Source organism: Mixophyes fleayi, chromosome 5 (genome assembly GCF_038048845.1).
Source record: "Mixophyes fleayi isolate aMixFle1 chromosome 5, aMixFle1.hap1, whole genome shotgun sequence".
NCBI lineage: Eukaryota > Metazoa > Chordata > Amphibia > Anura > Limnodynastidae > Mixophyes > Mixophyes fleayi.
In genome coordinates, this window is record NC_134406.1 from 218,577,626 (window position 1) to 218,698,419 (window position 120,794).

The 120,794-nt window shown below is 41.1% G+C and overlaps 1 protein-coding gene across 1 annotated transcript; it reads right to left on the reverse strand.

Moving 5' to 3' along the window:
- Window positions 1-4,724: 4,724 nt before the first annotated feature.
- CCDC178 (coiled-coil domain containing 178) lies at window positions 4,725-84,438 on the reverse strand. Its single transcript, XM_075214415.1, has 14 exons — window positions 84,144-84,438; window positions 74,588-74,727; window positions 73,068-73,102; window positions 71,022-71,113; window positions 56,021-56,233; window positions 34,472-34,692; window positions 33,765-33,907; window positions 33,386-33,539; window positions 12,180-12,275; window positions 10,611-10,747; window positions 9,579-9,762; window positions 8,559-8,621; window positions 8,212-8,373; window positions 4,725-4,910 (listed from the first exon to the last, which is right to left on the reverse strand). Exons 1-14 carry the CDS (start codon window positions 84,436-84,438, stop codon window positions 4,725-4,727), a joined length of 2,121 nt encoding a protein of 706 aa, XP_075070516.1.
- Between the last annotated feature and the right edge of the window lie 36,356 nt (window positions 84,439-120,794).

Sequence of the window (120,794 nt, forward strand, 5' to 3'; positions counted from 1 at the left end):
ACCTAATTGAATTCCCTCTCTCATGTATCAAGCTCCTCCTGTCCTATAAATTGTAAGCTTCTCTGTTTGTTATTACCCAGACTTATTTTATTACGATGTTTATTCCCAAATGTAAAGCGCTGCAGTATATCTTGGCACTATATAAATAAATGTTGTCAATAATACAAATTATGAATGCATTGGACTTTCTGTATGCATATATCACAGTACAGAAAATGAGGATATAGCATATGCAATGCATCTCTGGTATACAACACTAGCATGTACCAGGATCATAAACAGTATACACTCGTAAATCTATTACGAAAACTGAATTTAGGAAGAAAATATAAAATAATATTAATTTCTAAACTTTTTATTATCTGCGATTGTTCTTTTTGGATCTAACTTGCCTCTGTATTGCTATTTTTAAGACAAGAGGAATATTCACTAATTTGAAAAACAATTTAAAGAACAAATACGAATCATGGCTGAAGACAAAGATCTATTCCTGGCTCCCCACCCCTTTACTCTACAAGACTAATGATGTGATCTTTGTCACTTGTTACTTCTATATCTTACTGAGGGTAGGGCTTACCACATTACTCACTGAAACTCCCGGTGTCAACGGAGGCTAAAAAATAAAACTAAATTCTATCCATTAGTATCTTGATGTTTATTTGGGTTATTTATGAAGTAGAGCAATAATAATCACTTACATAGTTACATAGCTAGTGGAGTTGAATAAAGACATACGTCTTATCAAGTTCCACCTTTAGCTGTGATAATCTAGAGCATTGTTGGCTAACCTGTGACACTCCAGGTGTTTTGAAACTACAAGTCCCAGCATGCTTTGCCAATATATAGCAGCTTATTGCTGGAAGGGTATTCTGGGACTTGTAGTTTCACAACACCTGGAGTGTCACAGGTTAGCCAACACTGATCTAGAGGAAGACGAACCAACAGTGAGGCAACTGGCAAATTAACCGTACACCGGTAGAAAAAAAACTCATTAAAGGCAAAGGAAAAACGTGTAGTTTGTACTCGCTTTTATCAGAGTGCTCAATGGGGCAGATTCAATTTGGCGCAAGGTCGTGCGATGTGGCTCCAGAACCGCAGAGACAAATTGCATAAGAGTTTTTTCTGTCATTTCCGCTCATTTTCCCCTCGTGTCCCATCGAGATGCAAGGGAAATTGAGCAGAGATTTCTGTATCGCACTAGCCGGCAATGTGTTCAGCTGGACATCAAGGTGACGTCCGGCAGCACCTCGCGGCTAAATGAATCTGCCCCAAAGGGTGTTCTCAAAGCTTCCTGGTCGCATACAGTACTATATACTTAATAAATGCTCACCTAGAGTCCTATTATATTATACTGATCATTAACGCTTGTGAATGCTGAGGCCAACAACAAACTGGACATAACGCAAAGTGATTGCTTGTCAGAAAGCGTGTACAAAAGGAGGAAATGTCTTACTGACTCCAAAGATGGCAGCTACAATAGTTTAATGTCTAAATCACCCACATGTTTTCTAAATAAGTAATTTATAACAAAGTATAAAGTATATCAAGTGGAATATGGCAAAGTCCACTTTCCTGCATGTTTCCTCCACTTGGAAGTGTGCGAGATCCCTGAACAGACTGACCAGGATCCATTCTGTTGCAGAGCAAACAGCACATTATGACACTTGTACTGCATACATTACATGTTTGAATTGTCCAAGTGCTATTTATGAAGTAAAATTTATGTGCATCGTAAATAATATATAGTTTATAAATGTAGGACAAATAAAGAAGGGAAATTAACACTACGGACATGAACACCAATATCTCTTTGCATTGTAAACGTTTCATAAGGAAAAGCATGGAGGGAATGCAAGTGGTTAAAATCTCCCTCTGAAGCAGAATTACTGTATCAATATGAACAGAATCTATTATACAGTCATTTCTAGCACTGCATATACACTTGTGGTGATTGCTTTTACAAGGCAGTGTGACATGTTAACATTACACAGAGCAGGACATATACACATGCTCTACATCAGTGATGGGCAACAGACAATCTTTACTTGTGGGCCCCTGCAGATTCCTGCTTTTGTTGTTTAGCTTGAAGCACTTATTTACTTGCCTGCTGATGTTTTATTATAGATTTCTTTGTTTAAATGTACTATTTGAATTTATTACTGAGATTAAGCATACTTGCCAACTTATGGCTAGTATGATCCGGGAGCTGGCGGGGGCAGGTGGGCGTGCGGGGGGCGGGGCTCTGAGAAATCGTGTCATTTTGGCCCCGTGTCATTTTACAGCAGGGGGGCGGAGCCAATTGTGCGATTCCCAGTGAATCACGCCATTTTGAATTTAATTCTGCCCACTTTACGAGGAAGTGGGCAGATGCGGGAGACTGTCATACTCTCCCGGGAGACCCACCCAGAATTCAGGAGTCTCCTAGACATTCCTTGAGAGTTGGCAAGTATGAGATTAAGGGTAATGTGCAGGCCTTTCAAAGGTGCGGCCCCTGAAGTGCACCCAGGAGATCCCAGAGGGGAGGTCATGTGACAAGTGTAGGAGGGGCCCCGCCCCTGCTATGAAATGTTAAAATTCACAGCATTGCATAGCGCGACTGCGTCATTAAGCACCGCCTCCACCTCGCGTCCCCTCGCACCGAGACCTGGGAGAAATTTCGGGAGAGTAGGCAAGTATGATATACTGAATGTTCAATTAGTAGAGTTTTATGTATGTATACAGTAAATATTTTGGTGAAAAACGAAGCTGGATTCCCCTCACCCCCGTAAATATCGATGGTCCCTGCACTTTGGTCTGAATACTTAATACAATTTTTTTGGCCGGTCTGTTTATTACCTTTTTTTGCTCTCTCTCTCTCTATTTTATACTCTCTGTTGTTGAAAAAATACAAAACATAAAAAAATAATAAAGTTCCCTATCTAAAGGCATTTACACATAATTTAACATGCATGTGGAGGTTACTAGCTTCTAGGCAGAAATACAACTATTCAGCTAAAGCAACTAATGGGTTGTTTTCTTATAAAGCCGCTTAGTGAAATAAGCCTTGCTAGTGTATGCTGGATACAAATTAGTAAACAGTGTTTCTAAGAGTTTGCTGTTCTTTAATCTAGACTGTTATCACATGTATTCATTAACAAGGAGGAAGGATGTGGTACATGCATTGCATTGCCGCAAAGGGCACATAGGTGCAATAATGTTGTTTCCGGAGAAGTAGCAAAATCAAAATTTTACATAATTGAGACATTATTCAGTTTTGTTTTGCTATGCAATTATCTTTATCACTTCTGTGATGCTAAATAAATGAGCATATTCATATATACAAATAGTACAGCTTCCACTGAAGTCAGTATGAAATGTCAGCGTAAACTTCATATAGTCGTCTTATTTTCCCTTATTCTTCTTAATGTTCACTCCATCATCTATAGCAGAAGGTGATGGATTTTACATCAGTAAGTTATGTTAAATAGTTTATAGAAAAAATACTCATATATAACTTAATGTATTGGTTATTGTCCGCACACAATAAGATTTATTCAGACAGGTTTATTATTTGCAGACATAAGGAAGAGCTTTCATATTGCTTACCCTATAGAAAGATGCCCTGTGAGCCCTTTAAACATATACACTACAGTATGCTCTTCACCAGTTTGACTTAATGGTATGACATTCAGTATGTTTTTCAAGCCATATAAGGGAGGAATCTACTTTTGTACTCAACAATTCTATCATTAAGTGATGTCTTCTACACTGGACAAGTTACAGCATTGAAGGTGTTGCTAAACTCACACCCTCCCCCTTTATATTCAACTTGGCAGTTTGCACTGAAGCAAACCTCCCATGATGATCAGTCAGTACATTTTTGCTGACCTGTCTCTCCCATGATGCTCAGCATCCTGAACATCTTTTTACTGTGGTCAGCCATAGGTATTTGTTGAAGGACAAACAGAACTAACCTGCAACTAAACACTTTACTATAAATAACATACAAGGGTGTGGAAATTGTGTAGACAGGCAGGTTTCAGCTGAAGAACTGTGTACTTAATATGCCAGGAGAAAATTGATCTGGTTACCCAGTTTGTCCCAGTAATGTTGGTTATAAAACTAGTCCACAATCGTTCTTTTGTCTGAGAAACATATATAAATGAGATGTAGTTATAAGTTATGGTGACATATAAAAATGAAAGTTGAAGATTTGTATCATGTCCTATCAGTACAGATGACGGATCACTGCTATAAGTCATACCCATAACTGTGACTTTTAAGTTCCTTGGTGTACAACATAGCACACTATTGCTTTCTCTCTACTTTGCTTCATTTCTTACATACAGTAGCTTAACGTGACATAATGTGACAGGTAGTTGACACAATGTCATTAATCCTACAGCCTGTCTTTTGATTTTTCTTATTCAAGTGCATAGTTTTGCCCTTTTCATTGCACTGCAATTTCCACACTTTTGTCCATTCTGCTATTTCAGCAAATAAACTACACATTTGTTAACTCCATCCTTGCTCCAGTCCTTGGATGTCAACCTCAAAGCACTTCATCATCAACCTCCCACTCTATGTAATTCATTCATAAAGAAAAATTTAGAATGGATTTTAGAGTAAGACACTGATACATTTGCCCAAAAAGTGAAAAATGCAGAATTTTGCATCATATAATTTTTCTTTTCAATCAGTTGTGCATAAACATTGTTTTTCACACTGCTTTTTGTATATATTTCTTATTTGATATACATAAGCTGTAGAGTAATGCCTCTTTTGTTGAAGCAGAACTTTGAAGCACATATCATTCGTTTCTCCAACCCTGAAGACATTTTGGTTGTGGGTACAGACATTGAGTCTTTTGACACCACTGTAATGTAGACAGCTACCTCTTCAAATATAACCACATGATACCCTACTGGTATCTTTAATAGAATTAAAATGACTGCATGTTAAAATGGAAACAAATGTTTGTAATAACTTCTCTGTCTCTCCTGAAAGAAGACGTTACAGGGACCAGAGCTATTTCATACACTCATGACAGAATAGTTTTCTGTTTTTTTATAATTAGTTAATTAAACAGAAAATAATTGTCAGGGTTTCATTGTGACATATAATGCTGGAAAACTCTTTTATTTTATTTGGTGAGTACTGGAAAAAGTTAAAAGAGAATAGAAAAATATACACCTTTCCAGGATTCTGTCAACTTTTATACAATTGGAATGTTTGGAGGTCACAGGTTTAATCAGAACTCCAGAGACTTGTATACAGTTCAAATCCAGCTTTATTACTGTTGGAACACCAAACAGATCAACGCAGGAACAGGAGTGAGGTGCGTGAAGGACTATATACACAATATAAATAGTATTTACAGTGATAGAGGATAGCAAAGAGTGAGACAAATACTATACGCCTTCCTCATAGTAACCACACCCATCTTGGATCTGCTGGGTCTTATGAAGGTCATAAGCTCACAAAATGTGAGGAGGAGGCTGAGTTATCCTATGCTTGTGAAGAAAATAACCCTTCCCTCACATGTGACAGCCTCCCAGCCTGCTACATGCCTTTACCATAAAGGGGTGGTCTTGAACCAACTCCAATCTTGTTCAAAATTAAAAAACTGCATTGAGGTGCAGGTGTCTCAGATGATGACGAACATCAAAATAAAAGGACCAGAGTGCAAGGAACGAGGTCGACAAACAAGAATTGGTATCCCGCATGGAGTTCAACCATTTTAGCAGGGCATGGATGGAGGCAATAACAAAAAAGGTTTTCCTGGGGTAAACATGAAGGGCCTTGATCACCTATTTCACGATGAGTCACTCCTTCTCCATGACCAGGGCCACCTTAACTACTTTATGGGCCCCCGGGTAATGCAGTGCACCGGGCCCATAAAAATAATAATTTTATATATATATATTAGTGTGTGTGTAAAAAAATATATATGTATGTAAAAAAAAGTGGTTATATATATAAAATCACTTTTTTTTTTTTACACACATTTACATATATATATATATATATATATATATATATATATATATATATATATTTATATATATATATATATATATAGGGGCCCCCTTAACTTACCTTAAGTCCGATCCCCTTCTCCTTTTTTCCGCGCCACTGAGTCTCTTCTGCGCTCTTCCGTGCTGTGCTCGCGGTGAATGCTGGGCGTGACATCACGCACAGCATTCACTGCGAGCACAGCTCGGAAGAGGAGACCAGGGAGGGAGCCGGATCGCCGCTGACGTGAGCGCAAGGTAAGTATTTTCATTTTTATTTTTTTTTCAGGATTTTTTTTTTTTACAGAGCTGCCTCGGACGGGCCCCCTTGCCCACAGGGCCCCCGGGCACCTGCCCATTGTGCCCAATGGAAGACACGGCCCTGTCCATGACAATGTAATGGGTGTCACAGAGATAGAGATTCCATTTTAAATACTTTCTCACACATAATTCCACACATATGGCAGCCCAAGTCCCACATCAGAAGCATTCAATTGGAGAATCAGCTGATAGCACGGTGGCAAAGTGGTTAGCACTTCTGCCTCACAGCGCTGGGGTCATGAGTTCAATTCCCTACCATGGCCTTATCTGTGTGGAGTTTGTATGTTCTCCCGGTGTTTGCGCGGTCTTTACACGAGTCAACAGCGGGATACAGTGGGGGTGTCAGACAGGCCGGGTCGGTAACGTTCTGGTAATAGAAGTACACAGGGGTATCCGAAGGAATGGTGAGGAAAGCCGGGTCGGTAACAATCTGGTAGTGCGGTACAAAAGGGAAATCAAAAAGGGGTGGTCAAATGGTCCGGGTCAGAAGGTCACAGGCAAACAAGGAACGGTCAGGAACAAATGCTTGGATCAGAAACACAGAAACGCTGGAGGCAGGAAGACCTGATATTCTGGCACAGGTGAGTGCTCAGGAAGTGCCTTTTATAATTAGAGGGACCAATGGGAGACAGTGGGCGGCAGCGCTGGTCTCAGCTGCCGCCGAGACTACAGAGTAGCGCCCCGTTGCCTACGGGGACACGCATGCGCAGAAGGCCACGTGAGGCGGCCGGAACTTCCGCATCTAGTTGCCTGGCAACCAGATGCGCGATGCAATGACGTGGGCGGCCGTCCCGAGGAGACAGCGGGACGGCGTCTGACACCAAGAACTACACAATAGTTTCCAGCACCATTACTAAGACCATATGCTGTCAGTGACAGGCACTGCTCACTACTACTGTCTGCATATATACTACATCCGGCACTAAAAAGTAAAGGAACTAGAATGCATTCTGTGATGTGCCCTGTATTTTACTTCAGTAAATAGGCGCTAAAAATGTGGACAAAAAGGAAAATAAATAAAAAGCCTAAGAATTTTTTATAAATGGTCAGCATGTAATAAGTAATTTATGATATAATATTTTGTCATGTAATTCCAGTTACTCCATTCTGAAAAAAAGGATACTTAGCATTAAAAGCCAGTCTGTGGCATCAGAATATTTTCTTGTATTAACTGGGGCTAGAGGGTAATACACAGTATTTTCCGCTTCTAAAGTACCAGTGAGGCCTCACATGAATATGACGTATAATACCAGGCAACAACTGATAAAAGGGATGTCCTGCACATAAACCAGATTTTATAAGTAAATTTCAGAATTTACAAACCAAGGTGGCCAGGTGTGTGGAGATACAAATGTTTGCCCTTTGTGATGGGATAAGATGAGCAGATGGGCAGGTCAGGCTTGCAAAGACCGGATTAGGAGCACTGAAGTTGAAAAATAACATTTCAAATTGTGGGAAAACACAATTGAAATAAGCTACATAGAAACAAAGCGACTGCACAATCATTAGATAGATTTCACAGGGTGCTACAATGTAGTAGCTTAACATACAATATGCTTAAAGAGCACATCTGCAATATTCAAGTACATATAGACTAATAAAGAATAAAAATACAAAAATGCTACAATATTGCTAAACTAGGTCAAGTCTTTGAGGTTCTCAGTTATCAATTTGATCATTGTTTAAGCCCTTACCCTACTCCACAGTAACCTCTTTCTACACTAACATTTAGAGAAAGCAATTTCTGAACTATAACACATATCTTTAAAAACGTATTTAAGTCCTGCATACAAAAAAGTGCCAAAAGAAACAATCACATTTGAATTCAGTGTGCTCAGAATGAAATATTAAATAAGTGATACTATTGGGAAAAAAAGTTCAACAGTAAGAGAAATACCTCTGATTTCTTAGCATGTAAATGTGTTAATTTAACAATCTCTGCTTCCAACTGTGCAAGAGGCTGCTCGATCTCTTCTGCTGCCATCACCAATTCTTCTTTTATTTTGTTGTTTTCTCTCTGTTTTTGTTGCCTTTCTGCCATCATTATATTTATTCTTGCCTGTTTAAGATATATATCAAATGACAATGGAGACATGATGAAGAATACAAAAGCCAATAAGAGCAACTGTATCAATTCACAAAGCGGGATTTTTAAACAACAAATAAATACAATTAAAGTACTTTAAATGACTCCAGTGTTCATTTAACAGTAAATCAGGCTAGGTCCAGGCTAACGTCACTTACCAATGTGACTTGACCTGCTTTCACTTCTTCAATAACTTGTTTCCTCAAGCTTTCAGCCAGGGTCTTAAAATGAAAATATACAAATAAAATAAGCAGCTGGGACAATATTCACTCCAGACGTTTAGTAACATCATACATATACATACACAGGGCTATACTTAGCATGAGGAACAGTAGACCTGTGCCTATGAAAATTAGGAAAATAAACATAAATTAGCATAACTGAGTTTATGAAATGTTACATTAAGTGGCTGTGGGGAGGTTTACCTGAGGGACATGATCTAAGACGGTAATGAATGGTGTATGTAATGATAATATAGACTACTCTGTGACAGACTGTTCCGTATAAAAGAAGTGGGGCTGTACTAAGGGCACCATCTAAAACAAATAGGCTTCTATTATAGAAATCTATACTTGCATTTACATATTATATGCATTTATTACATGGGCTTTAAAAAATGCCCATCAGTTCATATCGTAATGAGCTGATGAGAATGGCTATCCAGTCTTAGCTATTTCAGCGTATATTGTTGATAAACCCACTTACTACAAATAATTCATTACAAATTACGCAAATTATTAGTTTCCCATGAATAAGTTTTAACATCTCCTTTATAGCAAATAAGTGTAATTTTCAGGTCAAAAGACAATGTAAGAGTTTTTCTAGTTTTGCAATGCCTCCAAACATACAACTTATATCACTTCAAAACAGTGTGTTCTCAGTGAGAGTTTACTGGTATGTGTTAAAGAGCACCGCCACCTTGTGGCCATTTCCAATAACAGACCATTAGATAAAGCTTTCTTTCCATACAGTGGCAGAGCTCCCAAATAATATGATTCTAGTAACTACAGCATTAAATCATACTCCCCTCTCATGCAGCAAATAACACAGATCTTCATGCAGTACTAAATATCTACAGATTTCCATATATATATATATATATATATATATATATATATATATATATATATCCAATATATATGGACAGGAAAATGGGTAACAATTTCTCTAGGAATCACCTTCAGATGGGTTTCCTCCTTAGATGACTGGTATTCCAGTTCTGCCAGTTTTTCTTTGGATGCTGTGTGCTGAACAGTCACCTTAGAGAGCTCTTTAACTACATTAGCGGTCTGCTCTTCCTTCCTCAGTTGGCTTTTCTGCATACGTTGAGTATCTGCTTCAAGCTTACTTCTCATCTTATAACTATTATAATAAAATAAGATCAGTATTGTATTTCCTCATTTTATTTTAATCAACATAAGTACAGTACACAGATGGCCTATTCAAATGATTATCCTTTAATTAGTCTGTATAGTATTTTTTTACAGTTGTGAATATATTATCACACAGTGAAAAACACTGTACAACAAAACAATCATAATCATAAACAGGCACAGTCCCTGTACTATCATAAATTATGAACATAGTGTGTAACGAAAGTGTAGTTGTCATAATAAAGTTTGTCATATCGTCATGGCTACAGTTACGTAAAGCTGCATTACGGCCTAATTCTAAACGTTACTACCCTACTCCAGCCCTGAGGCCTGCTCCATGCAGCCAATTATCCTACCTGGGCAATATGATTAGTCTAATAATACCGACCAAAAGCCAGGGCTGCGTAATGCTATGAACTAGAGCTATGAGGACCAATCAGAAGCCACAATCCACACACCACTCCTCAATAGCCTTTTTCAAAGTGGCACATTTACATGTTGTCCAAAGTTAGCTGGTAAAGATGTTTTAAAGGAAATGTCCACACTTTTTGTTTTTAAATTACATATTCAAGGACAGTAAACTATTTGAATGCTTGCAATAAATATAAAAATACAAAGAGCCAGCATACATTTATGTAAGGTAAGGGACCATTCTCAAATACAGAACTGTCCAAAGAGACAGAGAAAGACTTGAGAAGTCAGTGCAAGGGATTATGACAGATAAAACTGGGAGAAAAAGGTGTTGAAACCATAGAAGTAAACAAGCAGTAAGAGAATGATAAAAACTCTTTTTAAATGACATTACAGAAATGTACAATACAAAGATAATGACATTACCTGTTTGAGATTTTTATTGACATGTCCTCATTTTCCAGATTAAGAGTTTTATTTTCGTATTCTAAGTCCCTTAGTGCATGAAGTTCTTTATGTAGCTGCTGTTCTAAATCGGATAACTGAGACTTAAAATTAGATTCCTGAAATTAAAAACAAAATAAGTAAATGCATAGTTTTGACTCACAATTTTTACTTAGACAACTAATATATAATTCACTTAATATTGTATGTAAAATAAGCACCAAACATATGTATTTACTTTATTTCCACAAACATGGAAATGTGAATCTAAAATAAATACTGACAATTAAGATACAACAATTGTTAGTAGGCATGATATATTATACTCCAGATTGCTGCTGATACCAATATGTAACTCTAAAATTATACCAATGGACTGAGCAGTGAAACTCCAGCACTAGAGTAAAGGAGAAAACTAACTTGAAATATAGGACGCAAATAACAAAAACAGAAAAACAAATAACAGATAGCACCAGAACTGCCATACAAGGTGAGATATGAAAATAGTTAGGGGATAAACATTTGCATTGACATATTTACTTTGTTCCCAATTAATACTATACTACAGAAGAGATTGTGATTTTTATTTATTCATTCATTCTCTATTTGTATTACATCTATTTTTATACACAGTACAAATCTGTTTTGTATGTATTCTTACATTACTTTTATGGTGTCGCCAGTGATGTTAAAAACCTACTTTTCATTATCTTTTTTTTCTGATCATCAACTTGTCAGTACAAGAAGATCTTTAAAGCAAGGCCAGATATAAAACAAATTTGTCTCAGAGAATCTCAATATAAAAAAATGAATCAATATTTGTCTCTCTTAGGAAGCAAAGAATAAACAGGTCCGTACTAGACCAGGACTACAGCTCAAATATGATATGTATATTAGCTTGTTGCTATCTCACATTCTATCTGAGGGGGTGCTCTTCCAACTTACTAGGAACATATATTCTTAAAGACCAGAGTTGAAAAGAGCAGGCACTCCAGTCCAAAATGTTACCTATATCACTCTATCTATTAAAAGACACTTTAATTGATAATCAAACAACATAAAAACAGTCACACTTCCACATCCATCAGGTCTATAGTGACGATATACTAAAATACATTATTAAGAGAGTGAAAACAGAAAGATTTAAGGTGCTCTGTTAAAATTATACCAAACCCTTAGGAAATGGATTGTGAAGTCTGATAAGTTGGGATCTTCATAGAATTAACTATGACCAGGCGCGGGCTGGCATATATCAGCCCGAGGGGCGCACAGGTGGCCGCATCACATGACACGCCATGCGGCCGCGTCCAATGACGCGGATGCATCCCGTGTCATGATATGCGGCCGCCGGTCAAAATCAGGTCATTTGCCATCCTAGGGGCGTCTAACAGCGCTAAAACTGAGCGGCCCGGGGGACCAATGCCCCCCTGCCACCCGGGCCAGCCCGCCCCTATGACCATTTGTTATTGATGTCTACACCAAACTGCTATCCCTATAATAGAAGTGCAATATATGTTCTATTCCAAAACACATAAAATATTGTATAATTACCATAATTCCCGCTTCCTGTGAATGTCTGGAATAGACATCTGTTAGGTCTTTGTTTTTCTTTTCTTGATCATCCAACTCATATTTTAAATTAACCACCTACAAGAAGAGAAAACAGAAAGTTCATACTAAAATTTGATTTCTAATACAGTACTTAAAACTAATGTAAACTGTGCCGTGGGACCCTTCAGTTTACTGGGGAGCTACTGTGGGGCCCTATTTTGATGGCCGACAAGGCTCCAGTTGCTTCTTAAGAAGTGATTAATGTTTAAAACATTTTGATAATTTAATATAATAGATAATAAAGCATAAAACAGAATATGAACCAAAGAAACACAAAATATGCATAATACAATATATGTGTGATGAGTATTTTATTCTAAATTTGCTTCATGTAATATAAGTAGTCAAGTTACCCTATAAGACAGTAATTATAGTAATAAATAAACCTCTGGGTTTAAAGAGTTGAATATTCTTGTCGCGGTGCATAATATGTTGGCGCTATATCAAGGTTAATAGTAATAATAATAATAATAATAATAATAATAATAGGTACACAGGTCATTTGTAAATGCAACTTTAGAAGTTAATTTAGCTGAAAGTAACTACCATCATCCAGTAATATTTAAAAAAAAATAAAAAAACCTCTACGATGCAATACCATTTTAATATATAATAGTTTTTATATATTAAAATGGTATTGCACCATAGAGGTTTTGATTTTTTTTTACTGTATGATGGAAGTTCCATCTTTACATTCCTATAATCTACATTGAGGCCTAAAAGATAAGTCTGATAAGTCTGATGGTATATATATCATTCAAGTTACCAATAAACCTTCTTGTAAGCATAACATTGGACGGAATCCTCCGATCCTAGGCACATGGAGGATAAATACATAATTTTCCTACACTTTTTACTATTGGGGAAAAGCCATCACTTTGATCAGGACTTTGTGGTTTTCTCTATGGTGGGGGATATATGGTTTTTACGAAATACACTTGTGACAAGATGGACAGCCTATGCCATCCTGTCTGTTGTTGCTGGGAACCGTCTGGGCTTACTTTGCCACCGCTCCCTTTCGTTATTCCAAATACGCCCATCCTGCTGCAGTAGGAGGAGCCTGCTACCACTGGGCTCCTTTATGGAGCCCAGAACCATGTTCCTTCTGGGTAACTGTCACTGCTAGTGTACTCCCGTGCTGGTACACTTGGGCTGGTACCCCTGACCGCTTTCTATGGATCAGGGTGCTGTGGATGGATCCCTCCCTGGCCTATCACAATGGCCAAAGCTGCTGGGTAGAAGCAGAGCAGTGGTACTGGAGAGCTGGGTCCAAACCTCAGAAACAGTCGGAGATCGGATTAGATTTAGGGTCTAATCTGTAGGTCACAGGATTTTCAGCATGAAAGATATTTTCAAGCAGGTCTTTGAAGCAAATGATGTTTATTTGCAGTCACACTGATTAGAGGTACCAGTGCTAATGTCAATAAAAATCAGAAGAACAACTTTTAATACAAAACAGTGCTGTTTTTATACACATTTGAACACAGCCTCACTGGGTAAGCCAGCCCCATCGAGGTCTGAGCAATTTTTAGAATCAGAATGTAACCTGTTTACCAAAACATGGATTTACCTGCAATGCAAAGCTAACAATATTTACACTTATCTGTGATATCCTATTTCAGAGGCAGGAAATCTACTAACAAGTCAAAGGGTCTAATTAACATTAATACTTTCTTCAGACAGTTGCAGAATACACATTCCCCAAAGAAAGGTACAAACCCCAAACAAGCCATTTCCCCACATCACAATACACAAAAGATTTCCATCCACAAAGGCTTACTGTATCAGATATATACCTCCAGAAATAATGCATCTCCTCTAGCAAGGTTAAACAAGAAACAAATTTCTTTCCCTGGTCTCAGAAATAAGGATTTCCTATACCAAAATATACACAACATCAAAAATAAGTGCATTGGCAATTATATAAATAAGCACCCTGCGCTATTTCCTCTATTACCATAAGTTATTTATAAGTGATCCAGTCACAACACTATACTTTGTTTGTTTTCTACATTACATTTAACATCGTACGTAATGGAGAGTGTATAAAAAGATTCCCTCGCACATCTCTCTGTAAATCCATGAACGCTTTATGTACGTATATTTTATTTGTATAAAAGTACATAGTGCCTGTGTACTGTGCTTTTCAATCAAATTACAATGTTCGTGTTCTGACTAGCATTAATAAATTGGCAATATAGTTGGTCTGAGTGGAGGTAACTACCAGTCACTTACAGAAACACATACATTGCTACACAGAGACCTGACAGTGACTGACAGATAACTATGACCACAGATGCTGCAATGTGCAACACAAGAAAGATAATTTAAAAACAGGTCATATACCCTCTCCCCAAATCGTCAGCCAGACACATTTTTCCTGTTCCCCTGAACTCCCCCCCCCCCCCCCCAGCTGCAATGCACTTCATGGCCTCCGTTGACACATCTCCCACACCCAGTCAGAACATACTTTCCAAAACCACAGCAAACCAGAATGCCCTGCGGCTGGTGTGTAAGCCTGTAAAGGGCCAAACAAGACTGCCTAGTGGACCTGCGTTTACTTAATGTTGAAGGTGATGTTGATATTTTAGAAAATCCTAGTAGGTTGGCTGGGGTCAAATGACAAGCCCATGCAACATGGTTTCCCTTTTGCATGTGAGATGCACACACCCCTCAGGAGCTGCTTACATTTTAGAATTCCTTGATAAGTGACCTCTAATATTAATTAACTTTTTGATATGCTTCAAAATGAAAAACATGTGGAAACCAGTCTATTAATCCTGTGTTTGTGTGTTATTAAATATAAAATAAGATATTTTTTACTATATTGATCTATCATTGTCCACATGTTAAATAAAATCTTACTTGCCTGCCGGATGTGATCTTTATTCAAATGGGATAAAAAAATAAAACCCAAAATATGGTGTAAGAGCGATAGTATGTAAATTATCAGCGTAAAATGTAGTCGGATGCCAAGTTAGTGTGAATTGTAACCGGAGTATGGCATAGTAAGAACACTAGGCTGAATCTTTGATTAGAAAGCATCATTTTGTGTAACTCAGCTGAAAAGTTATTTTTTCCTTGTAAAGCGTTTAAAAGATCCACTGTGAAGTGGAAATGATTGCTTACTGGATGCAGTGTCTCTTGTTCTGTGTCCTAATTTAAATTAGTTCTTAAGTCACAGAAGATGCTGTGACTGCTTTTTATCCTTCACAGCCAGATGATATAAAACTTAAGCCGATCAATTGTAACTTCAATCTCTCCTTATTAAGGCACTAAACACGTCCTGGGTTACTGAAATTGCTTTCAACCTTACCCTTATCATATGTTCGTCAACATATGCATTATACAGCAGCTTACCCATCTAATATGCTAGCACAAACAAAAGTGAAGCTGCACATTGGAGCATATATTATTGTATTTTGTTCTCATTAACCGACCTAAAAAGAGTTTTGCTTTCACATTAACTATCTAAACTGTAACATACACCTAGACAATTCTGACATTATTTTAAGTGTGCTGTTTCTTCGGCATCACACTTTTTCCTTCAAGTACTGCTCCCCTGCCCACAAAACATGTGGAAAACTTTTAAACTGTATCTATGGTGCACCACTTCCCCAATCACTTAAGAGGAGGCAGACGGCCAGACAACCTCCCACTATAGTAAATGTATAATGACAAGACTGAAGGTCAGCCTGGATTATTAAGGGGAAAGGTGGATGGTTTACTCACCCCCAGCCCTGTGTGTAAAACTGTATAACAGAAGGGACTAACAGCCCATGGAAAATGGACAGAATTACATTTTAGTGTTGTATTTATAGGCCCTTAAAGATACCGCTTTTATAACAGCTACACCAGCTAACAAACATAATTACTACAAAGATCCTGCTTGTTCCCGTGAGATGCCGTTCCCCCCTTCTGTGGTCCTATGACCAACAACAAATTAAACCTCACACTAATCCATTCCCAGGCTGTCTTATGTTGAGTCCAGTATCTATGTCAGAGCCACACTTGCCTGCTTTTGATAAGTGAGGCCATTAAGCCGTAGGCACTTATAAGCATGTGTTTATGTATACTGTCAGGCACTTACCCATTCGGGGTTAAAAGTTCATCTGCACAGCCAGGCAATAGGAGGTGTCCTAGGATTTCTTTATATTATCCCTATAGAGGAAGTTGGGTCTGTACAGTTTCTGATAAGAAGCAGCTCCAATTCAGGCATAGTATATTTACATTTATAGTGGTTCTTTGCCCATTTTAGTGTCTTTGACTTCTCATAACTGCTCCGTTTCTTTATATCCTTCACTCTTTCTGTCAGATTTCTCCTCTCTCTGATACCCCTCTCTTCCTTTCTTTCTCTGTTTTGTCCTGTACCATCCTCATCGCGCAGCTGCCCCTCCATCCTGTTTTACCGATGGCTCTCATGTATTTTCAGGGAGTCATCTGCCTGCCAGTCCCTCATGGCCAGAGCCCTGCATACTGTCGCCCCAGGCCATATGGTGGCGCACTAGGGCACTAGAGGTATCTCCCCATTGATTTCAGCCTGCAGGGTGTCCACAGCGCAATTTTGTCAGTCACACCATACCAAACTGCAGACAGTTCTCAAGCAGGCCATCAGTTTCCTGGCACAGTGCACCCACCCCAAGACCCATTCACCAATCAATGCCTGCAAACTTGCCTCCCCTCATTCCCGTAGGTTGGATATGGGGCAGAGCATGCCACCCGGCAGCCAACAGTTGCCCACCAGCCCCTGCTTTGCTGGTAACTCCCCGTTCCCTTTGTTTTCATAGGTTTGCACAGCAGCCAGACCCTTTCCTTCCCTATCTGCAACCTTCATACCCTTACCACCAACTTTGGTCCACAAGCACCCATTTCTTACGGGAACCCCACCTCCCCTGACAATTTACATGTACTACCACCAGTTCACTGGTCTTCTTGACCCTCTCCTCCTTACACTTTTGCTCCAGCCACAGTACAGCAAAAAGTCAACCCATATGGTTACCTCAATTGGTCCCTGCTATACCCTCCAAATGCCCCCACATTACTCAAGAGATAGCACGTCCCACTGGACATCGCCATATCCTCCAGCTTCTCAGGAACCTTCCTTACCCCTGCTCCAGTTCTGCCATCTCATGGCCATGGTCCATGCCTCCCCCCGACATTACTGAAATCTGATGCACTGGGATCTTCCCCCCCTCCCGATTTTGGCCTCAGCCCCTTTCTCCAGCAAGCATCCCAAATTTCACCATACCGCACAACAGCCCCCGGCATGCATATGCCTGATACATTGTCACTTCTCATTTGTGACGTGGAAACAATAGTGCTCAAAAAGGCGGCTGGGAAGTACCGCCTGATACAGAATCTCTCATACCCCCAGGTTTCTCGGTACATTATGCCATAGATGAAATCCATAGCTTAGTAGTGTACGAATCATTCAATGATGCAATAGCATTGGTCAGAACATATGGGAAAGGGTCTCCGTTGGCCAAGCTTGACATAGAATCCACATTCTGGCTTCTACAATGCCACCCTGAATCCTTCCGGTTCATGGACCATAAATTGGAGGGCGGATATTATATTGATCGGTCTCCCTGTAGAAGCTCAGTGTCATGCCCGTATTTCAAATGTTTTAGCTTTGGTTTGTACAAGCAGGAATGGGCCACACGGGTATTGCACACTATTTGGATGACTTCCTGTTTACTGGTTCCCCCATTCTCGGTTTGCACGGACATCCTTTTTGCAACACAGTCCCTCTTTGCTGTAATGGGGCTGCAGGTGGCGCAGGATAAAACTGAGGGGCCAACAAATTGCATGTCTTTCCTGGGTATAGAGATAGACAAGGTGGTTGGTTGTTGTTGGCTACCCAGTGGGAAGTTGGCTAAATTGGAGTCATCCATTACAAAACACTGAGCTCCCCCACTATTTTGCTGCTGCGGGTTCAATCATTGTTAGGCTCATCTAATTTTGCGTGCAGGGTCATCACGATGGGACGGATTTTTTGCAGGAAATTACAATTGGCCATGGCAGGGCTGCAGCGGCTACACACCAGGCTGCGTCTTTCAGCAGAGATCTGAGGAAATCTTCGGATTTGGGACGAATTTCTATGGAAATTCAATGGAGTATGAATTTGGTCCAAAACGCAAATATCTAATCAACATCTTAAGCTTACGGTTTCGGGGCATTCTTCCAGTTGGAATGGTGAGCTGCCCCCTGTCCGGTTGATTGGCAGCTCAGTGGTCTGGTATAGCTTTTTCCCATAGTCTTGTACCTAGAATTATGGTCCAATTGTCTTGCGGGCCAGAATGTTGTATTTTGGTGCAACAACCTCGGGATGGTACAAGCAATAAATCAGCAAAGTGCCTTTTCTTTGCTCACTGTTAACCTTTTATGTGGATTGGTCCTGAGATGTTTAGAGCATGATATAACTTTTCGGGCAAGGCATGTTCTGGGTGCTGACAATGATTTGGCAAATGCCCTATCCCATTTTCAGTGGCGGCGCTTTAGGAACTTGGCTCCACATGCTTGATTAACTGGAACCCCTTGTCCCCCTTCTGCTTGGCAGATGGTCAAGTCGGGATAATGGCTCTGGCATAAGCATCCCTGGCACAATCTACGAGGAGAGCGTATTGGGCAGCCAATGGGAATTCTTCCAGGGTTCGGAAGTCGACAGTTCTTCAGGTCATGAAGAAAAAAGTAACATTCTATGTGGACTAGCTAACAGAACAGGGCATCTAAAACAGGCATGACATCAGCGCTTGCTGGTATTTCTTTTATGTCGCGCCTGCATGGTAAGATTGATCCCATCAAGTGCTACATGATCTCTAAAGCCCAATGAAGCAGACACACGGTTTCCCATTTCCGAGATGATTCTGAAGCAGTTGGTGGGAGCGCTGCCAGTAGTAACAACCAGCCCTTATGAGACTCTTTATTCAGCTCAGCATTTTCCCTGGCTTTTTATGCAGCGTTTAGAATCAGCGAGCTTTTGGCGCAGTCTAAAGAAGACATGGATGCGGCCCTACTTGCACGATACACAATCATTACTGATAAGCACATGTCCTGTAATTTGCTACGCTCTAAAATCGATCAAATTAGCAAAGGACTTTGGATATTTCTACCCATGCAGGGCAATGCGGCCATAAGCCCAGTAGCCCTGTGTACAAAATTGGCAAGCGTCCGACCCAGAGGGGAAGAGCTGTGGTTGTTACACCGCAACGGCTTCCCTCTCTCAAAATTCCAATTCAATGCGCTCCTAAAACACGCTTTAGTCCATATTGGTTTAGATCCCGCTCTCCATGGACATTAACACTATGCGTTTTATGGAAAATTCAGGGAGGTTATGCAAAGAACACCTAAGTGGCACATATATAGATGTAGAATACTGTAAATTATTTTAATACCCATCTATTTATTTATTTCTTATCTATCATTTTTCAATATTGTAATGCACAGGTCAGCAATTCTGAAGCCTCAGCATAAATCCAGGCGCTAAGCCTGCCCTCCCAGGAGTTCTGGAGGTCTCACAATATTTCGGGAGTGTAGGCAAGTATCATTTTATATAAAGAAACTTGATCCAAACTGGTTTAAGACCATAGCTACTTATTAAAATTGTTAAAAATGACTTCTGTGCCTTTTTTACCACCGAATTTGATTTCCAAAACATTGTTGGGCCAAACTAAATATAAATAGCTATTCTAAACTCCCCCTACCACCTTGTGGATCCTCCCTATAAAACCAATGATTCAACTTCATGTAATATACTAAATGTTTTGTATAAGAGACTGGAGAGTGAATAAGAAGCTAGTAAGAACCTGTCCGAATAAGAAGCTAATATCAGTCTCTAAAGTACGTGGAAAAATATTTTGGAAGTCTCCCAGACATTACGGGAGAGTAGGCGACAACGGTCAGTGCTCTGCTAGCTACCCAGCAGTCTGATCTGTGGTGGTAGTCAGCGTATCAATGCTGACTATCCTGACAACACTTACCACGACATGATGATTCCGAAAGGCACCTTACCGACGATCACTACTGTTGAAAGCGACTTGAACCAATCACGAAGAAATAATAAGCCAGCTACCCTTCATGACGGCATTCACCATGGCAACGGGATTATCGCTCTTCTTAATGGGGTAATGTAAGTGTGCGCCTATGTACAATGTAGTTTACAAAGCCTTCTACATTGTACAGAGGCGCATACATACATTACACTATTAACAGCAGTGATAATCCCATCGCCATGGTGAATGACGTCATGAACGGGAGCCGGTTTATTACTTCTTCGTGATTGGTTAAAGTCGGTTTCAGTAGTCGTCATCGATGATCGTCAGTAAGGAGTCCTTCGGAATCATCATGTCGTGGTAAGTGTTGTCGGGGTATTCCGCATCGATATGCCACACCCCACCCTTTCCTGAATCAAAATAAGTGGTAAGGAAGTATTCAGCCGCTGGAAACAGCAAAGAGCTACTGCAGCAGCTACCCATTTCCAAAGAAGTATGAATGGTTCCAGGTGCTGGTGAAGACTAGGGGTGGCAGTCATATACTTCTACAACTTTGGTGTGCAGATGACCCTCACAGTCGGTAAGCGTCTAGCTTGGCCAAGCAAAGGCTGTAGGAGTAGTCAGCACAAGTGGACTGGTGCTCTGACTAAACCTATTGGCAATGCTTGACCTTGCCAGCCAAATCCCATATAGCGTGGTGGCAGAGTAAGCCCACCTGGTCACAAAGAACTGTGGGCATGATCATATGGGCCACTATACACGTCAAGAGACAACTTGCCCAAACTGGGTCTGGAACCAAAATGACCAGTGACACTGTATGTGAGGCTAACAGATCAATTGACAAACTGTTAGTTTCATTACTGGTTTATGCCCGCACTTCCTGGACACATATAATAGGCAGATGTTTTCAGAACAAAATGACTGTACAAATTTTGTGGTCTATTTATTTATCATTATTTTACTGTAAATGACCTGCAAACCTAAGTATCCTGCAAATGTATTAATAGTGCATTGCAGCAGATAGCTTTGCATTTTTTTCAAAACACAGAGCAGTCTACATAGATGTCTATGACGACTGTTCTATTTCACAATCTTTAGGATAAGAATTGAAAGAGTCATGTCAAAAACGCATACATTAATAAATAGGGGCCTTTGTCCATAAAAAGTATTTTCATCCGTGGTGGTAAGTATTAGAGCTGGTAAAGTCTAAATTTGTGGTGGCTCTGGTCCAAAAGAATGGGGCGTTAGTAGGAAAAGCCTAACTCCCCTGATTTACAAACTCTTCCAGCAGTTTTTCAGGAAAAGTAGTGTGAAAACTCCTAAACCTTCACAAATATAATATGTCACACCGTTATAATAGTAATTGTATGGTTAGTGGGCAGACACAAACAAAAAACGTTTTTAAAAATGATTCACAGTAAGGATGTGCCTCAAACCAAGGCAACCTGATTTTTTTTGGTGCAATTTAGAAAAGAAAATCAAATCATCTAACGGTTTACTCTGGGTTACAACACATTTTACTTGTGCACCAATATTCATAAATGTCTCTGATTTACAGCACAACTAAATACTTATGACAGAAATAGATCATGACAAGGTAGATGAACAAATTTAAACAAACAAAATAATTGTATTTTAATTATGAGAAAAGATTTAGTGGATATATTTATAGATGATGACAGAATTTTGCGAATAGTACGTTTTAGCACATCTCATATCTTATATGCATAATGTCCTATCCAATATCTAATATAAGTAATAAAATTCTCCCCAACATTCCAAACAGTCAACGAAGAACACAAGCACCTCTGCACAACCATAACATTGCACAGTTCCTCCACATGCAGATGCATATGTGAGGGTCTTGGCAGTTGAGAGGTCGCTATTTATGGACATCAGCTGAACCAACCATTGCTGGAAGTTCTTCAGTGTTCTGAGCCCTGTACTCCTGGTTGCTGCTGATCCTGAATATGCCTGACTGACTTGTGTGTTCTTCTTACCCCAGGCATGTCTTACTAATTGTGAACATTATCTACCTGTCCAAACCTGTGTAACAGTGTACGATCTTGGTCTAGCTGTCCTAACTTTGGCTTTGTGCACCCATTTGTGAACATGAGCTGACCCTTTGATGCAAAAAAACAGACAGTCCGTCAAAAACAAAAAGACAGACACTATTTACCATTGATATCTAGTTATAGCATAACTACTATACTATGTACTCTTATAAGTCTTATAGCAGAATGACTAAGTAATTGCTGTATACTGTCATTTATATAAATGGTATATCCACATCTTTATTTTTACTACATATCGGGTGTAAAAAATGCACTGGCCAGTGTTTTAGTCTTTCATATGTTATATTGCATAAAATCTTACCACAAAATATGCAGAATTGTATTCACTTCAAATCACATCTGTTGCTGAAACAGAGTTGTGAACAAGTCAAACAAAGCAAATTCCCAGTAAAGAATATCTAGACAGCATAAAACATCACAGTTACATTGATTTATAAACAGTCTATATTCAAAGAACGCCTCTCACATTTCCCAGAATAACATTTTCCAGTAGAAGGATGTAATGTGAAAGTATAAAACATCACCTATATGTTCTTTTATTCTGCAGTACATATGGTTGATGGGATAAACACCCTTCTTTATCCTTCTCACCTTAATAAGAACATTAGATAACCTAATGAGTCTATGAGTGTAAATCATAGACTTTAAACATGACTTAATTGACTAGTGATGTCTGCCCCTTCTCATGGTGCATAGGAGATTAATGTCTGTAAAGTCATGTGATCTTCCAACCAACCAGGAGCCTGCATTTTAACATGTAATTTTACAGCAATGCATTCTACTCATATGAAGAAGAGAGGAAGTCACTAAGTTGTATGAAATTCTCTTTAGCATAGGTCGTTATATGCATAAATTGTAAGACAATAAAAGGTTGCCATGAGGGGAACCCTCACAGGTCTCTTCCATATGCTACAGGAAAGCTATCAGGAGTTTGCAATAGGCTGGAAGAGATGCGCTCTCCCGAATACCAACACAAAAATGGACATATCACCGAATCTCTATGCTATAAAGTGGTGAGTATAAGAGAAACATTTTTAGAACCCATAGAAAATATAAACAAATATTTAAATGTCAAGTAATACAGAGGTTGGTCTGACGATACCTTAATATTATATATATAATAAGTACATTTCAGTGCCGTTTTACCCACAACAATATTTGACATTACATTTTTTTGTTCTAGGAAACAAAACAATTAAAGCTATTATAAACATAAAAGTGTCTAAATTATGAATTTTATCAAGCTTTACCAAAATTTTAACTTTTTTATAAATGACCCTCATTACACGGTCTTAAAATATTTTGACTCTTTTTTATTACCTTAAACAAATTGAGCCTTATCTAATAAGGTAACAGAAAAGCTGTCCATCTTTTTCTTTGCCATTAGCACAATTCAGGAACAACAGGTATAGGAACCATGCAATTTTTCTTAAATATTCTTAGCACTTATATACTGATTGCAAATGATAAGAAATAAGACAGAACTCTGTTAATCCCATATTACACATGTCACCAGGTGCACAGCAATATAAATGCCCTGTATGTATACAAAACAAAAAGACAATTGCTGTCAGCGCTTATCCTTAACACTGCATATCTGTGTGTATCTTGCACAATGAAAACACAAGCTATTAGTTCATATTTTGATCAAAACATTTAAACCTGTATCCCAGCGTCAAGAGTACCTCAATATAATGTAGGTCCTAACCTGACCTATATAATTCAAACACCACTAAAATGCAGTTACAATCAGATACACTAACCTCCCAGGGAAAGGGACTTACATATAGCAAGGGCTAGCTTGTGAGCCACACCCAAAATACCTTATATAAGCCTAAAAGACAGCTGCCTAGACAACACAAGGCAATATTTTGATTCATATAGGTCAGTGTAGGAACTGCATACACTACAATTTATCATTTTTGCTATAACATTTTCAGTGTTTCTTTTTGATTTGTGCATAATGTTAATCATATGTCTATTTGCAACATTTTTGTAAAAATGCTGATCACAATATTTGCAAACATTTTCTTTCGAGCACCATAAGACATTTTAGTACTATTCACAATTCATCAACACATGCAAAAAAATCCATGTTCCACATGAATTGCTTTTAAAACAACCATATTAAGTGTCCCTGTTTGAGGTCTGTCCTGGTAGAATACGTTTTACATATATACTATGATAGCTACCAGATGCTTTTCCTTATTGGATCAGCTTATATTTTAAGTTTGATGTCAATTTAAATATAATTTTCTCCTCCTATGATTATCTCTTTTAAGATTAATTTGGCATTAATATGCACATTCACATTTCCCTGTAAGATGTATTAGAAACAGAAATGTAGGATGATTCACTAGAAGTTCTGATACTTCACCATAAACTGTTAAAACTTTCATTAATATAAATGTTCTTCTACTAGAACACTATCTACCATATGATAGGAGGACAAACTAAATTAACCATGGGTCTTTTCCTTTACAAAGTTAATGTTATTTCAACAAGTCTGTAGAAATGCAGAACAGAATTTATATTTATTTACAGCTAATATGAAATTATCAATCCAAAACTCAAATTTAATGCTTGAAGGGAAGTTAATTCCGTTGAGCTATGCACTTAAATTAGTAGTCGGCAGTCATTCTGTTTCCCTTTTTCACAACAGATTGCAGTACTGAATTTACATGAAACATTTCACATTTTGACAATGTCACTACTACAAATGTTACTTTAGTAAATCAGACAGCTATTACACTAGACATTCTCAAAGGCTTTTCTAGTCACTAGTACCAGTAAAGGGTATTTTGGTATAAAGGGGAGAAATTAATAGTGTAGAAAACACCAGGGGGTAAATGTATCAAGCTGAGAGTTTTCCAGCGGGTTTGAAAAGTGGAAATGTTGCCTATAGCAACCAATCATATTCTAGCTATCATTTTGTAGAATGTACTAAATAAATGATAGCTAGAATCTAATTGGTTTTTCAAACCCGCCAGAAAACTCTCAGCTTGATACATTTATCCCCAGGAGTGGACAAAGAATGAATTCAGTGCAAACAGTAATTTTTAGGTGCTGCTTTTGTGATGTCAAGCATCTATTTATGCATAAATGTGCCCATTTATATGGGGGGGGGGCATGGATTAGTAATGTTCGTGACGGGTGCATCTTCTGGTAGGATGAGCTGGCTGATACGAGGCAGACTAGCAAGGAATACCCTGCTGAATGCACCTTAAATTGTGACCACATGCAAAAAAATAACATTTGCATTGGCCTTCAAGGGTTGGAAAGAGCACAGAGTGCACAGACAGCAGTGGGCCACAGGTCTTTTTCTTCTGCAAGACGATGTAGCTTTCAATGGGGAACCTTTTCCCACTGCACACTTTATACCAAGAAGTACATCCATAGGATTCTTACTAGAATCTATGGGAGCAAGATGGAAGCTGTGCAGGGTTAAAATATTAGGCTATTAAAGTAGGACTGAGGTTAGTATAATTTTTTTATGAATTAGATTGCTCAGAAGCTCTTTTCAAGTATCTCCTACTGTAGTTCCATTACTCAGAAGTCTAATGGTAGCGTCCCTTTCCTGATGTGCCAAGTGCAAATGTCCTTAATATGTAAAGGGATAATTTAACACAACTGCACATTTTCACGGTTATAGGGTGTACACAGCTACAGCCACCAGACCAAAAGAGATGCCTAAAGTATAAACTAAGCAGTTGAGCACAGATGCGGAAAATGACCTTTTAATTGTTTTAAAGGTTCACTGCATCTAAAATACAAAATGCTTAGGCAAATGTTGGCCACACTGGAACGGATTCTATCATATTGAGTTTATCACCCAACAGTAATGGCAAGAATGCTGGACACACTATCTATATTTACAGCGATTTAGTCAGCCAATTTGGTTATTTTAGATCTATCTGGCAGCAAACTACTTAAGTGTGGGCCTAAAATAACTGCCAATTATAATCAACATCTGGGGGTATATTTACTAAACTGCGGGTTTGAAAAAGTGGAGATGTTGCCTATAGCAACCAATAAGTTTTTGGTTATCATTTATTTAGTTAATTCTACAAAATGACAGCTAGAATCTGATTGGTTGCTATAAGCAACATCACAACTTTCTCAAACCCACAGTTTAGTAAATATCCCCCCTGATGTGTTTTGGCCAAACTGTAAATAGATCCAGTGGCTCAGCATTCAGGTGAAGTGGCTGGATGTGTCTGTGTATTGGCACCATTAGTCTTCTATCAGCAGAAAAAAAAAAATCAGTGTAATGGTATAAAGGCAACTCATATTATCTAAGGTGAGGATGAATTCTGTGGGTGCAGATACTATATTTTGTGGCAGGACTGTGTGTAAAAGCTGCAGCAAATGTTGGGCATCTACAAGCAGTAAAGATGTAAATCGAACCAAGTTAATTAATTTATTTCCTTTCACAAAACATAAAAATGTATTTTTTAAAAGTATAGAGCATTGCCACACAAATACATTCATAACTTGTTAACTATATGAGCGCCATGTAACAGACTCGACACAAACACTGATAAGAGCCGTTTTCAAATCTCCTGCTGCTAAACATGTTACTTTCTTCAATCAATTGATCGAGACAGGCAGTGCTAGATTTGAGCACAGCTTTGAGATTCACATTACAAGTCACTTGGCTTTCCGCAGTGTGTTCATTATTAAGCCATTTTTGGCTCTGACCAGCAGCGACAGCCTTTCCAGTCTCTTACATAGGTGAACAACAGGTGCCCAGTGCAGCTATCGTCCCAGGGGTGGCCCTCATTCAGAGTATAAACCTTCACACAAAATAAACTGTCACAGCGCTCTAGATCTAACTTAAATAAATTGGGAGCACAGAGGGCAGAAAAAATGAAAGCCACAGACAATAAGTTAAAATAAGATAACTAATTTTTTTCTTTGTGGGAGGAGACCAACTGGCGATCTCCTACAGTCACAGCAGCCATTTCTACTTGGATATTTAATTTTAGCTATTTTAGAATTCGATGAGAAAAGAGTTAACTGATATATTGTCCTTTCTGCGCCTGAGAAAAAATACTTTTCCTTTTTTTTTCTTGCTGTGTATGTAGACCTTAACTCACTGCCTTTTGTAGGACATGATTCTGCAGTTACATTAACCCACTTCCAGGTGCTCATTACACACACACACACACACACACACACACACACACACCCCCCCCCCCTACCACTGCTTCCCTCTACCACTTTTTCCAACCAAGGTCATGAGAAGCCCTCACCATGGCACATATTTTGCCAGAGCTGGAAGGTAAGTCTATAAAGAAAATAATATATTTTAGTTGTTGTCTCTTTGCTGTCCATCACGTCCTTTTTGCACTGGTAAATCACACACCCACTTATAACCCGGCTTTCAAATGTCCACATTGCTATGCACTGAACTGATTGAGACAGACATAGAGAGATTGGACAACAGCTTTGCATTAGCTGTTCATGTGGAGCCACATTCAGTGGCACCCATATAGTTAACAAGTACCAAACATTACATCTACAGCATCTTTATCTTTTATTTACAAATCATGTCATTGGTAATAACTTCTGCCGTATTATGACAGTATCTGCTCTTATCTGTGGAGCTCCTAAGTGGAATCTGCTGTGTGGACAATCAGGTGTGAAAGTAATAATTAACAAAAAAAAATATTACCAATTACAGAACCTTTATTACTACTAATGAACTAATATTATGTCACTGTATTTTTAAAAAGAAATGAGTACATGGTATTTTTAGAGAAATAAGAGAAAAATATATTACACAATAGAGAGAGAAAAACAAGTTATATAAGGGACACATGATCCATGACCTTCTTCATTTCACAATAACAGGAGTAGGTCCAAAATTAGTCAACTTAATGAAGATTAATGATAAATGCCTTGAACGTCAGCCTTCACGTAAGTCCAGAAGAGCTTTGGTCTTGGCAAAGATAATTAGTGTTTTTGGCAATGATAAGTAAGATTTTCTATAAAAGAATGTCCTATTTGTCAACGGTGGTAATCATTTTCCCGATTACCAAAAACCCGCCAATCAGGATCCCTACAAAAAAAATATAATTACTACAAAAGTGACTGTATCACGCATCGCACCAGTTTATTCCGTGTGGTTCATTGTGTTCATTGGTTTCCCTAGGTTACCGCTATCTGTTCTTCCTGGCGTTCCTCTCTTATCGGACGCCATCTTGCCTAGTGGTCTGTGCATACGCTACCCCGGGAACCTTCAAACCTCTGCTCAGCGGCTTCCCTGCATGGCATCGCTCATCATCGGTCCTGTTCCAGAGTTATAACACCTCTGTGGAACTCAGTGCTATTGCTCTCTGCAGCTCATCTCTTCACTGCCTTATTGGTTCAGCTTATCTCACAGTCGAAGACCTGTGGCTTCCCTGCAGAGCATCGCTCATCATCGGTCCAGTTCCAGAGGTATAACACCTGTGTGTATTTCAGTGCTGTTGCTCTCTGCAGCTCATCGATTCACTGCCTTGTTGGTTCAGCTTATCTCACAGTGTGGATCTCTGTGCTTCAGCTCTCTGCAGTTCATCTCTTCACTACTACTTCCGTTCTGCCTTACAGTTGCTTGGTTGTTCCGCACATTATATGCTCTGCGCCTCCTAGAGGGCTGCGACCTGCGGTTGAGAGCAGCTAAGACCATATTCCCTTGCGGGAATCCCTGGTGAATACCTCTCCACCGTTAGACCCACGCACCTCTCTGTGGGTAAGCTGTCACTCGAGCAGAGGTCAAGACCATTCCCATTATCTGATTTTCGTGACAGTCTGTAATATAATACAGACTTAACTAAAAACCAAAGCTGCACATTTCTAATGAGAGCGGTATGCTGACAGAAACTAATTCCGAGTACACAGCTTTCCGGCACTTCACCTTGACGTAAGTTAACACAACGACATAGAAAAATGTGAATTTAAAGCGGCAATAATCTAAGGGCTAACTGTATTACTAAGGTTAAGTGTTTCATTAAACACTTAACTGGCGGGGTCCCGGCTTTGCCGCTTTAAACTCACATTTATCTATGTCGCTGTGTTAACTTACTGTCAAAGTACTGTGTACTCGGAATTAGTTCCTGTCAGCATGCCTCATTGGAAATGTGCAGCTTCGGTTTATAGGTAAGTCTGTATTATATTACAGTCACTTTGTAGTAATCAGATTTTTTTTCTAGGGATCCTGGTTGTCGGGTTTTTGGTAATCGGGAAAATGTACCCAACCCATTGTCAATTGGCATCGAGACCCCAAGTGTACTGCTCCACTTAGTATTTTGGCCTGTATCTTATCTTTTAATGAAGAAAATAAATATTATATTGGAAATCTGCTCATCTCAATCATAACTTAAAGATAAGATTAAAGAAATCTTACTCAACTTGGGGGCTCATTTGGGCTTTCACAAATCTCACCTTACTCTCATCATAACCACCTCGACAAGGGGGAGATGCTGACCATCATCTGAGGTTGATGAGAAACACCCTATACATTTGGTGAGTATCAGATGTGATTTACATCCATGCTCTAAAGTGTTTTTGAGGCAGTGAGTGAAGAGAAGAGAAATAAGGGTGGTTGATTTTGTCAGTAACATATGCTTATCTCAAAGATTAAGCCATGCACATGTAAGTACATGCAGCTGGTACAGTGAAACTGTGAAAGGCTCATTAAATCAGGACAGTGGCAGGTGGGCAGTTTGATTGGGACAGTACACCTGTCTAGCCGTGATGCAGGTGTCCTAAGGTGTGCTCATGGATTTCAGAAACCTCCCATGGAGCAGAAGGGCAAAAGCTTGTGCCAAGCTTTTTTTGACTCTCTTAAGACATTTTTGGTGAGTGTAACTTTTCTCTCTGCTTCAAACCTGGACACAGTATCTCCCTCTTCCACTATCTCTACATCCCCTATCTCCTACTACCCCACCATGGACATAGAAATACTGAGTGATAGGAATTAAAAGGAATTCTAATATGGGAACAAGATTTTACATAGGGAAAGAAGGACATACATGGGTGGAATACTTGGGAAAACTACAGGATTTCGGGAAGGGAATGGGGGTTGATAGGGATTGTGAATGATATATGCATTTTGATTGATAGTGTCACTCACCGGACCGTGAGTGCCTCTGTGCTGGTGCGTGGTTCTCTAGCCTTCCTGCCGGCGCCTGTCCTGAGCCGCGGCCGTCCGCCATCTTGATGGACTGCGCATGCGCAGCATCCAAGAACTTATGACCTTTTGCTTTTAACCTAATTGGTGGATCAGGCACCTCTCCCTATTTAAGGCACCTGTGCTCATTACATCGTTGCCTGATCTTGAGTCTCATTCCCTGTGAGTCTCTGAAGGTGTCTCCTGTGTCCTGCTAGTGTCTTCAGCTCCCTGCTGATTACCTGCTCTGCTCATCGGTGGATCCCTTACCCGCTACCTACTCCTGTATCCTGCTCGTGTCCTCAGTTGTCTGCTGAATCACCTGCTCCGCTCATCAGCGGTTCTCATACCCGCTACTGACTCCTGCATCCTGCTCGTGTTCTGAGCTGCCTGTTGGATTATTTACTCAGCTCACCTGCAGCTCTCATACCCGCTACAGCCGTTCAACGCTCCTGCTGTGTCTTCATATTCTCGTGGACAAGCTTCTCTACTCATCAGCGGTATGCTCACTCGTTATTGACTATCCATTGTTACTTTGCATATCCGCTTAGGACAAGCTCCTCTTCTCAACAGCGGTATCCATACCCGCTATAGACTTTGGCTGATACTCTGCCTATCCGCTTGATACAAGCCTCTCTACTGAGCAGTGGTATACATATCACCATAGACTATTAGCGATAACGCTGCCTACCCGTTTGGAGAAGTTCCTCTGTGCTCTCATTGTCCTCATTCTGTTATTGACTCTTTCCCTGTATTCACTTATCAGCACCAGTACAAGTCCTCACTTACTAGCAGTGGTACAACTTGCTGTACACAGACCACTGACTACCCGCTACCTACCTGCACCTGGACAAGTCTTCTCACCTCAGCAGTGGTACAACTTGCTATACGCAGACCACTGACTTCCCCGCTACCTACCTGCACCTGGACAAGTCTTCTCATCACAGCAGTGGTACAACTTGCTATACGCAGACCACTGACTTCCCCGCTACCTACCTGCACCTGGACAAGTCTTCTCATCAACTGACTACCCGTTACCTTCCTTCACCTGTGCACGTCCACTCTGGTCTCCGTGGTTAAACCTGCCTTTCTACTATAGCTGCAAGTCGCTGACTCATCTACCTATATAGCTGCAAGTCGCTGACTCATCTACCTATGCAGCTGCAAGTCGCTGACTCATCTACCTATATCGCTGCAAGTCACTGACTATTCATCTGCTTCATTGGCATCCTCACTCCATCTGCTGTTATATACGTTCCACTATTCACCCTACTGCCAGAGGACCGCTGTGCAAACTCCGCCCCTCTGGTAAGCAAAGTCACCTGGTGAAATCCTGGGCAGAACTCCTAGTGCCTGTGACAGATAGATTGCTCTGGGACTGAAATGCAGTTATTGCTGATATATTTGGGAGTGCTGAGATTGCATTTTAGATTGGATATGCTGAGACTTATGTTTAGATAAAGATCGTTTTTACTCACTCTTTAAGAGTAAAAATGCATAGTAGTGAAGTTCTGAGGAACATAGCAGCTATGAGTCCAGGCAGGAGCTGGTTGACCAGGTGGTGATACAGGAATACAGCTAGGAGCCACGAATATGGTGAAAAACACTCTGGGCTAGATTTACTAAGCTGCGGGTTTGAAAAAGTGGGGATGTTGCCTATAGCAACCAATCAGATTCTAGCTTTCATTTATTTAGTACCTTCTACAAAATGACAGCTAGAATCTGATTGGTTGCTATAGGCAACATCCCCACTTTTTCAAACCCGCAGCTTAGTAAATCTAGCCCTCTATGTTTATTTGCAGAAGTGTACAAATAGCATGTAATCATGAGTTTGTAGTAAATACAAGGTGCAAAGCTGATGCAGGAAGCAGGAGGTAATATGAACTTGCAGAAAACACCAGGTACACAGCAGATGCAGGGAAGCAGGAGGTATGGAGAGATCCCGAGTAGCAAATAACCAAAAGCATATCAGAAGGCAGGAACAACAAGTAGGAACAGGATGTGACAACAGAGAGTAACATCAATAACCAGCAATGAATGCTGGGAGAGACAGGTATACATAGGGAACACCCAGGTGCCAGGGATAATTAGTGCAGCAGGTTAACTTCTAAGGGACTAGAAAGGCACAATAGCAGCACCTCTGGAGGATAGAGGTACTCCTGCAACACACAATAATAAAGTCTGATAGTCCAGGAGGCAGGAGCTGCCAGGCAAAGTGGCATGCACTGCAAGGGGCTTGCAGCAGATCCTGAAACCAGGGTCCACAAATGACTATGAGAGTGGAGGAGAAAAACACAGGGAAAAAGGGTCCTGCTTGTGAGAGCTTACAATCTAGAGGAGAGGGGCAGACCCAAAGAGGGTGAAATTGAGAGGATGAGCAGGTTTTGGAGGGGGGGCTGTAGCAGATGAGTTAGGAGGAAATGATGAGTTTTTAGGGCACATTGGAAGCTTTGAAGACTAGTGGATAGTTTAACTGGATATGGGAGTGGGTTCCAGAGGTGAAGAGCAGCATGGGAAAAGTATTGGAGGTGGGAGTGAGAAGATGTAACCGGTGGGGAGGACTGCATATAAAAAGTAAATTAATGTCATCTGAAGGCCGACAATCCCTTTAATTTCAAATTCATCCAAACATTTTAAAAGAAAAACTAAACCACAGAACATCCTCAAATTGTTTAATTCTGATTTACCTTTTATATCTTGATATGTAGCTTAATTTACTCATTTACAATCTCTAAAGTACAGCAACAAATCAGACACTTGATTTCATAGTCTAACTTTCACTAGACAGATAAAAGCTAATTGCTGATTGGTTGCTGTCGTTAAGCCAAATGTAGCACCTACATGCAATGTTAGTAAATGAGTCATTGTGTATAAAGAGAAATAAGTGTAGGAGTTGAGCGTGTTCATTATCTTTATGTGACTTACTTGTTGATTCCATGAATCCTCGCCCTCTGTGACCTGCTGTCTTTCACTCTGTAACTCACTGTAGAGCTTCTTACCATCCTCAGTCTTTCTGTCAGTGTTAAACAATTCTGAAGTGCATTCAGCCCATATATTCTCAGCGTTGTGTAAATTATCTCTATTTAGAGTTTTATATGGAAAAAAAAACACACAGAAAAGTTAAGACCATTTGCGAAACAACAGTTGAGATTAAAGTGTACCTCTCAATAATAATTCATATACTGATTTAATAGTAATGTACATTGCAAACTTTACTATAGAAAGGGTTACTCTTATATATCACTGGTTTCTTCAGAAAAGGAGTAAGTGTTAAAACAAAGCCACGAGAGATGAATGCTCTTACCTGCAGATCTGCAGAGTCCTCTTTACTTCGGCCAGTTGTACGGCCATATCACTTCTCTCCCGGTTGGCTTCTGCAGTAACTTTCTCAAAACTCATATGAGAAGCCTTAAGTTTTACTTCCGCCGCATTTAGTAATGCTGTTGCCTTAACGAGAAACCAACAGCAGCAGTCATATATAAAGCAGAGATGCAGAATGATAATACATATATGAAGTTGTACAGTCAAACCATGATCAAAATATGTGAGCGACTTATAGTAGCAGATAAAAATGGCAGAAAGAATTCAGCCTTAACCTGTTAATTTGTGTGATTAACACTTCACAGCTAAATTAGAATAATACAAGCTGCATTAAGTACTAGGAACCTGGCCGATGGACAGACTTTATACAGGAGGTGTAACACACCCTGAAACGTTGTAATATATGAATTCTGCAGAACAAATATGGGATTGGTTCCTTAACTGAAGATCGTTTAGTCACTATATTTTTGGAATTTATTAGCTGTTTGTTGGATGATCAGCAATTGGACTCTTTGTTGGCCAATTATTTCATGAACTAGAGGGAAGCAAAAAATGTAGATATAGCATACTGTACTTAAGTACAATAATTTAACTTATGAGAGAATATAGAGGACTGCAATATTTACTTTCTAGCAGCTTTGATTTTTTTTGTGTCTATCTTGAGCCTTAATTATTAGCGTCACAACCTACTTCACTTTGTGCCTGTTTTATCCTGCTCGTGGCATCACCCTCATGATTAAGCTTTTCGTCCAGCAGAGGGCGTTGTTTCCTAATAAAGTCAATTTCCTCTTCGAGTTTTGAATTCACTGCCTCTGTCTTTGCAGATTTTCTCTGTGCTTTTTCCAGTTCTTGCTTTTTACAGCAGATATGCCATTTCAGTTCAGAGAGATCCTCAGCACAGGCGTCATACTCTGCTTACAAAAATGTCATATGGTTAATGTTGGAAGTGTATTCTTGGCCTTGTTCTGTTTTATGTCATACCTATAAAAACTAGTGATTTATTTTGTTTTGTACTCGGTGCTATATAACTGATTCACTAAGTCTATCGTCTGTTTAACCCTTCCCTTTTCTTGTTCTCTAGCCCCTCTCCCCCTTTTGTAATTGATAAAAATCCTAATAAACTATTTAAAAGAAACAAAAAAACTAGTGATTTATCCAAATTCACAATAAAAAAGTATGTACATTTAAAAGCCTGATAAAATGATCATTAAGGTTTTAATAGGTTGTGTAAACATTTAATAAAACCACATTTGCAATTTATTTCAATAAAGATTTGCTTATTTTCAATATGTGTCAATGAATGAATGATTAAATGATTGAATGAATGATGATTAATTTAATTAATAAATAATGATTATTTCCTTAATGAATCAGTTGGCCTGATTCATTAAGGAACTTAGGCAAGAATTTGAGCAAGTTTTCTTACTTAAGTTTTCTGGACAAAACCATGTTAGAATGCAAAATTAGTTTATTATTTTTCACATAAGTTAAATACTGGCTGTTTTTTCATGTAGCACACAAATATCAACTATAAATTTCAGTATTTCAGTGCACAAATAAGCTATTAAGTATTTGTGTGCTACATGAAAAAAACAGCCAGTATTTTCCTTATTTGCAAAATAATAAACTAAGTTGCACCCCTTGCATTGTAACATGGTTTTGTCCAGAAAACTTAAGTAAGAAAACTTACTCAAATTCTTGCCTAAGTTCCTTAATGATTCAGGCCCAGTATCTTCTTGTACCCTGCAGATGTCACTATTGCAATTGCTGTCTAGAGAAAATAAGAAAGCAATTTACGAAATCGCCCCATAGAAAGCAGTGGAAACACATTCTACAAATCTGTTGATGTATTTTGAGCGATGCAATACTAAGAAATAGAAGTCTTGGTTTTTTTTTAACTCCACTGCTTATTTGTAGCAACCCTACAGCAAAACATACATATTTTTTAAACCGGTATTACCACCCCCCTTCCACCCCATATTGCTTACATATACCCTCCTGTTAAAGTTCTGTGTGATGAAACACTTTGGAGTTGGAATACCCCCTACCAGCTTGTGTGCTTGGAGAGTGGAATAACTTAATCTCTGTGGTAGTGGGACCAACGATGACTCTAACCGAAAACAGTGAATTGTCCAAGGATCGCTTAACCAGTGGTCATACAGAACATGAAAGACATTAGATTTATAAAATTTTAGGACTTAGTGGGGACTAGATGATTGTGGTGCTTACCACTGTGACCTGTTGGAGAGACATATTCTGTAGTCAGAGTATGCAATATTGGTTGATTCGGACCTGCTACTGATGGTAGGGACCAGCCCAGTGCTCACATGCCATTTTGTGGTCGTCATGCTGTAAGTTAATTTTTACTTGTTGTTCAATAAAATTGCTGATCTAGTGATGGCTTCTCTATTTTTGCCTAGTCTTCTCCTATATTTACATACATTTACATTACAAGTACATTGCATTTACAATATTTTACATGTACAAGTTTTTTTGTGTGTTATATGACACATGAGATTAGATGTATCAAATTTTAGGATCCCCGATATGCAAAAACACAAATTTTAAAGAGGGTGCACTTTCACAACTCTATGGGGGAAATTCAATTAGCCTCGATGTTCTGTGCATTTTTACCATTACTACGGTAAAATCTCCGCTTTTTTTTCCTTGCAACAATCAGCGGAGATTTCTGTAATTTCTGTGGCCGGAAGGTTCAGAGGAACAACGCAGCTAATTGAGTTCCCCCTTATATGTTGGTGTGCAGGGGCAGATTAGGAACTTAAAGTGGCCCTGGAAAAAAGTCTTGAAGTGGCCTCATGTGGGCGGGACCAAATGAACTGTAGGTGGGGCCAACACAAAAGTAGGCTGGGTTTAGAACTACTAGAATTTGGTTGTAGTAACATTTAGGAAAACCTAGATGTGACACAGTAGGTCATTTCTAAAACAATGCAGATAAAAAGCTGCCAGTCCTGTGTTATAAAAACACATGAATCCTTTTAGATTATCTGCGACTGGTTTATGTCTCTGTGCTCAAAATTGTTTAGTTGCCTACTAACACATCCTTCCAATATCCCCTTCATAGAAACATATCTGCCTTTGTTTAATAAGTTTAACCATTACAAAACATACAGCAGCATATGAGCACCTCACTGCACTGTTGTATTTCCCCCTGATGTCATGATATGCAAACTACCAGCCAAACTTCTCTCTTTAATATCTAAAAATGTGTACTGTGTGTTTCAAAACGTGCATTAAAAATAATCCTTATAATAAATGGCTATTCAGTGTGATCACCACAAATGTAAAATGCTTCAAGCATCTGCAAGAAAACACTTCACAACAACAATTGTGTATGAGCCCTAAATTTGCGGGTGGTGGTTTAAATTAATAACAGTGCAGGGAGAGTTGGCAGACAATGGCATAAGTGAATGGGAGAGCTATTCCAAGTGCTTGCTGGTGATATACTAAGTGCAAAGGAGGAAGGATTAATGATAATGTCAGTGCAATGGTAGAAGGCAGGCAATGGAATCAATGCAATAACCACTAAAGTATCACCAGAGCTGGAATAAAGCTCTGGGGGTCTTAAGACAGGGGGTTATTATTTTAGATACATTTTAGACAAATACACAGGCAAAACTGTGTGTACTACTGTTAGGTATACGCAGCTCTGCCTCCATGAGCAGTACCGTATGAAGCAGGACTTACCTCCCACCTGTCCTTGTTGTCAGACCAAAACCTGACTTAGCGAGACAGACGCCCAAATTTGGGACTGCCCCACCAGATTCCGGACAGCTGGCAGACTGTCCTGCTCTCTGTTACCTGTTCTTGTCACTTTCACCACCTGTGGCTGCTGGTTTCTTTACAGTGGTTGCTGCTTGTCTGGATCCTGGAATGTTAGGGGCCCTATTTGGAAAAGAAAATGGGTACATGTAATTTAGAAAACTGCAGCCAGCGCCAGCATTAAATTAATAGCACCCACATTTAATAATTAGTCCTCCCTCCAGCCCAAACATTAAAATAATAGTATTCCCATTAAATAAATAAACCTATTTCCCACCGTTCAAACAATAAATTAATAAATTAATAGCATTTACGTTTAATATAACAATTTTCCACAACCATCCCCGGCATTAAATAATTCATATTCAAATTTAATAAATACCACCCAAAACTCAGCCCTCCTCGCCAAACTCAGCGCCACATTCAACTAATAGCTTCAAACCACCCCAGCATTAAATTAAAGATCCCATCACCTCAGTTTAATCTAATAGACCCCAGTATTAAATAGCACCCATTAAATTTTAAATTACACCATTAAAATAATAGCCTATCTCCCACCCATGTACTATTAAGAAAGCCTTCCTCCCTTGCCTCTATCACACAATATATTAAGACCCCCCCATTCTCTCACACATAACAGCCCCCACTTTGCTCTCCTTCCAACATAACAGCCCCCACTCTGCCCTCCTTCACACATAACCACCCCTAATCTGCCCTCTTTCACACATAACAGCCCCCTCACTGCCCTCTTTCACACTTACCTTGTTACAGCTGCTGTGGAGACTCCTCTGTGTACACATGGGATGGCAGCTGTCATGTGACACGTCCCATGTGACCTCTGCAGGAAGACTGCAGCCAGCCACAGAGGTAAGGGGAGAAGGGAGGAAAGGAAACAGATCCGCGGCTGGCCACAGTAAGGAAGGTGGCTGGTCCAGGAGGAGGGGCCAGCCACCCACTGAATCCCTCCCCCCCATGGCTGGCACATGGTCCGGGGGGGGAGGTGGCGTTCCACATAATTTTTTTTATTTTATTTTAATCTCAGAAAAAACATTATGCGGCCTCCTGAGGCCACTGGCCTACCGGGAGAAGTCCCGATAGGCTATATGGCCAATCCGCCCTTCTTGGTGTGTATTCTCTTTTTCAATTAAACTTTGTGTTTTTGGTTTCAACTGTAAAACATTTATTTTTTCAGACTCAGAATCTGCAAACTACAATACCAAGTATTTTCACTGGCATTATTGTGTTCGGTACATATATGTAATACAGGGACAGTGGGACGGGGTAAACGCGGCAGGGGATGCCAAGCTTCAAGGCCACACTGCCGTCCTTTAAAACGGTGCAGCAATGCACCGAGAGCTCTGCCCACCGGCCAAGCCAACCAGCCGGCTCTTTTGCTTTGCTTTTGTTGTTGGACTGTCATGAAATGAGGAACGCTCAGTATAGGACGCACCTGCCCACCAGTCTACTCACCATAACGGGATGATGGCGCATAAGGCCTGCAGAGCGGGTAAAATATGATGGCATAAGCTAGTACAATAATGTGGTTCATATGTCACAGGAAGCAGCCATTTCTTTTACCTATGTTAGCTTTTTGAATTTAATGTTCACAATTTCATTAGGGTAACTAACCTTTTAAAATCTTGAACTAAGCTTTTGGTAATAAAAATGGGATAATTAAAAAATAAGTGGAATGCCTTATCAGTGTTTTGTTTTGGAAAAAAGGCACTTAAATCGGTTTGCTTCCATTTATGTAACGTTTTGGGCAGAGAAAAATAGTGCATTTGTTTGTGTATTTATCACACAGTAGGTTATTGAGAGTTTCCATTTTATTCAAACTTAAATATGTCAAAACCTGGTTTCTTTTAACCAGAAGACGGACAGACGAGACAGAAGAGGGGATCCTGCTGGTGATGGCTTCCATTTAAGATGTGAAGATACAGTAGGATAAAGCGTGACAGGTTAGTTTAGGGTATGTGACAGGTGATGGGGCAGTCTAAAAAGACATGGAGAGTAATGAGCAGAGTAGAGGTATATAGTAGTGGAGCAGTGTGTTACAGTATAAAGTGTGAGCTCATTCATGGTGTGTTGGGGTAGTCAGGCAAAGAGAAGGTGGGATATAAGGTAGTGAGGTAGGAAATGTACACAGCAGTGTGGAGAAATGGACTTTAAATGGAGATCTGGTGACTGTAGCAGGTGTTGGTGGCCCTGGAAGCCACTTCCACTATGCCTCAGCCCTCAGATATCGGACAATACAGAGGGGCCAGGAGACACTGTAAAAAATTGGATAATGATGCTGTGCCAATCTGTGCTAGTATCAGGTGCTGTTCAGATGCCTCTGATCCGTCTTGCCCCTGAGTAATGCTTAGTCAGTGAATCAGCAGTCAACCCGTCCATGGAAGGTAACGTGTTAATGGAGTCTGTGGCTTCACAGGGGGAACTAGGTTGCAGTGCAGAGGGTCGAATGGAAGACACCCGCTTGTGTGGAAGTGCCACTAATCAGTGGCAGCTGCATCATCAAACTAAAATGCACAACTATGGGGGGGTCAAAAGTATGCCCACAGGTTCCTCCTGGGGACAAACGGCAGAAGGCCCCATAGCTGGCAACTGATGCTGCATGACTGGACCCCCTCACTGCTTGTCTTTGATGGAAAGTTTAGGCCAACAGTTGGAGGTTGCAGGAAAGGGGAGAACCTGAGGAGGATGCGGAGGGTCTGTGGGGGGCCAAGGAGTTCTGTTCATCTGGAATCCCTTAAAAGATCTGGGGGTAAATATATGAAATAGTGATTTTTGCAAATCGACGATATCCGGCGACTTTGCATGGGTAATTTAAAGCCTTAATGGCAAAACTTGCCTTTATTGCTATTGCCGCTTTAATTTTACAATGCAGAGTCGCCAGATATAGGCAATTTGCAAAAATCACTATTTGATACATTTAACCCCTGGAGAAAAGAGCTGCCCATGTTCCAAAGAATCCGACAATGATCTGCACATGGAAAACGCTGCAGTGTAAGTGCAACAGATTGAACTTAGAATTTCATCACGTTTACATCAATAGCTGTTTTATAATCACACTGACTGTTCAATTGGCTCTACCAAGACAGACTTTACTGTCTTCAGAGCATTATAGTCAAGATATTTGACATAGGACAGTTTACCAGTTATCCAGCTCTACCCCCAGGTACCTGGTCTACGAACACTTTTCTCCGTCGTATGATTACAGTACTTCAACGTTAAAATGTGTGCACTCGTTTCTGATCTCTGCTCATGGACATTTAATTTGTATTTTTAGAGATTGTGTGCCTTACTTTTATTTATTTGTCAAACATGCTGTTTTGTTTTTCCGTTGTAAACCAAACCACTAGAGATTAAAGAGTTCTGATATTTTGTTGACATTTCATTTTCCTGCAGGCACTTAATGTATCCCAATATTAATACTTATATTACTTCCTTTAACATCTACCGAATTCATCTCCAATAATAACCCCTGTAAACACACATACCCAAGTTTATTCTTTAGGTGTAACTCACATTGCATTTGCCGTGGTATAAACGGCTTAAAGGTACTTTTCTCTGCATTTATGTATACCTTGACAGTAAAGTATCTTCTGGATTTTGGGTAGGCCCGATCATAGATTACGGTTCCAGAGCAGTCCACAAGGCTGGGAGTGGTACATGGTGGGTGCCAATACGGAGAGCTGGTGGTTGGGAGTCTTGATGAATCCTGATGGTGCTTCGTTCAGCAAAGGCATACAGATGGCTTGTAGGGAAGCCAGAGGCAGTGAGACGAAAGAAAGTGGGCTGAAAATGATTCGTTGCATGCCAGGGGTGGTACACGGTTAAACTGGAAGTCCAGGACCTTGATAGGTAAAGATCTCACAGGCAATAAGAAGAGATTGTGGGTGACTGATTTAAAGCCCCCTTAAGGTAGCAGGCACCGACATGCACAGGGGTGAGGACCTTGGATATTTGTGTATCCTAGACCGGTGTGGTGGACGCTTGACGGGGTTCAATGTCAGAGTGGGGAGGACAGTGTGTGGAGTTCTGGTAGTATCAGGTCGAGATGGAGAGGAGGAATTAGCTCAGCCAGCCCCAATTTATGAGAGAGGTTATAGATGAAGTGGGCAACCACAATGAAGGAGACGGGATGTACGCCGCATATGAAACAGGAATCCAGCACTAGATTGGCAGTGCAGTCCGAAGGCTCAAAGTGTGGCAGGGTGAGGCACCACAAGTGTTAGTGTTGGTGAAGGGGGGTCGTGTAGCCGGGACGATGGTGCAATAATCCGATGGCGAGGCTGGAAGACAGGCTGCCTTGAGGAAGACTGTTGGAGCACAACTCAGGCTTCGATTATGGCACTAATCCAATGTTGTTGGTCATATTGCATGAAATCTCCGATTGGGGGGGTGCGAGGCAGTGCTGATCAGGGAGCGATCTGTCTGAAGAGAACACCAAATTCTGGACATTTTAGCGGAATTAGGCAAGTGGAGCAGGAGCTCTGCATGGTCACATCTGTGTCTGGCAGCCCTGATGTATACTTCCTGCCGAATGAAGTTCCTTTTTTCTCTCTCACAGTATAAATGTCTTTCTGGAAAGCAGCTGAGCAAAGTTTTTATTATCAGATGTGACCAAAATAAATAAGTTTATTGTAATATAAAGTTTATTTTAGGTATTTTAATATTACAATGATAAGAAATTGTGTGAATGGATCCTGGTTACAATGAAAGCAGTAAACTCTCAGACTGGCAAAACAAAAAAGAAAGGCAACAAAAGAGTCCACTATAAAACAAGCTGTAACACTTTTTAAGTATATTTAAAAATGCAATGCCTACAACTGAATTGTCCACAACCAGACTAAAATCAACTAAGTACGTCTGGAGATAGCCATTGTTTTGCCAAAGATAAGCTCTCGACAGGAGAAGGAATAAATGTGACCGAGCAAAGTGGCCGCCACCTCCAGTGGCCTTTAGCGGCTTCTGAGGAAAAACATTCACAACTGATATCATCAAATTCAAGCCTACTATGCCTTTAACTAGAAAATCCTGCAAAATGGGCAAAAATCATTGAAATTAAGAATTATTCTTACAGAATCAGTTTCCTGTTCAAAAGAACATATTTTGTCCCGTAGGGATTCTAATAGATGTAAGTTCAGTGTTATGTACTATAACCAAAAAATGGAAAATGGTGAATTATTGCCAAGGTCTTGGCTAGTATAACCAACATCTGAAGACTGCGTTTTCTTCTTCTGCTCCAAATTGTTTTCACCATCTTTGTATCAACTGAATACTATCAACGTCGGAGTTTATACAAAGTACTCCTTGCACATGAAACAAGTCTCAGTCATATAAAATTTTGAAAATGTGGTAAGACATAAAAAAAAAAATCTCAAAAATAAGATTGCACTTAATTCACAAAATTAAATGAACTAGAAAAGTAAAGCATTGGACAGATGTGATTGCAAGATGTGATTATCAACATAGTAACAATTCTTGGTTCTCAATGACTATATGTGGTTCGTCTGATAAAACGGATTACATTTTTGGAAAGAATGCTTCAAGAAATTCTATTTAGGTCTGTTGAAGCATATAGAAAGAACCATAAGGTCAGAATAAGCAAAGACATACCAAAATTAAATAATTGGACATTAGCGAAAAACATGTGTCTGTAACCAGGGATGCTAAATATTATCCAATAATCATGGACTGCACTCCAGATGTCAGTCACACTGAGTAAATGATAGTTAGTTATTTTTGTTTCATGCAAAGAAAATACAATGTTCATTGAAGGACACTTTTAGCTTACTTGGAAGTTGATGATTCAGCTGGAGAGGCTTTGTGTGACACCATTGTCAGCAAATCTTAATGTGGGCAATATAAGAGGTCAAGTCTACAACAACATTGTCAACGAAGGTGAAAAAAAAATTGGTCTTCAGAAACTGATTTTAACATGAACTCTCAAGTTTTGAATGTACCATACTCTGCTCACAGCCTTAATTTAGTAGTGTATGATGCCGTCAAAGTTAACCCCAGGACAATAATTTATTTTGGAACATTTCAAGTTTTTCTCTGTACCAATGAACCATTGGGGAGTTTGTAAAGCCTGTTTCAGAAGCGTATTACTGGAAAGATCCATAGATGCTTTGTAACCTCTCAGGCATCAAACTCTTACAACTCATTTTATGAAATATTAGTCAATAAAAATTTTGATAAAGAAACAAGATATAAATCACAGATTTTCTGAACCAAGCTAAGGGGTTTTCAATTCTTTTACTCCCTCATCCTGTGGCATGACCTGCTGAACCATATCAATCCGTAAGATGTTTCAAAAAAACCAATGGAAATATTTCTGTTGCTTTGACAGCCATAGAGAACTTAAGATCATTTGTTTCCAACTACCACAATGATGCTAGATATGACTCATTGATTCAAACTTTGCCAAGATCTTGAGGGAGTACCAGAATTCAAAGCTACAGCTAAAATCAACTCAAAACATCTGAAGATACATTTCAAGTGAATTTTTTCTACACTATTTTATTATAATGTAATTTTCAAGGAATGGTTTGAACAGTTTCACGTACACAACAATAAATTTGAGTTTATGTATGATATTGTCAAAGTCGTATAATTGGATGAACGAAAGTATATTGGTTTAATATTGGTTTGCCATGCGTATTGCGAAGCGTACGCCACGTGTTATGTGGCGTGGCGCGATCGCACGGTAAAATACGCACACACTCGCATTACAACAGTTAGTTATTTATATAATTTCATATTGGTTCTGTTACACTAATTCAGGAGCAGATAGTATTCGGTTTATTATTAGTATATATATATATATATATTTATATATATATATATATATATAGTGATTATATGTACATTGTAGTGTTATTAAAGGTTTAGGTAATAGGAAAGGTGTCATGCCTGATATCATATTGAAGCCCTAATCATCAGCAGCTGTCCGGTGCGGTCGGCGAAGAGATCGCACATTGCATACTTTAGTTATTGATATTAGAGAGTAAACCTTTGTATGATACTGGCTATGAAAAGGAGCAGACCCCCTGGAGAGAAGACCCCCACCTTTGGATTCCTTAGATTGAATCAACCTATTACCTGTCTGGCCTAGACCCACCCAACGTCTGGACCTATAGAAACAATCTACGTCATCTCTATTGTTCACAATGAAACACTGACTGTATATATATCAGCTGCATCTCACTGGGGCCTCAGTCAACTCTGACACAATATTCTAAACAGAATATTGTCCATCGGGTCCCGTGGGTGCGCAGGCGAACGCAAGCGATTGCATTGGTATGTACTTATCTTTTGGTATTGGCTGTGCTGTACTGTACTTTATCATTATATAATAATGTATTGAATTGTTGACTATTTACATCTGTTAAAATAAATCACTTTGTGCTTTGGACACACATACAATTGATTGGGCAATGCTTATTTTAAAACGATAAAATTACTTTAAAAATTTGGGGGCTCGTGAGTTAGGAGTTACGTTACCGGCAGGTATGCAACGCTTACGATATTCGGTTCCTCAACAAAGGGTGGATGGACGGACGCGTCGCATAAAGCAGGAAAGAACGTAATGCGTCTAATACCTGTGGTTCACTGTGTGTTGCGAAACCGAATGTCCGTTGTTGCATAGACTGAAGGAACGCTAATTAGAATCTAGGGACAAGAAAGAAAAATGTTTATTTTTATTGTCGTTTTATGTTTTAAAGTGTATTGCATTGCTGTGCGTATGTGTAGTTCCTGCTGTGCGTACGCAAACTTCCGGTAGATTTGCCACGTGGTTGAACAATAGTTTTGATAGTTGTTATATGCATACTGTAAGCACTTGGTAAAGTCTCTGAAAAGATAGTGCCATTGTTTGGGAAAGTTATTTTCTGTACAGAAAACAAAGGTTATGTGTGTGTATGTGAATAAATACATAAAGGCAAAAATATACTGGTAACTATAGGCAACTATAGTTTTTCGCACGTGCACCCAATACTAATCACGACATTCACTGATAAAGGGTATTGTTTGCTGGAAGGGACAGAGCATTGCAGTGTTATCTGTGGTCCGCATAATGAATCATTGAGCTGTGCAAATCGACCGCATGGCAAGGCCGTGATTGAGTATTGGGAGGGCAGTGTGGTACTATTTAAAAATTCATAGCGCTGTAGTTCAGGTGTGTCTGACGGGGCATGTTAAAAAAGGTGACCTGACAACAAAGGTTCTGTTCTGGAAACAGAGCAGGATATAAAGAAACCTTTGTGCGAGTGGTGTTCTGTTCTAATAAGAGCAGGTGATAAAGAGACACCACAGAGTATGCATGGCATACTCGAAGCGAAAATAACAGGTTTTCGCGGCATTCCCAAATATTAATCGCAAAGCTTACCGATAGTTAGTATCCGTAAGCCGTGCGATCGGACTGCATGGTTGATTTAGTACAGCCGTGATTGCGATTTGGGAGATGTGGGAGGAAATACGCTGCAACCACTGATATTCTTGATTGATATCGGGTGCTGACAGTGGTAAAGTACTCAAACTAGGAAGGGCATTGATATCTTAAGGGGACGTGCCTGTTGAAAACGTCCATGAATGAAAAAATCTCTAGTAAGTTCTGTTTGAAAAGAGAACAGGTAAAAAGCCTTTTTTTTTGTGTAGCGTTGAGAAATAGGTTGTTTTCACAATGGATACGAAGCAAACGCTAGAGATAGTTCATGTTGTGCTGCCTAATGAATGGCCGGTTGGTTCGGCAAAATATGTTATGTATAATAAATACGGTGCGTATGCTACGGCATATTGCGACAAATGGGTCAAGATGACCCCGGAGTGTGTGAAACCTTTCCCAAACATAGGTACTCTTGACTCAGAGGTGTTAAATAATGTTAGAGATAAAGTGCGGTTGATTAAATCAACAAAAACGAGAATTGAACATGATGACTGTTTAAAATTGTGGCAAATGGAAGGTAACACGTGGCAGAGCAGCGAACGCACAAAAACACGTGTTCAGCGGAAGTAAGCGTACCGGAAACAAGCATTCCGGAAGTGTGCGTTGCAAAGCGTGGCGAACTGAGTGCAAACACGCCCCCGATAAATTCGGTTGGGGCGGGAAGTACAGCCAATACCAAAAATGTAAAAATGGTAACTAGTAACTTGTATGGTGTTTTAAGTAATGTTAAAAGTAATGTTTCAGGACAAAGAAGAGGAACGGTCCCACCAGCAGGGGCAGCTGCTGAAAGTGGTGAGACTAATGAAAAGGTTAACACAGGGGGAGACATTCATTATACTGCAACAGCAATTCCAGCAACTAGGTCAGAACAGAGTGATTTGGTAGGCTTATATCCTATCCGCAGAACAGCAGTTCCCAATGGGAAAGCGGACAGAGATGGTGTAGTTCCCATGAAACAGGTAGCAGTGTATTCTCCATGGACTAAGACGGAACTATTTACAATTATGTCTGATTTCCCTGATCCTAGAAAAGATTTGGCCAAGTGTCAGAAATTTATTAGACATTTAGGTAATGCACATGAACCTACTAATAAAGATTGGCGAGTGCTGTTTAGAGCTTGTCTTCCTCTCGATACTGATATACAGAAGTTCCTTGAGGGTTGTAGCTTGGAAAAGGATAAACCCTTAACTGAGGAAAACAATCAGCGTAATATTGGACGTATAATCAAAGAGTTGGCCGTATATTTTCCAGTGACTGTGGAATGGGGCAAAATATGCAACATCAAACAAAAGGGTAATGAGAATACCACTGATTATTTTTCAAGGGCGCTAGCGGGCATTATTAAGTACACAGGAATATGGGATATAATGGTAAATCCACATTACAGGGAGGTAACTGTTGCAGTACTAATGGACGGCCTCGGGGAGGATCTAAGGACCTGGATACAAACCTCTTTTCCTAATTGGAGAGGTCTCACGGTAACTGATATTAGAGAGCATGCTATAGAACACGATAAAAATATATGTAAAAAGGAAAAAGCACAGAGTGATAAGTTAATGATGTTGAGTATCCAGGCATTAGAAAAACTACATCCACAACCTCAGAATTATAAAAACCACTATAAGGGACAAAAGAAACAGAAATCTTTGAAGTGTTTTAACTGTCTTAAAAAGGGACATTTGAGGAAAGATTGCAAAGAAAATATTAGAGCCAAGGCTAAGAAAATGGGACACGAAGCAAAGAGACTTGGCCCACCTAAGGGGGAATCACATAGACACCCACAGAGACGGCGCACACAAGTCTCGGAGACTTCTCAACAGTTTCCTGTGCACCTCATAGCAGCCAATGCCTTGGGGGAGAAACATAGTCAACCCTGGAGGTTCGGTCAGACCTGTAGTCCTACAAACAGGTGGGGTTTAAACTGTGGTAAGTAGTAGTGTGCAGGAAACTGATTTCTAAAAGGTAACCTTTGTTGATTTTGTTTGTTCATTTATGTTGTGAAATGTTTGTTTTTCTAAATCGCTGGCCGATGGCAAAGAATAGAAATGTTTGTTTTGTTTGCTGTTTTAAGACAACTATCTTGTTTTTCTTCTCACAGGTAAAGGGGACACAAAAGGAGTATAGACTTAGTGATCAAAAGGGGAGATAGAGAAATCGAAGAATCACTCTTGAAAGACAAATTAACAATAGACAATTGGAACACTCTTTTGTTTTAGGCTGCAGTGTCTCATGATAATTTGTTTGGCTGAGAATCATTATCCAACAATGAAGTATGTACATACTTTGCTCCAAAATATCGTTTTATGTATTTCAGAGAAAATATGAGTCACTAAGAGTACATTTTTACATTTCTCTATCATAAGTTAAAAACGTCCGTTGAAAAGGTATGTAGTCAATGAGATACCGAGTTCTTAATGAACAAATGACGGACGACACTGGATTGCACTGTTAAGACCCCCTAGTCAAGTATGGGGAGGGGTCATAGTTAGCAAATAGCTAAAGGGGAACAGTGGAATGAATACAGCCATTTCCCCATAGAGTCAGAGTCCAATCCAGCTGTCATTTTGTTGTAAAAATCTCCCTTTCTACATGTATGTTTGTATTCAAACCTTTGTATTCCCATCATTTATTGCTTTCCTATTTCCCATTCTTTACACAAATGCTAGTCTCTCTCTCTACTCTCTCTCTACTCTCTCTCTACTCTCTCTCTACTCTCTCTCTACTCTCTCTCTACTCTCTCTCTCTCTGCTCTGGTAGAGATAAAATCAGACACAGTCTCAACAATGGGGCTAAAACATAGTTTATTTTTTTACATAAGACAAATTCAGAGATACACACACTAGATTGACATGAGTTACAGAAACAGTCAGGGGTTTTGTTTTCATGTGTATAGAAACTGCTGATTTTAAGCAAAAAGGTTCTGTTGTGGAAATACGATTTATGTGTTATAGATTCCATATCTGTTTTGTTTTTTGTTTTGGGACGTGCCTCCTGTACAAAAATGTGCCTTTATATGGATGCACAAAGGGTGGGCAGGACAGGAGGACAGAAGAATGCTAGAGGTAAGGCATACAGATATGCATCTCTGTATAGAACATTGGAGTAGGATTTTTACCACAAGATACGACATAATGTGAAACCCTAGAAAATGTAGAATTTTCATGTTTTATATTTTTCACTGTTAGACAGACATGTACTGGATACTGTTATAGTTGAAGAAAGTGTTATAGAAAAAGACCCCTTTGCCTTTCCCACTTAGTCAAGTAGCTGAATATGAGGTACTGAGAATGACATGTGAGTTGGCAGAGGGAAAATCGATTGATATACATTGGACTTTAGCATTTTTCTAGTCTAGAGGGCGATGTTGAGGTGACTGAGAAATCGTTTTATAGCAATACCAGCACATGATTAGGACACTACATAGAGGACTTTATACAGTGACACAGTTACCAACTGAAGTAGCTGCTAGTAAGGTCCACACTTACACGCACAACCATACATGGCTGTCACACCAGGGAGAACATAGCTGTCAAATAGACAGCAGGGTTTTATGTGACAGCTAACAAATCTATATTTTGTTTTGTTTTTCGTTGTATTGTTTAGTTTAAAAATGTGAACACACACACGTGCACGCATACACATATTGGTTAATATAGGAAGATTTGTGTTACCCGAGAGATAAACTGTCTGGAAGGTGAAGAGATGTGGTGAGGAGTCTGGTGGACTCTGGAGAGATGGACAAGGTAGACAAATAGAGCCATCCCATATCCCTCCTGCTGATGGGTTTTCCTCCAGGTAAAACAAATACACGTCATCCAATTACCACCATGCAGGATCCTCAAGTATACACAGGTGTACCAATGAAATATGTCTGGGTAGAGGTGTATTGAAATGTGTCTAATGTATTACTGTTTCATACTCAAAGCTTTTGTTATTTAATGTGATAGTCCTAGAGTTATAATAGATGATAGGGGTATTCATGTTATTGATAATAGATGTATAATGTATGAGTAGTGGTAACAAATCACATACTTTCAGTTAGCCATAAACTAGTGTGAACATAAAGTAGTGGTACTCGGTAGAATGAATTGAATAGAATAAGAGTTGGAACTTGATTGAAGTGCCACTAGTCCTTTCCCGCTACCAAAAGATCCCCCCTGGGCAGACTACTAACCTGTCAGTTTTTGAAATGTTCTTGACCCCTCGTGAGATGAGATTGTAACTGGGAGGCTAGGTTAGACCTTGAGAGAAGGTAAATAGTGAGACAGTAACCAAGAACGTCCAAAACACTGTTTTCTGAAAGGTCACACTAACTGTCAGGATGTTGGATCGGGAGAGTAAGTTGTGGAGAAGAAATCTCTTAAGCTTAGGTTATTTGCCAGACAGGTACCAGGTGTAGGCTACCAGCCTCACGGCTTCCAGGGTAGCAGAGACACACTGGTGCCCATACCACCCACTGCAGAGGGGCCAACACTCAAAGAAGGGTCCAAGGGCACTCATGAGTTTGTACTGGAAGGCCTCGAATGCAGTTAGTAGCACCTGAGCCAAAGGCTAAGACTGTTGTCCAGCATGAAGTTGTAGTTTTTTCTCTTTTGTGTTCTCTCATTTCACTCTCTTCTCGGGACGGTTAATTCTTTTGATTATTAACAGGTGACAGAGACTGGTTCAGGTAATGATAAGGAGGTATTGGGGAGGAAGAAGTTAGTAGCATAATCAGTCCAGTCAATTACTCTATTCAATTCAGGGGTAAAGGAAAATTTGGAAACCTTGGAGCTTGGAGAAAGTGCGAGGGGCTATTGTCTGAGTAGCATTACGTCCATAAGTACGGCGACCCCATGGTTCGAAAAGAGATACACCCAGCGATGCCAGTCCAGTAATATTCGGACTTGAGCAGGCATCCTTGAGAATGATTATCATTCTTGGGAGGGTAAGGTTTTAGACCAAACAAAGTGCTGGGCGTGCTCACACGTGCCTCAGTGATTATATCAAGTAGGATTAGTTCTCTTTCCACTAAATATTCTTGAGGTACCCGAACTATGGGTGGGAGGTCACTAGGGGAAAAAGTAGGACACCTAGGTCCCTTAGTCTGCAGTCTCCCAATGCTTTGCAAGCCGATCACTGTTAAATCTGAGTATTGAGAGACTGGGAAGAACGAACAGACAATAGCCCGCCCACAAGTGTTGATGAAAAGAACTGGTGACATTATTAGAAGTGTGTATATTAACGCAGGCTGAAGGAGATTGCATATGACATTATTGATAGACATAGGATGATGCTATTGATGAACATGAAGTGTTTAAATGTATTCTGAGCTTAAAGACATGCGTTGGACAGAAGAACCTGTTAAACTTGAAGAACTGTAGTAGAGAATTCTGTATAGCTGATACATGTTCTACTGTACCTTTCCAAATAATGTATTACGTGTTTTATTGCACCCTTGAAGGGCATACAAAAGGTTATCTCCAAGCTCCAGAAGTGTACGGTTTATAGTAAAAGAAGAAATCGTTTAGAGGATTAAGACTTTCTCTTATGATAACTTGTTTAGATCTACAAACAGCGTGGTCATACACCAAGGGGGATTTGTATTACATAACAATTAAACGTGGTACTGAGACCCTGCATATAACATCTTTAAGGTGATAGTTTATTGTACTATCAAAGGGTGGACTGTCAAAGTCGTATAATTGGATGAACGAAAGTATATTGGTTTAATATTGGTTTGCCGTGCGTATTGCGAAGCGTACGCCACGTGTTACGTGGCGTGGCGCGATCGCACGGTAAAATACGCACACACTCGCATTACAACAGTTAGTTATTTATATAATTTCATATTGGTTCTGTTACACTAATTCAGGAGCAGATAGTATTCGGTTTATTATTAGTATATATATATATATATATATATATATATATATATATATATATAGTGATTATATGTACATTGTAGTGTTATTAAAGGTTTAGGTAATAGGAAAGGTGTCATGCCTGATATCATATTGAAGCCCTAATCATCAGCAGCTGTCCGGTGCGGTCGGCGAAGAGATCGCACATTGCATACTTTAGTTATTGATATTAGAGAGTAAACCTTTGTATGATACTGGCTATGAAAAGGAGCAGACCCCCTGGAGAGAAGACCCCCACCTTTGGATTCCTTAGATTGAATCAACCTGTTACCTGTCTGGCCTAGACCCACCCAACGTCTGGACCTATAGAAACAATCTACGTCATCTCTATTGTTCACAATGAAACACTGACTGTATATATATTAGCTGCATCTCACTGGGGCCTCAGTCAACTCTGACACAATATTCTAAACAGAATATTGTCCATCGGGTCCCGTGGGTGCGCAGGCGAGCGCAAGCGATTGCATTGGTATGTACTTATCTTTTGGTATTGGCTGTGCTGTACTGTACTTTATCATTATATAATAATGTATTGAATTGTTGACTATTTACATCTGTTAAAATAAATCACTTTGTGCTTTGGACACACATACAATTGATTGGGCAATGCTTATTTTAAAACGATAAAATTACTTTAAAAATATCAAGTCACCAAACTTGACCAGGAAAATTAAGACACCAAAACAATAGTCTGCAAATCCATTTATCGGACGGTGATAACAGAGACAATAATGAAACAGAATGATATGATGAACTCTGTGCCTAAAGTATCTAAAGAGTCAGGAAAGCTAATGAATGAGACTCCAGTAGTAATTGTCAGGCTCGGCTGAAGTGCAGAAGCACAGGATCCACTAACCGGTACTAGTGCCACTGAACTAGCGGGTGCGGAGTCTAACGTGCCCCTGGTATTCACCAGGGACCCCCGCGAGGAGGATTGGACTTAGCTGCGGAGGGCACATGGGTCGCGGTCCCACTAGTCAGTTGCCGGTGTACAAGTAGAGAAGTCAAACTGTCCGGGTCAGAAGCCAATCAGGAGTGTACAGAGCCAAAGAATAATCCGAAGAGTAGTCAGGCGGCACAAAATCACAGGAACAGAACGGGACAACAGAAGAAGAATGGTCAGCAAGCCGGGTCACAACAGGAATGGTGCAGGAGCAGGAGAATGGTCAGGTAAGCCGAGTCACAACAGGTAAGTCTAAAGGTAAGCTAGAGGCAGAAATACTGATACTCTGGCACCCTAATGGTGCCAGAGCAGGTTTTAAATAGGAGCAGGGAGGGGGCGATAGGTGCGCACGGGGGGGGGGGGGGGCAGAGCATGCTGACCGCCGCCAAGAAGAACCCCATTGCCTAGCAACGGGACACGTCAGAGCACCTGCGCCCGGCAGGCAGAGGACGGCTGGGGACGCTGCGTGCCTGTTGCTTGGCAACAGGACGCCCCCGGCAGAGTCTATCAGATGGCCATCCCTGCACTGCAGCGAGGAAGCGGGGACGGCGTCTGACAGTAATGCATGATGACACCACCCAAAACCACCAACCATTCCAAGCATGCAAGTGGAGTAACACCTGTTATCACTCTCAAGGTACAGTACCAAGATAAACAAAGGTTTCGACAATGAAACTGCTATTGTTGAACTGTACTGTTATGAAGCCAAGTGGTTTGATTTCTTAGTCTGTATATTTTGATAGTTGCACAGTATCATTTATCTTGCTCTTTATGGTTAATGTAATTGTAATTTTTAATACCTTCACAAGGTAACATTTATTGAGTGATACAACTGCCTTTTGTCCAGGATAGATGTGCTATAAAAATGTGTATCATGCGTAGATCTGCTTTGTATCCAAAATGCAAATTGTGCTACTTGAGCGATTCTCTCTGCATTTGTGAAGCATTGAACATGATATAGATGTTCATCTCATGAAAGAGGGTTACAAACTGTATATCTTGTACCTACTATGTGACATTAAGAGAATATGATCCTCCATGCTGATTCAGCTGACCTGACTTTCTTTCATTATCTGATTGTACATATTACCAACTACTATATGTACTAAGGTACATAGAGCTCCAGTGCTCTGTTTTTGGAACATCGCATATTCATACGTAATAATTAGCATGTTGCAAATAAAGCAGCTCTGCTCAAAATCGGAGCACAGCTGTCCTCCTCCACCTCAGAGGTTACAGGATATAAGAGCCCCAACACCTTCCAGGTGCATGTAGATAACCAGGTTATTCAAATGGCTGGATAACCCCATTTTCTGGATCAAAGGATATGCCAGACTAAACACAGCCAATTTTCTGACTTCATAGTTTTTCACATTCATGTAGAATTAGAGAGGTTAAACCTCATTATTACAGCCATAAATCAGGCCTGGCCAGCTTGTATTTCTCCAGGTGTTGTGAAATTACAAGTCCCAGCATGCTTTGCCAGTTATCAGCAGGCTATATACTGGCAAAGCATGCTGGGGCTTGTAGTTTCACAGCACATGGAGAGCCACAGGTTGGCTAGCTCTGCCATAAAACATTTCTAGGTTTTAGAAGATATTCCTCCTCACTCTCCACACAGGAGATTCATCTTTTTAAAATATAAATGGTGTTGCCCCTTTAACTGTGCTGATATACTCCTCATTTACTTAATTCTAAAACATTATTCAAGCTGCCATTAAGTGTTCTGTTATGGAATACAACATATTTGTCTCACTCCAATAACCAAAATCTAAATATAGCAAACACTGATGTCAAGGCACTCTTTAGTCAGCTGGATTTTTTTCTGAAATAATTAAATAACAAAGGGTGACAAAGTGCAAATGATAAAACTGTTAAAAATACATTTTACTCAATTTAAACAATTTATCAAGATGTCACAATTTGTTCAAGCAATTTTCCTTATGGTATTACCCTATATTTGTATAAGTACAGCATAGCAAAATGGAGCATGCAAATCAGTATTAATAAGTGTCATTTAGTAAATGAGCTCACTGGAGCAGACACATGGAGATCTAACCTGTTTCTTAATGAACATCATTAAAATCCCAATGGAATCAGGAAAATGGTAAGAAAAATACTGGGCACACAATGTATAATATCAAAGATGTAGTCACAAACGCCGTTTTATTGTTGCTGTTGGTTTTAATTGTTTATTTGGTAAAATGTTGCAAGTCTAATTATATCACCCAGTGAAAAAATCCCTGACTTTACAGTAACATTTCAGTGACCAGTGTAGTTTTCTACTGTATGTGATGAAATAGTTTATTAAAGGGATTGTGCCACTGTTTAAGAAAGATGCAAGGACCGGTATTACCACTAAATAAAACAAAATCACTGCTATGGCTGTGTGCAGGGGAGGGCTGGCAAATTTTAACCTGGGGGCAAGCCTCGAATCAGCAGCCTATTAGGAACATGTTAAAGGAAAAAAAGCAGGACGCCCAGTGACCCAGCCCAAAGTAGCACATTATGCGACTCACCCTGGGGTCAGATGTTCCCCTGCCCCCCAGTCCAGCCTGCCCCTGACGGTTTGATGCATTATTCAAAAGGTTCAAACTTCACTGACAGCAAATTCAACAATGTAGTATCAAATCAGGTACTGCAATCCAGAATGATTGTGGTATGCAGGCCTGCACTGCTTCTTTTTACTCAGGTGACTTTTCTGTCCAGAGAATGTTAAAGTGCACACACACTCCCCAGTTTTTGGAAACACCACCATAAAATCTGTCTATGGGCTTGTAGATAGTTGGGAAAATGTACATGGTGCCTCTACTGTAGGACCACACATTCCTTTATTTAACCATTAATTTTGTCTCCTAGAATGCTGCTCAGCATATAATTATTTTATATTATATTAATAATGAGGGTGAATGGCAGGAGAGATGCTGAGATTGTCACATCTAACAGCCAGAGTCAAAGGAGGAGTTCTTCCCCCATGAAACACAACCCTTAACAGGTAAAAATAAACAGAGCAGTAACATGCTGTATTTGCGTAATATATACATAGCTAGATATAAATATATATATATATATATATATATATATATATATATATATACTGTATATACCAGCTGTAAGTAGAATCACCAGTCACCATCAGCAGGAAATAAATATTACTGTACCTTTTTGAACAGCCTCGGGGAGATTAGAAAGTTTCCACTGGGAGAGTACATCAATTTGTGTGGTCAGACCTTGTTTACGTTTCTTTTCTAACTTCAAAGCCTCTTCTGCTTCTTGATGCTCTGTTTCCAACCGCCAAATCAGCTGCATAACCTCGGACATGACAGCTTCTGTGTGTAGTTTTAGGGACAAATCTTCCCCTGGACATAGAAAATCTGAGAAGTGAAACAATTACTCAGGACACTACATGCTCTTTTCAGTAATGTGCTTTCCCTGCCTTTCACCCATCCTACAACTATCTTTGAAATAACAAGGTATCCTCAGAACTAATATATACACTAATCAAGAGGTGCTCAGTCTGCTTATTTGAGGAGTTTATTGGCACCATGGCAAGATTTGGCAGGTCAGTCATGTGATGCTGGTCCATCATCTAGAGGCCCCTGCTTTGTCCATATGAATATGCTCTGAGTCCAGCGCATGAAGCCCCGTGTGGATTTCCAGTCCTGAAACTGAAAGCCTAAATGGGACTTCACACACAGATGCTGGTCTCTATGAGTGGATGTCTGAGGAAGTAATCGTCTTGCATCCCCGGGACCTGTAGCCACAGCAGTAGATATGCCACTGTTAACCTGTGTGAATTCACCCACATCATTATTGTATTTCAATATATGTCTGATGGTGTACAGAGCTTATTTAATAAAGTGGTGCAAGTACATGTGTGCTGTGATCAATAGTAATCAATCAGAAATAAGGTTTCTTTAGACTGACTAGCCGTGATGGCTAAAAGAAGATATTCTGAAGGATTGCTATTGATTAAACAGCATCTTTGCTCTTTGAAACATGTTATTAAATTACCAATAACACGTAAAACACAGCATAGTTCCATGTCCCATAGAAACCGAAATCCTTAACTAGTCAGGCGCTCATTCCACAACTAACTTTATTATCTCTATATCTCCTAGCACTTCTCTCCTGGATCTGTAAACTACCACCATGCTCCTATATCCAAAATCTATGGACCCCAGCCGCATCCACCCCAACTTCTGTACAGCACTACCACAACACCCAGCTACAAGCAGCACTCCATGGCTAAGACAAAGAATTAGAACCTTACTACTAAGTTTACTAGGTGAACCCGCACACACTCTCCCTCAACAGCCAAGTGCAATAGTGCACCCCTGACTGTACCATGTTATTAAATAAGCCTCAACTTGTGATAAACATACAACACTCTATTATGACAGTGTTTTTTATTTTGATTGTTTTGATGTAGCTTAACAAATAGTCCAAAAACACATGCTCTTCCTGCCCTTCTCTTTACTAGTTCTATGATATGAATAGACTCGTTACTAGTAATTTAATAGACATCTTCCTGAATACATTAGTAGGATACAAATTAAGCACATGAACATCATTTCAAATGGTTTTTTACATTGGATACATTTAGTAGATCTATTTCCAGATGAATAAAACAATGATGGCCCTGTGTCTGATCTATGTCTGATATTAAGCAAATTTCACTGGAGACTCTGTTCAATAATTCACATTTCCTCAAAAGTCCAAGAACTGTGGCAGCTCCCACTCACATTTGTTAAAGCAAATATACAGGTATGTAAGATAATATGGGCACAATTTATATGCATATTATTTTTAATGTATATAAAAATAAAGCAATATTGTACTTGTATATTAACCCTGTCAAGACTCTTCAATTACAACCTACTGTGCATTTCTTATGGTGCCCACTCACACTGTGAGCTGACTATGTGGCAAAACTGCCAAATAACGAGATCAGTGAGCACTTTGGCAACATTCCACTAATCCAGCTGAGCAGCCAAGTCTCAACGTAGCACCACAAATTCCAGAACATTTGATTAAATACGAGGGGATGGGGTCCTCATTCGACCTGCCTACAGACATATCCAATCAGTTATTGTGATAATTTAGGAGCGCAAATGCGCAATGTAATTAATTTGGTATGTGTTCTTGTTTTCCACAGTATACCAGTCTAAATTGCCTACTCTCCCGGAATGTCTGGGATGACTCATGAATTTCGGACAGTTCTCATGGATACCCGGGAGAGCATGCTTTTCTCCTAGATGCTGCCCACTCCCTAGTGACTATTAAAGTAATTTTATCGTTTTAAAGTAAGCATTGCCCAATCAATTGAATGTGTGTCCAAAGCACAAAGTGATTTATTTTTAACAGATGTAAATAGTCAACAATTCAATACATTATTATATAATGATAAAGTACAGTACAGCACAGCCAATACCAAAAGATAAGTACATACCAATGCAATCGCTTGCGCACGCTGCGCACCCTCGGGACCCGATGGACAATATTCTGTATAGAATATTGTGTCAGAGTTGACTGAGGCCCCAGTGAGATGCAGCTAATATATATACAGTCAGTGTTTCATTGTGAACAATAGAGATGACGTAGATTGTTTCTATAGGTCCAGACGTTGGGTAGGTCCAGGCCAGACAGGTAATAGGTTGATTCAATCTAAGGAATCCAAAGGTGGGGGTCTTCTCTCCAGGGGGTCTGCTCCTTTTCATAGCCAGTATCATACAAAGGTTTACTCTCTAATATCAATAACTAAAGTATGCAATGATGCGATCTCTTCGCCGACTGCACCGGTCAGCTGCTGATGATTAGGGCTTCAATATGATATCAGGCATGACACCTTTCCTATTACCTAAACCTTTAATAACACTACAATGTACATATAATCACTATATATATATATATATATATATATATATATATATATATATATATATATATATATATTTATATATAGACTAATAATAAACCGAATACTATCTGCTCCTGAATTACAGTGTAACAGAACCAATATGAAATTATATAAATAACTAACTGTTGTAATGCTAGTGTGTGCGTGCGTATTTTACCGTGCGATCGCATCACGCCACATAACACGTGGCGTACGCTTCGCAATACGCACGGCAAACCAATATTAAACCAATATACTTTCGTTCATCCAATTATACGACTTTGAAATGACAATGGCCTCAATAACGCCATTTGCAGTGAATCGCGTAATTTTGATCCTGTCCCCTGCAGCTCGTGTACGCGATCATGACATTTCAACTCATGTGCTAAAATGACAACATGCCCCCCTTCCTGCACTTGCCCTGGAGGGAAAAATCTCAAAGATAGCAAGTATGGTCTAAAGTCCACAAAAACAGGGAAATGTGACCTATTCCTTTTGGTCTGCAACATCAGCTTTGCTTAATAATTTGATTTCTTACGTGCCACTACAATAGACTCCTATATCTTCTAAACTAGTTTGGGAGGAAAGGGGTCTTTGACCCCACTAATAGGCTCCAAAGTAAGCCGGAAGTGATCTAGCTGCCCAGTCCAAGCACTGAATGGTTGGAAGTCGTGCAATTTGGCCACCACCTGTGGCCAAATTGGACAGAGATCTGGGCAATTTATACTATTGTACACTGAGCCGGAGTAACAGATTGGTCTTTCTGGGCTATAGCCTAGGGGCCTCAGGCAACCGAGGGGTGACTAACAAAGATTTTAACTTAATGCCGGTGATCGGGCTCCATTCATTCAAGTTAGGCAGGCGCAGCTAACAGCAGCTCTGATGCTGTTAGCTGCCTTGCTGTCAGTGCAGGCGCTCTGCATAGTGTGCTGCTTAGCGTAGAGGTCTGATGAGACTATGACATAGTCTCACAAGACTGCCTTACTGACCAGCGCGCTGCGCACCTTCCCTCACTGACAGCAGGGCAAGAAGAAAGAAGAGGTGCCGCCTAGAGCCTGAAGGATGCAGCGAAGAGTACCAGGTAAGTTCCTATGTATGGGGGGATCGGAGGTGATACACTGTGGCTTTACAAATTACTGGGGGTATCTTAGACCAGGGGCCCACATTGGCTTATTCCAGCCCTGATTGTACACTACTGCAAAATTTGTTGCTGATTAAATAATTGATATAGTAAAACAAATATTTATTAATCTAAATATAATATACTATTTTTTTAATAGTAGCAATAATAAAGTGAACATAACCCTTTATTATAAACAGAATATATTTCCATTTAATAACCTTACATTTCAGAGGTATCCAGAAGATATGAGGCTTAAATATAGATGTAACTTACATCTGCTCATGTTCCAAACAGATATGATGTATGTTCTGGTATTTGTTAGCAGAACATTACTTTTCTAATCTTAGTCATGTACAGTCAAATGGGTTTTAAAATTAATACTAATACATGTCTGACACATGCTGAAAACAGTGCAGAAAATTAGAATTTTTTTAAAGCAAATGTCTTTCTTATAATAGAGCTTACAAGTTACTACTGTAACCCAGAGGCATTCAAAATGACTATCTTATTTCAATGATGTGCTCAAATCTCAGATTGCTCATATCAGAAAGAATGGCAGCAGAAGATACTAAATACAATGACATTCAGTATTCTAACAATGCTATGATTAATGGTGTTATTCTAGCTATCAATATTTTTACTGCAGTCAGGTCATGTAAAGCTCTAACGCTGCAATCACACAAATAAATGATGTGCCCTTGATTTTTTTTTTTTACAATAAAGATTTTTATTGAGTTTTATAGTTATGTAGGGGAAAAACAAAAACACATTACAAACATGCAAAGAGGAAAAGAAAAAATGAAGGGGTTACAAAAAAAGGGGGAGGGAATGTGTTCAGCATAGTTATGCCGGTACTACAGGGAGTACAATTATACAAGATTTGTCCATAACAAAACACTGTTTTTGTTTCTTGTTTGTTTTGTTTACAGAGAATTGGAGAAAGCTGGAGGGGTGCTCAGTATAGTAATTGCTCCAGTCGAGCCATTTAATAAGAGAAGGGGAGGCAGAGGATCAATATGGGAGCCTCAGAGTCTCCATAACGTAGCTCTTCTGGATTTGGCAGTAATTACTGAAATAGGAGGAAGTGCAGTAGATTTCCAATACTGGGTGATTGCAGCTTTAGTGACAACAAGGATGTGCCCCACAAAATACCGCTTACGGTTTTGCAGCTGTGGGGTATAAAAATGCAAGGGCTCCAACTCTAGGGAAGGGAACAAAGAGGTGTTCACCACCAGGTTAATTAGGTCAACTATTTCAGACCACAGAGGATGGAGATGTGGGCAACTCCAGAAAATGTGCACTAAAGTCCCAACCAAATCACAATTCCTCCAACAGAAGTTAGAAACCGAAGGCATGAATCAATGTAGCTTCTCAGGAGTCGAGTACATTCTATATATGAGTTTAATCTACATTTCAGAGTGGTTGATACATTTGATACCTTATAGACATTTTGGAAGATACGGTCCCAGTTCTCATCGGTTATTGACAGATGGAGATCCACTTTCCATAGATCCTGGTTGGGTTGCTTGCTACCTTCTATAGAGGACAGAAAGAGGGTATACCAAGTGGAGATACTTCCCTCATGTTGGAGTGGGGGAAGGCGGAGGGTTATGAAAGGAGGGGGTAGCAGCAGGGTAGGCAAAGAACAAGTCTGTGACTGCATCCAGTATCGAATCTGTAAATATTTATAGAAATCAGGAGTAGGAGCTGCTGCTGCAGGTGAGAGAAAAGAAGCAGGGTGCCACCCTCAAGTAGTTGGTGCAATATAACTATGCCTTGAGTTTAGCCAAGTCAACGAGCGATAAGTTAGAGGATGAGAGAGTAAAATCGGACGTCATATGGATAGGTTCATCACAGTCCTTAAGGGAGTCGAGGGTGCTAGTTAAAGAAATGGCTGCACAGGGTCTATTTTTGGCGTCCACCCATAGTAAATCCTCTATTGGGAAAAGGTGGGAAGCATGTTTCTCTATATCAACCCACAGTTGATTGTGTCAGGAACCAGCCATTCCTTAATTTAGTCCAATAAGCAGGCAAGTTGGTAAAATTCTAACTTGGGAGAGGCAAGACCACCTCTCTACTTAAACATGTCCAGTTTGTCTTTCACCACTCTACGGTGTTTACCTCTCCATATAAAGTGCAGGGATACACCATAAAATTTACTGAGGAAATGGCAGGGGATGAAGTAGGGAATGGACCTAAAAAGGAACAAAATTTTGGGGGGAAGCATAATTTTTATAGCCACTATCCTGCCCAACCACAAGACCTCACAATTAATCCACATTTTGGTCAAGGAGATGAAATTGGCCAAAAGGGACGTGTAATACAGGTAACAGAATCCTGTGGGGTTCCACAAATTTGGATGCCTAAATAAGTCAATGAACTTTTTTAACTTTTACATAAATCCATCTGGTTTACTGTAAGAATACATTGATGGGTTTCCTTTGTCTTTACCTTTTTACTATAAGTTGCTATTAATGATTTACGGAGAGCAGAAAGGCTTTAGAAAGCCCTTCTTCTAAGCATGATTGTTCACAGCACAATCCCCCCATACCTCTCATGCAAAGATCAGGTAATCCTCTCCTCAGGAACAAGCTGGAGTGCTGATACACAAACGTGTTTCAGCCAAGAGAATCTGCAGTCATAAAATATTCCCCACATTTTGCCAAAGAAAGACCAAGTTATATAAGGACTCCCTAGAAAAATGACAGATTCATGTTGAAAAGATACAAAAAAGTGCTGTGTTTCTCTATAGAAGGTACATATTATAAAACTACAAATAATCACCATGAAAAAATATTTTCTACAATGCAAAGTGAATCTGCTATGTTTCAAAATGTATACATTACAAAAGACCAAAGAAAAAAATAGATGTGGACCCTACTTGAAAGAACACCCAATCTATACTGTTGTAACACAAAAACCTATTACTATCTAAGAGGCAAAACGTACTGTTGAAACTCTGAAACAATGCTGGATCATGCCAAATGGCAGTATCTAAAAACAAACTAAACTGTGCAAAACATCTTTTAACAACTAATTGTGCAGATTTTCCAGCAGCTGAATGCGAGTCTTAGTTCTTTAAGTGCATACTTGAAGTTAAAACTTCATCTTTGCAGTCTCTGCAATTTTCACTGTAGTTTCACATTTCCCCACTGAGAGATTTCACAAGCTCTCCTAAAAGCCTGAAATTCATAATGCAACTGTCTTCTTGCCTGCCATTTTTAGATTATTCTGTTTTGTCTGCTGTCATATATTTTAACAGAAATTCGAATAGTATACTTATCTTTTCAGCAAGCCCTGAAATAAACCCATGTTTAATGGAAAAATCTAAACCGCAATAACCTACAACAGAATAATGTACAATTATTTACAAACCACAAAAATTACAGGCCCACCATCTTTCTTTAAGAGAGCAAGTGTCCTACTTGCACATTTCAAGGTGTGCATTTCTTGCTTTTGGCCCAGTCTTCACGCCTGGGGTGGGGGATAGGGGGGTAGTGCAGGTACCGTGGGCTGTGTCTGCCTGTCTAGTGGAGGAGCCACAACCTGGTGTGGTAGGGGTATAGGTGGCTGTGAGGTCTAATACCAGAATGCTTGCAGCTTTTTTCCATTGTCTGCATAGTCACACACCCCCCAGGTTGTGCGTGTAGCCTAAAAAGGGGCTCAGAAAGCTGATGTATTTTGGCAGAATTACCCCTCAGCAGCCCTGGCTGTGGAAAATATGTGAAAATATAATTAATACAGCAACTGGGATCTGGCTGCAATGCATTGGTAATTACACTGCATTACTTCATCTGCTGGAGCATCACTAGGGATGGCTGCAGCAGACAGAAAGAGAAATGTGCCGCCTGGATTATTTTAGGCACAGGGAGAAGTATGTAGAATACAAGCAGGGTGATTATGTGATCTGATTCAGCCAGGATGATAATTCTCTCGTCCCCAGGAGATAACGTAAAACAGACCTTATCTATACCCTCCCACCAGAATCGCTTGTTAGCTGGCCTGGTCTAGCCAGTGATAAGCACAGATTTCATAGACACCATAGGAGAGGAGAGGGTAATGGTCACTGGTTTAGGACCCTTCCATTGATCTGAATAGGAGGGTTCTGCTTTCACTGAAAGGTTTCACCTGCTGCAGAACTTCTTGAAGAGCATGACTAATGATTAATATATTGTACATACTTCATAGTGGCCAACAAGCATGAGTCTAACCAGCTAATGCAGAAACTGGTTCTTCCACAACCTCCATCCAGTATCATCGACTTAGCAATATGATTATATAGGACTACGAGTCCCTTTTACCAATTCTCTTAATCCCCCCCCCATCCCTGTCACCCCCTCACCTACCAGTCTTTGCTCCTCCCTTTCTTAACCCACCGATTCTCGCTGATATTATCTGTGATATCTTTTCTTTCATAGCACAATGGGCATTTGAAAGCTTGTGCCTAGGGGGCTCCATCTATCTCTATCCGGTACTGCGTGGAATATGGTATATATGGTGCGGCGCATGATTACTCTTTGATGTGGGGTCAAGACTCATGTGTTGGGTGCAGGCCCATAGCATAAGTACAGCCCAGGGTCCCAAATTGTCATAATTTCCCACTGATGACATGACAGTGTTAACAATTTACCGATTACATCATTGATTTATAATCATGATTGGCAAGTATTTGATTTTTTAGAATAGAACAGATTTGTGATTTTCAAGAATTCATTAAATTCAAGATTTTTCTGTCTCAACTGTTTCAAAATAAATAAATCATCACTCCATTAAATGATTATAAACAAGCCATAAAACAAAGCTTATAAAAGGATTATATCTTTAGTTGTGATGCAATCAACTGTGTATCATAATTTGTGTTTATACTGTAAACAGAGTGTTAGGTGACATACAGGGATTGTTTATGTTTTATTAAATCATCTGCAGTGGATTTGGATCTTACATCCATCTCACAAGTAGTTGTTTATCAGATATGACTGTCGTTATTTTCTCTTTAACTATTTCTATTAGAAAAAAATGCCTTCTATGAGGAAAGATTTATCTCAAGCAATATGTTACAAGCTGAGAGCCAAATAAATACAAATATTGACATTACTGCTCTACAAATGCTCTAGAAACTAAGGGCTAGATTTACTATCAGGCGTGATGCATGGCGGCTTCAAACCGCCATGCATCGCGGCGGTTTTCCGGCGTGTTTGCATTGCAAACAGCCGGATTTACTAATGGGCGCATTTCAGCTTCAATTCGAAGCCGCCGGCGATGTAACGGCGGGATGTAATGCTCAAAGCCGCCGGCGGCTTTGAATAGAACATGGCGCTTTTGCTTTAAATGACGGCGCTTTTGTGTAAAGGCGGTTTTTTTGAAAATTACACCTGTCTCCTGGCCTGTTACTATTGGCTATTTTAAAAATCAGGAGATTTGACATCACAAGGCCTATATAAACCACTGGCCTGACACTTTTTCTTTGATAGGGGTTTGAGGAATTTTTTGAGAGGAGTTTGGAGGATAGTGGTTTGCTGAGAGTTGGTGAGAGTTGGAGTTTGGTGGATTGGTGGAGCGATATCTGTTTGAAGTGTGAGTAGTCCTGTGGTTTTTTTCCTGTTTTGTACATTTATTTTCTCATTTATTTTCTGTCTTGTATTTTTTGTATTTGTCCTTTGTCTGTGTTACTTGTGTGTGACTGTGTGGAGAGTGTGTCTGTAGGTAGTGTAGTTTGTTCTTTGTGTTTGTAAGTCCTTCAGTGTTTTGTGTTTTTCTGTCTTCTGGGTAAAAATGTCCAGAGATAGGAAGGGAGAACAGGCTGAGGAGAGGGAGATGGAGGTTGAGGGGTCAGAGGAGGGAGAGGGAGAGGTTGAGGAGACAGGACAGGGCAGGAAGACCAAGACAGGGAGGAATGTGCGCTTCTCACATGATGAGAATTGTGTGTTGGTGCACAACATCATTCCCTGCTACGAGGTCATCCTAGGGAACCTGGCAGCCCGGACTCCTCTAAGGCGGCGTCACCAACTGTGGGGGAGAGTCTGTGATGCCGTGAACGCGGTGGGCCCACTGAAGCGGACAGTGGCACACTGCCGCAAGCGCTTCTCTGATATTAAGAGGAGGCTTAAAGAGAAGATGGCCCAGGAAAGGAGGTCGACAAGGCGCACGGGTGGTGGCCCCCCACTTCGTATGGAGTACACCACGTACGAGGAGGAGCTGCGCCAGCTAATGCCAGCAGAAATTGTAGAGGGCATAAATGTCCAGGACACCGACTCGCCCTCTTTTGGCCAAGTAGTTGGTGAGTTATTTGTTTTTTTTACCCTAACAGTATTTTAACTGCTTTTCTCTTTTTAAAACTGCTTTTCTCTTTTTAAAACTGCTTTTCTCTTTGCAAACGTTTTTTTTTTAATTTTTTGTTTTGTTTTTCAAAGTGTATATTTGCCTCTAATAGTTTGTAAAGTTTTTTTTTTCTCATAGAAAAAAAAAAAAAATTGCAAACACATTTGTGCAATAAACAGTATATTTGGAAATTTTTTTTTTTCTGGAAATACATTGTATGCTTTTTCTAATACATCCAGAATCGCCAGGACCGCAGTTCAGTCCCAGTGCCAGACCTACACCTCCACCTTCAGCGAGAGATTCGGGCACAGACGAGCAAGCAGGTGCGTGATTTCTGTTTAGGAGAGAAATAATGGAGTTACTTGATTTTCTGTGCAAATGTTGCTGTCAATGTTGTTTTTTTTTTTTTCTTTTTATTGTTTGCAATGAGAAGTTAGGGCTACATTTTACTCAACTGATATGTTGCCTATAGAAACCCATCAGAATATACCTTTACTTTATTTATTGCATTCAACAAAATGACAGCTAAAATCTGATTGGTTGCTATAGGCAACATCTCCACTTTTGATAGCATGCACTTTAGCCAAAATAACCCAGCATGTACTACACAGTCCTAATGATAATGGGTATTAAAAGGATAATAAGTGCATCCGTAAGCAGGTAGCATAGGACTAGAAATCAGGAATGCAAACATTGTGAAAGAATCTGTAGTTGATAAAGATTATTCTTTCCTATCCAGTGTTCAGAATGCAATATACAAACATATTATATACTATATACTTACCGTCATTTTTCATACACAGGGCCCTCTTCATACCAGCCACCTCAGGCGGAGTCCCTGGAAATGTCCCCTGAGCCAGAGGATCTAACAACCATCACCCTGGTAACAGTGGATGCCCCTGTGTCTGGCCTCCAGGAAGTTTCACCTGGCCCTGCTGAACCATCACACCAGCAACCTGCACCTGCACCTATGGACCCAGCCAGAGAAATGGCGCTGTCTATTGGCGCATTCCAGCAGCAACAGACATTATTCATGGACAGGCAAACTGGGCACATGTCACAAATTGCGGCCCAGTTGAGGCGAATACACCGCTCCACGAGCCAAATCCCTGCTGCAATAAACCGGCTGGCAAGCGCTTTGGAGCAGACAAATGTGCAGCTGGCCCAAATGTCTGGGTCTGTGGACGCCATGCATTCCTCCATTCGCGAGGGGAATGCCAACGTTATCCGGCTGGTAGGCCAACTCCAGCAGGAACTGATTGCCCGCTTGCCGGCCCCTTTTTCATCGGCCTCCACCAGTGCCGCTAGTACGCCTACCACATCTCTACAGAGTACTCCTCCAAGGAGAGGTGCTCGCACCAGGGGTGGGCGAGGGAGGGGAGAGAGTGGCACCAAGCATAGCGATATGCCTGCAAAAAGGCATCGCTAGCACAATGTTTGTTATTTATTAATGTTTTGTCAAGTTTCTATAACGATTATACGTTTTTATTTATTGTGTTCTGCAATAAATGCAGTTAAATTTCTATTGTGTCAGTCTTTCTTTTCTGCACATTAAACAAGAGTATACTGATTTTTTAACAACTATGCACTAATTTCACGTAAACATTGACCTCTGACTGTCACATTCCAGGGATGTTCATATTTACCACATGAGGAGTACACACTATCCTGTTTTTAAAGGTTCCAATGTACAAAAAATTTACAATAAAATACTAAAATTGCACTCACATAAAACACATTTTTGAGCAAAAAATGTTTTTCATACTATGTACTTACAAGTAAAGTAGTTTGCAATTAGACGGTCTCTGATCTCCCTTCCGCCCTCTGTGCTCTGCACATCACCAGATGTGACACGGACCCCTTCTTCTTCACTGTCTACTGCAATAATCGGTGGGGTAAGTTGATGTATTGCTAGATTATGTATCAAACAGCCAGCCAGGATAATTTCAGACCCCTTTTCAGGTGCATACATAGCCACACAACCCGATTATTCTAGTAACCTGAATCTAGTTTACCAAAGTACAAAGGTACGCTATAACACCCCTCTACTAAATCAGTAAATAAATTGCATGGTGTGAAGACACAAGAGAAAAAGAAACCAAAACAACACTGCAATTACAAGACACTGGCCTTTTAACATATACAATCCCAAAGTAAAAAAATTTGTACATGAAATGGCCCTTTTCCTTCTGTTCTGATTGCCCAAATATCAGAAACAGCACACTGTTTGAGCAATCTCGCCGCTCACAAGCAGCGCTTTCATTTTGGTCTATTGAATGGCGGTTTTCCGGCGGCTTTATAAACCCCCTAATAGTAAATCCGGCTGTTTGTATGTTGAACATTGTTGAAACCGTCATGGCGATGTATACAGAGGCGGGTTTGAAAACATCTTTTCTGGTCGTTTGGACGGCGGGTTTAGCCTTAGTAAATCCGGCGATGGCTAAACCGCCGCCAAACCCGCCGAAATTCGGCGGGTTTACAAACACGCCTGATAGTAAATCTAGCCCTAAGACTACCTAAATTATATCAATCTATCAATATTTCCTTCCAATATCTGGTCACAATAAGCCAAACACCTTCTAGTGGCCATACTAGTGTTTTACAGGCATAGTCTCCCCTTTTATAAGGTCCCTCGTAATCCTTATAACAAAATATTTCTGCATTATACAACTCACACACTTACAGAGAACAAGTGTTGACGCTGTTGCTGTAAGCTACATTCACTAGGCCTGAAGTAGAGCTTGATGAAGTGCATAATTTTTGTGTAAAATACGCATTTCTGTACTGAGAATGCGCATGAAATAGTTTATTTTTAATAAAGGTTTTTTATTTTTATTTCTTTCATCAATAAATTTTTATTGAGATACTTTGCAAGAATATGGGGTACAGAACATAAAAAGGGAGTCAAACATTAACAAGGAGGAAATATGGGGGGAAAGGAGACAAGGGAAGTCCCCTCATCAGAGGGGAAGGTGGTATGGTTGCTCAATGAGTGTTAATAAAGGTTTTTTAAATAACGTGCATGTGTTCATTGTCCTGTAATTTGTTTACAAGTGCACTACTTTTTCCAGTGGGCCCTGGATGCCAGGAATTGCTGACGCTTGTAGTGTCTGGCAGTCGTGTGTATAATGGCATACTATGGCTTGCTGGAGCCAGTAGATATTATGGTAGGGGGAACCCACACAGCAGGTTACAGTAACACGCCTGTCATCATCAAGTTTTATGTCTGTGTTTTTTGCGTAAATTGAGGCCCAGTGTATAGTAGGATCCTGACATCATAGAGATCACACCTCGTAAATTGAGGTCCAGTATATAGTAGGATCCTGACATCATAGAGATCATACCTCATAAATTGAGGCCCAGTATATAGTAGGATCCTGACATCATAGAGACCATACTTCATAAACTGAGGCCCATCGTATAGTAGGATCCTGACATCATAAAGACCATACTTCATAAACTGAGGCCCAGCGTATAGTAGGATCCTGACATCATAGAGACCATACTTCATAAACTGAGGCCCAGCGTATAGTAGGATCCTGACATCATAGAGACCATACCTCATAAATTGAGGCCCAGTGTATAGTAGGATCCTGACATCATAGAGATCATACCTCTAGAGATTCCTATGGTAAACCTGTCCCCGGTACATAAGCCCACAAAATGGCTGCTTTCACTATATACAAGTGCTCATTATTGTATATCTTTTACTTATGTTTAACTATCAGTAAACTTCAATTACAATATAATATAACATGTAATTAAAACCATACCTGCTAACTTTTAAGGAAGTGGACAGGATCAGGGAGAGCTCTGCAATATTTGTGAGTCTCCCGGACATTCCGGGAGTATAGGCATGTATGACTGAAACATTATTCTGTTCAAGATCAAAGAGACATGAGATGGGTAAGAAGATATAAACAGAAGGGGAAAGAGGTACACACATCCATATAAGTGAAGCAAAGTAAAAAGGTGCTGGAAATAAACATTTACCTAAGAGGTGTTGAGTGAAGGGTATTGTCTACTATGATTTGTGTTATCCTGGTAAACTTATAGTCTATAACGTATGATAAAACACGCTGTGGTTCAAGAGTGTCCGTAGTGAGAACGCATTTACCAATGATTTTTAGGACAACAGGCATTTTAACCGTTTGCTTGGTGCTTCGGCCAATGACAATCAAATCCAGTGGCAATGCCAAATGCAAATATAACAGCTTTGGAATGTGTATAATACGTTTGCAGAATCCCAAAGAAAGAGCTCCAAAACACTTCCGTCTATCAGTGTAAGATAGTAAACAAAATTGTTCAGGGCAAGAGCATGTGGTTTTGAAACGATTAACATGAGTGGAAGCTGCCACTATATTGCTTGAGTAAAGCAATTCCTGCATAAATACCTACACAATTTACCTGCAGATCTGTGATCTTCATCTCTAATAACCATCTGCTGAAAATATTGTAACTGTACACACTACAGAGATCTGACTACGCTGCTGGTCATGAGTACATTCACACTTTCACACTTGCCCAACATCATTCCATCATTGATAGTGATCTTTAAGTTTAGAAAACCAAATCAGCAGATACAATCTGTTTTGGTGCAATGAAACATGATCGTGGGAGCGTACACACTCTTGCAATAATGGTTGTGAATCTTGTGATTTGCATAGATGTGTACCCAGCTTAAGACAGAATGAAAAGTGGTGCCAGTGGCTGGATCATCGAAAATAGAATACCTCTTATGCATAGATCAAGAAAACATTTTTGTTTTTAAAATAAGTGCTGTTTGATCTCCTATAAATTACTAAAATCATCAATATTTTACCTTTATCAATGAGACCAGCACCCCTAATATGCAGCACTGGTGATTCTGATGTGACATCTCTGACTGCATCTTGAATGTTCTCACTTGAATTCCTACAAACGACAATTTAATGTTTCAAAAATGGCTCTGTATCATTCCACATATCCTCTACATACAAAATCTGTTAACAAATAACCTGTGTCCTAGTTGGGTGGAAATCTTCAATTATTAATGTAAATGTTTAAATTAAGCAAAGGGGTTGTCTAAAAGTGGTAAAAGTGGTAGAAGCCACAATTGCTCAATGTTCCACCATATGCATTTTTACCAAAAGCAGCACAGGAGCATGAACTTATGCCTGCACCAGGTAGAGAAATAGACATATCTGCGCTTAAAACAATGATGTTAGCCACAGACATAAATTTAACTCAGTGAATTTTGGCCCTTTCAATTTAATTTTTACCAACTTTATAAGGATAGCCACACTGGAACCTTACTTGCCCCATTCATGCAAAATTAGCTATTGTTTTTCCATCTGCAGTAAAAGCAATAGCTGATCTGCTATGCATGGGGTCCAAAGTTAACATCTCTTTTAGTGCTGGCAAAAAGCAATTGGGCAACAAGCAGCAAGTATAAATATCCCTAAGAGAGACATCTCCAGCCCTAGAGGTTTGCGTGGTGGGAATAGTGGCCAAGTCAGAAAGAGAGTCTTTTTCATAACTTCCTAATATTCTATGCAGGCAGACTTTATTATTACATTTGAGATCACCCAAAAATCTTACTTTGTCTTCCTGGATACAGTTGCTCAACAAAGCTTTGACATTTTATACATTTACATATGATGCCCAATGAAGATGCTCAATGATGTCTGCCATAGTTCTAAGACTATATATCAATGCTTCCACAATGAAAACTTAGCCTTATTGGTGTATAGCTGAAACAGAACATGTTGTTCAGTATTAAGGATTGTCCGGTATCTATTTTTGTTGTTGGTATTTTAATTGTTTTTTTTACATGCTACATGTATAGGTTTATAAAAAGCTACATGTCCAATTTAAGAGCAGATTATTAACTGCAGAGAAGGGTTTGGTCCATTGAAGTCAGTTGGGACCATTTTCAAAGAGCAAGATATGTGTGACATAGAGCATCAATATTTGCATAATTATGCATATTTTATTGGTTTATGCTTACACATGCCTCATTTGATCAAGTCCACAGTCAATCAGTAAATGTCCAGGGTAATATCACTTTTGCACACATCTTGAAAATGTGATATCACCACTACACTGGTTTACATGTGGATATTAATGGACATTTTGTATCATTGGGTTTCAGACACAGAATGGTATTTGTTGAAATTGATTGATTTCCACCACTTAGCAGCAAGTGTAAGTTTTAGCTCCATTTGCATGGTTAAAAACCCTTGTGTGGTCCCACCAAACAGCAATGGTTTCAAATATTCATCATGAATATAGTTGTAAAATGTCTTGTCCAGCACAACAAAATCTAATTTGTGAATAGTCTGGCACATCATTATACCCCTTGGTCTCCATCACCCACCAAAGAACTGTGTGCACCCTTGATTGCACAATTAATTATTATTATTATTATCATCATTATTATCATCATTAAGGATACAATTTTAGACTATAGGCGCTATAGTTTCCTCTCTCCCACCTCTTCCCCACTTGCTTTCTAGCCCTTCCTTGTCACCTTTGGCTACCCTTGCCATCCTGGTAATTGCCCTTTGCAATATGACTTGATTTAAGTTACCCTTCTTGTGTTAGAACTTGTATTTGTTACCTGCACATTTCACTTCTACTTGTGCTATGTAGATGTTTGTAAACATTCTGTTTGCTTATGTGAACTATGTCTACCTTATCTGTACTACCACTATGTACTGTGCGGAACTTCTCAGTAAAGATATCCTCATGACCTGCAAAGACAGACTGTTCCTGACTCATATCTCTAACTGTTGATTAATTAAGAGTTCACTGTATGACTATGTGAACTACCACACTGAAAGTTATTAGGGTATTTGGAATTGGAAATCATGATGATGATTCTTACCATTTAATACATCTTCTCTCTGCAATACCTTCATGCTGAAAATAAATAATTCAAGAACTTGTTATATATTGAAATAGTTAGAGTGCATCTGCCGCAATGTTTTAAAGGGGTTGCCCACTTTTTGACAACCCCTCTTTAATTTAACATAGTCTCTTTATATATTAAATACATGCAATTCTCCCCCTGAACCAGGGATTTTGGATTGTGGTAGTCACACAGTGCTGGAAAGCTGAATCTGTTCAATAGAATTATACTGGTAGAGGTATGGACATCTTGCCATACCAGCAGTGAGCTACAGTGTCATTGTAGCAAAGTAAGTGACGTGGAGAGCAATCTAGCTTCCCAGTAATGGGGTGGAGGGACATGTTCAATGAAGGTGGGTAAGTCAATTAACTAAATGACCCAGAGACCACTGTGATATTATATATTTTATATATAACATTTTAGCTACTGTACACTTGTATGCCCTTCTCCGTTAAGCTCTTCTACTAAGTCATTTCACAAACATTTGTTGCAGAGTTATCGGATTCTGATTCGTCACCATTCCACAGTGCCACCATTCCACAGTGCCACACAACCACGAGACGAACCACGGAGCCCCATGATAACGGGCTGCCTGGAGCTTCCCACGCGCCTCTGGGAAGGGAAAGTAAGTACAATTTTGTGGTAATTAGGTGGTAATGCAGCTTCAAAACTTACATGTTGCCTGCACTTATGAATATATCCAGAATAAATTTTTTTATTTAACAAAAGGTATTTAAAAAACACACACACAAAACAAATATAATATACAACTTATTATAATAACTTATAAATAATGTTGTTATTTTTTACCTCACATTAATAAAACTATTTTTTATAAAAAAATTATACAAAATAATTTTTAAATGCTTCTATCGTTATTCAAATGTTATCAGAACAGGCTTTGCCACATGCTTGGCACTACGACACTTAAGAGAAATATTTTCACTTAAGGCATACTTTAAGAAAAAACAAGAGCATCACAAAGAGTTTTTCCAAAAAATAATAAAAGAAGCTTATGTTGAAAATGAGCTTGTTAATACTTAGCCAAAGTTTGGTCTTATTAATTTTCTTATCTTCTTAATACACACAATTTCATTTAGTACATACGGTATCCTTGTGGACTACCCTCCATATGTATTATCTGAGGCGCTGTCAGCGTTCACCCCATATTTTCACCATAGTCTTCACTCTTGCAGGGGCCCCAGATATATACTGAGGATCCCTCAGTAGTACCTCTTCAGTGGCATTGGTCTTCTTCTTAGACACTTTTTTAAACTAAGGCTCCAATTTCCAATAATCATTGTCCACTACTGAGTTTAGCGCTCTGTGGCCTCCACTAAGGACCAGTCTAAAACAAGGGACAGGAACTATATACAACTTTTCCCAACAGGGCTCAAAATAGGATTGAGTAAAGGTAATGCAGCTAAGCTTACCTACGTAAGTATGAACTCAAAGAAACATTAGATAGAATTAGTCTAATTTGTATCTTTACCGACCTGCAGAAACCACTCTTCAATCTTTACTTCCAGCTTCTCAATGTGATGAATGGCCTTGTTAACACAAGGCAATGGTGTGTTCACCAGTTCACAACTACGTCGTCTCATTAGGTCTAAAGAAGCCATATTTTCACTTGAACCTGAAAGTAAAGCAGTGGTCACTCATGATCTCTTTTCAATCAATGTATAAAGTTGTAACTTCAACACAGACAACAAATCTGTACAAATATTTTGTACTATATTACATAGAGGACCCCAATTACAGTTTGTCATACGCTAATTAATAAATCTGCATATTAAATTTCAACATGGGCAGCCAAAAAAAAACAAAAAAACAAAAGAAAAACTAAATAAAATGAAAAAAGTAAGAACATTTGACTGAAGTCAGTTCTGTGCGGTTCCTGAGCGGAGTGTCTTACCAGGCCTGACAAAACGTTTTATGAACTTAATGAATCTTCATCATAATCGTCATTTATTTATATAGCGGCAGCAAATTCCATAGCACTTAAATGAATCACTGCATATTGGACTCAAAATTATATGCAACATTAAGAACAATTTGTATTATTGTATGATATAGGAACATTTGTTAAGGAAATAAAAATGGAATTTAAAAAATTGGAAAATGATTCAGCAGCAATTTATATGAATACACACCAATGGTACACTTCTGTTAAGATAGTATCAGAGCTGGTTTACAAACCAGGTTGATGTAATTCATGTCTGAAACCCATATATGCCATAATTATTTCCTCACATCTATCACTAAAGTCAAAAGCAAGTTTATGTCACTTTCCTGGTTTATTAGAGCTGCTACTACACGTCCACATTGATGGAGCTGTTACTTCAGGACCATAACTGTTCCAATCCACCAGACCTGGTCACGTCCCCAAAGATATAACAACATAGCCCCAATTTACTTCTTAAATGGGACTTTTTCAGGAGAAAACTGAATGTGTATTCAGATTGCAAATGTTTTATACTGCAATACTGTGTTATATTTATACACAGTCTAAATATATACACAGTGGTGCAAACAGTATACTTTTCTAGATTGTAACTCATACAGCATTATATGTACATTATGTCTACCTAAGTGTACACTGTTGCAGAATGTAAGTTACGGATAACAGCATTAATAATATTTCAATTTCAAAATGTAACTGTTGGCACATTTAGGAAAAAAAAAAGACAATTCTGGCATGTGGGTCTCCAAAAATACTTATTATTTCTTAGTCTGTAGTCTGGACTAGTTACTACTAACTCATACATGTTGCATTTCTTTAAATACAACATAAAAGAATAACCATCACTCAAATAGTATCAACCATTAGTACACAGGCGGGTGTGGGCCCCAGTGCAGGTAAGCCGGGGGGAGGGATCATGTTGATCTATTTCACTGCTTAAACTCGCCTATGAGTTTTACTAGAATCTTTGCTTTACTACAGATTACTAGATAGATGATTGCTACACAAAATAGAATACAAATTTGCTTTCACTCTAAGGGTGGAATTTAATTGGCCGTGTTACTGTCAAAAGCAGCGCGGCCTGTACACTATTGCCGATATTATGGCAATAGTGCGCATAATTACCGTCAATGCAGTAATTTCAATGCTTTTTGCTTGCAGCTCAGGAATCTGTGCTAACAGTACCGTATTAACGGTAATAGACTTAGAGCAGCGTTGTGTCAGAGGGGAACACTCTAAATAGAGCAGGGTTTTCAAAATAACGTCCATCTAAACCTTTGATAGTGGAACCCAGGTTTCCTGGATGCTCCAAGACTCATAATTAGAAAAGAAATGTAGCCCTCTTAGGGTAATATTTGGGCAACATTGTAAGAAAGATATCTAGTATCCAACTACTTTATAAATAACTTTACATGTAGTTATAAATAATGAACATCATTTCATATAGAGGTGCATGACATCACAGTTTCCCTAAACCAGTTTGATAGGAGCCTGAAGCGACTAACTGTGCTGTCCAAGAACCCTGCTCTTCCACCATCTCTGCCATTTCCCTCCTCACACCAGGATACTGACTCACTGTCCTCACTAACATAATCACACTACTTTACATGTCAGTCCCTGCAAAAGCAGCACATTCATCTCCTGCTGTTGCGGATATTCCAATGACCTGGTTGCTCTATTTCCACCGACATCTAGGACAATTGCAAGATGAAGATTGGAAAACAATAAGGTGCTCAGACCATGATCATAAATACCATAAACTGTAACAGTACGATATGTTTTATTTAGAACACTGGTTTGAAATATAAAAACATGCAGTAAGGCAGGCAACAGGCATTATATAAAAAGCACATAGTGCATCCACTGAATACTCCCATTCTGTCATTGTATGGTAAAATGTATCTCTCTTAATGTATGTTAAGTAAAGGATTATAATAACACGTTATAAGCGTTTCGGACTACATTTGAATCAATGGAGACCATCTATGTAAAATTTGTCAGAGAAATGGATGACAAATGACAGAACAGGGTAGTGCACCCATAGACTCTCTTTTTATAACAATGCTAAAACTCCAAGTTAAAAAGTATATTAGTTTAAGACCGTTCACAGATACAGTGTCAAAAAAGAGAGGGTTTATTGAACCGAAATAAGCTTTATATGTAACAAATACTACACGTTGCATTATGAGTCCAATAAAAAACCTGTTAAATAAAATGAGCACTTAGGGTAAGAATGTGCTTATCAATGTGCGTTAAATAGCTGAAAAATGCACAAGTGCACAGGCCTCCTGGTCAGACCAATTTCTGCCAACACAGAAAATTTAGCATAGATCCTTACAAGAGTATCAAAAGTCTGCACTTGATAATGTGATGTACAATTTCCACTGCTGTGATGTTCCATTAGGTTATGAACACATGAATGCATGCAAAATTTTCTCCAATTTATAACGGGATTTATGTGAACTGAATTTAAATTGAATCTGAGCATAAGGGATCAGCATATGGTAATACATGCTATGTATTCAATGCCTGAGGATCCATTTATGAGAGATTAGAGAGAGCCATCTTTTGCCAGCAGAGGGTAAGTAAAACTCACATCCAACATGAACAGTGGGCAGTTATATGGACTAATTTAACTTGCATACATTTTAATCTTGAATTTTCAGGCTCTGGGGACTAGTCCGCACATTTAATTTTTCATTATTTCTGATTAATAAAATATGAATATTATGCCCTTATTTCCCAGCACTATAGTAACATTTGATGAGTACAATTTTTCGTTTTTACTAAATAACAAATATTATTGCGGAATTACAGACAAACAGGTACAAATTGTATCATTCCCCCGAGGGCTTATCTACAGGATCACTCTGGAAAAATCAATAAAAACACATGACAACTAACCTGCACTTCAGATGCATTTTAACGCGTTTTCCATGTATTGTGCTTTTTGCAAATACAATATATTGTACTGGTAGCACAATAGAGCATTATAAATAGGGCAAAAAACACAATCAGGCGCTAATACAAAAATATTTCTTAAATATTTCCTATCCGAACTGCTGCTCTTAGTAACAGGATTCTGTAGCCTGCATATAACTACAAATAGCAAAAAGAGAGAGAAAGAGCGCCGTAACACATAAAGTGTAAATTTATTATAACATATAAAACAACATCTGTTTCACACTACGACATTGACCTATTTGTTGCTAACAGTTTAGCTGACGAATTCAGAACAGTCGATATGAATTAATTGTTGGTTATACCTTCTGATGTTACTAAAGGTGTTCAGCGGGGTTAATGTGGATGTTAAGCCACAACGCTTTTGTAACTTAAACAGGTTGCTGTTTATTTAAAGATGATAACAACAGATGAATGCAGTTACTCACAGTTGCTTGTAATACAGCAGTATTCAGCAGTAACAACAGTTGCAGCGATCAGGCAATACAGATATACAGTACACACTTGTATATATATGCTGGAGGTGATGCACTCTTATGTATACAGATGCAGGCAGGTTTGCTATATACATATATATATATATATATATATATATATATATATATATATATATATATACTGCACAGCCATGCAGTTTATTATTGTCGTGGGTAGACAGACTCTCATATATATATATATATATATATATATATATATATATATATATATATATATATATATATATATATATATAGGCAGCTATAGGTGATATATGAGGGCTTTATATAGTATGTGTCACGCAGCTCTCTAAGCTGCGACTGTCCCCATATACTGTCTGAATGGAAGTAACAGCGCAAGGCCAAACTTCCGGTTATCGGGTGCCGGCGCATGCGCAGTATGGACGCCTATGTCCTCCCTACTTCCTGTTTCCTCCTAGGCCACCTTGGTCAACGAATTATAATGAGACATCTTACTGAAACGATCCACTACTACCCAAATGGTGTTGTTTCTGAAGAATATGGCAGATCCGCAATAAAATTCATTGACAAATGTGTCCAGGGTTTGCATTGCCTTAGTCTCAGGACCAGAGAGGGAGTATAACCGTATTTTAAGCAATTTAGATCCTGGAATTAGATCAATAGCGCAATCAAAGTCACGGTGTGGAGGCAAAGTGTCAGCCGCCTTCTTGGAAAACAGATCCTGAAACTCACGATAAGGGAGAGGAAGTTGTTCAGGTAGGGGCTGCAGAAACCAAAGAGACAATGTCAGACAATTTTGAGAACAATGAGAACTCCAGCGGACAATCTCTCCTAAGCTCCAATCATCAACTGGGTTATGGAGATGGAGCCAGGGATGACCCAGAATCAGTGGAACAGAAGGGCAATTAATGAGATAGAGAAACAGGGTTTCGGAATGATGAGATCCCACCGTTATCTGTAATGGTGGAGTCTTGTAGGAAATCCTGCCCCCGGGTAAAGGGCCTCCATCCAGACCACAAACAGTGATTGCTGTATTGATTTTCATGAGAGGGATCCCAAGAGACTTGGCAAAGCCGATATCTAAAAAATTCCCTGCGGCACCGCTATCTAAAAAGCCTGAGATGGCGGTGGAGTGTGATCCAAAAGCCAATATGAGCGGGAACTAATAAGGCATTTTTAGAAGAAATAAAGTGCAGAGCTAGATGAACCTCTTCCACATTCTCTAGGCCTGTTCTTTTCACGATTTTTTGGGACAGGAACAAAGAAGGTGACCTTTGGTTCCACAGTATAAACAAAGACCTCAGCTACATCTGTCTCCTAGTTCTTTCCTCCGGAGAGAGGCGATAAGTCCCTAGCTGCACGGGCTCCGCAGCTTCCATAGTAGGAGGAGACACAGAAAGGAGTGTACTTGAGGTAGGCGATTCCTTCTCAGCTCTTTCTTTGATGTGTCTATCAACCTTTATAGCGAGTTGCATAAGTCCCTCCAGAGAGGTAGGTGAAGGGTATTGCACCAGAGTCCTTCATTTGGTCTGACAAGCCTAAACGAAACTGAGTAATGCAGGGTCGTTCCACTCACTGTCAGAGGACCACCGCTGGAACTCGGCAGAATTTAGTGACCTGAGGTGAGACTCAGCAGAAGCCACCCAATCCGGATCGTCATACAGGAAACCTAAGGCATTGAAGAAAGTATCCACTGATCTTAATGAGGGACTATCAGAAGGCAAGCTGAAAGCCCAGGGCTGAGAGTCACCCTAAAGGAGGGAAATTACTATTCCCACTCTCTGTTGCTCGGAATACGGATGAGCGAGGCTTTAGGCGAAAATAAAGTTTGCAGCTTTCTTTAAAGTTGCGGATCAGGCTTCTGTCCCCAGAAAATCGGTTTGGTAAATTCAACTTGGGCTCAACAGTAGGTGCCGTAGTGACCTGTGAGGTTGAAGTTCTGGCGGCTTTTTCTTGTGCAGATAGGAGGTGCAACACACTGTGAACCATCTGGGATAAGATTTGTATCTGACAAGCCAGCACCTGAGCCAGAGAAAGATTTGTCCCACCTTCATCCATGGAAGTGAGTTCTTCCAGATTCTTCATTGGTTGGTTATAAGGTCACAGCTAACGGCAATTGTCATAAGCTTGTAGAACAGGTGGTAGAGGTCTTCACCTATAGCAGCCACCTTTCCCATAGAGCTTGTTGCGCTCAGAGGTACTCACATGCCCCCAGGTCTTACACTTTGCGTAGTACAAGCTTATAGATATAACCGTAGTGTGGGCAAGGGGATGACGGCAGGAGATAAATGAAGTCAGAGACAGGCCTAGGTCAAATGGCACAAGCAGGCAGCGAGGTAAGGTCCAGGCAAAGGGTCAGGTCCGGCATGGTGACCTAGGAACCGGAAGTGACATCCCGGCTGTTCCTATGACAACCGGGACACACGCAGGGGAGACGAGCCACGACTCGCCGCAGCTCATAACATTATGATTGTTTTTTTATATGTTTGAGAATGCAATGGTGGGAACAGTGCCATTTCTATTTTTAATGTGCTTTCCATGTGCTTATTAACTTGTGAAAAGCCCTGAAGATTGTATCTTTTAAATTAATGTCCCATTGGCTTTTGTATAAAATGGTTAAAAAGTCCCTAAAACACCAAACAAATGTAGACATATTTAAACGCAAAAAAAAAAAAGGAAAATGTTGTATTGCTGAATTAATTATAAATATATGGTTTTTCAAATAACTACAAGGTGCACGCCTCACTAATCAGAGAGCCAAGTGTTCAGGATACAAATATGGAATAAAGACTATAAATATAGCAATATATTTAGAAAAATGGGGCATGCAGAAACCCATGTATCTCAAAAGTGTATATATAATATACATATATTACATATTTTTATAACCCACACATATTTACATAGATATGTATAATACTTGCATGTTGCAAATGTAAATTGCGTCAAACTCTTCATGAACCCCCAGTGTGATTCCTAAAGCTAGTACCGAGATCCCCTGTACTACTTCCTTGTAACAAGGTTGCATTATGGGGAAATAGCACATTGGAAGTCACTTAAATTTAAAGTATGCAGCACATGCATACTGTGCTTTATTAATAAAATTACTATGTTTGCGCCCCAGCTTAAATGAATGAATCAGCAACATCTGTAGTGTTAACTGTCAATCAATTGCAGAAACAAGACACACGTATGGCTGAATAACTGAAAACTGCAAGTGATTGACAGTTACACCCCCCCCCCCCCCCCACACACACACACACACACACACACAATCCTCATCCAGACTTCTAAGAGGGATACTTCAATAATACTGTCCCCTAATACCAATACAAAACAGCCCATGTGCTCACAACAAACGATGACGCTGAATGATCAAAATTTCAATAACCCTGGATTCCCCTTCATCACCAGCTAATCACATGCAGATAGCAGGGGGCTGGTAGTCACTAGGAGGGGTATGCTGTATTTTGTGGATCCACCCATAGAGGCAACAGCCCTGTGATGATCGCCCAGGGGCTGGTTTTCACTGCTTCTTTTTTCTGTAGTCACACACACTTTCTCCAAGAAGAATATTGTAAGCACTAGCTATTTTCAAGTTCAAAATGTAACATCATCCAAAGGATCAATACTTACATTTTAGAGGTTTATTGCAGTTTATATGTTTTCTATAAACTCACCCACAATTACCGAAGAGATTTCACACACCAAAGATGGTTGCACATATAAATGCAAATCTCATCCCTTAATTAAGATCATCATGGACCAATGAGAAGTTCACTTCCAGCGAGGTATGTATTTTTATAATTGTCCTTCAACAGTGTAATGTTGACGTTGCGCTCCTACCTTGCTATGAAGAGACATATGACAACTCCCTCATATAGCAACCTTTTTAACAGGTTACCTTATTGTACCTCAAAGACCTGTACACTTAGATATTGTGCCTATAGCTGTCAGAGATTGATGTGACAAAACTTCCCATAACAGTGCACCATGTAATAATAGAAAATGGGCAGTGTCTCCCCCCCCCCCCCCCCTTCCCAAAAAAAAAAAACAAACCTCACCCATCCCCAACTCCATACAGCCTGGCAGGTTTCGACACTTATGGTCTCCCAGTTCAGGAGCGCACGGAGGATTTGTCAGGGGGGGTTTCCCAGAAACCCCCCTTGCGTGCGCCACTGAAGTTATAGTAGAATCAGCCCAGGCTGTCTAACAATACATGGTCTGGTTCAGAATTGTGGAGGGGGCACCCTGCCTTTTTTTTAATAATTATTTTATTATACTACAAACGACCTTTCGTTATTTTTATTTGGAAAAACAAAAATCTTATTTCTCACCTATTTTGAAGTCCTCCTCTATTTCACAAGTTTCTCCCAAGTAAAATCCAAGAGGTTTTATTTAGCTTTAAATGTTGCGATTGTAAATGGCACTGATGTATTCCTAGTCCCAGTTTAAATTTTGCACAAATAGATATATAATTTGCACAGTATATGAAGATTGGAGCATATAGCACATAGCAAAATGTGAAATTTATATATCCACATTTTTTATAGTGCCAAACGCACATTTTTAATACCAGGGAGATAGTACATGCGTTAGTTAGAAACTCATAGGCCATTATTATACATCCTGCTGTTGGGGACTGGCGATGAGAATACAGGTGCATTATCAGATACCTACACTTTATTGGGTCAGTATACACAATTATATGGACACCTATTAAGCAATTGATTAGCATAATAGAACCTATACACTATTTCATTGTTGTTGTGATTGATGTACTTGCAATTGTAGTTTTTGGTTTTGAGGTAGTAGATGCACCTAAGTGAAGCAAAAATTACTTTTATAAGTGTATGAACTGTATGTTTACTAAAGTATATGCTTTTCCACAGAGCTCATCTTAAAAAATAAAGTATAGCTGTGTTCACAGCGAACAGACTGATCTTCAGTACAAAATACAGCAAAACTAAAGGAATATTCCATATATAACAACTAGAGTGAGAGGGGGAGAGAATGATTAAGTCTACAGTGACTTCACACATATCTTAAAAGAAGTTTAATATTCATATACTGTAACATATACTGTAACAGAGACCTGGCATGGAGAAGAATTTATTGCAGTGAACTTTTTGTGACAGATCTCTGATTATATAAACTACAAATAGCTTGGACCATTTGAGTTTTTTTCGCAAAAAGCATTCTGTCTCATGGCACACTGTTCATTGCAATAAACTGTTCTTCATTTGCATGTATTTAGCATGTGTTTCCATTATTCTTTCTACATGATTGATCATTATTAATAAAATATTTATTAATATGGATTAATATTGACACATTGTTGTACATACATATATATACAGCCAGGGGTCACTGGATATCAATAATTAGAATACACAAACCTGAAATAAAGAACTTAAAAGAAACAACCATTAAGCTAAAGAGATGAAAAAGTTAAACAAGTACTTTGTTAATAATGAGCAATACAACATATGTAAACAGTTTAATATTAATTCTAGTGACCATTTTGTCAATATAACTCCAGGAAATCTGTACACTTTGAAACATCAACAAGGAGCTTTGATATTTAAAGTCGCACCGATTGTACATTTTGCTGCCTCGAAGAACAGACATTGTCTCCCTGACATTGCACCTAAGAGCTGAAGTCCATACCTTCTAGCAGCAGGGTGGAAGCCGGTATAACGCCGGGCAGCAGCTCAGCTTCTGAGATGAGCTCCAGAAGCTCTATGGTAACCCGGCCAAACACTGCAAGACTGAGTCCAGACCCGCCCACAGCCAGTGACATTACAGCGTTCAGCTGCAACATGCGGTTCGGGGTGATTGGCAGCGGCTGGTCCTGTGCTGGGAGAAGCGGTGACATGAGAGGCGGAGGATCAGTAGGAGCACAGACCTCTCGCTGTGTGTATACAGGTGTAACACTGACTCCCATCAAAAGCTCTATATACATTGTTAATTAAAATTGGTGTTTTGTTCTTTAGGTGCACGACTGGTTCAGGCTGTAGTTTATATTCCTCAAACAGATACAGATCAAGATCAATGTCCCGTCAGTTAAAAAAAAAAACATTTAGTAAAACATGAGCTCTTACGTATAATTAACTATGCTTGTTTTGTACTGATTAGCATACCTATTATTTTCTATGATCCACTGATACATGTTCCAGCGCAAAGCAAGCGGCTGACAGTGCTGGTTGTGTGAGACTGGTTACCAGAGGGAGGAATAATTCCCTTTCCCTGGTGTACTTCATGGGAGAATGTTAATGGATTTTCATTCTGCCCAATCAGTGGCAGGACAGATGCTTTCTCCAAAGTATTAAGTCACTCATCCTTACCAAGACAAGGGATATTTCTGAAATGGTTCCATAGGTGAATGTGAAAAAAAGTTATTTGTACCTTTCAGTGGGTTTGGGGGAAGTGTGTTCAGTAGGGTTTGGGCTAATTTGTGGCATTTCTATCTCACATTAACTAAATTCTTCGTAGGGTCTTAAGCTATGATTTCATAAATAATAATAATAAAAAAGTAAAACATATGCTTTGCTTTTATTTTGTTCAGTATGTGGAACAAAGTTAATCAAATGGTTTGAATTAGCATACATTTTGACAGTTTAGTCTCTAGAGGCCAATTAATACCACATGCATAGTGCTTACAAGTGAAATATTAACAAAATCCACTATAGGAGAAAACTTAAACTTGTTAATTATATTTGTGCTCTGTTAGTGCTGCCTATGCATTCTAGCAGCTCTAAGCACAGCCCCACTAATACCAATCATGCTGCTATGTCTGTATTAAAACCGGACTGACTAGACAGGGTATTCCATCACAATGGTGGAATCCGTTGAGGAGGATAATATTGGTCAAGAGCAGAGCCGTAACTTAGAATTCTAGTGCCCTGGGCGAGAAAGACAAATGCCGCCCCCCTAGCCCTCAATTTTAACCAAATTAACCTAAAATATTCCTAAATCGCGCCCCCCTTCAGCGTTGCGCCCTGGGCGGTCGCCCCTGTCGCACAGCCCTAGTTACGGCCCTGGTCAAGAGGCATGGGCAATATAAGTAGGTAATTGCAGTGTCAGGACAAGGTTTGTAAAGCGAGACATTTGCCATGGGCTCCTTGATGTAGGCATATTTAGGAGCTCACTTGCCGACATTCAATGTTTTTTACCTTACACATGAAGCAGAGATAGGTGCCCAAAAGCAATCTGTCTTTGTGGCTGATGCTTGCTATCAGTTGTTGGTCAGCCAACTCAATCACCTGACTACAGAATCTCAGATTCTTGTCTGGGTGCAACTAATGGTGGTGCCAATTTTTTGACCGAGAACATAAAATTGTTTCAACCTTGCATTTTGATGGTGTTGTAGGATTTTACCAAGCATTATGAAGTCAAGTATCCAAATTCATGCTTCTTTATTCAGGTATTCAATATGCAAGCATGAGTGCAGCATTAATCTGAATAACAAATAATGCATTTACACACTTACAGTCAGGTCCATAAATATTAGGACAATATTTGGGGTGTTTGCTGTATGAGGTCACACATGATTTCAGCCCGCAGTCTCTCACTACCTATCACACAGGTTATAGACCTACGGAATCGCCCCCAAACCCAGCACTCTCACACCCCCAGACACTTCAGGTTTTGCCACCACCCATTGAGTACGGGCAATAGGACCCCAATATACTGTCCCACACTGGCACACAGGCTTCTAGCTATTCACAGACTAGCAAGACCCACACCAGCACACAAAGGGTTACCTCTTTACACCTCCAGACTGTTAGACAAATGTACATACAAGCACACACAGCTTGTTAATCAAATGTATCAACAAATCACACACTAGCATTCCAAGGGTTAACTTGGTTGAGCTCTCTTCTAATAGGCTAATGGATTTGTTAGAGTATCAAGGACGCAACTTATTAAATTATAGATTTAATATACAAAAATACAGGGCATATAGATAAAAAGAAAATTAATAACAATTAATTGACATAACAAGCAAAAACAGTTTAAAATAAAAAGGGTTACATTCAGAATAGCACTTATGTGAGTTGCATAATCTGCGTCCTGGGGAACTGGCTAGGAAGATGGACAGCTTATCAATGTAACTTGATTTCCCCAAAAAGTCTAACAGTTTGCTCTTTCAGAACACCGGTTTTTAAGCAACAAGATATGGGATGGTCTTCACAGGGGCGTTGTTTAATGCTAATAGGGGGCAGGGATGTCCACTGGGTGTTACTATACTTTGCTCACAAATATTCCCAAAGTCTTGACCTGTGGGTAATTCTTCACAGATATTTCCCAGAGAAATAACTCCCCGTTCAATAAACCGGTCATAATCTCCCGCACATTTAAATACCAAACATGACGGAATTATGACAATGTGACATAGCTTTTCCAAAGATATGTGATTTTAGCTGTCCACGGATACCCCCCATACTTGTCATTCATAACCCTGGTGTGTTTTCTGCTCCTCAGTATGGAGTTCCTCCCAGATTTTCCAAAATATGAACTATGACAACATTTTCCTTTGAAGGTCATATTTCTGTATACCTGTATAGGCTTTCACATGCTGCCTACCAGGATCTCCAGCTGTGATCGGCTCCACAAAGTCTGTTCAAGTGTCTAAAGCTAACAGTGAGAGATCCTGGAAGCTGCTAAAGGTGGCATGCTTATCTTCTCACACTGGGATGTGCAAAGTCATCAAACACAATTACATCAGACTCTCTGTCTTTAAATTTTACACTTTAACTTATCAATGGATTCATTTGATACAACCTATTTACACTGCAGTTATGAATTATCCCTTATAAATAACTGCAAGCTCTCTATGTTCACGACAGTCTCCATAAACAGAGACTGGCCTTGGTTTGTTTGACCTGTGCCGTTTGAACTTACTTGAGGTGACAACAGGTTTTAAGAGAGAGCAGTGGAAGGTGTTGGGAATTTTTAGAGATGGAGGCAATTGAAGTCTGAATGCCACAGGGTTAATTTTTTTAATGATTGCGAATGGTCCGATGAATCTGGGTCAAAACTTCCTACATGGCTGTTTGAGTCTAATATTTCGGATGGATAACCACACTTTATCACCAACTTTTAAAATGAAAACTCTACAAGGTTTGAATGAGACTTGGATCTGAAAGATGCCTGATGTAACGTGGAGTGAACTTTCCTCCAAATATTTCTGATCTGTGAGGCCGTAGAGGGCATCCTAGTATGAGCAGAATCCAGCAAAGAGTAGAGAGAGTTTGCCCTAGGATGAAATCCGTAATTACAAAAAATAGAGAAATACAGATTGAGGAGTGACAAGAATTGATATAAGCAAATTCATCCACGGGAGTAGAGTAGACCAATTATCATGAAATTTAGAAATGTACAACCACAGAAACTGTTCCAAGGACTGATTAGTTCTTTCTGTTTGTCCATTGGATTGCGGTTGATAAGCGGATGACAAACTACTCTTTACCCCAAGAAGGCAGCAGAAAGACCTCCAGAAGTGAGCAACAAACTGGGACCACGGTCAGAGACAATGTCCTCAGGGATACCATGTAAGTGGAAAACATGCTGAATGAATAATGAGGCTAGGGTCCGAGCATCTGGTAATTTGGGCAACAGAATAAAGTGGGCCATCTTGTTAAAACGATCCACAACCACCCAGATGGTATTGTGACCAGAAGACCATGGAAGATCCACAATAAAGTCCATAGAGAGGTGTGTCCATGGTTTAACTGGAATAGGTAAAGGAACCAACTGACCTGATGGGCGAGTTCTAGAGGATTTGCTTCTGGCACACTCCTGACAAGAGAGAACATAGCTTCTAACATCAGAAGACAAAGTGGGCCACCAAACCCAACGTGATAACACTTCGATGGTTTTAAATATTCCTGGATGTCCTGCGAGTTTGTTTCCATGACATTCAGCAAGTACCAATCTTCTAAGATGAACGGGGACAAATAACCTGCCCACGGGAGATTGAGCAGGAACAATCCTTTGAAATTGGCAAAGCGTAGCGCCAAGGTCTTGGGTCAAGCCTACATGAATCAAGGAAGAAGGTACGATGGGCCGTGGGTCTGGAGGCAGAGCATGGCAGGCCAGGGAACTTTGAGACAGAGCGTTAGCTTTGATGTTCATGGAGCTTGGTCGGAAGGTGATGATAAACTTAAAACGAGTAAAGAAGAGGGACCAGCGAGCTTGTCTAGGATTCAAGGTCTTAGCTGCCTGGATATATTGAAGGTTTTTGTGATCAGTGAAAATGGTAATCAAATGGGAAGTGCCCTCTAACCAATGTCGCCACTCTTCAAAGGCTCATTTAATGGGCAGTAACTCAGGGTTTCCCACATCGTAGTTGATCTCAGCGGGCGAGAATTTCCGGGAAAGATATGCACAGGGGTGCAATTTCCGACTCTGTGGGTCTTTCTGAGAAAGTATAATGCTAGATCCCACATCTTTAAATTAGTAAAAAACACCCAGTCCTGAACCGCTGGGACTTTATCTAGAGAAGATAACATATACTAAGTAGGTCACACGGGAAACTTCAAACTCACACTTCTCAGGCTTCGCGTATAATTGATGCTAGCGAAGTTTCTGCAGTACTTCCCGAACATGCTGGCGGTGCTGGGTTAACGACTGTGAATAAATCAAAATGTCATCCAGGTAAACCACGACCGTTTTGCATAGGAACTCCCGTAATACCTCATTGATAAGATCCTGGAACACCACCGGAGCATTGCAGAGTCTGAATGGCATGACTAAATACTCATAGTGTCCGGAGTAAGAATTAAAGGCTGTCTTCCATTCGTCCCCTTTTCTTATCTGTATCAGGCTGCCATCTTTTTTGGCTACGAAGAAGCAACCAGCTCCCACGGGAGAGAAGGCCAATGGGTTCCGGGTCAGGCTGAAGAATTTGGAGAGGTAAAATCAAGCAAGTAGACGAACACTCAGGACTCCAACAAATGATCTCCCCCTTCTTCCAGTCGATGAGGGGCCAAGGATACCCTAGAATCAACGGACCGGTGGGGCACGAGATCAAGAAAAATGGATGCACCTCAATATGAAGGGCACCCACTGACAACTGAATAGGAGGAGTCTTAGCGAGAATTCTGCCCACAGATAGGGGATTACCGTCCAATCCACAGACGGTGATGCTTGATTTCAATTTGATGGAAGGGATTCCAAGAGTCCGAGCTAACTGGAGGTCCAAGAAGTTACGCACTGCACCACAGTCAAGGAAAGCAGAGACGTTAGTGGATTGAGAACCAATGACTAGACGTGCCGGAATCACAAGAGAGTTTTCTGAACAGATTATTTGGAGACCTAGGCGCACCTCTTCCCCAACGCCTAGGACTGGCCGTTTCCCGGCTTATTAGGGCAGGCCCAGAGTAGATGACCCTTGCTGCCACAATACATACGAAGTCCCAGAGAACGTTGTCGTGAACGTTCCTGTGGAGAGAGACGGTAGGCACCTAACTGCTAAGTGCATGTCCAACGGAGTGGAGTAAAGAATTGGCAGAGAGCCAGAAGGGACAGACACATCTTTTTACGCTTTTCTCTCCTTGAACCCACGGTCAATCTTAATCACCAACTGCATTAGGTTTTCAAAAAGGTCGGTGTCAGGTACTGCACTAACAAATCTTTAATTTGTTCAGAGAGACCTAGGCAGAATTGACTCCGGAGAGCAGGGTCGTTCCATTCACTATCTGTGGGCCATCGCCTAAACTCAGTACAGTATTCTTCAGCAGTGCATCGCCCTTGTTTGAGGGCTTTAAGATGGGACTCTGCCGAGGCCACTCTGGATCGTCATAAAGTATACCCAAGGCATTGAAGAATGCGTCAACTGATTGCAGAGGAGCACTTGTAGATGGAAGGCCGAACGCGCAGGACTGAGGATCACCTTGGAGCAGAGAGATTATGATGCCAACTCTTTGCTGCTCAGAACCAGCGGAAATAAAGTTTACAACTCTCCTTAAAATTTCGAAAAGAGGCCCTGTCACCGGAGATGCGGTCAGGTAGATTAAATTTGGGCTCCACTGCAGGACCTGGGGAGCCTTGCTGGGCTTGCGAGGCTCTGGAGGCTGTCCCAGGCTTTGGAGCATTTGTGATAGGCTCTGGATCTGGCCTGCCAGGAGTTGGGCTGGAGAGGGCTTCATCCCGTTTTCATACATGGAAGCGAACTCTTCCAACACTTCACTTTTATGGCTATCAGTATTATCATAAACTTGTAGAACAAGATGGAGAGGTCTTCACCGATAGCAGCCGCCTTTCCCATAGAGCTTGACGTGCTCACAGGTACTCGGATGCCCCCAGGTTTTATATTCAGAGTAGTACAAGTTTATGAAATGTACCGTAGCGCTGAGTAGCGGGAGATGGAAGAAGCATAGTCAGGAAATAGGCCAAGGTCTTAGGTCTGAAGCAGGTACCGTGGTCAGGAGCAGGCAAGATGTCATGGCTAGCAGCAAACAAGGAGAGTCTAGAAATGTAGCAGAGGTCAGGGTAACAGGCAAAGAATCAAAGTCCAGGAAAACAAAGCCAAGGGTCAAACAAAGGTAATCCAATAGCAGTAGATACAGAGCACAGGAGCTGGTCAGGAAACAGGAACTGCAAACTATAACCGGCAGGGAGGCTAAGCCCTCTGTGAAGATACTGGGTTTATCTGGCCCAATGCTACCCACTTCACGTTGGCTGGCCACCCACGGGTGCCTTCCTATGCCAGGGAAGTCTACCCAGTACCTTATAAGATTAGTATAGTCACTCAGGCAAATGCAGTTATAAAAATACAACAGTGTATTTATCGTCATGCAAACAACACTAGAATATTATGTACACACAGTAAATAAATGTCAGGCAGGTTTACCACATCCTCTGTCCCTTACCCCACTAGCTTAAGGAGTTATAGTCACCTGGCTGTCCAGACTTCACGGCCCATGGATCTCTCTCAGCTGCATATATAGACTACTAGAGAACAACAACTCAAAAACTAGATCTTGCAGTCTTCATGAATGAAATCCCAGAATGAACACCCTTCCCCCCTGGAGTCGTTCCTTATATCACAGGTCTAATTTCCACAGTCTTTCCCCTCCCTGGGCAAACCCCTGGGTCTATTCTTCTTAAACATTGGTCAGTGCAGGACTAGGGGGTTTGGACAGGGCAGTGAAGATGAGCTGTCCTTTCACAGAAGCCCCCTGCTGGGATGCAGACAGAACGTCTGGACTAGTCCTAAGGAGAACAATTGATGCTAATTGGCCCCTACTTCCAAGGATAAGGTAGCAGTGAGCCCCTCCTAAAATTAACCCCACTACTTTGTGATGTCACAGGGTCCCCAGCTGTTCCATGCTTCCTGTAGAGGAAGCAGGGGGGGGGGAATGAATGCAGCTCCAGCCCTCTCACCTGTATTGTGGACACCACCTGATCTTTACCCATAACCCTCCTGGCTTCAGTTTAAGGACAATGAATAACATTACTGCAAGTCATCAATATATAATACGCAATATACATATTTACATTGAACTACAATGTCCCCTTAACCACATGTAATTGGACAATGCAGTTGTAGTCTGGTGAGCTGGGGAACAAAAGCAATGTTAGGAACCCCTCCAGCCGGCACAACACAACCCGGAATCTACTCTGCCAGTCAGGTGTTCACTGGAGCCCCTGATGGTGGGGACAGACTGGGCCGCAGACTGACAGAGGGTCGTGAAGTGCGTACCAGCTGGGGAGAACCCAGGCAAGAGGAGTCAGGTCCACGCAGAGGTCAAGGGCCGGCAGCAGACAACAGTATCGATTAACAAGCTGAGGTCAGGGGTCACAGGCAAATAGCAGAACGGGTATACAGGCCAAAGATCAGGGTCACAGGAAACACGAGCAAGGTCCAAATCAAAGCCAAGGGTCATACACGGGGAGTCAAGTAGAGATATCAGGATACAGGACAGGAACTAGCAGGTTAACAGACTGGAACACAGGAGCTATAACCGGCAATGAGGCAGCAGACCTCATTGCCTTAAATACCAGTGGTCACCAATCAGAGCCTAGCTCTGAATTAGACACAGCCCCCAGCATAATTAATAGGCTGCATTAATTAGCCCACAGGCTAGAACATATGGTGAGCGCTGCGCCCGGCTTCCTCTCATTGCTGGGACGCAGCGCTGAAGCGTCTTCTCATTGCCCTGGCAACGGCCGGGTCAGGGCCGGAAGTGACGTCCCGGTCGCCATAGCGACGGCCGGGACGCAGGTGAGTGAGTCGCGGCGGCTGGGCACCGCCGCGGCTCGTAACAGTACCCCCCCCCCTTGAGGAGGGGTTGAGGGACCCCGACATCCAGGTTTTCTTGGGAACCTCCTGAAGAATTCCTTCAATTGTTTAGGGGCATGGAGTTGTCTTCGCGGAACCCAAGATCGCTCTTCTAACCCGCGGTTCCTTCACTGCACCAGGAAGTGCACCTGTCCTTGCACTTTTTTGGAATCTAAAATCCTTTGAACCACATATCTTAGTGGCTTACTCGAACTTCCCCCAGGCACAATTGAGGATTGGCTAGGATACAATACCGGCTTCAACAATGAACAATGAAATGTGTTCGGAATTTTTAGTGAACTAGGAATCTTCAATCTAAAAGCTACCGGATTGATCTGTTTGGTAATCATGAACGGCCCAATAAATTTAGGCCCTAGTTTTTTACAAGGCTGTCTGAGCCTAAGATTTCTAGTTGATAGCCATACTTTCTGGCCCACTTTGAATGGGCAGGTGGTACGGTGGCGATCCGAAAATTATTTGGCCGACAATGAGGATTTTTTCAAGGAGGACTGAACTTTCCCCCAAATTACTTTCAGATCAGCAGCTGTGGAATGAATCTCCGGAATACCAGCAGATTTGAGAGAGTACAGAGAATTAGACCTGGGATGGAAACCGAAGTTACAGTAGAACGGGGAAGTTTGAGTAGATGAGTGAGATGAGTTATTGTAGGGAACTCTGCCCAAGGCAGCAAAGATGACCAGTTGTCATGGAATTCTGAGGAATAACATCGGAGGAACTGTTCAAGTGCTTGGTTAACCCTTTCAGTTTGCCCGTTAGACTGAGGGTGGTATGCAGATGACAGACTGATCCGGATTCCGAGGAGGGTGCAGAAGGATTTCCAGAATTGTGCTATGAATTGTGAACCACGATCAGAAACAATATCGGAAGGAAGTCCATGGAGCCGGAAAACATGTTGTATGAAGAGAATGGCCAGATCTCGAGCTGAAGGAAGCCTGGTTAATGGGATGAAATGTGCCATTTTACTGAAACGGTCCACCACAACCCAAATAGTATTATGTCCTGCAGAAGGTGGCAAATCAACAATAAAATCCATTGACAAATGTGTCCAAGGTTTTGCAGGAATGGGCAATGGAAGCAATTGACCCACCGGGCGAGTCCTGGGGACTTTGTTCCTGGCACAAATTTCACACGAGAGGACATGACTCTTGACGTCAGCGGACAAGGATGGCCACCAGACCGTACGGGAAAGGATCTCCAGCGTCTTATAAACTCCAGGGTGTCCAGCAGACCTACTATTATGCGCCTCTGCAAGAACCGCCTTCCTTAGATGGACTGGAACAAAAAGACATTGTTCCGGAGTAGTATCAGGGGTTAATTTCTGGAATCTCTGAAGTGTGATACTCAGATCTTGAGTTAATCCAACATGGATTATGAAAGGAGGAATAATAGGCTCTGGGTTCGAAACTGGAACGTGGTGTGCCAAGAAACTTCTGGACAGAGCATCTGCCCGGACATTTTTGGAACCCGGTCGATAGGTGATCAGGAAATTGAACCGGGTAAAGAATAACGACCAACGGGCCTGTCTGGGATTTAGACGTTTGGCCGATTGTATATATTGCAAGTTCTTGTGGTCGGTAATGACAGAGATCTGATGTGGAGCACCCTCCAGCCAATGTCGCCACTCCTCAAAGGCCCATTTGATTGCCAACAGTTCCCTATTCCCGACATCATAGTTGGTTTCTGCTGAAGAGAACTGACGGGAGAAATAGGCACACGGGTGTAGACGATTAGTATGAGGGTCCTTCTGTGATAGTATAGCCCCAGCACCGACGTCAGAGGCGTCGACCTCAAGAACAAATGATTTAGCTGGATCCGGGTGTCTAAGGACCTGAGCGGAGACAAAGGCTTTTTTCAGGCTTTCGAATGAGGCTACTGCTTGAGACGACCAATTAGTTGGATCCATTCCTTTACGGGTTAGGGCCACAATGGGAGCCACGATGTCCGCAAAACCTGGAATGAACCTTCTATAATAATTGGAGAAGCCCAGAAACCTCTGCACCGCCTTAAGGTTGTTTGGTTGCACCCAATCTAGAATAGCCTGAACCTTAGTTGATTCCATGGAGAATCCCTCAGAAGAGATTATGTAACCTAAAAAGGATACTTTCTGCACCTCGAACTCACACTTTTCTAGTTTGGCGTAAAGGTGGTTCTCTCGCAGTCTTTGTAGAACTTGTTTAACGTGATTCTGATGTACAGACAGAGATCTGGAATAGATGAGGATATCATCTAAATAGACGACCACGAAACTACCAAGAAAGTCCCGAAGAACCTCATTGATTAAGTCCTGGAATACTGCAGGTGCATTGCTAAGACCGAACGGCATAACCAAGTATTCATAATGGCCAGAGTGCGTATTGAATGCCGTCTTCCACTCGTCTCCCTCCTTGATACGGATGAGGTTATACGCTCCACGAAGATCGATTTTTGAGAAGACAGTAGCACCTCTCAGCTGATCAAATAATACGGAGATGAGCGGAAGGGGATAGGTATTCTTGATTGTAATAAGATTCAATCCCCGGTAATCAATACAGGGTCTTAGTCCTCCGTCCTTTTTGGATACAAAGAAGCATCCTGCTCCTACGGGAGATTTAGATGGCCTGATGAAGCCCTTCTCCAGATTTTCTTCAATGTATTCCTGCATGGACTTGGTCTCCGGACCAGAGAGAGAGTACAGGCGACCCTTAGGCAACTTGGAACCAGGAATAAGCTTGATGGCACAGTCAAAGTCACGGTGAGGTGGTAAGGTGTCAGCAGCTTTCTTGGAGAACACATCCCAGTACTCATGATATTGTGAGGGAAGCTGCTCCGGAATAGACTGAATAACCCACAGGGGCAGTGACAAGCAGGACTGTGTACAGTAAGAGCTCCACTGGACAATTTCTCCTTTTACCCAGTCCATGACAGGGTTATGACGGGAAAGCCATGGGTGGCCCAAGATCAAGGGAACTGATGAACAATCGATAAGAAGGAAGGTTATTGACTCTGAATGGAGAGCTCCGATTTTTAATTGTAGTGGTGAGGTCTCCTAGGAAATCTTGCCACCAGGCAACGGACCTCCATCTAATCCACAGACAGTAATAGCGGACTTGAGTTTTACCATCGGAATTTTAGCAGCGCGGGCGAACCCGATGTCCAGGAAGTTGCCTGCAGCTCCACTATCAACGAAGGCGGACAGGTCCATTGAACGAGCACTAAACATGAGCTGTGCAGGGATCAATACGGCGTTTTTCGGGGAGACAATCTGCAGACCTAGGTGAACTTTCCCCTCGTTCCCTAGGCATGCTCTTTTCCCGGCTTATTCGGGCAGGAACGGGAGAAGTGGCCTTTTGTGCCGCAATAGAGACATAGGCCCTGTGATCTTCTCTTGTCTCTTTCCTCAGGGGAGAGACGATACGCCCCCAATTGCATGGGTTCCTCACCATCCGTGGGAACAGGAATGAAGCCGGATAGAGGTGATGATGTCTCCTTTTCGATTTTCCGCTCTTTAAATCTCCTGTCGATTTTAATGCAGAGGTGCATCAGATCCTCCAGAGAGGTAGGAGATGGGTACTGCACCAAAGAGTCTTTGACCTGTTCCGACAGGCCAAGACGGAACTGACTCCGCAAGGCAGGATCATTCCATCCACTATCAGGTGACCATCTACGGAATTCAGCACAGTATTCCTCTGCCGAGCGCCGGCCTTGTTTCAAGGCCCGTAGATGAGTTTCAGCGGAGGCAGTACGGTCCGGGTCGTCATATAGTAGACCTAACGCCTCGAAGAAAGCGTCTACTGACTGCATGGCAGGACAGGTCTGCGGCAAGGAAAACGCCCAGGACTGAGGGTCACCCTGTAGAAGGAAAATGATAATCCCGACTCTTTGATGCTCTGACCCGGAGGAGCGGGGTCTCAATCGGAAATAGAGCTTGCAGCTCTCCCTGAAATTCCGAAACAGGGACCTATTTCCAGAGAAGCGATCTGGCAAGTTCATCTTAGGTTCACAGACGGAACTTGGAGTGGGTTGTGACACTTTTGCGGCTTCTTCTTGAACAGACAGACGCTCAGCCAATCCCTGGATCATCTGATATAAGGACTCAACATGGGCTGCTAGGGCTTGTGCCGGAGACGGTGAGGATCCACTTGCATCCATTCCAACCTCGTCTCCGTGAGTGGGCCGGTTATAATGTTAGGAACCCCTCCAGCCGGCACAACACAACCCGGAATCTACTCTGCCAGTCAGGTGTTCACTGGAGCCCCTGATGGTGGGGACAGACTGGGCCGCAGACTGACAGAGGGTCGTGAAGTGCGTACCAGCTGGGGAGAACCCAGGCAAGAGGAGTCAGGTCCACGCAGAGGTCAAGGGCCGGCAGCAGACAACAGTATCGATTAACAAGCTGAGGTCAGGGGTCACAGGCAAATAGCAGAACGGGTATACAGGCCAAAGATCAGGGTCACAGGAAACACGAGCAAGGTCCAAATCAAAGCCAAGGGTCATACACGGGGAGTCAAGTAGAGATATCAGGATACAGGACAGGAACTAGCAGGTTAGCAGACTGGAACACAGGAGCTATAACCGGCAATGAGGCAGCAGACCTCATTGCCTTAAATACCAGTGTTCACCAATCAGAGCCTAGCTCTGAATTAGACACAGCCCCCAGCATAATTAATAGGCTGCATTAATTAGCCCACAGGCTAGAACATATGGTGAGCGCTGCGCCCGGCTTTCTCTCATTGCCGGGACGCAGCGCTGAAGCGTCTTCTCGTTGCCCCGGCAACGGCCGGGTCAGGGCCGGAAGTGACGTCCCGGTCGCCATAGCGACGGCCGGGATGCAGGTGAGTGAGTCGCGGCGGCTGGGCACCGCCGCGGCTCGTAACAAGCAAGGGCTATAAAAAGTACTATAAACCACATTATGTGAGAAACAAGACACAGAATGGTTAGTGTATCACACCCTCCCTGCTTTTTATACTCCGATGACCCAATCACAACAAAGCTCCCCACACATGCACAAATCAGCTCAGCAGGCTGTTAATGAATTGGCACCCATTGCGCATGCTTCCGGCTATTAGATTTGCCGGGCCGCGGTGGTGAAAGATAGAAGTGTCCCGGCTGTTGCCCTGGTGACAGTCGGGACGTGTGGGCGGAAATGACGCACCGGTTATCATGGTGACGGCCAGGACGCCAAAGGCAGACAGGTGCGAGCCGCAGCGGCTGTAGTTGAGCCGCGGCTCGTGACAGTCAGGAGACCATTCGTTGGAGTGAGCATGTTTTTCCATTCAAGGCCATGATGGAGCACTCTCCAAGGAGAAATATACTCTAATAAACTGACAAAAATAACTAGTAACGCTGGGTAGAAACATTTGGCTTCTTTAAGTCCATGAGGTTGAGGCCATGCTGTGATGGCCTTAAGTTTATAATGGTCCATTTGAAGTCTACAATCTGAAACAATACAACCCAAAAAGGTAGCTGGTGTTTTACAAACACACACTTCTCCGGTTTCCAAAACAAATTGTGTGACCTGAGTCGAGTAAAAACCTCTCCCACATGGTCACGTTGAGTCTTAAGATCTTGGAAAAAAAATAGCACATGCAAATATACCATCATAAAATGATAGTGGACATCTCAATAAATATCAATGCAAAGTTTTTAAATAAGGAGGGGGTGTTGAAGAAGCCAAATGGCATGACCAGATATTCTCAGTGGTCAGTTTTACATTCATTCCCCCTCCTGGGGGTAAATGTATCAAGGTCCGATTTTGAAAATCCTGCGATTTTCTCTGGCGATTTATTACCTTGAGATTTGATTTAATATCGGCAGCAATGAGGTTTTTTATCAAAAAAAATCACTGGATTCAAATTCGCAGCAAATTGCTGTTCTGATTTTTCCCCACTCTAGCTATACAAATCTCCAAATGTATGAAGCTGTGATTTTGCAAACCCAACTGAGTTTCAAATACAAATTGACAGATACAACACGCTGGTTTCTAGATGCGAGATTGCCAAACACATCACTGTTACACACTGCCTTGCTTATACAGCCGCAGGTCCCGACGGCTGTCAAAATTTAAAAATAGATGAGTGTTTTTTTTAAATGCTCTATTTATAGTCTAAGGGGTTTCCTGCTGCTTGTAGTCCTACAAGCAGCAGGAATTCACCCTCGCAGCAGCAACAAGTCAATAAAAATTGGCATTTAGCAACTATTAAGAAGATCTCTGCATATTTACACAATAAATGTCATAAATATATACGCATATTTGGATTGATTATTAGGATTACCTACAACAGCTCACTCACCTACAGATGTGGGCTTTTCATATCTGCTTTTGTAACTAAACCACACTTCAGCTTCAAAATATATAAATAGCCATACTTGCCAACTCTCCCGGAATGTCCGGGAGACTCACGCATCTTGGGAGAGTCTTCCGGGAGAGTAGGGCAATCTCCCGAATTCTGCCCAGTTTCTATTGAAGTGGGCAGAATTTGGTCAAAAATGCTGCGATTCTCCGTGAATCGCGGCATTTGGCCCCGGTATAAAATTGCATCATTACGTCACAGGGGGCAGGTCCAAAATAACGCGATTTTTAGCGCCCCACCCCTCACGCCCACCTTCCCCGACAGGCTCCCGGAAGACAGCAGCATCAAGTTGGTAAGTGTTACGAATACTTACCTCTCCGTGTTCCCCCGTCGCTCCATCGGACCCCGGAAGCCGCACTTCCGGGTTCGGCGGTCATGTGATCGCTACCTAGGGCGGTCACATGATCGCTACCTAGGGCGGGGAATTCAAAAGTGGACACAGTATAAAAGCATAGCTCTGACACTTGGTGAGTGTCAGAGCAACTTACCAGTTCCTGGCTCCTGATTCCTGTGTCCTCCTTGTTCCTGCTTCCTGTGTGCTTGACCTCCTGTGTACCGACCCGGCTTGCAGACCCTTCTGGATTCCGTTTCTCCTGTGTACCGACCTGGCTTGCTGACCTTTCTGATTGCCTGTGCTCCTGACCCGGATTGTCTCACGCAGCCTATGATAAAAGGAGAAGAGTCGGCCCTAATTTCTCCATCGGTGATAAAGTTTGGCTATCTACACAGAACATTCGTTTAAAAGTTCCCAGCAAGAAATTTGCTCCCAGGTTTATTGGTCCTTTTACCATCTCTGAGATCATCAATCCAGTAGCTTTCAGACTAAGCTTACCACGTTCTCTACGTATCCCAGATGTTTTTCATGCGTCATTGCTGAAACCAGTGGTTACTAACAAGTTTGCCACCCCTCCTAGGGCTCCTCCGCCTGTTATTATTCAGAATCAGGGTGAATATGAAGTAAGACAAGTCCTGGACTCCCGTCAGAACAGAGGTGCCATACAATTCCTAGTAGACTGGAAAGGATATGGTCCAGAGGAACGCTCCTGGGTAAGAGCAGTCGACCTTCATGCCCCCCGTCTACTCAAACTCTTTCATAAAAGATTTCCCTGTAAACCTGTGTAGGTGTCCGGAGTCCACCTTTAAGGTAGGGGGTACTGTTACGAATACTTACCTCTCTCCGCATTCCCCCGCCGCTCCAACGGACCCGCAAGCCGCACTTTCGGGTTCGGCGGTCATGTAATCGCTACCTAGGGCGGTCACATGATCGCTACCTAGGACGGGGAATTCAAAAGTGGACACAGTATAAAAGCATAGCTCTGACACTTGGTGAGTGTCAGAGCAACTTACCAGTTCCTGGCTCCTGATTCCTGTGTCCTCCTTGTTCCTGCTTCCTGTGTGCTTGACCTCCTGTGTACCGACCCGGCTTGCTGACCCTTCTGGATTCCGTTTCTCCCGTGTACTGACCTGGCTTGCTGACCTTCCTGATTGCCTGTGCTCCTGACCTGGATTGTCTCACGCTTCTCTCTCTATACGTTTATCTGCCATTCCCGTGTACTGACCCGGCTAGCTGACCACGCATCTGTTCTTGTGACCTGTGTACCGACCCGGTTTGATTGACTCCGAGATTGCCTTCTGATTCTGTCTGCATTGCCTGCCTGTGTACCTACCCGGCCTGTCCGACTATTCTCATCTGCTCCTATTCCGCTGTACTACATCATGGGACAAACCTGAGGACCGCGACCATCTACCTAGATGATATCCTCATCTTCTCCCAAGACTTAGTATTACATCGCAAACATGTCTTGGAGGTTCTGTCTAGAAAGAATCATCTATATTGTAAATTAGAAAAATGTATCTTTGAACAGAGACAAGTTCCTTTCTTAGGTTATATCATCTCCGGCACTGGATTGCAAATGGATCCTACCAAGTTAAGGGCCATACTAGATTGGCCTCAACCCTCGGGCCTTAAAGCTACACAACGATTCCTAGGGTTCTCCAATTACTACCGCCAGTTCATTAAAGGATACTCTACCTTGGTGGTGTCACGATCCGCCTGGCAGCTCCTACCTTTTGGACTTTATTATTTGTATTTGTTCTTTTTATGTGTTTGCAGCAGTACCTCTGATGTCCAGAGGTGCTGCTATTGTGCATTTCTTGTGCTTTAGGGGTTAACCTTTCTGTTCTCTAATTATCCCATGCACCTGGGTGTGGTCTCTTTTTCCTTATTTATACCTGTCACTCCCAGCACACATTGCTGGTTATTGATGTCATATCCTGTTGTTGCACCCTGTGGACTCTTCCTCCTGCCTTGCTCCTCTGGTTACATGCTGCTTGGAATCTGTTCATACCTCCTGCTTCCCTGCATTAGCTGTGTACCTGCTGGTTTCTGAACATTCATATTACTTCCTGCATCAGCTTGCACCTGGTATTTATTACTACTCTTGATTACCTGCTATTTATACTTTTCTGCAAATAAACAGAGTGTTTTCACCATATTCGTGGCTCCTAGCTGTACTCCTGTATGTAACCGTGACAGGTGGCACCCATCACTGCCTTAACCCGTAAGTCTGCGAATGACAAAGTATGGTCTGAAGAGGCCACCCAAGCCTTTGCTACCTTAAAATCTCTCTTTTCCTCAGCACCCATCCTCCAACAACCTGACTGTTCTCGCCCTTTCATTCTAGAGGTGGACGCATCTTCTATAGGTACTGGAGCAGTACTCTCTCAATAAGATTCTACCGGTAAACTACATCCGTGCGGATTCTTTTCCCGTCGCCTGCTACCTGCTGAAAAGAACTACGGTATCGGTGACAAGGAGCTCCTGGCCATCAAATTGGCTCTTTTTGAATGGAGGCATCTCGTAGAAGGAGCCCAGTTTCCTATCACCATCTATACTGATCAGAAGAACTTGCTATATTTACGTACTGCACGCTACCTAAATCCTCGACAAGCAAGATGGTCCTTATTTTTCTCCCGATTTGACTTCAACATTTCCTTCCGTTCTGGATCTAAAAATATCAAGGCAGACGTTCTATCTCGCTCATTTGATCCTGCTGACTCGGAACCCTTGGAGGAGAATAAATTTATTCTGGACCCAAGTCGAATTTTAGCAGCAACACATATCAAAAGAAGCTGTCCTCCAGGCAAGACCTTCATTTCTGCACCTCTTCGCATCAAACTCCTATGATGGGCTCATTGTTCTCTCTTCTCAGGTCATGCTGGCATTCGCAAGACTTGGGCCGTGTTATCTCGCAACTACTGGTGGCCTTCCATATGGGAAGATGTAAGGAGGTTTGTGTCTTCATGTTCCATATGTGCCCAACACAAGAACCCCAGGAGGAGGCCTTATGGTCATTTACTTACATTACCAGTTCCTGATTACCCGCGGTCACAAATCTCCATGGATTTCATTACGGATCTACCCCCCTCCAAGTCTTGTACGGTGGTCCTAGTGGTCACGGACCACTTTTCCAAAACTGCCCACTTCATTCCATTGAGAGGTCTTCCATCTTCCTCCTCGTTAGCTGATATTTTCATTAAAGAGATATTCCGCCTTTATGGTTGTCCTCATCACATTGTCTCTGATCGAGGATCTCAATTTATATCCAAGTTTTGGAGATCCTTTTGTCACAAATCTGGAATCAAGCTTGATTTTTCCTCGGCATATCACCCCCAGTGTAATGGCCTCACAGAGAGAACCAACCAGGAATTGGAGACATTCTTAAGAATATTCATTTCTGCCAATCAAGACAACTGGGTGGATCTCCTTCCATGGGCTGAGTTTGCCCATAATAACCATTTCCACGAGGCTCTCTCTATTTCTCCTTTTTTTGTTCTCTATGGCTGTCATCCTAGATTACCCACCTTTTCCCAAATTTCTGCTTCTGAAGTCCCAGCAGTGGACTTATTATTTCGTAACTTCTCGCATATCTGGGAACAAACCAAATCAAGTCTCAGAAAAGCCATCACTCGTTCTAAGGAAGCCTATGATAAAAGGAGAAGAGCCGGCCCTAATTTCTCCATCGGTGATAAAGTTTGGCTATCTACACAGAACATTCGTTTAAAAGTTCCCAGCAAGAAATTTGCTCCCAAGTTTATTGGTCCTTTTACCATCTCTGAGATCATCAATCCAGTAGCTTTCAGACTAAGCTTACCCCGTTCTCTACGTATCCCAGATGTTTTTCATGTGTCATTGCTGAAACCAGTGGTTACTAACAAGTTTGCCACCCCTCCTAGGGCTCCTCCTCCTGTTATTATTCAGAATCATGGTGAATATGAAGTAAGACAAGTCCTGGACTCCCGTAAGAACAGAGTTGCCATACAATTCCTAGTAGACTGGAAAGGATATGGTCCAGAGGAACGCTCCTGGGTAAGAGCAGTCGACCTTTATGCCCCCCGTCTACTCAAACTCTTTCATAAAAGATTTCCCTGTAAACCTGTGTAGGTGTCCGGAGTCCACCTTTAAGGTAGGGGGTACTGTTACGAATACTTACCTCTCTCCACGTTCACCCGCCCCTCCGTCGGACCCGGAGGCCGCACTTTCGGGTTCGGCGGTCATGTGATCGCTACCTAGGGCAGTCACATGATCGCTACCTAGGGCAGGGAATTCAAAAGTGGACACAGTATAAAAGCATAGCTCTGACACTTGGTGAGTGTCAGAGCAACTTACCAGTTCCTGGCTCCTGATTCCTGTGTCCTCCTTGTTCCTGCTTCCTGTGTGCTTGACCTCCTGTGTACCGACCCGGCTTGCTGACCCTTCTGGATTCCGTTTCTCCCGTGTACTGAGCTGGCTTGCTGACCTTCCTGATCGCCTGTGCTCCTGACCTGGATTGTCTCACGCTTCTCTCTCTATACGTTCATCTGCCATTCCTGTGTACCGACCCGGCTAGCTGACCACGCATCTGTTCTTGTGACCCGTGTACCGACCCGGTTTGATTGACTCCGAGATTGCCTTCTGATTCTGTCTGCATTGCCTGCCTGTGTACCTACCCGGCCTGTCCGACTATTCTCATCTGCTCCTATTCCGCTGTACTACAACTTGGGGCAAACCTAAGGACTGCGACCTGTGACTCCTGGCAGCAAAGCCCATCCCGCCTTGCGGCGGTTCTCGGTGGATACCGGGGAGATCGTTAGACTCCGCACCTCAGGTAAGCCAGCGCTAATCAAGATTAGTAGTGTATCCAGTAATCCGTAACAGTAAGTATGTAAACAGCATTTTGAAATTGTGGCCCAGACCCAGCCTTTGTGCACTACACACATTAAAACCAAGTCCTCTAATGTATCCAGTGTATCAGGACTTGTAAACAAAGGCTCTTCTTACTCTGATGCATTTTGTCTCATTACAGAAATTATTTTAAAAAAAGTATATCAGGAACCATTTCTCAGTATAAAATAAAATACTTTTTTTTTCTAAAAAAAAAATTTAGAAATAAAATAACACAAGTTCTATTTTCCAATATATTATTAAGAACTTGATCTTGTTTCAAGATTTCATCATTTCCCTAAATTATCCTCTTAATCTACAGAGAAAATAAAGTTTTCACATATGCAAAGTTTAATGATTGGGCTCTGCTGTTTGTGCCTTGAGCTGATTCTCAAAGTCCTGAAAGTCTGTGGACAGACAGCAAGATTGGAGAGGAAGAGGAGGAGTAAAGGTGGCAGAGAGGAGGTAAGATGAAAGCTAGAGAGACAAAAGGTGGATGGACAGGATATTTAGGAAGAAGAGGGATAGAGAGGAAAGAAAGAAAGAAAGAAAGAAAGAGAGATTAGGAAACAAATTTAAGAGAGCTTAAGGACAAGGCTGCTGGTGGACTATGTTGTTCTCTCCTACCTGTTATTGCATCTTTGACAATCTGCTGCTTTTTCCTTATCAGGATCCTGGAATGTTGGGGCCTGTTTGAAAAATGTATTGGTACATAATATATGAACAGCCGAACAATATGTGAATGTGGGCATAACAAAGAATACACAGTATATAATACATACATCCAATCTTCAAAATGGTCACATATTACCCTTAATTTTGAGAATGAAAAACAGTTAGAACATTACCTTAACAGGCACACATCACTCATCCCAAAATGTCCCCACATGCCCATCACTTGCTCTAACATTCCACCACATGCCCTCAGACCACAACTTGACCACAAAATGCACCCACAGGCCCTGTGAGGACATGTCTAGCATTGCAATTGAAAGACCAATCGGCAAACCTGTTTTGTGCTCTGCTACTTGTTCTTGCAGCTTAGAATATCTCAAGCTGATGTCTTAAGCTCAGTTGCTGCTTGGGCAGATCTTGGAATGATGGGTGCCTGTCTGGAAAAAGATAGTTACTACTCACCTCCTGGAAAGCCGAGCATGACCGAACAAACTTGGCCTCCCTCCATCCCAACCAGCAAGACATTGAGGCAGTAGCTTTTTCAGCCCCAGAATTTAATTAATTCACGTTTAATAAATATACCTATTTCCCCCATACAGCCCCGACATGAAATTAATAGCACCCAATTTTAAGAATTAGGCATCCTATCCTTAACTAGTCAACCTTAAATTATTATTATTAGTGTTTAATAAATAAGCCACCTTCCCCCAAAACAACCCCAACATTAATTTAATAGCATTCCCATTTAATAGGTAGACCAATTTTCCCTCAACGCCCTAAATCCCCGGCCTTGGTGGTCAGCATTGGTTGCACCGCCCTGGTTAAATAGAGATGCTTTGGGCTTTGTGAATCACCTCTCCACATGTCATCAGATCTGCCCACATGCCCTTTACATGGTCCTCAGATCTTCCAACATGCCCCTTACATGTCAATCAGACCTATACACCAGTCCTTTACATGCCCATCAGATTTTCCACATGTCATAATGATCATGATCTATGAAAACTAAAATATGCACAGGCAGTGATTAATTATACAATTCACATAATCATGGCCTTCCGCACAATGTTGCAAATAATGCATTGCACAGCAAGGGGGCAGGACAACAGTGATACAATGGCAATTACAACTCATCCTCTCTTCAGGGATCTTCCAGAGGGGAGCAAATAAAAGATGGCAAGTGTCACTCACCGTACCGTGAGTGCCTCTTCCCGGACATTTAGGAACCGTGGCCGTCCTCCATCCTGAGGGTCTGCGCATGCGCAGCCCTTTCCTATACTTCTGTGTATGTCCCTTTAACTCAATTGGCAGATCAGGCAACACTCCCTATATTAAGCACCTGTGGTCAACACCACGTTGCCTGATCTTGGAGTCTCATTCCCTATGAGTCTCTGAAGGTGTTCCTGTATTCCTCGTGTTTTCAGCGCTGCTGATTCCTGTGGTTTCCAAACCACTTCTACCTCTGTGGTTTCCAAACCACTTCTACTACTGTGGTCCCCATACCACTTCTACCATCAACTGTATCATCGTGACTGTTAGCTGATTCCTATCCGCTGCCTCCGTGCACTACAGTCTTCCAAACCACTTCAACGCTATTACTTATCATTGTGACTGTTTGCTGATTCCTATCCGCTGCCTCCGTGCACTTCAGTCCTCTAATCCACATCATCGCTATTATATTTCACTGTGACTGTTTGCTGATTCCTATCCGCTGCCTCCGTGCACTTCAGTCCTCTAATCCACATCATGGCTATTATATTTCACTGTGACTGTTTGCTGGTTCCTACCCGCTGCCTCTGTGCACTCCAACCGTTACTTTACATCCACTCACCTGTTCCTCATCAAGTCCGTGAGCTGATTCCTATCCGCTGCCTCCGTGCACTACAAGCCTTCAGCCTGCAACTCGCCTGTGTTCATTATCGTGACTGTTAGCTGTTGTCTATCCGCTGCTTCCGTGCACTACAGCCTCCAGCCTACAACTCGCCTGTGTTCATCATCGGGATTGTTAGCTGATGTCTACCCGCTGCTTCCGTGCACTACAGCCTCCAGCCTACAACTCGCCTGTGTTCATCATCGTGACAAGTTAGCTGATTCCTATCCGCTGCTCCTGTGCACTGCAGTCTCTTCTCAGTTCTTCTGTGTTTCCTCGAGACTGCTGCTCTCTTTGCCATTTGCTACTCTCCGTGATCAACAGCTCCTGGTCTGCTCTGCTATCCCGTGTGCCATCGCTATTGACAACTATTGGTTGCTACTGGTTACCTCCGTGTACCGCAGAGTACTGCTGCTGCTGACCGCGCTATCATCCATCTACTGCTGATCCGCTCTCCACGCCTTCACGTGTCCCGCAGGTCTACCCTCCTGTCTGCATTGGATTTATATTTCATCTACTACTCCTCTGCTGGATCATCTCCACTCTCCTGGGTTCTGCGTGAGTCCAGTTCCACGTGTTATTGATTCCTGTGGATTCGTGTCCCTGTTGGTCTACTTATCTGTGCGCTGCACCTACTGACTGCTGCCTCAGGTATCCTGGGACTTCTCATCCAGCCGGCCTCCTGCCGCTCAGGTATCCCTGCACTCCTATTTGACTACCTGCTTCTGAACCACGGTATGCATACTTCTCATTGACTGTGCTGGTGTATTGCATATCTTGCTGGACTGTGTTGGTTCTCCTCTGGAGTCTGCTATACGCTGAGTCTATTGCCATCATTGACTGTGTTAACTTGTGCTGGACTGTTTCAAGAGACTTCCTATATTTGCAGACCTGTTCAGTCATTTATATATATATATTGTGCATGTTACTGTGGATCGTATATAAGGTGCCTGTGTATATCCTGTGTTGCAGTCTCTCCCCGTGCACCTCCTCACATATATATTCAGTGGTACAACTTGCTAGTAGCAGACCACTGATCCCTGTTTCCGGTATCACCTGTTCCAGTATCCTCTCACATAGCAGTGGTACAACTTGCTATCGCAGACCACTGACTCCCCGGATACCTCCACTTGGATTCCATTCCTTCACTCAGACAGCGGTACAACTTGCTATCCGCAGACCGCTGACTCTCATCACCTCCTCGTTTCTGTTGGACATTCCTCCTCACTATAGCAGTGGTACAACTTGCTATCGCAGACCACTGACTACCTACACGTGTCCTTGTCCTACAGTTCCTCGTGTACTATCACCTCCATATTACCAGTGCTGCTAGTCATAGACTTTCCTGAGCATCTCATCTTCTGCTGTTTCCTGTTCCGTGATCACCCCGCTACCAGAGTACCCTGTTACCATCTACATTGCTCTGGTAAGCCTACCACCTGGTGATCCCTGGGTAAAGACTCCTAGTGCCCGTGACAGTAAGATCAGGCATGACAGACCCAGATACGGAGCCTACAGCCAAAGAGATGCTGCGGCATCTGGTTACCCGTATTGAGCAACAGGAAGTTCGCCAACGGCATTTACTGCGGTGTTACCAGGCGTTAGCCTCCCAAAGACCGTCTGTGCAAGATGCCACAACTACTGTTGATGCTCCTGTGCCTTCCTCCGTTTCCCCAGTGCCATCCCAGGTGTTTACAGCTTCCACGCTTCACCTGCCTACTCCGTCAAAATTCGATGGAGACCCCAAAACTTGTAGGGGTTTTCTTACTCAATGCTCAGTTCATTTTGAGCTCCAACCTCAAAATTTTTCTTCCCATCGTTCCAGAGTGGCCTATCTTATTTCATTGTTTTCTGGACAAGCTCTTGCATGGGCTTCCCCTCTGTGGGAAAGAAACGATCCATTGTTACAGGATAGTGCCGAGTTTATTTCCACGTTCCGAAGTGTATTCGATGAACCAGGTCGTGTTATTTCCGCTGCATCTAACATTCTCCGTCTTCGCCAAGGATCTCGCACTGTGGCTCAGTACGTCATTCGATTTAGGATCTTAGCCTCTGAACTTCAGTGGAACACTGAAGCACTAGTTGCCGCCTTCTGGCAGGGGCTTTCCGATAAAATTAAAAACGCACTGACTTCACAAGAACTACCCTCCTCTTTAGAAGATTTGATCTCTCTTTGCCATCGGGTAGACCTGAGGTTTCGTGAAAGAGAACCTGAGAAAACAACTTCGGTTAAAACACCTCTTCTCTCAAATCCTCAATTTCACCCAGCTTCATCTCCGGGGATACCCATGGAGATAGGTCGCTCCAAATTAACTTTAGAGGAGAGGGACCGAAGAATAAAGAATAGACTTTGTATCTATTGTGCCGATTCTACGCATATGCTCAATTCTTGTCCCAGGAAATGCCGGGCTCTAACCAATACTGGGGAGATAAGGTTAGGGTTCCTGGAGTCCTCTCCATCTTCTACGAAATTAAAAGCCTGCACTTTTGATGTTACGATTTCCTTTGCTACCAAAGCCTTTGAGTCACAGGCATTGATTGATTCCGGAGCAGCAGGAAATTTCATTTCCAAATCCCTAGTGAATCAATGGTCCCTACCAGTGATTACTTTGAAAACACCGATTACTGTGACTGCTATGGATGGATCACGTCTCATCAATGGTCTCATCACCCAGAGTACGTCTCCAGTAACGCTTCAGATTGGTGGGCTACACCATGAAGAGCTTTCGTTTTTAATTCTTCCTGTTACGACAAGTCCGATTGTCTTAGGCCTTCCATGGCTTCAGTGTCACTCTCCCCAGATTGATTGGCGCACTTCTCAAGTTACATCTTGGGGAGCTGAATGTCATCATCGTTGCCTCTCTCAAGTGGTTTCATTCAAAAGACAGCATTCGTCTATTCCACCAGGGCCTCCTCCACAGGATCCTTCATCTACGGATCTGTGTGATAAGGTTCAGTCTGAACGCCTTCCTCCTCATCGGGCGTTCGTGACGTCATCGGACGTTGAAGATGGATCTCAGGAGTCATCTTCAAAAAGTCAAGTGCTGGTGGTTCACGGTCACCATCCGTCTTTTCCGGAATTTCCTGCCCTCCCGCCCACCCAAGTTCCTGCTGTGGAGACTGCTTGTCAGACCTTCAAAAATATCTGGTCTCAGGTCAGAACCTGTTTAAAGAAGACATCTAACAAATATAAGTCTTTCGCAGATAAGAAGAGGCGGGCTATTCCACCACTAAAAATTGGAGATCGTGTCTGGTTATTTACCAAAAATATTCGTTTGAAGGTTCCATCTATGAAATTCGCCCCTCGTTTTATTGGTCCATATAGGATCATTCAAGTAATCAATCCAGTATGTGTGAAACTTCTTCTTCCTAAGAATCTTCGGATTTCCAATGCCTTCCATGTGTCTTTACTCAAACCTCTTATCATCAACCGTTTCTCAACTCCTCCCTCAGCTCCGCAGCCAGTTCAAGTTCATCAGGAGGAGGATTTCGAGATTACTGAGGTATTGGATGCAAAAATTTCGCGAGGAGTCCTCCGTTTCCTCGTTCATTGGAAGGGCTTTGGTCCTGAGGAGCGCTCTTGGATCAAAGCTGAAGATCTTAATGCTCCTGCCCTTTTGAAGAAGTTCTACTCCAAAAATCCGGACAAGCCCGGTTCCAGGCGTTCTGTGCCCACCTTTAAAAGGGGGGGTACTGTCACTCACCGTACCGTGAGTGCCTCTTCCCGGACATTTAGGAACCGTGGCCGTCCTCCATCCTGAGGGTCTGCGCATGCGCAGCCCTTTCCTATACTTCTGTGTATGTCCCTTTAACTCAATTGGCAGATCAGGCAACACTCCCTATATTAAGCACCTGTGGTCAACACCACGTTGCCTGATCTTGGAGTCTCATTCCCTATGAGTCTCTGAAGGTGTTCCTGTATTCCTCGTGTTTTCAGCGCTGCTGATTCCTGTGGTTTCCAAACCACTTCTACCTCTGTGGTTTCCAAACCACTTCTACTACTGTGGTCCCCATACCACTTCTACCATCAACTGTATCATCGTGACTGTTAGCTGATTCCTATCCGCTGCCTCCGTGCACTACAGTCTTCCAAACCACTTCAACGCTATTACTTATCATTGTGACTGTTTGCTGATTCCTATCCGCTGCCTCCGTGCACTTCAGTCCTCTAATCCACATCATCGCTATTATATTTCACTGTGACTGTTTGCTGATTCCTATCCGCTGCCTCCGTGCACTTCAGTCCTCTAATCCACATCATCGCTATTATATTTCACTGTGACTGTTTGCTGGTTCCTACCCGCTGCCTCTGTGCACTCCAACCGTTACTTTACATCCACTCACCTGTTCCTCATCAAGTCCGTGAGCTGATTCCTATCCGCTGCCTCCGTGCACTACAAGCCTTCAGCCTGCAACTCGCCTGTGTTCATTATCGTGACTGTTAGCTGTTGTCTATCCGCTGCTTCCGTGCACTACAGCCTCCAGCCTACAACTCGCCTGTGTTCATCATCGGGATTGTTAGCTGATGTCTACCCGCTGCTTCCGTGCACTACAGCCTCCAGCCTACAACTCGCCTGTGTTCATCATCGTGACAAGTTAGCTGATTCCTATCCGCTGCTCCTGTGCACTGCAGTCTCTTCTCAGTTCTTCTGTGTTTCCTCGAGACTGCTGCTCTCTTTGCCATTTGCTACTCTCCGTGATCAACAGCTCCTGGTCTGCTCTGCTATCCCGTGTGCCATCGCTATTGACAACTATTGGTTGCTACTGGTTACCTCCGTGTACCGCAGAGTACTGCTGCTGCTGACCGCGCTATCATCCATCTACTGCTGATCCGCTCTCCACGCCTTCACGTGTCCCGCAGGTCTACTCTCCTGTCTGCATTGGATTTATATTTCATCTACTACTCCTCTGCTGGATCATCTCCACTCTCCTGGGTTCTGCGTGAGTCCAGTTCCACGTGTTATTGATTCCTGTGGATTCGTGTCCCTGTTGGTCTACTTATCTGTGCGCTGCACCTACTGACTGCTGCCTCAGGTATCCTGGGACTTTTCATCCAGCCGGCCTCCTGCCGCTCAGGTATCCCTGCACTCCTATTTGACTACCTGCTTCTGAACCACGGTATGCATACTTCTCATTGACTGTGCTGGTGTATTGCATATCTTGCTGGACTGTGTTGGTTCTCCTCTGGAGTCTGCTATACGCTGAGTCTATTGCCATCATTGACTGTGTTAACTTGTGCTGGACTGTTTCAAGAGACTTCCTATATTTGCAGACCTGTTCAGTCATTTATATATATATATTGTGCATGTTACTGTGGATCGTATATAAGGTGCCTGTGTATATCCTGTGTTGCAGTCTCTCCCCGTGCACCTCCTCACATATATATTCAGTGGTACAACTTGCTAGTAGCAGACCACTGATCCCTGTTTCCGGTATCACCTGTTCCAGTATCCTCTCACATAGCAGTGGTACAACTTGCTATCGCAGACCACTGACTCCCCGGATACCTCCACTTGGATTCCATTCCTTCACTCAGACAGCGGTACAACTTGCTATCCGCAGACCGCTGACTCTCATCACCTCCTCGTTTCTGTTGGACATTCCTCCTCACTATAGCAGTGGTACAACTTGCTATCGCAGACCACTGACTACCTACACGTGTCCTTGTCCTACAGTTCCTCGTGAACTATCACCTCCATATTACCAGTGCTGCTAGTCATAGACTTTCCTGAGCATCTCATCTTCTGCTGTTTCCTGTTCCGTGATCACCCCGCTACCAGAGTACCCTGTTACCATCTACATTGCTCTGGTAAGCCTACCACCTGGTGATCCCTGGGTAAAGACTCCTAGTGCCCGTGACAGCAAGTATGACATATTATGAGGTTCAGTAATACTGTAGGGCAGTGTTTCCCAAACCCAGCCCTCAGGGACCCCTAACAGTGTATGTTTTCCAGGTCACAAGTGAAATAATTATACCACCTGTGGATCTTTCAAAATGTGTCAGTCAGTAATGAATACACCTGTGCTCCAGTAAGGAGATATGGAAAACATGTACTGTTAGGGGTCCGTGAGGACTGGGTTTGGGAAACACTGCTGTAGGGTAAAAATACAATATATTTTCCGGGAAAAGTAATAAAAACAATTTGATAAACTAAGCTACAAAAAACAAAAGTCCTTTTTGGCCTAAAGAAACAATGTAAAATCTTACTGGATACACAATGAATCAGAAGAAAAAGGAAAGATTTTGCTTGGCATAGGCAAACCGAGGGGGGCTTTCCTAGTGTCTGGAAACCCCCTCCAAGCCTGGAGCACTGTATAATTGAGGTGGCTGGACCCTGCCCTTGCTTCACACGGCTCTGCTTAAAAAGGGAGAGCTGCGTGCACCTAACAGTAGTGCATGCAGCATTACCCATGTATATTATGGGCATAGGAAAAGTTGGAGAGCAGCCAAGCACTGTCTACAATTATAGCCATGCCCCCATGCATGCTGGTCACGTCCACTGGCAGCATAGTGTGGAAACCCCCCTTTACAAATCCTGCGTTTGCCCCTGCTTGGTGTAGTGCACGAGATCCTTCTATTACCAAATATTAAGAGATTGTGTGTATCATTATGAGTAAAACCAACTTTATAAAGTATTTACTTAAAACTATCTTAGTTAATAAAATTAGTGAATTAGTAGTGAAATTGTGTATAAGTGAATAAATGGGACATTAAAATTGTTGGATGCTCTAGTATGATTATGGAGATGATTCAGTTCCTATCAAGTTACTCACTGGATCAACAATTAACTTTTTTTTAAAGGTAATGAACCTCATTATTTTGCTGCTGTTGGTACATCGATTTGTTCAAGCTGATAAGAGGGGTTAAGAGATCCGATTAAAACTTACATTCATTAACATGTGTTAATAGTGGATTCTATAATAGCTTTTTCACACGCTTTGAATTGCAATGTCCTCTATTACTGCTTTAGTGTAAGCTTAATTGAGAGCTATTTATTCGTAGATCATCATTGTTTTCTTATTTCCCTTAGTGGACACTTTTGTTGTTTCTCTGTATTTGTTAGTCCATAATATCAACATACAGTATGTCACAATTGTAGTTTCACTGCTTTGGCTATAAAAAGAAACAGTTGTGCCCGCTTTATCAGTGTTCTAATTCATACAGCGTGTATTACTAACTAATTTATGCTCCTTTCTATCTATGGGCTGTAACGAGTTGTTTGTTTTTTAACAATCTCTCCCCTCCGTTCTGCCCGACAGTATTTTCTCCCAATTGAACCTCTTATTAGCTATACAGGGAACTTTGCACGGCCAGCCTAACGCTGACGCTCATTTCGCTGGAAAGACTGCTTTATCAGGGCAAACCCAGTGTGTGTAAGAGCAGGGTATTTAAATCTTGTCTATCCAATCATAGTTCTCTACAAATCATTCCCACATTGGTTAGCATTTTCTGGCCAATTAACCCTACATTAGCTTACTCTTCATATATGTGGTCCTATGGAGTTATTTTTTATATCTTTTATATATATATTAATATTGGGATATTCACTTAGGTCTTGTGGATAATTCTTACATGTTTATTTCGTCTTCAGAATCATATTGGACCTTGTGTTTAGTATTATATATACACCAATTTCTGTTTAGTCAAATTGCATATTTTTTTTATTTTTTTTATCTGTTTCACTCCGGATTGTGTTCTTATTAAAATTGTAAAATTCTTACTACTTGATAATTCTATTTTCTAAACTACTTTATTTTTCAGTTCATATACTCATATCTAATTTAATTATTTCAATACGTCCCCCTAGTAGTTATAATGACTGTCAAGCAATACTTGAAGCAACAGTAGATTGGTCCCTCATCCACCAATCAGAAAACAGATCTTGGTATGGCGCCTATTTAAACACCCTCACCCATCTACAGACATTATCTTTTAACCCTGATGAAGCCAGGAGGTGAAACATGTTGGATAAAACACTCAACTGCAGATCTAGCATCCCCGTTCATACCTACTTGACACTCTTTTAAAAACAGAACGGAGAATGGCACTTCTACATCTACAGTCGCATGCGCATGCACACTTCGGACTTAGCCACAGCCGCGACTATTTCTTCACCAAGGGACCCACCAGGCTCTCTCCACCTATGGGAGACCCACGGAAGGAACCAGGAAGATGAGCGAAGCACCTCTAGCCCTAACAAGGGTGTCTCACCTCCCTTTCGCCTACCACAGATGAGGTCTATTTGGACTGAATACTGATTTTAATTTATTGAGTGCAAAAGATAGGGCTACTGTAGCCCACTACCACTAGATCTGTTATCATACTAACTGTGGAACACTCAATCTGCCTATTTAGGAGACATCCTTATCTGGACTAATTTTGGTTCATAACTGTTGTCACACAAGAACTGTGATTATATGGATATTGGCCACAATAACAACTATTGACTATCATCATGGTATTCAGTTGCAGAGGTTCTCTTATCTCTCTGAACACCGACACCACTTCTTACATCGTGAAACAGCCCTACCATCTGTCTTTAGTAGGGATGTGCACCGGCCACTTTTCGTGTTTTGTGTTCTGATTACCTTCAGGTTTTGGGTTCTAATGTGTTTTGCCAAAACACCGCCCTCTAGGTTTTGATTTTTTTTTTTTTAAAAAGCATAAAAACGGCTAAAATACAGATTTATTTTTTTTCACTCCTACGCTATTATTAACCTCAATAACATTCATTTCCACTCTTTTCCAGTCTATTCTGAACACCTCACAATATTGTTTTTAGGCCAAAAGGTTGCACTGAGGTAGCTGGATGACTAAGCTAAGCGACACAAGTGGGCGGCACAAACACGTGGCCCATCTAGGAGTGGCACTGCAGTGGCAGACAGGATGGCAGTTTCAAAAGCTAGGCCCCAAAGAGCACATAATGCCAAAAAAAAGAGGTGCAAGATGGAATTGTCCTTGGGCCCTCCCACCCACCCTTTTGTTTTTGAAATAGGACATGCGCACTTTAACAAACCAATCATTTACGGCAGGATCAGTGAACTTATATAGCAGTACCACTGAACTTATACGGCAGGATCAGTGGACATAAACAGCAGTGCCACTTGACTTATACGGCAGGATCAGTGAACTTATATAGCAGTACCACTGGACTTATACGGCAGGATCAGTGAACTTTGTTATATAGCAGTACCAGTGGACTTATACTGCAGGATCAGTGAACTTTGTTATATAGCAGTACCAATGGACTTATACTGTAGGATCAGTGAACTTTGTTATATAGCAGTACCACTGGACTTATACTGCAGGATCAGTGAACTTTGTTATATAGCAGTACCAATAGACTTATACTGCAGGATCAATGAACTTTGTTATATAGCAGACTAGCAGTACCACTGGACTTATACTGCAAGATCAGTGAACTTTGTTATATAGCAGTACCAATGGACTTATACTGCAGGATCAGTGAACTTTGTTATATAGCAGTACCAATGGACTTATACTGCAGGATCAGTGAACTTTGTTATATAGCAGACTAGCAGTACCACTGGACTTATACTGCAGGATCAGTGAACTTTGTTATATAGCAGTACCAATGGACTTATACTGCAGGATCAGTGAACTTTGTTATATAGCAGTACCACTGGACTTATACTGCAGGATCAGTGAACTTTGTTATATAGCAGACTAGCAGTACCACTGGACTTATACTGCTGGATCAGTGAACTTTGTTATATAGCAGTTCTAATGGACTTATACTGCAGGATCAGTGAACTTTGTTATATAGCAGTACCACTGGACTTATACTGCAGGATCAGTGAACTTTGTTATATAGCAGTACCAATGGACTTATTGGAAGAAACTGAGTAACAAGAATCTCTGGGGTTATGTGAAATATCCTACCTAGTAAAAACTGGGGAGCGATTCTTGATTGAAATAAGAGGCAATGAGGATAGGTGAAACAAAACGCCAACGCTTCTTGGCTTTTTCAAGGCAAAAGTCTGAAAGCTGTTTTCAATCCAAGCTCCAATGCCCGAGTGAAGATGGCGGCGGGAAGCGGGGACTAATATTAATCCGGATCTCGCGAGATCCGATGCCGGGATTATGACGTTAAGCCTTGTTTTCAGTTTTTCGATCGGCGGGAATACCCGAACAGTGCTCAGATTAGGCTCAGATCGGCACTGTTCGGGGGTGTTCGTATTGAGAGAATCCGAGCCCGCTCATCCCTAGTCTTTAGGGGGGCTATACACTCTGGACTTATGCTTAGACTACTGGGGTATATGTCCTTGTTGTTTTTGCCATATTATCTAATCTTGGAAAGCACTATATAGCCATTGATACTTAACTTTTGATTAATACTGCAATTTTATATAATTTGATCAACAGGTTGCAATGTTGCAATTCATACTCATGCACGTAAAAAATATATCTATATATTACTATGTTAATAATTAGGAATTTGATTTTTATGTTAATTTGCTAAGAGTGCAATGTATTGGTGTGTCAGATCCACATACATATGATATTTGTAGTTAATTCAATATAACATTGGAAACACATACACTGAAAAAGGTTCTCTAGTGTAAACTAACGTGACTATATTATTTACCCTGGGTACACAATGCAGTTAAAAAGTTTAATCACTTTAATCCCACCAAAATGTAATCTATCAAAAGTGTAATCTATATATTTCCAAGGTGCTCCTCAGTTATGCTGCCTTGATTACATAGAAGGTATCACTCACATAAATAAATGATGTAAACAATGCCACTTCACACGACTTAAATAAACAGTGTATACAGTCTTGTATATAGAAACATACAGGTAATAAAATACAATGGCAGTTCCTTTCTAGGGTTAGGTGGCTGAGGGATATGCCCAACCACTGGGCACAGTTCAAGCAGCAACGTCATACTTACCTACTCAACTCAAATGTCCTAGATCAACTTTAAATTTCAGTGTAAAAATAAAGCTACCAAGTATTTGAGATGAAAAAATAGCCAGTATTTAACTTATGTGCAAATTAATAAACTAATTTGCACCCCTTGTATTGTAACATGGTTTGTCATGGAGAACATTTACTCTTATTTTTTGCCTTACTTTCCTTAATGACTCAGACCCTAAAAGTGGTTATAAAGCCTAATCCATATTCATCATCTTTCTCTGCCTTATTAATTATCAAGTGCTCCTTCCTATTGACTTCCTCCATCTCTTTCATATATTTTTGAATTAGTTCCGTAGTATGCTCTTTATTTATACATTGTTTCTCCATTTTTTTTCCTATGGTCCATTAAAATTTAATTTTTGCTATAGTATCTTTTGGCTTTTTATTTTCCTGTAGGTATGTTACACAACTATATATATATATATTTATAATGATAATTACTCTGAAAATGAATATGTTCCTGTCCTTTGGTTTAGTATACATCTTGGTGAGTATATTCTGATCTTTAATGTAAATGATGACGTCCAAAAAATTAACCTGCACTTCAGTAATGTCAAATGTTATTTAACATTGACTGAGTTATTGTTCAAATGATTACATAAATGGGCTAAATCCTCATGATTTCCTCTCCAAATAAAGAGAATATTGTTAATAAACCTCAATCATGTCACCAGATTTGCCTCCCACTTATGGCCACTTTAAATATATGACAGCTCAGGTTGGAGGTTGAAAACAGCACAGTAGGGGGAAAACCTGTTGCCCATAGCAGTACCGACCTTTTAGAGATAATATTCATTATCAAAAAGAAGAAATAAATTGTTGAATATAAAATGAATTCCCTCCAGTAAAAAATAATTGATGCTACTGCTATATTCTCCTTGTTCTAGTATGTTTCTCACTCCATTTATCCCAGTCTCATAATTGTCTATAGTGGTGGGGAATAAAGAGGAAAAATTGGGATAAATATATATAGTGATAGATAGTGGAGAAAAGGTTAATGGCAAGAGTGCTAGTTCAAAACCACTAATAGATTTCATCCATTCTATGATTAATCTACACAATGTGATAAGGAGAAAATCCTGACTTTGTTGCTGTTTCTGTCTGCAGTATCTTCTACCAGCATTACCAAGTGCTTTGTTCCTGACTACTGTATCACATGTCAGCAGTACTAAGTGCCTCTGGACCTGTCCATGGCTTCCTCCTCCTGCATCCATCTCACACACTTTGCTGTGTGTTCAGTCTCCCATTGGTCGCACCATCGGGTGCCAATTCTGAGTCTCCTGTGGTACATTCCAGCTTAGTTCCCTGTAGCAGGTTTCAGTTCTGTCCACCTGTGCTCAGGTCTCAGTCCTGAGTGTCCCATGTCCAGTTCCAGTCCTGAGTTTGCTGCCGTCAGATTCCAGTCCTGAGTTCTCTGGTTCAGACTCAGTTCTGGTTCAGTTCTGAGATTCGTGTCACAGGCCACCAGTACCCACAGACGCCATGCTACTCTTCTGGGTGAGGCCCAGATGAGCAGGAGCATTCTCAATGATCCCAGCTTAAACTTCTCATCTACTAATACAGCCAACACCAAGGGTCCTGATCCAGATCTTCAAAACCCGGCATTTGTGAAAAAGTCCTATTAGGTGATACATTTTAATTGTGAAGATCATATAAAGATATTTAAGTCTACATGTTACTATTGAGATTGTTAAAAGGTTTATTATTCATGTTATTATAGGTACCTGTTTACTATATATTTTTCAATTGAGGCTTGGAATGCAAACAGGAACTGTCAATTGGATTTTTTTTATAGTGGGCATATGTCACCACTGGTTAATTAATACCTAGGGGTAAATGTATTAACTGTCGATTTTTTCAACTCGCCATTATTCTGAGAGTTTGCAGTGAAAATTTAAAGCGGTAATGACTTTAAAGGCAAAACAAAGGATAATCTGAGATCTAGAATTTTAGATTTACTCGCATTGACTTTGTAATTGTGAGGAGACTGCAAAACCAGCTACAGATGACAGATAGCAGTGCACCATCAACACTTACAACTGTACATTCCTTTTTCCCTGCTAAAGCTCAAGTAAAATTGGACTAAGTGACCTCACCTGTATGCAGCCTTTAGGAGGGCCTCACTCCCGACCAATCATTGCACAAGTAAACTTCTTATTTAATTTCTCTGCTGGTGCTTCAAAGAGCCTTGTTTTATTTGCCTGTTTGTCAACTTCGGCTTCATCCCTCGCCAGCACATAGAATTCAGCTTGACCGGTTGTTGTGTGTCTCTGCTAGCTACTCCAGCCAAGTGGTTTCCTCCTTGGAGCTCTGACAGTAATTAGATATGAAATCGAATGTTTGTAGTTCTTGTACGAGATTAGGGAGGGAAATGTGAGGATAGATAATGAGTATTAAAACATTTTGTGCTTTTGGGGGCCAAGATCTCTAGATTCTAAAGGCAACATGTCCCACAATCAGGGCAAAGTTAATTGGGTACAGAGGTGAGCCTTGCCTATTAACATTATGAATTTGCCTTATGCCAAATAGCCACTGATTGGAAACAAACTAACACTCCGACATTACAATAGATTATTGATAGTATTGGTACACATATAAAATGGAATATATGACCAGCATTCTTAACAATACGTCTAAATCGTTTAATAAACTATGGGCACCATGGGCTTCCTACTTCCATATCCAAAATCCCTTCTTAACATAATTAAGCTTTTGGTCCAGGTCCTCCCGGTTCCTACTCCTTACGCCTCCCTTCACCCCTTCCCTTTCTTCTCCCTTTTTTTTTCTTTTTCCCTATTTCCTCATAGGCACGCCACACTGCTCTTTAATCTAAACTCTTTTTTCTTTTCCTTCTATTGAAAAAAAGTGTTCAGCACCTACTACTATAGACCTTTGCAAATTCAATACCATGTTAATGCTCCCTCATTCTTATTCACTACAAATATTATTTACACTTATTACTATTATATTTGAATGCTTATATATTT

What these genes read in the sequence shown, in the direction of transcription:
- CCDC178 (XM_075214415.1), bottom strand. Translation starts at nt 84,438, where the DNA reads ATGTATATAGAGCTTTTGATGGGAGTCAGTGTTACACCTGTATACACA. An exon ending in AGGATTCATGGAATCAACAA is followed by an intron (nt 12,276 to 33,385) that starts GTAAGTCACATA and finishes CTCTTCTTGTAG; the next exon opens with GTGGTTAATTTAAAATATGA. An exon ending in TACATGCTAAGAAATCAGAG is followed by an intron (nt 4,911 to 8,211) that starts GTATTTCTCTTA and finishes ATTCTATTAAAG; the next exon opens with ATACCAGTAGGGTATCATGT.